Consider the following 143,626-nt stretch of genomic DNA (forward strand, 5'->3'; position numbering starts at 1 on the left):
GAAATTTACTGATAGATTTGACTACATAAAGATTGAAGTCATTTTACCAGTCAGCAACCTAAACATTATTAGAAAACAAAATTGAATCCATGAGGCATATTTATGACACATATAAAATAGTACCAGCTCCTGAATACATATATGAAGAGTTCACACTTCAAAGTCTAAGACATTTATATAAGGAAAAACATAGACAAATAATAAATACATTAACAATGATCAAACTCGGCTGGGAGTGGTGGCTCACGCCTGTAATCCCAGCACTTTGGGAGGCTGAGGCAGGTGGATCACCTGAGGTCAGGAGTTAGAGACCAGCCTGGCCAACATGGTGAAATCCCGTCTCTACTAAAAATACAAAAATTATCCAAGGATGGTGGCAGACACCTGTAATCCCAGCTACTTGGAAGGCTGAGGCCGGAGAATCACTTGAACCTGGGAGGCGGAGGTTGCAGTGAGCCGAGATTGCGCCATCGCACTCCAGCCTAGGGGACAAGAGCGAGACTCCGTCGCAAAAAAAAAGGACCAAACTCACTCATGCAAATTGAATTGCAATGCCATACTAGCGAAGTTTGTTTCAAGTTATGATGCCTTAAGTTGACGAGGGTGGGATGAGACAGGCTCACCGTTGAAAGGAACACAAATTAATAGAATATTTTTGGAGAGCAGTTTGGTAAAATTATCCCTGTCTTTCAAATGTGCATAGTCTTTGTCCTAGTTATTCCATTTGTAATAATCTCTCCTAATGTATTAATCCTAAATACAAGGTTTATGTTGAAACACATTTTTCAAGACATTTGATTGGCAAACATGGAGATAATGTCAAAATTAGGGGAATAACGAAACAATGGTTCACTTGTTGGGTGAGATGCAGATATTTTAAGATGAGGTTTACTCATAGTTTTTAATGACAGAGGTAACTCATGGCCATAAGCTAAAACAAAAATAAAGTTGGAATCCTGTAGTAAATCTTAGCACCAGAGTTTTCTGTGGTGTTAGATCAGGATCAAATCCCCATTACATACCTATTTGCTGTGTACCTTTGCGGTAGTTGCTTAATCCTTATGAGCCTCATTTTTTGCTCATAGGTTTGCTTTAAGGCTCCAATGAGATGACTAAATCCAGTAGTCTTGCATATTCTAGACATTTGACAGACATGTCCTGCCTCCTCTTGTTAATAACGCTGAACATGGGATGATGTCACACCCAGAGAGAAAGGGACAGAATCAAACATTACATATAGACTGATTATAAATTTAAAATACATGTTTGTCCACAAAATGTTTGAAGGATCGAAATGTTTAAAATATTCAATTTAAAGGAAGTGAAAGTGTTGGCTAACTGTATTTCCATAACAGTGTGGCTTCTGTCTTGTTGGGGACTGTGACAATCTTGTTCACAGGGTCCTTGTCCATAATCTTTACAGGTGGGAAATCTCACACCAATCTTATTCCCTTAGGGACCGATGTGTGAAAATCTTGTGACGTTCCACCCGAGATGGGAAATGGGGTTTGGTGTGATTTGGGGGTTGACAAAAGCACCCCCTCACAATTGCACCACCTGCAACCCCGGTAGTCAACGTGCATTAGCACCATCAAGGATGCAAAATGCAGATTCGCAGAGATATTTGGGTTTGGTAGGTTTGGAATAAGGCTGGGAAGTGCATGTGTGTGTGTGTGTGTTACAGATAGTAAAGTTTATAGATCTTAAGTATAGAGCTCAGTGCATTTTTACATATGTAAGTACGTGTGTAATCACCATTCAGATAAAGATACTGACCATTTCAAATAACCTAAAAGGCTCCTTGATGCCCCTTCCCAGTCAATAACTCCCAGCCCCACTCCAGGTAACATTATTCTAATTTCTGGCACTACGGAGTAGTTGAGCCTGTTCTTGAGCTTCCTATAAATGGAATCACACAGCCGATACTCTTATGTCTGGATTCTCCTGCTCAATGTCATGTTTATGAGATGAATCATGTTGTCTATATTGGCAGTTCCTTCACTTTTATCACCCAATATGGATAAACCACAATCTGTTTGCTCCTCCATTCTCCTGTTGATGCACGTCTAGGTTGATTCCAGTTTGGGGCTACTGAACAGTGCCGCTCAAATATTCCTAACCATATCTTTTGCTGGGCATAAACCCTCCATTCTCCTGTACATTCTTAGCCATGGAATTGATGGATGCAGGATAGGCATATGTCTGATTCTAGTAGATGCTGCCAAACAGTGGAAATCCATATTTTTAAAATTGAAAATTATTTGTAATTGACACATAATAATTGTACATATTTATGGGGTACAGATTATATTTTGATACATATATACAAAGGTATAATGTTCAAATCAGGGTAATCAGCATATTCATCACCTCAAATATTATTTCTTTATGCTGGAAACATTCAAAATTCTCTCATATTTGAAACTATTATTGAAAACAAATTATTAACTACAGGGCCATAGAGTGCTATAGCTTATTCCTCCCATGTAGCTGTAATTTTGTACCAATTAACCAGCCTCTCCCTATCCTCCTCTCCCCATCATCCTTCCCAGCTTCTAGTAGCCACAGTTCTACTCTCTACCTTTTTTTTCCTTTTTTTTTTTTTTCTTTTTGAGATGGAGTCTCGTTCTGTCACCCAGGCTGGAGTGCAGTGGCGCCATCTTGGCTCACTGCAAGCTCTGTCTCCCAGGTTCAAATGATTCTCCTACCTCAGCATCCTGAGTAGTTGGGACTACAGGTGCGTGCCACCATGCCTGGCTAATTTTTTGTATTTTTAGTAGAGAAGGGGTTTCATTGTATTAGCCAGGATGGTCTTGATCTCCTGACCTCGTGATCCGCCAGCCTCGGCCTCCCAAAGTGCTGGGATTACAGGCATGAGCCACCGCGCCCAGCCTATTCCCTACTTTTATAGGCTCAATGTTTTTAGCTTCCACATATAAGAAAGAACGTGTGGTATTTACCTTTCTGTGCCTGGCTTATTTCACTTACCATATGATCCAGTAATCCCACTACTGGGTATATATCCAAAGGAAAGGCAGGGAAATCCGTTTTCCAAAGAGATATCTGCACTCCCATGTGTATTGCAGCACTGTTCACAATAGCCAAGATATGGAATCAACCTGTGTCCATCAACAGATGAGTGGATGAAGAAAGTGTACCTATACCACGGAATGCAAATCTGGCCATGAAAAAGAATACAATCCTGTCATTTGTGGCAATGTAGATGAGCTGAAGAAAATCCATATTTTTATAAGTACTTACAGAGAGGGGTGGTCTTGGACCACACTTTGAGAAATGCTTCTTGGATAAAAGCCCTATTATCTGGACAAATATATTTCCTTTAGTCCTCAGTTCAAGTAGAGAAGGGCTTGCTTTCACAGAGATACCAGCTAGGTGATTTGGGGAAGAGGAGAGAATGAGAAATCAACTGAGGGCCATCCATTAGCACCCCTTCTGAACAAATTATTGCAATTTACCTCTTTTGCCCAAGAGAAAGAAGCTGAGAACAGAGAAGCTTTGATAGGATTTGATAGGGAGAATGAGACGCCAGGCCACTGTGTCCAGTCAACCAAGCCTCCTCTCACCCTGGCCATGGGCTAGAATAATGCTCATTCATTTGCTGGTAAAAGGAGATGGCTTGGGGACCTGGGTTATCCCTGCAGGGAGCAACTATCTCCTCTGCTCATCTTAAACAAGATAATTGCAAAGCGGTTCCCTGCCAGCCCATCCTCTTAACAAAGAAGGTGGGATAAAAGAGATGGCATTCCTCCTGCTGGCCCAGCAGGCTTGACAACCAGTGCCAGTTATGGGGAAAATGTCCCTTTCAGCCAACTCGAGATCTTTCAAAACAGACCCAGGCAGTTTCTTTGAGGGCTGAAAGCCAGGAAACAGGGGTTCCTGTTGGCCGAGGCTTGGAAGGAGGGCCTGCCTGGTCTGTTGGCCCATACCAGGCTTCCTTAGCACCTCTGCTGGGAGCCAGTTATCCTGCAGGCTGACTCAGCCTCTGCCCAGTCATGATCTGAAGCTGCTCTCTGCTGTTTTAAACTGAGCACTGCAACCGGTGACTTCAGACATCAGAGATAATGCAGGCTTCCAGAAAGCGGGAGAAGGGCTTCTACATCAAGGCTGGCAGGAGGAATGGGAAACGGGCATTCAAGGACTTGCCAGTATGCCAGGCTCTGTACATCAGGACCTCATGGAAACCAGAAAGATAGGTCGATAATTCCTACCCACCCCAGGCTGGGCCTCATGTCCTTCATTGGGCTCCCACAGCTATGTGAGCATTCTTTACCAACACAGCACTTCTCTCCTGGAACCCCTTGTGTAACCTCTTCCCCACTGCTCTATGTGTGGCGGCTCCTGCCTGTAGTCCCAGCACTTTGGGAGGCCGAGGTGGAAGGATCACCTGAGCCCAGGAGTTCAAGGGTGCAGTGAATTATCATGGCACCACTGCACTCCAGCCCAGGTGACAGAGTGAGACCCTGTCTTTAAAAAATAAAATAAATGCAGGGACACAAGACAACCTGTATCTGTTTTATTCTCAAAGCTGCATGTGTCTCAAAAGTCAAGTGAGGTGTCTGGTACCTAGTTAATGACCAATGAACACTGGCTGTGAAGGCGTGAAATTACACCACTTGGGCGTATTGACACTAAGTTAAAGCCACCTGAAAAATAGCAGGTGCAAGATCACTCTGACCTTCACGCCGTTTGTTAAAAGCAAAAGACGAGATCCCTACATGAAAGATGCAACGGTCTTATTCTTAAGGCTGAGAAGTCGAGATGGAAAGAATTCTGTACCAACCTTGTGAAAATAAGTCTTACCTTTCAAGCCTCCCCACATCATTTAGTTGCTTCTTCACAACTTACTATTATTTGTCCAATTCAGTATATCTGTAACTGACTACTTCTTGAGGTCTTTATTTCCTTATGAGGGTGCCTGTGCTACATAAAACTTGTATTTAAAAATGTGCATGCTTTCCTCCTGTTCATCTGTCTTATGTCAGTTAAATTCTCCAGCCCAGTCAGGACCCTAAGAGTATGGAAGTGGAATTTTGCTGCCCCCACAGTTGATAACACGAGTGAATAAATGATTGAGTGAATTTTGAATTATAAAGAAGCTAAATATCTCAGTTATGGTTTTTCTTCCTAAGAAAATTAATCTATTAAGATGACAGAGTTGTAAAGCTCTTCTAACAGCAGCAGCAAAAACCCAGCTCTTTAAAAATAAAAAGGAACTCTTCTCTGAATTAGCAATGTCTGGAGAGATTTTTGGTTGTCATGACTGGGGCAGGGGGTGCTACTGGCATCTAGTGGAGGCTAGGGATGCTGCTGACGCCCTGCAATGTACAGGACAGCCCCCACACAAGGAACTGTCCCACCCGAAATGTGAGTAGTTGGTTGTGCTGAGGTGGAGGAAGCCAGCTAAAGGAAGTCGTCTGCCAGAGGGATGCTGTCGACACTGCTTGCTACAGCAAAAGTTGCTGCTGAGAAATGTGCTCCAGTTGAAAGTAAAGATTGGAAAACTGCAAAGAGCTGGGCGCGGTGGCTCACACTATAATCTCAGCACTTTGGGAGGCCAAGGTGGGCGGATCACTTGAGGCTAGGAGTTTGAGACCAGCCTGGCCAACATGGTGAAACCTGTCTCTACTAAAAACACAAAAATTAGCTGAACATGGTGGCATGTGCCTGTAATCCCAGCTACTGGCAAGGCTGAGGCACAAGAATTCCTTGAACCTGGGGGGTTCAAGCAAAGGTTGCAGTGAGCCAAGATTGCGCCACTGCACTCCAGCCTGGACAACAGAGTGAAACTCCATCTCAAAAAAAAAAAAAAAGAAAAGAAAACCTGAAAAGAGTCCCTTAGAACCCAGGCATGGTGGTGTGCGCCTTTCGTCCCATCTACTTGAGAGGCTGAGATGTGATGATCCCTTGAGCCCAGGAGTTTGAAGCTGCAGAGAGCCATGATCGCACCACCACACTCCAGCCTGGGCAAGAGTGAGACCCATCAATTTTTTTAAACCACTTAGAGAGGGTTTTACAAGTTACATGAGGAAAAGCTAAATAACTAATACATCCATGTGCCAGAAAGTGAAGAAACGATGAGGTCTCTATGGGACATGTCAGCTAAACCCAAGAATGTGTTTGCTTCTTGTGGCTGAGACAATGATCAAGGCACCTCTCCTCCCAGGGCAAAGACTGTGGTTTGTTGTGGCCATTTAATTTGGCCAAACCTGAGTTTTGATGAATAATACTTTGCAATCTGTAAATGATATTAATTTTGTTTCCAAATCCAATGAACCAGAGGCTGTAATTCAAAGAAGGAAGAAAGGGAGGGAGGAAGGAGACAGAAAGGAATAAAAAGAGGGAAGGCAGGCAAGAAAGAAGGCGTAGTTGCCAAAAATCCAAGTTATTTGAGGCATACTTGCTTGACCTGACTTTATGCAATACAAACAAAACCAGGGTAAGCTAGAATTCAGAAGACAAGGGTACCACTGTGTTTCTCCTTGGAGCACTCTCAGAAGTGTGACCTTTTCTAATCCCAAACTGCTTAAAAAATGATGTCTTCTTGGGGTGCCATTTAGATTAATCTGTGACCGGACCAGAAACGAGCTAAGCTGATGATTCTAATTCAATTGCCAGTGAGATGGTGTCTGTCTCCATTTGTAAACGTCCTTATCCTGCTCTCAATGGGGCCACATTGATGGTTGCAACCAGCATTATCCCTTATAACCCTTTTAATTTTTCGGCTGCATGACATGATCTTCTGTGAAGGCAGAACTAGTTCAAACAAAGTATTTCTTATACAAGAGCACAAGCCCTTGGTTACGTTCTTAAGAACTAATTCCTTGCCTGTGTGTCTAAACCGCCCTAGCTAACAAACTCCCCCCAAATGTGGCTTTCCTGCATTTCACCAGCCTGGTGGTGTATGTTGGGGTGGGGGTGTGTTATGCCATTTTATGCATGGGGGCTCAGGGTCTATGATTACCTTGTCCAAGTTTAATCAGTGGGTGAGAAGCAGGTGAAGAACCCTGGGCTATTCTTCTGTTCACAGGGTAGTGCTTTTATCACCAGACAGCACACGCCTCTATGGCAGTGTGTTTGAGTCCAAACGGTGTCTAATGTAGAAGGTGGGTCCCCAAAGTGCACTTCAGTTTATACTGGCCACTCAGCCAGCATCTGCTTGCGTCAAGTTTAAATGTGTCTGACTGCAGCCATCGTGGCTCCCTCAAGGCCACCAAAGCAAGTTCTGCAGTTGCTTCCTGTTGCTATTGTGAACAGAGTTGCTACTCTTCAGAGTCTACTTTGTCCTACTGCAGTAGCAGTGAGGCCCGTCCATCAGGGATGCTGGGCTATGAACTGGGCTTCTTGTCTTGCAGCCACTTCCATCATCCCAGGGATACAAGTTACTCCAAACCTAGCTTTCCTGCAACTCCATTTCCCACGCCAAAACATGGAAAGGATAATGCTGACATCCCACTAGGGCTGTGGGGACGACCGATTTTGCTGTATGACTGAACAGCTTTGCCCTCTTCAAGTCCCTAGGAAGGCACAAACCTTGATAACCATTTATACATAAGACATTAGTATGATGAGCAAGGGGGTTTTTATCCTTCTTAAAAAAAAAATTAGGGAGTGGAAGAGTAGAATGGTTATTGTACCAGATCAGGTTATAATCGCAAAATGCTGCAACAGAATCTAAGTGAAAAGACCTAGTTTAGGGTCCCTGGGGCTAGCCTGGCTCGTGGCACAAGAAAACGTGCCTTCTTAGCATAGGGTATCTAATGTCTTGGGACATCTCTGGAATATTTCATCTAAGATTCTTTTTGCCTTTTAAAATTAATTAGCTGATTAAGAATTAATCACATGAACTATTTGGGTTGCTATTTAATAAAATATTAATAATTTATATAATAAATTGCTTGACTGATAGGTAATTAATACATTCCGACTCACCCAGCAAGAACATTTTTGTGGCAACAAGGTAAAGAGTAGGATAATTGGATGGCCCAAAACTTAGACCTCAATAAGTGAAAAGCGTGTGTGTTGGTATCAATGCTCCTAACTTTTATCATTATCTAACAAGATTTTCCAGGCAGTGGCACCTTTAGAATCCTATCTTCTCTCAGTTTCCATTTCCTGGTAGCTGCCAATCAGGATGCCAACCATCCCTGATTTTATATAGGATGATGATAGCCAGGGGCAAATGAGGAAACCGAAGACTCACAGAAATCCAGGACTAAATAAAAGAACTTTAAAAATTGGAGATTTTTATGGTAAAGAGTGTGAGATTTGTAGTTTTTTAATTTCCACAGGAGAAATGAACAAATGATTCCATGTAAGAACACTGGAAGATACCAAATTCCACCTTGACATTTTCCAGGAATGTCACATCCTTAGTCTTGGTTGATTTCCTGAAAGTGTCCTCTCTAGTCTTGAGGGACCTCCTGCTCCAGGAAGCCTGCCCTGATTTCCCAGCCAGAGATGGTCCTCTGAATTTCTCCTGGCCTTCAACTGGCTTCTCTAGGAGCACAGTCACAATTCATTGTATACTATCACTAATTAGATCCTTATTTCGTGTCCTGTGTTCACAGTGGTAACTAGCATGTATATACTTACAGTTTGATAACAGCCTTTCTTTCACATCTACAAAAACAACACTAATGCCTAATATCAACTATATTTGCTGTGGGTCAAGCATTCATTTAGGGCTTTACTTGGAGTATTTCATGTACTGCCCATGCAGCCCTATATCTCTACTAAAACCAGGAAAAATTAGCTGGGTGTGGTGGCACCACCTGTAGTTCCAGCTATTCAGGAGGCTGAGGTAGGAGAATTGCTTGAACCCGGCAGGCGGAGGTTGCAATGAGCCGAGATCATGCCACCGCACTCCAGCTCGACTGACAGATTCCGTCTTAAGAAAAAAAAAAAAAAAGCTTTGCTACTCTAAGCACTAACCCCTTCCTCCTCTACCTTTCCTTCTTAACTTCCTTCCCAGAATGCAGACACTACCCTGGAGGGCGAGCTGCCAAATTGGATGTGGAGGCAGCAGCATGACGACAAAAGATGCAATCTGAAGTTGATGGAACCACAGGACGGGAGCTGGACAGTGAGGGTTTCATGGAGGCCGTGCACAGGACTGCCCCCATCTGCAGGGACACTGTGGTTATTCAGTATTGCTGTGTACCTAAGGGCAGTTGCTAAGTGGTGGTAGCTACAGAGCTGGGGAGGGGCTCTGTGAACCAGGGCCTCCTATGGCTCTTGTTGGGTTTGGCCCAATGGGAGGCTCCAAGATACACCCCAGCCTCTCATTCTTGGCTCCCATTCTTGGTGGGTACAGGTTCCCTCCCCTTGTGTCTGCAGGCCCAGCATTGGGAACAGCTTCCTTCTGAGCTACTTCCTGAGCGCTTCCGCCCCTTCCTGGCTTCCTTAATCCTACCTGCACCTCTCCAAAGGGTCCCTTCAATTATCTTCAGTTTAACCCTTTGAGCTGCCATCCATTTGCTGCACACAAACAGAGCAGGTGGCTTACTGCTTCACAGGCAGCAACCACACAACTGCGGCTTGTCTTCCTACGTCTTCTGCATCTGAAATAACACAGAAGCTCCGTCAGGGCTCAGAGTCAGGCAGCATTACTTTCAAGTCCCTGTTCTACTTCCTGCATACCCATCACAATAATTATGTCCTTATTTTTAAGTAAGTTTAGATTACAGATCGGGACTGAAGCTTCATATCATGGACATTTGCAGTTTTGTATCAGTCTTAGCAATTTCATGTCAATCTCAGTAATCAAACATTTCTCCACTTTGTTTTTGCTGCAGAGTAACTGTATTGAGAAAATCTTGGTCAGGCAGATGAGCACTTGGAATTGATATTTTTTAAAATTCATCTTGCAATCCAAGGAAACTGTTAATAGAGATGTCAGGAAAAATTATATTCCCAGATCTTCTCCAAAACAACTCAAGCTTAGCAAGGCAAATTAATGTGTCAAGGATGTGTTACATTAGAATTTGGCTCATGAAGAGTGGGCTGGCTCTCTTCCCTCTCCCCTGGAGCAATGGAGTCATGGCTGGGCCTGGGGCCACCTAACCAGGGCTGCCAGCCTTCTAGCCCAGCCACCTGCCCCTCCAAGGTAGATATGCTCACCTAAGAGTTCCTCATAAAATGGGAGTGGACCTGAGTGTGTGGCCCTCAAGACTGCACCTGTGCCTCTGCCGCGTTTTCTGCCTCTTCTCAAACCAAAATGTAGCTGCAACTTCAGGCTGGCAAATGAGACAGATAATGGGAAAGAACGAGGACAGACACACCCCAGGACCTGGACTATTCATTTGGAACTGCAAGTTCTATGAGCCCAGTGGGATCCTAACAGTTAAAGGATGTTTCTGTCAAGATTGGTGGTAACCTGTAGAAATGTGAGTTTTAAAAATACTTTCTGAAATGTGTCCACATTTGAAAGATTAGCATAACTCAATGAATCACTTTTTTTTCAAATAATCAAAGAATGGCACAAAATTGTGCACAGATAAAAGTTGTGTTCAAAGTGGATTTTGACAGGGTGGCTAAAGATTCATTGATAGGGTTTCAGATTTCACACTGCATGAACCTTTAAGGAATTTTCACTTGTTGGATTTTGGCATAATGCTAAGGATAAAAATCCAGTTCTCTGAAAATGCTATTCAAGTTCTTATTCCTTTTCCAACTGTGAATCTGTGGGAGACCATTTTCTTCGTGTACTCCAAACAAAAACAACAAAAAAATGTATTTCACACATTGAATGGAGAAGGCAGATGTGAAAGAGATTTTCCAAAACGTAAAACAATGTTACTCCTCTACTATTGTGTTGAAAAACACTTTTCTTTAACGTTTGCTATGGTAACATGTAATGGGTTTATAATTGGCAGAGACATTAATGTATGTTCAAAATTTTTTGTCTTTCCATTTTTGGTAGGGTATATCTTTGCATAACCGAAAGCTCTTCGGAGTGTTCAGTAACTTCCTAGTGTCAAGAGCACCACATCATGGTTTACAGCACAAAGGGACCCCCAGCTCTCAGAGGTCCAGATACAATGCATGAGGTTCTAAGAGGCTCAGGGTCAAACACTGGCCAGATTCCCATAAGGTTGAACCCAAGAGATCCTTTTGCTAACACAGTAATCATTTGAAGAAAAATTGTTATGCTAAACAATGTCAGTTTGGTGATCAATACATTTTTGTTAATGCTGTGATCAGCTGTAAAAGTGAAAACTTTGCAGCAGGGATTCGATTCCACCATATCCTGTCAGTCTGCACACGTGCACACACACATACATTCACTTTTCAAAAACTGATCCAATTGTTCAAATGCATGTTATCTACATGATCATTTCACAAGGGCAGTGTCCTAATGGAAGTAGACTATGTTCTATATCCCCAAGAGGCTCTTAGAATCTATATCTTCTAGTTCAGCTTCTTCTTATGAAGAGAGGTCAGTGTGTCAGAGCAGGAAACAGAATCCAACATTCCTTAGTTTGGCTTTCTTCTCACTGCACTGCTTCCTCCAGAGCGAGTGCCAGGTCTGCAAGTCCCTAAGCTGGCCGATGAGCATGACAGGAGATGCCTGCACCCTACCCTATCCTCTCCATCCACAGGCGTTGATCCTTGCTGGTTATTGCTAACTGATCTCAGATCAACGTGTAGTTCCAGTGCAGCCCGAGGTCTTGGAATCCTCAACAGTGTTCCAGGTAGCCAAAGCTGGTCTGCAGAATGAAGCTGGTGTGCACAAAGGTATCATTCTGCCTTGAACGGAGCTGTGAGGATCGGCTCCATCTGGGTCACGCCTGGGATTCAGCTTCTCTCCTCCCCCAAAATGACTCCTATTTGAAGCTCAGCCTTGTGATCACGGATTCCCAACAAAGGATTAGCTTGAAAATGCTGCCTGCATTCTTTTCTCTCCAGGGATAAAAAGTGGCTTTAGTTTCCTCCTTTAAAGCTTACTTGTGAGTATAAAGATCTTCCTCCTTGAAACTGATGCAGATCCTGGGTAGAGATTTAAGTCTTTAATTTCATGCATGAAGGAATAACAGGTACCCTCCCTTCTGCCATGGATCTTCTAAGCCTCTGGGCCTTGTTTGTACCTTGAGTCTGTGGCCTTTTTTCACAAATGGAACCACACTATCTGCATTCTTCTGTAACTTAGTTTTTAATCATATATTTTGAAAACTTTCCCATGTATGGACATAATATCCATGAAAAAAATTTAACCTGTATTAAAGATGAAAAAATTTAACCTGTATTAAAGACAAATTATGTCAGGTGTTAAACACATCCTTCGGTCTAGTTACATGTTGAAAATTTTTGTGCCATTTGTCTTTTTTGATTTTGTGACTGGTGGTTTTTCCCCCTTCAACAGATTTCAAAATTATATAGTCAAAAGTATCACGTCTATTCTTTACCATTTTTGTCATTCTTAGAAACACTTGCGTTTGTGTGACTAAATTCAGTATTTTCTTGCCCTCCTACGGTTTTTGCTACAAGGACAAGGTAAGCAAGACTATTTTTATCACCCAGTTTTATCATCACCATTTACTGAATGATTCACCATTCCCATTGATGTGAAAAGTGCCTTGTTCCTAACCCAAAATACACATAGAAACAAAGTCACTTGTGGACTTTATTAAGATATATAATGGTCTATAACTTCAGAAGTTATAGACTAACATTTTATCCTGACTTTTCTAAGAAGCAGTGTAATTATACTCTTTGAAGATTTTTTTTTTTTAAACTGGGATTGCAAATTTAGACAACTTTACAATTGTTACAAAAGTACAAAAGGCACTTTCAAAGAACAGTGCCTTTCACTTTGCAATTAATTTGGATGTTTGGGAATTTGATTTTTAACATCTAAATGCATGCTATTCCTTACCTGAAAGCTATACAGGCTGCTAAGAATCTGAGAAGTAGATGGGATGTAGACATCATCTGGTCCAGTGTTTTCAGTTGACAAACTTAGGCCCAGAGAAGCGCAGGGATGTGACCCAAGTCACAGGATGATCTGGCGGTACGGCTGGGAGCAGGAACTGAGGGTTCCAGCCCCTTCTCTGGGGTTTCCCTTCCACCACACGATGGATCTGACAATCCTGGGTTCCAAATATTTCCTGCCTGAGGCTGCAGGCTGGTAAGACCCCTAAAGCCATGAAAATTCCACAAAGGTTCCTCCCCAACCAGCCGCCCCACATACCCCCATCACACAAAGTCAGTGATCCACAATGAAGAGAAAAGATATTTAATTATTTCTCAGGCTAATCTCTTAAAGCGCTCAAAGTGTTTTCACAAGTGCAAGGGGAGGGATTGTTCTCAGCCAACATTTACCAGTGATTCCGACACACGCAAAAACACTCCCAATCACGGTGCTTTATACTTACTTTTAATTTCTGCACTGAAAAAGAAAAGGAAAGTAAAAACGATGACAGATTAGTTTACAGTGACTTCATCTTAGTCCTTAAATTAACCTTTGCTCCTGAGAGCAGAAGAGGGAGAGAAAGACAGGGGAACATCAAAGCATGATGGTGAAACAGTGACCAGGACACCTCGGTCTGGCTAACAAGGGTTCTAAAAACCTGGACATGGTGCCGTCAACACACTAGTTTGTAAACACTGACAGGCAACAGTTAAGATACATTAAAAAAAAAAAAAAAAGAAAGAAACCAAAACAACCCACAATTCCATTCTTAAAATCAAGCACAAAATCTGACAAGGAAACATATCCAGGGGTTGTGTCCCCCATCTGATCAGGAGGTGGCACTCTGAAGGCAGCCACACAGTGTGAGTCACACACTAGGGAGAGACAGACATCTGCTCAACACAGAATTCCGGCTTTGCTGAACTGCAATGCATATTCCCTCTTCTCACTAGTACAGAAATGTTCTGCAGGCAGGAACGTGAGCCCCCCCGGCTCACTCACCTGTACAACCTCCCCTGACAGACAGTGAGAGCCACGGCGGGGCCAGGGGCTCTGTGTGCTTTGGAGGCTACTGCCTCTGGAATGTTCCGCATTCTCAAGGTTTGGTTGGGCTGTGGGTTTTAGTTAAGCTCCACACATTGTTTAGGTGCTTGCTTTATTTTTCATGTGCAAACTGTTCCTGTCTAAAGCTTTCAGAACGTATACAGACACCCTGCAGAGATGAGGGTCATGACGGGGCCCTCCTGCCTTTTGCGGTGGGGCGGGGGCATGGGGGCGCGTCACAGAAATAGAGAAAGGACATGTTCCGCTGCAGTTAAACTCTAGTCCCTGATTCGGTCCATCCAGAGGCGGGGGTGGGGCTCCTCAGTAGGTGATTGTCCACTCCTTGACAGAGGCGTCATGGGAGGTTGTGACCAGTGTGTGCTCGTCCAGCCAGGCCAGGCTGCTGACATGGTGCAGCCGGTGTGCATCTGGGAAGAAAGGGTGTGATTTAATGAAAAGCCAAACTTCTCTGCATCTATGTACATCTTGGACTAGGAAGATGGGACAACCTGGGCCCTCAAAAAAATGGCCATGATCATTGTAACTCAGGAGTCTGGCATGGTGGCAGTGGGGCTGAATTCTCTGCGTGGCACTCCTGAGCCCTGGGGCGGGGTACCTCTTTTTCATGTGCTGCAGGGTAATTAGCTGCATCCCTGGCTCCACCTACAGATACCAGTGGCTCCCTCTCTCCAAGTCTTGACAACCAAGTTCCAAGGGAGTGAAATAACAATGTCTTCTGTATAAAAGCGATGACATGCAGACAACACACAAACAGCTACACCGTATCCATGCCCTATTAAAATGGGGCAGGCATGACAACCAGTAAGAGGCTGGAAAACACAGGACTGGGGGGGCCACTGACTTTCCCCTCTGTGACAGTCACACTGTGGGTGACCAGATTCGATTCCCCATCATCTTGCCTCCACCCACCCGAGAGGCCAACAGTGAGATGGTGCCTGTGTGCTTATGGCTCCTCTGCGGCTGGCTCTGCCCATGATGCCCAGGGAGGCTCCCAGCTGCAGGCAAGGGGGTTCCCACCAGCTCTCTGCTCCCCAGGTCCGGGAGGCCCCCAGCCCTGCCTAGACAGGGTAAGATTCAGCCCCCACCCCACCTGGCACGGCACACACCCTGATGCAGGAAGCCTTGGCCTACGGGTGGCCCAGGAGCGCCTTCAACCACCAAGCATGACTTGGCTGTAAGACCAGGCTTTAGTGCTCTGTCCACATCACCAGGCTGGCTCTTTTCCAGGTGCAGAACTCAACTATCTGTACGACAGCCCGACGCCAAGGTCACTTGGTCACTTCATGTTTGGTGGCCTGTGACCCCATAGTGAAGACACAGACCCCGACCTCCTACTCTCTATCCGACTAGCTCTTGCTGTATTTTTTTCTGGATCCATTTCATTCATGAACTTGTTTGATTCTCACTACCAGACTGCCGACTGCATTATAAACCAGGACGGACATTGAAACCTGCTTTGTGTCTCCTCCCTTCCAGACCGGGCTGCCTTCCCTCTTTGCCTGCCCCACACCTGAAGCCTGCAGCTGGGGAATGGGCTCTGGGGGTAGGCTAAGACATTTTTAAATAGGAAAGGACCCCATTAATGTTTAACACAAAAGGATATCTTTAAGGAGAATGGATGAGGGGACTTGACCACACACTAGGAGGAGAGTGGTTGGGGGGCACATGGGGAGGGGAGGGTTTGGACAACACAGATGATGCCTCCACATACGTGCGCGGCCACGCGAGGACATCATAACCCCCACAGGGAGAAAGATGACATGCAGGACTAAATAAAATTGACTGTTACAAATCATTTCACCTGTTTCCTTTTTAAATGTGGCTACCAGGAAATTTCAATGCTACATGAGGCTCACATTATACATTGGACGTGGCTGTCTTAGGGAGGGCGAGACCCTGGTTCCACGTGGGATTTAAGGGGTGGGTCTGGGAAGTGAAGACGTCAAAAGTGAGACCTTCACTCAGCTCAGCAGGTGTCCTGTGCATGGGGCCCCCATGGTTCCTCAGTACAGCCAGCCGTGCAGCTGGTGTTTGCTGGAAGGAAGGAGACCCACACCTCTTCCAGGCCACCTGCCTAGAAGCACAGAGGCTACTTAGCCCTGGGGACCGCAGCCAGGGGATAGCCCGTGAGTGGCCCGTGGAGCCCTGGACCATCGGTGGTCCCTGCCAAGGCCTGGGGGCGGAAGTTACCTTGGATCTTGACTCTGGTTTCCGGATCACTCAGGGTCCAAACATACACCATCATGTCCATGCCACCGGAGGCAAAGTGTTCATTGTCTGGGGACCAGGCCAGGCAGACGATTTTTGCATGGTGTCCATAAAAAACATTGTTCTCCTAATTGCAGGTTGAAAACAAGAGAGGTGGCAGGTCAGGTTCAGGCCACAGTTGCCTGTATCACCTCGCTTATCCCTCAAGGCGACAATGGGGACCCAGGTTTCTCAGGCACTAACTCTATGCCAGCGACCCCTGCAAACCCACCGACTCCTCAGAAGCATGGCATGAGGCACCTGCTACTTGTCGAGGCAAGAAAGCTACAACTCAGACAGGCTCAGCTCAAGGTGACCAAGTCACGGATATTAACCTCCCACTGCCAACTGCACTGCCCAGCACAGGGACAGAGAAGCCCGCCACCCACTCACCGAGTAGCCGTCAGCAACGCTGAACACTGTGACCACCTTGCTGGCGTCACACACCGCGAGGAAGGCGCCATCGTGAGAGTAGGCCACGTCGGTCACGGGGCCCTTCGCCTCTAGGAGCTTGCCCTCATCCTTCAGCGTGGTGCCCAGGATGGAGTACAGGCGGACGTTACCATCCTACGGCAGGGACAGAGAGGAAGTGAGCCACCCCCGAACACACACACCACACCCACCCTTTGTGAAGGGAGGGGTTGAGGGCTTAAGAAAATGTGCTATTCCCGCTAACTGCTGCTCCGCTGGGCCCATGTCAGGCGCTGGGCATAGCTCTTCCCATGGATGGGCCTGAAACCTACGTAGCTCTATGAAAACGGCTGTCGGTACCTCAGGGCACTGCTGGTCTCCTGAAGCCCTTAAGCTGGCTGGTGGAGGGAGCCACTCCATGCCCTGGTCACATCCGGCACCTGAAGGACCGGGCAGCAGCCAGACCCACCCGGACCCTAGCACGGAGGGCACTGCCACGCCTGCTGCAGGACTGGGTTATCGGAGGGCTGCCCTCCAGGGCTGGGGAGTGGAAATGAGCTCTTCTACAAAGCACTCAGGACTTGGCAAGGCAGACTGTGACCGGGCCGCACACACAAATTCAAGGGTGCCGAGGCCGAACTCAAGGGAAACTGTAAAATGCCTGGTTAGTACTGCACCTTGAAGATGCTGGGAAATTTCTGTCACTCTTCATTTAACCTATGAGCCGAGCCCAGACCCAGGGGATGCCGTTCCTTCATTTCCTGACCTGCTACCCTCTTGTGCTCCCCCCACCACTCATGAGGCTGGCTCTGAGACCCAGCTGTCCCCTCCTCGGTACTCTCCTTACCTCACCGTCCAGTCTTGTGGGAATCCGGACAGTGAGGTGGGGGGAAGTGCCAAGGAGGGCAGGGGAAGGCTCCAGCTCTGGGTGGCAGGAGGTGGCTGGGCCCCAGAGCAAGTCCCTCGCCCCCACCGTCCCCATCCTTCCCCTGACCCCTTGCCTTCCCTGAGACAGCCCAGGTACTCACACAGCTCAGACTGTCCCCAAATCACCCAGATACCAAGGACAGAGAGCATGGGGGAGAGGAAAGCGCCTTACCACACCCCCAACCGCCACTGTGTCCCCGCCGGGGTGCACTGCCACAACTTCGGGCTCATAGCCGGGGTTGTCGATGCTGAAGCACTTCCTCTGATCCTTCAGCAGGACAATCTGCGGCACACACAGGCAGCTGGTCAGGCAGTCCAGCCCTTCGGGACAAAGCCCTCAGTGGCAGGAGGGGCGCGTCCCTGTCAGGGCTCACTGGAGTTGGGTTTGGCTCCGTCCCCAACCTCTTTGCAGGGCCACCTGGGGCTCTGAGCCACACCACCTGGACTCAGTCCCAGCCTTGTGACCCTCAGTCAGGTGGGGCAAGAAACACACCTAACTGTGACCATCACTGTCATCACTATATTACTTCCACTGCAGTCACCACAGCACCACCTCTTGGAAAGTCAATTGGCCTCTGAACTTTAGTTCCTCCAGACAGTGAGGGAAATAAGTGCACTCCACTGAACAGTGCTCCGAGGCGTCAGGAGGGCGGGAGCACCCAGGGCAACAAGGCCGCAAAGCAACAATGCAGAAGTAGATGGCACACGGGATCCTAGGTTCTGGCTTCTTAGAACAAAAGAAACAATTCCTCAGCGTATGGTTCTCCTACAGCCCGGGGACAGGAGAACCTCGTGGTGCCCAGAAGACACAACACGGGCACCCAGCTGCGGAGCGTCCGCCTCGGACTCCAGCAGACTGGCAGTGGAGCTGGAACGCTCCAGTCTACAGACTGTGCTCCCCAATCAAGCATGATTCGCAGGGGTAGAAGGGCAGATGGCAGCACAGCACAGTGGCCGGGAGACCAGTGCCTACTCCCTGGGGCCAGGGTTGCTTCTCCTGATGCCCCAAGCCCACTGGGAAGCATGCACCCCTCATGGTGGCTGCCACACCAGCCCCGCACTGCCTTTACTTCTGACCTGCTTGGCGAGAGGACAGAAGACCGTCCTCAGAGTGGGCTGAGCCACGCTGGTCAGCCCTCAGAACTGCCACGGTGCCAAGTACTCAGGTGTCTGGGCTGCAGTGGGGACGCCCACACGGCACACTGCTGACCGGGCAGGGCTCCGAAGACTGACAGACCGAGGCTTGACCCCAGCACAGCTGCTTGCTGGATGAGGGGACAGCCCATAACCAACCTGGGCCTCAGCAGCCAGTGGTGCCTGGCTGTCATGAAGACAGGAGTCAATGTTTAGAGTAAGAAAGATACTAACAACAGTAAACAAAAACAGCAACAGCCCCTGGGCATGTGCCAGCGCTCTGCTGTGAGTGTTCCAGCCCCACAAGGCAGGGATCGGGTTCCCCGTTTCAGAGGAGAAAATGGGGTACAGCGCTTATGCTGCACACCCAAGGGTCCAGTTACCACGGGCTGAGCTGGGACTCGCCCAGAATCCAAGCCTCGGCACCCGCACTGGGCCTTTGCCTCTGGTACGTGCAGCAGAGGCTCTGCAGCGGGGGCCTTCCTTCTTCTGTCTCCCCTTCTTGTCAATTCTTCCGGTTCTAACTTACTCAACTGCTCCCAGACAGAGTGGCCTTCATCTCTTGAGTTTTGCCTTTATCCCAGTGTGCCCCTACCCAAGCCACCAGCTGTCACGAGGGCAGGCAGCCTCCGCCCCTACCCTCTGGGCTTCTGTTTCTGCATGGATTGTGGGTGGATCGGGATGAATGGTAGCAGCGCCCTGACTAAAACCTACTACCGAAGACGCATCTCTGTCATCTGCTTGGCTCTGGGGGTGGCCTTACCTACTCACAGGCGAGGAATGAAGGCTTAAGCATTTGCCTGAAGCTTTGTCTAACATGAGACTTGAACCTGGTTGTTTCCTGATCTAAAATCCCAGGCCCCTCCCAGTACCCTCCTAACCCTTTGACTGGTGACAGGGAGCTCTGCAGAAAATTCTGACCCAGAGCAGGGGTTCCAGATGCCCTGGGAGGACTGGGTGATTAACAGCAGATCAGACAGAAAATGCCTCACAAGGAGGTGGAGGGACCTGTAGCCTGTTCCCCACACAGTACAACCCTACCGGGGACCTTTCTAACCTCTTCGGTGGCCGACGCCTGCTGGGCCTGTCTGAACATCCTCGTGGGATCCTTACTCTCAGCCTCAGGTGAAAGGATGGCCTAAGATGACCACAACTTTACAGATGAGGAAACTTGGGTCTGGAGACACAGGGCACTCCTCCCTAGGCCTCATCCCCTCACCCACAAAGCCCCATGTGCAGACCCCTTGGCTGGGAAGAGCTCTGCTGTACAGACAGGCCACCTGCCGGCCTTCTAGAACTCTGCTTTGTAGCGTTTCCCCCAGGCCCCGAGGCACTCCATGTGTGGATTCCCTTTGCACCTCCCCACCCCCACTGGCTGTCCAGGCTGTTTGCAATAATTACTTGGCAGGGATTTCTTATTATCTAGGACACAGAGAAATCCACTCACTAAAGCAATTAAGTTCACAAGGCAAAGGAGGGCTGGAGGGTCCTGAAAACAGCTTTCTTTAGCAGGGCTCGCCACTCATGCCAACAGGTGCCCCTTGCCTTCCCCGGTCTACATGCCAGCAAGCCTAGGCTCGCCAACAGATAATATCTTCTGCAGAGCAGAATTCTGTATAAAGCGAGTCAGGCTTGGGTCTCAGGTGGCTTTGGTCCAGATATTCCAAAGGTGTGCAGGTGGCCCCGCTGTCTGGGGTGAGAAGCCAGGCTGGGGAGTCAGGTGCCACCCTTCTGCATGCGGGAAAGTACCAAGCTGCTCTAGGCCTCAGCCTCCTCATCTGTAAAAGGAACCAAGATGGTGCGGGGAGCCTTACATGTACTTCCTCATAATCACCTGGATCTGTGAGTGCTGGGGATGGGAAACTAAGGCTCAGAGAGGGTGAGGTAAATGCTGGAAGTCACACAGCTACAACGCAGCAGGGCTGGGATGTGTACTGGAGCAAAGGCAGGCCCACCTCACAGAGTCTCTCATAGACCTTACAGGCTGACGGGCACGCAGAGTTGTCTGAGGCTAAGAGACAAATCCCAGCTCTGCCCTCTGACCAGCTGCGGCCTTGGACAACCAACTTATCCATTCTGTGCCTCCATTTCTTCATCTGTACAACTGACAGGATGGCAGTGAGGATTAAATATGTGAGATCCCTTGGTGCAGTGCAAATGAGCGCTCAACCAAAACACTGACTAGAGCAACTGTCAAACGGGACACAAGTCAAATTCAGCAAGCAGGCACCACACAGCTGCAGGCTCCGACCCAAACACTAAGCCAGGTCCCTACCTGCCCAATGCACACAACCACGGCGTATCCCCCGGGGCCGACAGCTACGCACTTTGGTTGAACATCAAGTTTCACAACTCCTTGTCCGCTGTTGGAGAGAAAGGAAGCACATTACTGTGACACTGCAGCAGCTCAGTGTAGGTTTGCATACGTAGTTACTGTTAAACCACAACAATCTTGCTCCTTAGGAGAAGGAAATTCTACTGCCATCTACACTGGAGAGACTTGCTAAAATAAGGGATGGTGGCAAAAAAATGACCCATGACTCTGGTGCAGAGATTATAAATCATAATGGGGGCCTGGGTGGGGGTGGGAAGGAGTGGTGGGAGGCAGTGAAGGGCATCGTTTATGCTCCTATTTATCTGTGGTAAGCCCTCATTACACCCAGATGTGGCTTTTGTCCCCCTGTTGGCTCAAGACTCTGGAGTTTACTGAGCACAGACAGAATTGAGCTCTGCTCCCCAAACTGGATGGGTAACTTTTAAGAATCCATTCCCTGTAATGGGTGAAAATCACGTTATCTTTAGCCTTGGCCAATGCCACCAAAACTTGTCCTAGAAAGACTCAAACACACAAACTTCTTGAAAACTGAGATAATCAAGAGAATTTCTGTGTCACTGGGCCAAGTGTGGCATCCCCAAAGGCTCCGCAGCAAGGTCACCAGGCCAAGGCTGGCTCTGTAAGGACCTTGCCTGGGGTTACCTGGCCCAGGGAAGATCTTCATGGGACGTGTGAAAGAGTGGGGTCACCACAGGGCACTAGGAAGAGGACCAGGGCCTAGATGCCTGGGCTCTGGGGCCACTTCTGCCACTCATCGGAAGGCCCAATTTATCTACAGATGCCCAGTCCGCCAGGCAGGCAGAGTCTGTGCAGCAAGGACAGCACATCTGATAGGAGCTGCGTGCTATATCCTGTGCCAGGCTCCCATCAACAGGCCCCGGGAGTCCCCATCTCTCAGGCAACACAACCTAGGCAGGACTACTGGGTCACAGAGAGGTCTACACAAGAAATGTAGGGCCAGAGGAGGGGTCAGACCTGGGTGTGGGGACACTGGATGTGCAGTAGCCTTGTCAGGGCCTGGAACATTTCCCTTTCAAGTCTCTCCAACTGCATTTGGGACTTCAGATCACTTACAAACTGCTACTCTCCTAGCTCCACTGACTGCCAATCAAAGGCCCAAGAGTAAAAACAAACAAGACATTGTCTTTTAACCAGATCACTGTGTGCCCATCTCACCCTTGAGCAGAAGGGGAATGCTGTCTTGTTCTCAGCACCTGCCCTGTGCCAGGCTCACCTAACCCACAACGGCCTGAGGCAGGCTCCACTGTACCCGCCTTTACTGATGAGCAAAGGGAGACAGGCAGAGACCGCAGCAGGTTCCTGAAGAACAGGACTGTGATCTGCTGCCCCTGCTTCCAGGGCAGAGTCCACACCTGGCCATCGTCTTTGGGCAAGAGCATTACCCAGACCACTTGGATCTGTAACATAGTGCTGGGCTCAGGGCCCAACAACAGGAGAACAATGCTGGGGACAGGGCGGGAGAGATGAAAGCAGCAGGTGAGGCATCCTCCAGAACAGGAACTGCTGGTGGCACAAGCCTCAGCAGGGAGCTGAGGCTCATCTGGGACCCCCGCAGACCCAAGCACTCTCACCTGTAGTCCCGCAGCGTGAGGCTGGTGTACCGCACGGTGTCGTCCATGCTGCAGCTGATCAGCTGCCCCGACTCGTCCACGGTCATCCTGGACACCTGGTTCGTGTGGCCCTTCCCAGCGAAGGAGTCGTTCTCCCCCGTCTCTGAATCCCAGTAATGTAGAGCAGGGTTAAGGAAAAGCCCAGCTCCCGGGACTGCTGGGTGTTCTCTCCAGTGTGGCTTCAGTCCTAAGATTTTCCGTTTACATCAACAAATGAGAATGTCATTGCAAACGGATATAACCATTCCCCCCTGGGAAGCCAGCAGTGTTCACTGTTGACATGTTCTTGGGAAGGGATATCGAAGTGTGGGTGCACCACACAGGGACTGGGTTGCAGAAAGGGAGCCATGCTGGAGGCTCACTGGAGACCAGAAAGCCGGGGAGACTCGAGTTCCTCTGCCACTAGTTATCGGGCAGGCACACCCCTCCACCCCCACATTTCTTTACGTTTTGGGGGCAGAGGGTGGCATGTCTGCCCTCCTCTCCCAGCACTGGGGGAGTCCTGGACAGTCCCTCTGGGAGGTACAGCACATGCAGACCAGAGCTGTCCACACAAAAGGCAGTCTCCAACATGGCACGGTGCTCAGCGGGGGCAGCAGGACAACGCACAGCAGGTGCCTTCATCAGCAATTTGTGTGGGCCTCCCTGCCCAAGCACTCTGCAGATGGTGGCTCCAAGATTCAAGACAGCCCAGTGAACAGGGTGTCATCAGCTCCAGGCCATGCAGGAAAAACACAACAGAAGCCCCCATCATCGGGGAGAAATCAGGACTCGTTTAAAGAAACCAAGACAAGGACTTACAAAGGGGACACAAACACCTCCAGGGAACATCACTGAAGGGCCACAAAGCACTTCGCAGGAGCTCCAGCCCTGGCTCTGCGGACCACAGGCTGCGTGACTCTGGGGAGGGCACGTCAGCTCTCTGGGCTCCAGTTTTCCTATTTTTAAAAAAAGGGGACCCAACGTAAGGGTGTCCAGGTGCTTGTGAATTCTAGGAATCAAGAATCCCACCGTGTGGAGTAGGGCCAACGTTGGCACCAGCTGCCACTGGCAGCCCAAGCTCAGGGCCGTTAAGCCACACTCTCAGGGTTGCATGACAAGAAGGGACTGACCAGGTCGGAGCCGCCCGTGGCTTTTCCTCAGCCTAAGCCCTGGAGCTGCCAGGGCCCCATGTGCAGACAGGCCACCCCCTAGAGGCCATACTGGTCAGAAGAGCGTGTGGCTGTGGCTGCAGCTGGAGCCACCTGGCTGGCCTGGCGTCTGGCACCGTGGGAACAGGAAATTCTCCTCTAGAGCCAGTGGCTCCGGAGCCAGCTCTGTGAGTCAAAGGATATTAATGTGTCCGTCGTGGCTCCCAGAGTAAATGTAGGACTTGCCGCCGTTTTTATGCACCGTCAGACACTGGATGGATTTACTGTGGCCCTGTGGAGGAGATGCACCGGGCAGGTAAGCTGAGGACACACTGCCCTGCCCTCTGCCACCCACTTTCTACCAGCGAAGCTTCTGGGTAATAGAGGGGGCAGATGCCCCTCAACCCATGGCAGTGCAGATGTTCTGAGGCCCCAGTAGCCCCAGCTGCCTGAATGCATGGCCCACAAGCCCTAAGAAACCTTTCCAAAGCTACCCAGTCACCTACAGACCCTGCCCTTCATTCCCCTCCAAGGTACCTAACCCAGACCTGGGCCCAGACCTGCGTCTGACCAAGGCCCAGCACCTGAACAGCTAACGTGTGCAGACATGTGGCCTGCATCCAGCCGACTAGCACCCGTCAGGGTGGAAGCCGCAAGGGGGTCAGTCCAGGAGGCCTTCAATGGCCACACTCGCTTCAGGCCCTGGTTTGTGAGGTTTCTTCTCTCTCCCTGCCCAGGAGTGCTGGCCCTGCTGAGGGCAGGGGTCTCTCTGACCACTGCAAAAGCCCAAGGCTGTCTGTGAACACTGACGCTCCTACCCTGACCTCCCTGACTGCTACAGTGGAGGGCACACAAGGCTGGTCTACAACCAGACAGCTGCTTCCAGAGGGAGGCGTTTAGCTCTCAGTATCTAATCCTGGGACAAAAATAATGGCTGGGGTGCAGGCTCTTCATGCCTCTCCCCTGCAGAGGGAGGCCAGCCCCTTTCCTCTGAGCTCAGAGATTCTCCGCAGGAATTCTTGATCTCTGTGGTATGCCACATGGTGCCACAATATGGCATGGATCTTTGGAGGCAGGTCTCCTTGGAGATAAGTACACAAGAGTTACCAGTGGGACTGGAGAATGGGCAACGAATGCAGCTACTTCCATCTTTTCCAGAGATGTGGGGAAAAATCATCACATGCCCCAGTAAGAGATGCTGAGCTGGGCTGCCTCCTTCCAATGTGGCATCCCACCAGTCCCGCTCCTTACAGTGTGGACCTCAGACCAGCACAGCCCTCACCAGCAGGGCTCAGGCCCACCTTACTGCCGAATCAGAACATGCACTCGGCAAGAAGCCAGGAGACTTCTGTGCATGCTCAGTGCCTGGAACTCACCAGAAACACTCCCAGCCCTGCCCAGAGGCCCACAGGTGTTCCTTCTGGAGACCTCCCTGTAAACTGAGTGCCTCTGGGGCGTCAGCAGCCAGCGCTTTTTAGAGCTCCCAGGTGGTTCTAACATGCAGCCTGGGCTGAGACGGGCTGCTCAACCCCACTGCAGCCCAGATCAGCACCAAACACCAGCACCAGCATGACTCACACAGGTGTGGCATTTGAGAGTTGGGACGTGGGGATTTTGATAACTGGCCCTTGGGGTTTTTTTTGGTGGAACGGTGGGATGGGATGCTGGTTGTTTTTTTGGGACATGAGTTTAGCCACGGTGGCAGGCCAGGTGCACCGGCCCCAGACAGTTGGCAGCAGTGGTATTAGAAGAGCGCTCTCAGGGCAGCCCCACCAACAGACACGGGATGGCAGACCTGGGGGCTGACACCTGGAGAACACCATCGGGGATGGCCCACGGGAAACTGCTTTTCTGGGCAGTAGCGAAGCCTTACTCACTTGTGTACAACTTCTCACCATCCCGCTTGGAGGCCCACTGGAGCATGGTCTCGACAAGAGCCCTCAGCTATCCCAGGCAACAACCTCCTCGGCCCCATGCTGTGCATGCTTTCCTTTTTACACTCATCACCCTGGGCTGTGGGACCAGCAAGGAGGCGCTCCCGAGGAACCTCTATCCTCAGGGTCACATCTAGTGAGCCTTTATGGCTCAGCCTTTCCCATCTCAGCAATGCTGCTGCCCCCACTGCCCCGGCACAAAGGAACCGTGACTCTATGCATGAATGCTGAGGTGACCTGGTCCTTAGGAATCACACACACAACGTTAAGGAGGCCCTTTCCTCGTGGGCAAACTCCCCTGTAAAATGGGGATGGTGATTCTAGCAGCCCCTCCTAGAAGCTGTGGTGTGAAGGAGCCACCGACAGCACAGCACGCTGCTGGGTGCACAGGCCCGGGAGCTGCTCCAGGCTGGCCCACGCTAGCCCTGCAGGGTTCGCACCCTCTGCAGAGGCTGGTCCCCAGTGCTCCATGGCAGCAGGCTGCAATGGGTGAGGGAAGTGCTGGGGTTTGTCTCCCCAAGTGGCTTAAAGCAGGAACCCGAGAAGGTTGGCTGCTCGGAGGAAGTGCATTGTCCACTTCCCTTGATACTGCAGCTTTGAATAGCAGGAGAGGTCACCCACCGTGGGCCACCAGCGCTGGGAAAACCTGACTCGGAGTTCCCAGCAGATGCAGTATGGGAAGCAGGGGCGGGTGCTGCTGTCAGAGCAGGCCCTGAGGATACGGAAGGGACCCCTGCTCTGGCTCCTGTCCAGGTGCGAGATTCCCAGAGGCATCAACTTGGCTGGTGTGGATGGAGGGAGAAGGCAGGACCCCTCCAGCCAATGGAATACAGGGAGCCTCTGGCTCAAGTGAATCCTTCCAGGTTAGGGTTCAGCAGCAGGTGCCTTGCTCCTCCCCAGGCTGGCATTCTGGGCCTCCACACCTGGGCCCCATGCATGATTCTAACTCCCTTTCCTCCTGGGTCCATCGCTCCCTCATGCAACTCCAGTATCTCCTTCACATCATGCCCACATTCAAACCCCAGGCAGCGCCAAGGCCCAGGCCCAAGGCCACCTGCTCTTCCTCCTCCTCCTGCCCCTGGACCTCCGCGATGCCCCCTCACCCGCCCTGGCGCTCAGTGAGCTCCTGCTCTTGCCTGCAGTCAGGTGAAGCACAGGCTGCGTACTCCCAACTCAGGGAAGGCCAAGCCCTGCGGGAAGTAACCTCTCTCAGCAGCTGGGGGCGATGGCCACTGCCCTCAATCCCTAGGCTTCAGCTCTTACAGTAGCTCAAGGGGAGCTTGGCACCTGGCCCACCACCATGGCTGAACTCATGTCCCAAGAAAGCAACCAGCATCCCACCCTTCCACCAAAACCCCAAGGGCCAAGGAGGCTTGAGGACACCTCTCTAGCTTCCACCTGGCCTTCCCTCGGTTCCCCTTCCTTGCTGGCCACACTGGGCTCTTCCCTGCCCACCCAGGGGACAGAGCCTTCCCCAGGGCAGGCCTTACCTTGATGACGCGCAGGGGCTTGCTGGGGTTGTTTCTGTCCAGATAGTTGATGTACCCGGACAGGGAGACACTGAGCAGGTGGTCCTTCTGCCATAGGCAGCCCAGCTGCTGGTCCAGAACCGTGGAGCCCATGGGAAACGTGCTGACCACGGAGTTCACGTTGACGTCCCAAATCTTGGAAGTTTTGTCCCCAGAAGCAGAAAGCAAATGGGTGCTGTCGGGACTCCAGCTGATCTATTCAGAGAAAAGCACTGTGTCATGTGCCAGAGGACTAGACTGGAGAGAGACCCTCAAAAGCAGCTTGTCCACTGCCACTGTTTGAGTAGGACAGAAGGTGCCCAGAGGGGGTGGGACATGAGTGAGGCAAGGACAAAACCCGCCTCCAGGTCTCCTGCTCCAGCCACTACCTTCTCTTCACCTCACTGCAACCTTAAAGCTTTTCTGGGCAGAGGCATAAAACCGCCGTGACTTGTAGTCCCTCATTTCAAGTTTTTGTCTAACTCCAGATTGAGTATGGATGGACTGACACATGGACTCGGCCAAATTCCCACCACCAGGCTGGGAAACACTCATACTCACGGCGTAAATCCCACCGTCGTGGGCCTTGCTTCCGCCCAGCGCGCACACCTTCTCCCCAGTCTTCCCGTCATAGATGTATATCTTCCAAGAAATAACAACATGGGGGTCACGTGTGTGTAAGCAGTTTCTCCATGGACTGTGGCTCTAGAAAACGAGGGCTAACAGACTGAGCTCCCAGTGTGGTTTAAAAGCAGACATGCGTTTACTGGGCTCTGACGACACGTCTGCAGAGAAGGGGAGGGCGACGTCTAAGTTCTGCATGTCAGGACTAGCCTGTGGCTCTGAGCGGTCACTGGAGCAGGCAGACAAGCCAATCCCCGCCCTAAAACCCATCCCAGGTCTTACCTGGCCGTCAGCACTGGCTGTGGCAAATCTGTTTCCATCAGGAGAGAATCGCACACAGTTGACAAAGCGGCTGTGGTCCTGCAGGAAAACAATTACCTGCCTGGTGAGGGGCCACAGGCCTGACTCTAGGTTCAAGAATGCTCTATATGAAATACAGTCTGCTTGTAGCTCCAGCTGTTCATCAGTGTGAACTGTCAGTCCACTGGAAAATGTTCGGAGCTTAAAAAAAGGTCCCGGGCAGTCCCTCAGTGGAGGGGTAGGAGTCTGCTCCAGCCTCTCTGCCACACTGACCGCTTTACCTGCTGGGAAAGCCGATCAGCTCGAGCCAAGGCAGACCGCCTCCAACTATGCACCCCTCAATGAGGTGTCCCCAGCAGCCACCCTCTTCCCTCTGGGCTCTGAAAGAGCTCAAGCCCCAATCCTTAAGCTTCATGATGGCTGAGACCAGGAGGCCTCTTCCTGGAGGCCCCAGCCCTGTCTTGCTCTGTTGCCCAGGCTGGAGTGTACTGGCTCAATCTCAGCTCACTGCAAGCTCCGCCTCCCGGGTTCATGCCATTCTCCTGCCTCAGCCTCCCGAGTAGCTGGAACTGCAGGTGCCTGCCACCACGCCTGGCTAATTTTTGTATTTTTAGTAGAGACAGGGGTTTCACCATGTTAGCCAGGATGGTCTCGATCTCCTGATCTCATGATCCGCCCGCCTCGGCCTCCCAAAGTGCTGGGATTACAGGTGTGAGCCACTGCACCTGGCCAATAATTGACTTTTAAACATAGTTAAACAATGATTATGCCCTCATTGAGAACAAGAGCCTAAGTGACAAAGGGGAAATGACATGAATTCCAGGGGCAACTCTGTTACTCGAATAAGGAAATGAATGCATTCTTTCCTCAGTCAACAAGAGTCTGTATCAGAGAATGATCCTCTAAACAAGCAGTCGCAAAAATGCCAACACCTGCCCCGCCCTCTCGCTGCCCACCTGCAGGCGGCGCTAACGCAGCAAGCGCACATCCAGTGCTACCAACTCTCGGCACAGGAAGGGCTTGCTGCTCAGTGGGTACGGACACTAACCTTCAGGAAAAGCAATGCAACACAAGGCGGATAACAGTGGATAACCTGCCCCATGCTTTAAGTAAATCATGGACTTAATTTTAAAGCATGAGCTACCTGCGTGGGGGAACTGCATGTGTTTGATTGTGTAATGTTTTCTCTGGGACCCCGTGAGATCTTATTCAGAAATAGGGTCTTTGCAGATGCAATCCAGTTAAGATGAGGTCAATAGGGCGAGCTGTAAATCCAGCAGGGTTTGGTGTCCTTGTAAGAGGGGAATCTGGACACAGATACAGAGTTGGAGCGAAGCTGGAGGCAGAGATGGGAGTTCTACTCACAAAAAGTAACCCCCAGGGCTGTCAGTATCTGGGAAAGACAAGGACTCGGAGGGAGCGCGTCCCTGCCCACACCTTGACTACAGACTTCTGACTTCCAGAGAACAAATTTCCATTGTTTAAGGCACCCAATCTGTGGCTTAACAAACTTTGTTATGGCAGCTGCAGCAGACTAACACATGTAATCAATGCTGCCTCTGACACTCATGTAACAACCCACCAAGGTGAGCTGTGCCCATTTCACCAATGAGGAAATGTAGGCCCAGAAAGAGGAATCAGGTGCTGGGGTTCCCGAGGGTCACTCTCAAGGAAATCGATGTCCCCACAAAGTCCGTCAGAGTCAGCAGAAGATACAGACCCGGTTCAGCCCAGCAACGTCCCCAAGGCAGGCAGCTCTTGTGGAGAGGCCCACTCCCAGCCCCAGAAATCTCTCTAGGCCCAAGAGTGATGCGACCCCAGAGCTGTGGTCCAAAGCAACCCTGGGCTTCCTGCACTTCAAAGATTAACCCATTTCCTTCGGCCAACAACCCAAACTTGCTTCCCTCTGGTGAGCCCTCCCCACTGGTCTTGGTGAGCTGCCAAGACCTGCTCACGGCTGGAGTCAGGCTGGACACAGGCCCAGCAGGCCCCGGCCCTGCACCTGAACCAGGACCTCCCACCTCACTGACCCGTGTTTTAACCAAGATGAAGGCCCGAGAAATCCCACATTCTGACAAGGGGAGTCCCAGTGCTGCTCGGGAGCTACTGAGGGCGACAACAGTCACATTTCCATCCCAGTGGATGAGCAGATTGTCCTCCCTGCCTCATTTCAGGGAGCGCTGTTGTGGGGCTTGTATTCTGTTCTATGACTGAAGGGCTCGTCCTCTGTAGGTTGTGGTCACCGCCCACGAGGAACAGGGATGGAAGCAGCAGGCTGGCTCATTCTGAACTTGGGCTCAGGTCTGTGATTAGCTCATGAGCAATGGGGCTGGCAAGCCCTTTGCCTGCCCCCAGCACCTAGGTGCTGCTAGGCTTGGCCGGGCAATGCAGTGCAGAACTACAAGGCATGCAATACCCAGGCGGGCCCAGGGCTAACTAGGAGATGGAATGGGGGACACGAGACTGCACGGTCGTCTCTGGCTCTGGTGCTAGAGGTCACCCTTCCTTGTGTTTAAGTGCAGTTTCTGCATTTTGCATCTTTAGTTCCTTCTGTACCTTTTCCCCTAGTTCTAAGGCTGGCCTTCTTTGCTTAAACGGTCTGTGTTGTAAGTTTTCTAGCATTTCCAGGTAAGTGAAGTTGGGGAAAGCAGTTTCCCCAGAGGCCCAATCCATTCAGCTGCTGAGAGTGAAAACCAACTTTCCAGATGGGGCTCTGGGGCCCTCCAGAGATGCTTTACCCCCAGAGGGGCCATGGAGAGCCTGTGGGCAAATTCTTCACAAGAGAACATCAGGTCCAGAGCGGCGGGTAACTCAAGCCACATCACCTGCACGAATCTGGTCTCCAGTTTCCTGTCCAGAGCTCTCGTCTTAGCTGCGCTGGCCCCTGGGCCTTGGGCAGGTGCTCGGCAAGCCTAGGGGCGCTCCAACCCAGAGCCATCCCAGAGGTCAGATCCCTAACTCCGCGGGCCCATTTGCAACCCCCTTTCTGTTGTTACTCGCCATCAGGGAGCCATCACGCATTGAGGGCCGGTTCCCGCTGGGGTTAGCTGATGGGGCCCACCTCCTATCTGTGTCAACATGGCCCATGGTCCCTTGTCCATGTCAGCCCATAGGGTCCACGTTCCCTGTGTCAAAGGGCCTCACAGGGCAGTTCTCAAGAGGGCTGCAGGAAGGAACCAGCTGGGGTGAAGGCAGTGGTGGGAGGGCCTGAGGCAAAGCCCTTCCAGACCCCCTGTGGGTGGGGTGGACAGGGGTGTATGCATAACTACTCCTTCCAGATGAGGTCACACAACCTTGCCCATGACATAACCACAGCTCGAATCCTAGACCTCTGACCGGCACATTGAGTTCTCTCGCTGCCCAACTCTGCTTCCTCCGCCAGCACAGCCCCGCCTTGCCGCTGACTTCGCACTGGCTCCTCCACGCCAGCCTGAGCTTCCTTGAGGTGCAGTGGGCCATGGAGATGGCTGGGCCTGGCTAACCCCCTGGGTCCTTCTGACTGAATGAGTTAAGAACTGAGAAAAGAGCTCACTCCAAATGCCCGAATCACCCAAACCCAGATGAGTGGGTGGAACAGTGGATGCTGATGGCTCTTGCTACAAACTGGAGAAAACTATTCAGCCACTGTTCAATTCCAACCTGTAACAAGTGCCAATTTCAGTGGCTCCCTGAGGTTAAAACATGGACATTCCTACTCCAGTTCCAGGTCACAGAAGCAAGGACACTCCTGCTTGCCCAAACCCCAGGCCCTCAAATCCGAGTCTGTGCTCCACCTCTGCCAGCGCCCCAGCGCCTCCCACAGGCTCTGGGAGGGTGGTGTCATGTGTCCCTCCCTTGCCCCAGAACCCAGCAGGGGCAGGGGAGGGGCCTGACAGTCCAGGGACGCAGATGCCCCTTGAGTAGCTCATCCTCATCACCTTTTCCTGCACCTCGAGCCAAGGAGTCCAAATGCAGAGACTGATGTCTGCTCCCTTCAAAGGGAGAAGCTGCAAAAAGCCCATTAACCAAAAAAAGCGAGGGCTAAAAATAGCCCTTTCCACAGGGAGGCCAGGCCAGTGAACAAAGAGGGAGAGGGTTTGGGGAACCTCCCAGGGAGTTCAGGGAGGTTCTGCCTCTGTCCCACCCCAGCCAACCAGCGGGGCTGCAGCAGTCTCTCAGTCCAGCCTCATCCCTGGTGGACACCCCACGGTGTCTGGTCCACACCCTCTTGCCTGTCCTCCCTTGTAGCCAAACACACAGCCAAGGCTGACCCGTAACAACGAGCCCCCCTCCCTACAATCCTCACTTCCTCCCACCAATATGTTCCCTTTCACCACTGAGGAAACGGAGGCTTGAAGCACTCAGGTCATAATTAAGTACCACACCCATGTCCACATCAGAGGGACAGAGCACTACAGGCCCTAGCTGGCCTGTCTCTAGCACACACACGCTCATTACCTACCTGGTCAGCTCAGGAACCCTCTGGGAGCCCACCCCATTCCCCCCAGCCTCAGCTGACCCTGTACACAAGAGGACCACAAGCCCACCCTTAGGCTGTTCACATGCCTATGAGCTGGTAGAAGGGGACAGGCTCTCTCCCCATGCCCACCCCCACTCCACACAAGCCCAGCACGGGGCCTCCACGGCCCTTGGTCAGTGGGTGTTCCCAAAACACCTTTACACGGTGACCTGTGAAGCTGGCTCTGGCCCCCATCCTTCAGCCCACCCATCCCTCCGAGCAGACTTCCCTGCAAAGTGCCCTGGGGCAGCCTTGCAGCCCCAGCCCACTTAGCTGGGCTCAGGGGCATGAAGCAGCTCCCCACCCGCCTGCCTCTCCCATCACCCAACACGGGTCAGTTCAGTCACCATGTTCCCTGGAGAACAAGGACCATGTGAAGAGACAAGAAGCTCATCCTAACTAACCGTCCTTGAGCCACCTACTGGCCATGTGACCTGGGCCAGGTCACCCTCCCTGCTGTCAGCCCCCAGTTCTAAGGAGTCAGCCAACAGCCCAGTGAAGAGCAAGGCCAGCCGGCAGGAGGGGTGGCGCATGCTGAGGACAAGGGAGGGGGTCCTGTGTACCCATCACAGGGCATGGCCCAGGCAGCCACCATACACGCCAGAAAGGCTGAAACATCTGCTCTCTGCCCTGTCTTGAGTAAGGAAATAGGAAAAAGAAAAACCACCAGAAACCTTGCCTGTTTAGAGCTCAAATTTTCCTTATCTATCAGTAAGGCAGCACTTCTGATAACAGCCACAGCTGAGGTTTCCTGCCCTGCTTGGCTCCAGCCTCACGTAGGAGAACTATGTGAGGTGCCAGGCCCCCACAGGGCAGAGGCGATGGACAGAGGGAGCAGCAGAGGCGACGGAACAGAGGGAGCAGTGGCACCCTAGTGAGGGAACCCAGGAGTCCTCCGTGCTGAACATTTTCCCACCTAGCATCACAGCTTGTTACATCTGGCAGTGAGTTCTCAGTTCCACAGCATAAGGCTGAGCCCCCAGGCCGACATGCTGCTCTAAGTAACCATTTCATGAGACACAAACTATCCGGCGCACCAGCAACTCCTGGGACCTGGGACATGGACACAGCTGTGAGCCACACTCCAGAGGGGGCGTGTGGTCATCCTAGACCACCAACCGCTCACCCGACTGGAGGAAGCAGACAGCCAGAGAGGCAAAGAACCTGGCCCAAGTAATGTGCATGGCGAAGGCAGACAACAGAGAGAAACTCAGTGGGGCCTTGAAAGCCATCCAGGAGTGCCTATCCCAGGAGCCTGCCTAGCATGAAGACTTCCCCGTGGGTAAGATGCAGGGAGGCAGGGGGGATGGTCTCGCCACCTCCCTTTTTCAGGCCACGGTCAGACCCTCCGAGGGGAACCTACCCCGGGTTCGCAGAACGCCAGCGCTGGAGACCAAGACTGCTGTGCCCAGTCCCCGTCTCTTTTCAGAAATGTTCTCCTGACATCCCGGGAGTTACTTCTGCAGGTCACCCACCGAATCTTCAATGTCACTGGGTAGGGATGAGCCGGCACCTGGGCCTATTCCAGGTCAAATGTTCCTCCACCCCCATCTTCCTGGAGCCTCACTCAGGTTCAGGCAAATGAAGACCAAAGCTGGGCTACGGTCCCTCAGGAAGAGGGACACACAGGGGAGCCTGGCTCCAGCTGGGCCGGGAGTCCACACTTGCTCTGCACAATGGGCTCTTCAACAAAAAGGAAAAGCCATGTGACCCCCGAACACGGGCCAGCGAGATGAAGGTGGCCTCCCGGACTCCACAGGCAGGGCCCCTCGTTTTCCTCGGAAATAACTCCACAGGAAGGGTCCCTCATTTTCCTTGCGAATAACTGCTTGCATTTCAGCTCAGGCACAGCGCCACGGGAGTTCTGCTTCAGCTTGTACTGAAACACCTTCAAAACATGCCTTGCTCCTTTTCAAGGCAGCAGCTCCAACTCGACCCAGCTGGTCCCTCCGCAGTCGCATGCCAGGCCCTCTCCCACCCAGGTGACCAGGGAAGCACCTGCCACCCCACCTCTGCACCCCCAAGCTCAGGCCAGTTTCCTGGTCCCGGCCACATGGGGCCTCTGCGGGGAGTGGGTGGGGAAGGCGCAGATGAAGACAGGCCCGAGCTGCTGCCACAGCCCAGTGGCTCATTCTCTGGAGGGGAGAGGCAGCAGGCAAGGCCACCATAGCCCCAGCGCTGGTGCCGAGGCAAAGGCAGCCCAGACCCAGTCGTCATGGGCTGCGGAATGAGAGATCTGGGTTTTGAAAAAAGACACACTGCTGTGCGGATTCCACAATAAGTAGAACTTAATTCCCTCTAAAATAAAAAATGCCCACATATACTTGAGTTTTAAAAATCTTTTACTATAAAAGGCTCAATTAATTCCTAAGAACTTCCACATCCCAGGCTTTCCGACCACATCAGAAGAGCCCACATACGGAAGGAAGCCCAGCAATGCTCAGCCCACCATGTCCTCAACCCCGGCTGTGGCTGGGCCTCATGTTAGCACTCACGCCTCCTCTCACTTCCCCCAGCCTGGACGTGCTCCCTTTCTCTGGGGTTGGTCCTGGAGGGTACGACCGCAGCTTTCCTCTGGGGTCCAGAGGGCTTAAATGTAGATACACACCAAAGTGTATCAGCAACTCAGAAGGTATTTGGGGGCAGGTGTGGGGTCCCTGAGCACCCTTCCTGTCCTTCCTATGCGGGGGCAGTTGAGTCCGCACAAGTCTCCTGAGCATGTGGATGGTCACTGCTGCCTCTCACACCCTCCCTGCGGCTGAGGGTGCAGCATGGAAGGGTCACTGTCACCCTGTTTCCGGAAGGGCCCAGAGGCATGACTCGCCCGAGGGGGGCAGAGCCAGCTAGCTCTGTGCCAGGCCACAGCTTTTTCTATTTCTCCCAGGTCCTCAGGTAGGGCCCATGGTTGTGGGTTCCACAAAAGACTTCAAGACACATGGTGGTATCCACCCTGGAGCTGGGCTAGCTGGGGAGACATTTCTACCCAACACTCCTGGGCCAGGGCTGTGGGGCGAAGTCCTTTCTGAAGTTAGAAAGGACAACTAAAGAGAAAGAGTGTTCTGGCCAAGCCCCCAGGCAAGCACACAGCGGCCTGGTGAAGAAGGCAGGCTCCAGCCCACCCTGGAACAAACCTGAGCCCCCGACCCCGCAGAGCACCTTGTGCTGGGTTTAATGCACCGCTGCAGAGTGGAAATGATCCCTCCCAGGGCAGGCAAAGGAGCCCCCACCCACAGCCGGCTTCCGGCTACCACAGAAGCCTCTGAGCTGCTTCCTCCCGCCCTGGGCTGAGATGGGGTGTGCAGCTGACTCAGCGTTACTCACCCTACTCTGCAGTGCCTCCACCCCAGTGAAGAAACATGGCCTGAAGCCACAGCCTTCAATACAGCTCCCAAAATAGCCAGGTCTCCGCTACCTACCCATTAGGCAGTAGCCACAAGAGTAGGGTCTGAGAGCTGACCCGTGTTCAGCTGTAGACAGGGAGCCTCCCTATGCTTTCACCTGCCTGGCTAGGCCCAGCTCAGCCTGCGGCTCTGCAACAAAATGAAGCCTGTTTCACTACGAACTGGGCATCCTTGGAAAGCCCTCCTGTACCCTAAGCCAAGAACAGTCTCGGGAAATTCTGCCCACTTTGTGGGTCCTGTCTTCACCCTTTCCAGCTGCACTGTGCAGGCTATTTATGATTCATGGCATGACGTCACTAAAATAGACAGTGCTCCTCACTGAGCCACTTTAAGGACATGATCTCATTAGTCCTCCATGAGGCAGACAGTGAAACTACTGATGGTCCCAAGAGAAGGAGTCCCGAGACCTTGGTCCAATCTGCAAACACAACCTCCTCCAAGAATGTAAAAAAAAAAAAAAAAAAGTGCATTTCTGGGTCCATTGTTCTCATCCATCCTCAGCACAAGCACAAGCGGGATGGGGAAAGCCGGGGCAGAGCCGTGGGGCTGTGCTGAGACCGGCTGCTGGGCTCCTCCCCTCACTCCTACAAGGCTGGGGCAGGAAAATGGGCATCACAGATGCTCCAGACCCGCCAGGTGGCTCTCCTACTTCAAATTCATAGTCAAAACCCTCAGATGCGGCTGGCCCCCGTACACCCCCATCTTGCAGTGCAGAAGGGAGAAGTGAGGATGCCTGGTGAGGCCTGGGTGCCTGTCTGAGGCGGGGTGGATGCGCAGTGTGGGCCTGGGATGCTGCCAGCGACACCCAAAGCCTGCGGCACTCCAATGCCGCATTTCTGGCACATTTCTTCCACACAGTATCTTTTAGTCTTCTAACCGTTTGTCACTTTGCAGGCGTATCACTGCCCTCAGTGTCTCTAGGGGAGGCCCTCTGAGAGACCAATCTGGATGTCCCGCAAGCTCCTTTCCTCTGCCACTTTGGTGGCCCAGCTAACAGCAGGCCCCGCAGGCTCCCCTCTCTAATGAACACCTCCAGCCCCAGATGCTCGCCTGGTTACGCAGCCTCAGGGTTACCCAGCCCTGCCCCAACCCCTGACATGCGCACATTGTCGTAGGGCAGGGCCCTTCCTTGTGGGAACCATCCATGCCCAGCTAAGGGCCTGGGGAGGACGAGTGCTGGGTGGGGGAGCCCTCCCTCTCTCTGCACAACCCTGGGAGCCCCTCACTCTATCTGATAGAGCCCCACTTCTATCTGTGTATCATGGCATACGTGGCATGTGCTGTGGTCTCTGCCATCAGCACCTAAACAGGCTCAGCCTCTGCCAGCCTCATATACAAACCATAAATTTCATCCAGAAAGTGAAGTTCACTTACGCCAATTGTGAACTTGAACTTGAATGGGGGTCCCTCAAAGAATGCAGCGCAGTTATCATCGCTTCCCGTGGCCAGCCGGTATGGCCGGCTCTGCTTGATGTCCACACTGTTGATGACTTTGTTGTGTCCTGTGATCTCACCCACAGAAGAGCCACTATCCCACAGGAAGACTGCTCCAAACCTTAACCCAAAGAGAAGGATGGAAGACAAAAAAAAAAAAAAATCAATCCCAGAAGGTTGGTAAGCAATCTGACAGCTGAGCTGCCAGTGCACAGAGGATGGAGTGACTGTCAGCAGGCAGCTCAGAATGCCACAGGGACAAACGAGGGAAGCACCAGGGTTCTGGCTCCACGAGGCATTTGTCCAAATGACCCAAGAACAAAAGGGAGCAAGCCAGCACCTTTGGGAAGGGGTTGCGTGTGTGTGTCTGTGGGGCCCCACGCCACAGGGCCCGGGGCTATCTTTATGGCTTCACCGCTCTCCTTACAGTTCTGTTGGGAGGGAACAGTTACCATTCCCTACAGGAGTGAGATGCCCTATTCTTGGCTGACATTCAGCAAAAACACTGTTTTAGTTACTATTTGCTACCGAATAAAGGAATTAAGACCAACAGGAATGACTTGAAAAGCCATGGAAAAACACCTACCGGAACATGTAGGAGAAAGTGCCTTGCAGTGAAGAACAGACATGCCACTGTCAAGTTCAAGGGCTTATGGCCAGCCATGGTGCTGCAGGGGGAATCTGACTCTCTTGAAGTAAAAAAACCTGGGTTCTAGCACTGACCTCACCAGTCGCTAGGCCCCTCAGGTCAGCAGCCACCAAGTGCCACCCAGCCAGCAGCCACTGCCCCTCCCTCTTCCATCAGGGACCCTTGCGGTAGGTGCCCAGCTGGAAGAAACAGTTCAGCCTCCCTGGCAGCTTCATGGGGCAGCTGCTGTGAGGGACCCCAACGGAAGCGGTGTTGCTCTTTCACTCCGTCCCCTTCTTGCTGCCTGCAGGTGGGCATGACAGCTGGGGTTCTAGGAGGCAAGGGACTCAGGACGTCAGAGAGATACACAAGTGCTGGGCCCTGGGGGGCAAACCCACTGTGATGTGGAGTTCTGCCTTACCTGTGGCCACAGCCAGTCCTGACAGGGCCCAGCACCTACCAGGAGCTCAATCCTCACGAGTCCAAGTTAGTACCGACATCAGCGCATCCCCCTCCCACCAGGGTCATGGCACATGGATGCATGAGCCACGGGAACAGGGCAGGGAGGGGCTGAGAGTAGTAACTCACTTCTCTCTTCCTTCCCCGACCACGGCGATCCTCTTACTGTCTTCAGTCCAAGCAATGTCTTTGATCTTCCCAGCGAAAGGCTGGTACTCATACTTCAACAGGTGCTCCTTCTGCGTGGTATCCCAGATCCTGAGCTTCCCAGACACATCTGTGGGGCACAGTGGGGGGGGTGGGGTGAGAGCTACATGTCACTGCCAGGCCAGGGCCACGTGGCCATAGGCCCACTCAGCATGTCTGGTTGCTTAGGCTTTCTAGAGGAAAAATCCTAGTGAAGAGAACGTGTCTTAGGGCTACGATATTCAGCCACTCTTAAGTCAGAGCCCGTGGCCTCCAGAGGCCTGCCATTCGGGGCCTCTGCATTTTGCCAGAGATCATCTGGATAACAAACCCTGCTTCAGGGACACATGATGGCAAACTCCCATATGCCAGGAAGCGGTTGAGTTTCTCACTGTTTCTTTTCTTGTAGGGGCATCAGAATGACGTGTGGGCCTCAGGCCACCTTTGGGGAATGGGAAGACACTGGCTACACCTGTCTCTCCTGTGTAGTTGCTGCAGTGACTTCTGAAAATGAGGTGCACAGCTGTGAGGGTGCAGCGTGCTGCCCAGTGCGATGCCTCAGCATGGTCTGGCGGCCTCCACCCGGGCCTGCAGACCTGGCTCCCTATGCAGCTTCCCACAGCGTGCTGCTGCCTGGCAAATCAGCAGCCTCACTCACACACTGAGCAGTTCTGCAACTCACAGGAATTCAAGCGTAAGATTCTTTTGTGAGAGTAGCAGGTGGGTGTTGCGGGGGAAGGAGAACTATACACAGAACTTGATGCTGATTCTCTCCTCACCGGAGCGTGGGCAGCCAATTGTAACAGAAGCAACACTAGGGGCCACGTACCCCCAAACCCCCACCATGATCCTGTCACCAAGTACCAATCCCAATCCTGACACACCCTCTCCAAATGAGCACTGTGTTGGTGTGAAAAAATGGGAGCATTGTAGACTATCTCAAGGCTTCACGGCTTAAAACCTTAGCCCCATCCGCTAAGCAGGTAAGGGCGCCTTTTTAAGAGGATCTTCAGGCCACGTTAACACCCACCACAACTCTACAGCAGCTTCCAGTGAAAAGAGCTTTTGTTTTCTTGATGGAGCTGAGCAGCTCAAGAGAGGGCAGCAGCTAAGAGCCAGGCCTTGGGAGCAGGGTCCCTGGGTTCAAATCCAGCCTCTGCCACATACAGGCTTTGTGGGGCTCAGCAAGCAATGTGGCCTGTGTCCTTATCCAGAAGAGGGGAAATAACAGAGTCACTCACAGGGCTGCCACAGGTTTCACGAGTTAAGATGTGCAGTCTCCAACTAGTCCTCAGTGCACAGCAAGAGCTCGTTACGAGTCAGGTGGAACTAGTCCACGAATTAACTGAGGCTCTGCACAGGCCACAAAGATGCCTTGCTTGCGGGCTTGTCGGACACACAGCCCGAGCCACGAATGAGCCAGGCGCTGAGATGCAGGAGATGCACATAACTGTCCCGCTGTCAGTCCAGCTGCGGGGACAGGCAAGAGGAGATGCCAAATCCAGTGAACAGCACTAACTAAGGGGAGTCCCAGAAGGGCCCAGTCCTCTCTGCGAGGTCCAGGAAGACCACCTGCTGTGCTGCCCGAGGTGAGCTCCAAAGGGGAACGGCAGATCGGCTTAGTGAAGTCCTTTCACTGATAAAACTGGCTGCAGGGGAAGAAGGGGTCAGAACAGGAAGTCACCACAGGCTGGCAGCATCGGAGGGGAGCACTGTGTGTACAGGAAGGACACGCATATACACTCAGGAGCATACATACCCACACATATACACATAACCACACACGCACACATATGCAGACACACATTCACACATGCACATGTGACCGCGTGGTCTGCTGTGCTCAGGCCCGCCCAGGCCCATGCTGCCCCAGGAAGAAGACAATGCTCTCCAGGACAAGGCAGAGGGCATCCCACCCTCTCACACAGGTCAGCCCAGCCGTCCCACCTCCCTGGGCTCAGCAAGCCACTGCCTGCTCTGCCCATCAGCTCAGATTCCATCCCAGGCCTGGTTTCCCAGCTGTTTTCCTACTGCCTCCCCTACCAGAGCATCAGCCCCCTCCCCCATTGGATCCTGCTTATTTTTCTAATTCTTCTCCGAAGCAGCTGGGGTAGGAAAGAGACAGTGGGACCTAGGGAGCGAGCGCTCAGACCCCAATCTAATGAGGACAACCCTGATGCAGCTGCCAAACACTGACTGAGGGCCGGCTGGGTGTCAAATGCCATGCCAGAGGCAGAGCAGTGAGCCCAACAGGCCAAGTGCCTGCCCTGCTAAGAGTCCAGAGGGGAGGTGAAAATAGAGGCACACCTTCAGTTATTAGTCACCAGCAGTGCACGGGACACAGTGAGGATGGGGAGGGCTCCCTCTCTCCGTAAACTCACGGAGACAAGGGACTGCACCAAGAAGAGCCGCTGTGCTTGGGCCCTGGGCTCAGGCGTAATTCACGAGCTGAGCCATCTCTGGTGGGCCACCTCTAATGGCCTCTTCCTCCAGGAAGCCTGCCCTGGGCCTACCGCCAAACCACACGCCTGTCACATGGCCCTCGCTGACTCCCAAGGGCAGCCTGGAACCATGGCCCCAGCGCCAAGGCAGACAGAACAGTGGCATAGAAATAACCTCAGGAAAAGGAGACCTAGGTCTGCCCCAGAAATGACCTCTGCACCCTGAGGACTGCCCTGTGGGAATGCGGGCTCCCAGAGGGCAGACTGACCATTGTGTTCAGTGCCAGAGGCTCCCAGATGCAGAGCCCTTCCCCAGGTTCAATCCTTCAGCAGTCATGAACCAGCCAGACTGACAGGGTCTAAAGATCCCGCAGAGGGTTGGGGCCAGCTGCCAGATAACCCACTTAGTGAGCCAGCACAGCTCTTTCTCAGAATCCCCTCCAAATCACCCCCCTACCGCACTATTTTTAGCGCCACTTCATCTCTGCAGCAAACGTTCCAATGTAAGCCTTAACAATTGCTTTGCTCTATTCAAAGAAATGTATTAGAAACATAAAATGTGATCTCGCCCAAGAACACCTGGACCTGAGGATGGCCCAAAACTCCCTTGGCTCTTCCACAAAATCAGGGCACTTTTCAGGGAGGACAGGGTCCCACGATGGCCACTTATTTATGTGGTTTTTGTCCTTTGCAACAGTCTCCGCAACAGCCTTCCATTGATTTCTATCTCACTGGACACCCTTCTGGGACTGGAGAGAGGGCAGGCCTGGGCCCGCAGGCTCTCAGCTTGCAGCTGACAGGGCAGGGACAGTGTGCCAGGCAGGGGCGGAGGCCCTCGCCAACTGCATTCCTCTCCTGAGAAGACACTTTTCAGAGCACTCGGCTCTGTGTTAAACATGTAGAGACATTCGGGCCAAATCTTGGGGCTTTAAATTAAGAGACTTTTGCTGGCAAGCAGGGCTTGGGGAAAAAATAAATCACGGAGCTAAATAAATCATGAGATATAAACGAGAACGTGTTTTACAGATGGAGCTCGAGAAGATCTAAACACAAAACCATTAAATGCCTATTATGAGCCAGACTGTGGGCCCAACCCTTCACCGTGAGCACAGCCGACCGCCAACAGCAGCCAGCCAGCTCACGCAGCGGCCTGGCTTGGTCAGAACAGAGCCTCAGTTTTGTGACAGGTAATGGGTCACCCAGGGGGTAAGTACCCATTAGTGCAAGAGCCATGCTGGGCAAGTCCACGCCTTACTGGCTCCTTCACCACACCCTACGAGGCAGGCACTAGCAGCCCCAGTTTGGAGGAGAAAATTCAGGCCCAGGAAGGTGAGTTACTCAACTAAGGCTATGCAGCCAGTAAGAGGCTGCCATGGTCTGAATGTGCCCCCTCCAAAAGCATGTACTGGAAACTTAATCCCCAATGCACCAGTGTTTGCAGATGGGGCCTATGGAGAGGTAATAAGGCTAGGAGGGCTCTGTCCTCAGGAACGGGTATTATGACACGAGTGGCTTCCTGATAAAAGGACAAGCCCAGCCCCTCTTGTCTCTCTCTTTGCTCTTCCACCACGGAATGACTCAGCAGAAGGCTACTGACAGATACTGGCCCCTGCTGTCCAACTGCCCAGCCCCAAGAACTGTGAGCCAATACATTTCTGTTAGTTGTAAATTACCTAGTCTGTGGTATTCTGTTATAACAGCACAAAGCAGACTAAGACGAAGCCAAACCCAGGTCTTCCCCAACCCCAAGGCCACCATCTCCCACACACCCTTCAGGACAGGCTGCTGTGCACACGCAGGGTGGTACAGGCAGAGGGCCACGGTATGCGTGAATCCTGCCCTCCCCTACTGGCTGCTTAGCTCTCTCAGCAATCCGGTCACAGTCGTCACTCTCCAGAGAGGCTGACGAGGCCCACATCAGCTTACTCACTTGGCCTCCCTGGGCTGCAGATGGCTAGGCAAGGCAGGCAGTAAGTATCTGTTGAGCTTATGAATGAATGAGCAAGTGAATGAATGAGTGGGCCACCACTCTAGAAGGGGTACCACTCTTACTCCTGTGCCTCTTATTCCCATCTGTATACAGGAAAAGCTCTACGTCGAACGAAGTGAATAAAAAAACATCCTTCAAGAGGAAAGATCTCTCCACCCCCGCCTCTGCCTAGCCTCCCACTGAGCCACACAAAAGCCCAGGCTGCAGAGAGCAAAGGCCCAGTCCACAAATAAAACGTGAGCGCTGGCCTGGAGGCCAGCATTGTGCTAGCACTGGGAAAGGAGCAGTGGGTAAGGATGACACAAAACAAAACATCAATTCTCACACACAAACACACACACACACACACACACACACACACACGGCCCACACGGGCTCCAACATACCATGCCATGGCTTCCTGCAAAAGGTCCCTGGCCAATCTCATGGTGATATTTCTGCTGACCTCCAAGCTGGAACTATCTGGAACACTACAAACTAGAAAGTGTACTTTCTGTTCTAGAACTAAGGCCAGTTTTGAAAAGGGGCATTTTGGTAGCTTATACCAGGGATGTCCAATCTTTTGGCTTCCCTGGGCCACAGATACAATACACTAATACTAATGATAGCTGATAAGCTTGAAAAGAGAAGCGCAAAGCAAAGCAAAAACACCTCATGTTTTAAAAAGTTTACGAATTTGTGTTGGGCTGCATTCAAAGCCATCCTGGGCCACATGCAGCTCGTGGGCCGCCGGTCGGACAAGCCTGGCTTACACATTCCTTGTCAGCCTCAGCTGAAACTAATTACACTGGCTCCCCTCAACTAATCCACCACCCCCAGCCTGATCCCCCACCCCCCACCTCCCTCCTCCCAGTCTCCCAAGGCCAGAAGCCCAGCTTCGCCCTGGGCCCTGAGCGCCACCCAGGCCTCCACAGGTATCCATGAGCCTTGCCCCCGTACAGTACCTCCAGAGGCAATGTAGAATCCGCTGGGCGCATACTTGGCCACCACCACCTGATGGGCGTGCTCTGTGTAGATGTCAGCAAGGGCTGGGTTCTGCAGGAGGAGACCCCGGAATGAACAGAAGGAATGGAGAAGCAGTCAAGCTTTCAGCTCTCCACATCAACAGATTTGGGGTGAAAGGGGTGTACAAAGAAACACTGAAGTTAAAACCTTCATGAAGAAAATCGCAGAAGCATACCACTTGCCTACATACCTAATGCCTGCCCACCTATCTCTGGGTGATAGAATTTTATGTTACTTTATTTTCTTTAGTCTATGATTGTACAAGGTGATTTCTTTCCTTTTCTGTACTTTCCATAATACAAAACAAGTGTATCAGTGAATCACATACACAAACCAAAAGTTGGATTAGAGCAAGAAGCACTGGTTCTAATCCCTCCCATTTGTGGGAAGCTGTATTCATTCCAGTGCTCTGTTCTCTTCCCTGTTCAGGACCAGCTCTCCTGGCTGCCAGTCAATGTTGGACCCCAAACACTGCACCTGGCTGTGCTGCACAGGAACAGAGCAGGACAAGCTGTGGGAGCCATCCCTATCAAAAACCTGGGTTTGGAAAGGAAAGTCGATGCCCCACTCTCTTTCACAGCACAGATCAAAGGCTGGGTGGACTTTGTGGCAAAAATGGGGCCAACATTTGAGACTAGAAGCGTCTTCAGCAATGAGGTTTTAACATGTAATGTGCTAAAAGTAGATCCCTGCGCCTCCCTCCCCGCATGCACACACACGCGAGGCCTCAGTGAATAGAAATACACACACACTGGGCTGTTCTCAATCTGTCTCCACAGTGAAGCTTTCTTTCAGGAGGGAATAAAGACGTGGCCATCTAATCTCTGATACCTGCTGTCAGCTTTTTACAAACCAAGTACTCTTTGAAAGAGGCAGCTTCCTGCTGGCTTGAGGCTTAGGACACATCAGATTCCTGTGAGGCTGCCCGGGCACCCCTAGCATGACCCCACCCCTCATCTCCCTTAGACCCCTCCTCCAAGCCCCGAGGGGCCTCCAGGTCACAAGATCCCCACACTGCCCCCATCTCACGAGACTGAGACCACAGAAGTATACAACCCGATTCCCGCCCACCTTCTGCCATCCTGTTTAAGCTCCACGTCTCTGTGTAGTCTGTGCCCTCGGCCAGCACCTCTCCTTGCCTGCGGACACTCACTCACCCATTAGGCCTAACGGAAGCGTTCCCTCCTCCATGAAGCCTCTGAGTACAGCCCAAGCTACCCATAACACTCTTCTGCGCTTCCAGATCATTTCACATGTCCCCAGGGATGGCACAACACACATCATAGTCCCTAGCATTCCGGTCCATCTTCTCCAACTCTGCTGTGACCTGCTTCACATGACCTTTATCTCACTAGCCATCTCAATAAGTGGTTTTGGGGAGAAAAATAGAAGTTTACACAGATCTTCTCTTTCATCCCTAAGACTTAACACAGCATTATGTGATGTAATAGACACTTGTCATAAACTAATCCATTTTGGGATAATCATTTGCCAGTGAAATTAGAACGTATCAAGGTGTCTATCCAAAGAAGATATTATGAACAAGTAAGCACATGAAAAAGCACTCAGTGTCATTAGTCTTGGGAAACGTAAGACAAAACTACAACGGAATACCACTCCCCACTCTATACTCACTAGAATCAATAAAAAGAAAAGACTGACATGACCAAGAGCTGGCAAGGGTAGAGGGGTGGCGACACTGGAATGTTCACACCGCTGGTGGACATGCAAAATGGTACAGTAGGAAAAGAGTTGGGCAGGTTATTTATAAACCTAAACAGACACTACTCACACCAAACACCAGCAACCCCACTCCTAGGTATCTGCCCTGGAGAAATGCAAGCACGTGTCCACCAAAAGACATGTAAGCAATGCTCACAGAAGCTTTGCAATGGCCAAAAACTGGAAACACCCAAATATCCATCAACAGGTGAACAGAGAAACATGCAACACACTGCACCGCTTAGTGATAAAAAGGAACAAAGTGCAAATGCACTCAACACCAGCTATCAATCTCCAATACATTATGCGAAGTGAAAAAGCCAGACAGAAAAGACTACATGTTGCCTCTTACTTCATATGAAAGAAGATTTTAGAAAAGGCAACCCCAATGACAGAAAGCAGATAAGCAGCTGCTGGGGGCTAGGGTGGAAGGGGTCGGGGGGGGGGCACCTTCCGGAGTGACTGGAACGTTCTGTCATGACTGGGGTGGTGGTTATGGGACTATATAGGTATCTGCCAAGATCCAAGCCACACACTGAATACTGACAAATTCTACTGTGTCTAAATTACACCTCAATAAAACTAAGATGCTGGCTATCTATTAAACGTCTGCCCAATCCAACCCTGTCCCACTCCAATTAGTCCTTCCTATTCTGACACTGACAAATCCCTACCCAAAACACCTGGCAAAAAACGATCCAGTTAACAGGCAGCCCCTCCAAGACCCTGTTCGGTGTCCACTCACAGCTGACTGGGGGTGGGGGAGGTCTCACGCTCATACGGGCACCTGCCCATCCCCCCAGACAGATGGGCTCTCCCAGCCTGGGCAACCTCCTCCCCAGGCCACACTACTGTAGAAAGGGTGGGGCTCCCACACGCCTTCGGCAGGGGAGGGCATCCAGAGATGGAAGATGACTAGGCAGGGGCATGGGAGGAAGTTCTGCCCCTAAAAATTCCTTCCCCTAAATGGTCAGGGCTGTGTGTAAAAACCCCAAAGGGCACCAGAATACTGCCAGCTGATGAATCACTCACTCTCGTTTGTATTCTAAATACAACTGGGTCAGCGGTGGGGGCTGAGATACTCCAAACTGCAGATAATGACTTACATCTGAGTCAGAGCAGCCTCCTCCCCAGCTCCTCAGCTCGCAGAGGGAGGCTGCTTACTACAGCCAGAAAGATACCTCCCACCCCCACATGTCACTCGGCCTGTGAGGCTCTGTCCCCATCAGCTGGGTCGAGATGGCACCTTGACACCCTCAGAGTGCTCCTCTCTCCCCAGCCTCCTCCCTCTCCTGCCATCTTGGGGAAGAAGAATGAGATTGGGGGTTGAGAAGCTTATTTGGGGAAAAACTCTGGAATAGGGAAAACGGAACAGGGAGGGCAGGAAGCCAACTCCAGGAGCCCCAGTGCTGCTCTGGGGCAAAAGTGCCGTCTCCCCATCTCCCTAGGGGGCTGGGGGAGACTGCCATGAGGAGCCTTGGCGTTGCCCACTCAGGGGGGAGACTGCCATGAGGAGCCTTGGCGTTGCCCACTCAGGGGGGAGACTGCCATGAGGAGCCTTGGCGTTGCCCACTCAGGGGGGAGACTGCCATGAGGAGCCTTGGCGTTGCCCACTCAGGGGGGAGACTGCCATGAGGAGCCTTGGCGTTGCCCACTCAGGGGGGAGACTGCCATGAGGAGCCTTGGAGCTGCCCACTCAGGGACACCCCTTCTCCCAGGCTTTCTTCTCGTGCTGCTGCAGGCTGGGCCAGCTCTGGCAGTGGGAGGCTGCCGTTCAGTCCTCACCCCAGGCCTGCCCAGCTTTCCTTGCCAACTCCCGACCCACCTTCTCTTTCACCTCCACCATTGTCAATGCAGTCTTCCTGTTCCTCCTGGGAAGAGCGATGACCGCTCTGGAATTCATCTCCACCCTCCACCAAGCCAGTCGTCTTCAAATCCCGACCCTCAGGTCATCAGGCTTGCAATCCACCCTTCCTGAGCTCCCTCCAGGCCTCAGCCTACTCATCGCTGCCCTGCTGCTGCCTTGATGTTGTCAGTCACTCCTTGGGCCAACTACCCCAACCCACGGCCCCTCACCCCCACCCTTGAGGATAGAACAGGTGCATCCCCTCTACCGTGCTGGCCCCAGACCCCTTTCCCAGTGGCCTCCACACCTGGGGGTCAGGGCCTGTGAGGGCCAGAGCTGGGGCTGGGACGAGATCTCGAGACAAGCCCCAGAATTCTGCCACCACCCCTGGAGGAGGCCAGGGGGCCTCTGAGAACATGAAGGACACCAGCCAGCAATCAAGGAGTCACACACGTGATGCAGACTCAGGACCTACGGACTTCGGCACGTGACATCACCCAGCCCTGCCAACACAGGGCCTGGTTCAAGGCCCAGTGGTGCCCTTTTGAAGCAGAAGCTTTGGACTTGACCCCGGAAGGCCATTCTACTGTGTCACACCATGCTCAGGTCCCACCCACCAGCCCCTGCCTCCCAGCTGCACACTGAAGTATCTTGCCCAGGAATAGCTGGTCTTTTTCTGAGAATCCTGTTGAATGGAAAACCTAAACAAACTCCACCCCAGCACCTGTCCAATTTCTGTCCCGCCTTTGAGACTCACTCTAATACATAGGTCATGCAAACAAGCGCACAGAAGCGACATTTACTTAACTCTGCTATGCCCAGGCAGCATCACTTACAATTAGCGAGCCCCCCAAAGCTCTCTTACTTTCCTATGTCCTCCCAGTCTCAGGTGGTGACGGAGGGGTCAGAGGTCACTACTCCAATTTATAGGTAGGCTGTGATGACCCTGGGTCCTGGGGCTTGGGTCTCAAGGCTTGGCACTGGTATCTCAGCTCCTGGCCCACAGTGAACCTGATGGAACATGCTAGAAGGTTGGAGATACCTGCCCAAGCAAAAAACATTTCAGCAGTCAACGACACAACACTGACAAAGGGGCCTCCTGTGCTCTCCTTTCACTGCCGACTGTCCCTGGGAACCCCAGAGAAAGTCTCAGGCATCCTCTATCGTACACCCAGGCCGAGTGAGTGTGAGTTTCCAGTCAGGGCACTGGCTTTGTAAATACTCCAAGCTCCTGCAAGCAACAGAGGCTGAAAGCCATGACTGCTGTAATTGGCCTGCATAAACACAACTGGCCAGGGCCATTCTGTTCACTGGTGACTACAACTAAGGGCAAGGCTGAATGACAGCAAAAAACCTCAGCTCGAAAGCAGGAATGTAAACTTCTGCGACACAATGCCTTCTCCTGATTATCTTCTAAGGCCCAGACACAGGCCATCTCCTCCAAGAAGCCTTCCCTGATGCTCCAAGCTAGAAATGATCTCTCCCACCCTGAACCCCACCTTCCCTAACTCCCACCCCACTGCCTGCACTACTTTCCACCTTGGAGCACACATCATTTGTGCCCCACCTGCCTTCTTCACCACAGTGCGGAGGGTTCACACCTGATTCACCACCGCAGCTGCTAAATACCCACAAAGACCAGAACTTGGCTGCAGCCTGGTAGCTGTTTATGAAGAAATAAACCCCCACCGGCCATTTACTATTCACTCTCAGGCCCTGGGTGGGCCCTCCGTGGATTCTCTTTGAAACCTCACAACACGTGCTGTAAGGAAGGTAACCTCATCATCTCACATGATGAAGAAACCAAGGTAGACACTGGGCGATGTGCCCCAGGCCCCCCAGCTGGTAAGTGGCAGTGCCAGACCTGAACTCAGGGCCAGTTGCTCCTGACTCATCATGGGTTATGAGCACATAACTAACACCACAGTGTCAAGGGAGGTACCGAATGCTTGCCACCTTCACGCCATCCGAGGTCATGCCACTGCAAATCAGGGACCATCTGTGGTGGCCTTTACTCCTCCCTGCGGTTTTGTTCTGTTTCTTATGGTTGGTCCCAATGTTAGCATGATTCTTTAATGCAGAGAATCAAGTCTGCACTGGCCAATCAGCTGTGTGCTTCCGAACAGTGTATAGGCAGCTCCTTGAGCTGGCTGTGGACAGGGGTGGTCACTCACAGGTCGCCATGTCCTGAACGACTTTCCCTTCCTGCCTCCCAGCTCAGCCTCAGATGCTTTGAAACAGGCCTGGGGGGGACTCACCGTGTGGCCCTGCACAGCAGCAGCCCTCACTGGACTACGTGTGAGCAGGTCACCGCCACCTCCCTTTTCAGTCTTCCCCTCGCCTATTACTCCCCACCCAGGGCCCACTAGGGCCTTAACTGATGAGTCGAAAAAGTAGACCTGGGCGTGGCTGCCACAGTTCAAATCCCAGCACCTTCCAGAAGTTCAGCATCCTCACCTCTCAAAGGAGAGATGAGGGCATCCACCCAGCAAGGCAGTCACGAAGACAAAAGCAGAGGTCCCCACCAGGGCCCAGACAATCTTCTGAAGACGCTTTACGAATTAGCTCAGTTAAACCTTACACTGATCCCATGATAAGATTCCTCCCACTCTCGCAGGCGTGGAAACAGAAGTGGCAAGCACACCAAGTGTCAGCCACAGACCAGCACGAAATATACTCAGCAAAGAACAGAGAGGTGCTCAGGGGTATGCACTGGATTGGACAGTGGGGCAGGGGTAGGGGTGGGCTGCTGGCCTTTCTCTGGGTAAGACCCTGGAGAGCAGGCAGGACCCATATGTAGAAGTGACAAGCAAGGTGACCAAAGCTGAGGACCCACAGATCTAAGGAGCAGGCACATCGCCAGGGCAGGGAGTGCCCGCCATCACTGAGATGGTGAAGAGATGCAGGGGGCCCTTTCCTGTGTCCACAGCTGTTCCTAACGAGGGCCTTGCAGAAGGTGGAGGTCACGCTCCAAAGAACCATCTCCAACCACTCTTGGGCAAGGCCATCTCTCCACTAGTCTTAAGCATGAGGCTAAACCTTTTCTCTTACCTCAAAGATGGCTTCGGTATCCCTCCCCTTACCTCCAACAGGGCAAGAAATGTACCAAACGCAACCCACAGGAGGCCACAGTGGGGCTGAAGGACCCAGGTGCACATGCTGTTTCCTGCCTGGTCTCACCCCACCTCTGCCATGTGTCTCAACACTCCTCCTGGAGAACTCTTATTCATCCTTCAATACCCAACTCAAATGTGTCACTTCTCCAGCAGCTGTCCCTACTACTCTGTGGCATGCCATGTGTCTCAACGCTCCTCCTGGAGAACTCTTATTCATCTTTCAAGACCCAACTCAAATGCGCCACTTCTCCAGCAGCCGTCCCCGCTACTCTGTAGCACAGCTGGCTCCTTCCTCACACTCCCAAAGCACCCAGAGCATTGTTCTTTTGAAGCACTTAACCTGGTGCCTCCGAAGGTTCTTTACCAGAGTTTTCAACCTTGGTACCACTGGCATTTGGGGATGGACAGTTATTGGCAGAAGGATGGCCATGTACCTTGTAGATGTTTAGCCACATCCCTGACTTCAGATACCAGTGGCACAAAAATGTCTACAAACATTGCCAGATATCCCTCAGGGGAATGAGGTGGGGGAAAACCGCCCCTCCCTGAAAATCACTGATTTTAATCCTGGTGCTCTGTGGCTTAGGGTAAGGACTACCAAGACAAGGTCTTAGTAAATGTGTGCGGGAAACATAAGAGCCAGAGATGGCTGCACCACCCAACAAGGACCCGCGTTGATGCCTTCTTCATCTTTGAGCAGCTTCCTAATTGGCCTCAGATCTTAAGATACAGAACTTCTCCTTACCGTAGGCTTGATCTGATGACTTGTCTGTGAGACGTCTGAATGGCTCCAGTGGCCTTCAGAGCAGGGCTGGGCTATGGTAGGGTTGCGTGAGCCACCTGCCACCAAGGAACACCAGGACCTCCCAGCCTGGGTCCTGTCCACTCCCCTCACGCTCAGTGACACAGTCACAGCCCATAAGCACCGGGCCCTTCGGGCCTCCCAGATGTAGTCCCATGCGCAGGAGCCCAGTGTTCTGACTGGCATCTGCAGCCACTCAGATTCTGCTGAGATGAAGGCCCCCCACTGCCCTCTGCTTCCCCGGCCATCAGGTGGTCAGACTGAAGGCCTAGAGGTTCCTGGCTCTGCACCTGGCAGGCGCTGCTGCCAGCTCATTTGCGCCCAGGTGATAATCCAACCCACCACTTCCTTCTGCCACCTAGAGTTTATTTCACTCCCACCCAGGACAGTGAGCTCTATGCTGGTAGGGCCTCCATTCTGCACCCCCCACAGGCCAATGGCCATCTGGATACATGCAGGGACTCAGCAGGCGTGCAATTCCAGAGAAGCAGCTAGGTCAGTCCTCAAGCCGTCTGTTGTGCTGCCATTACCCCCAATCTGCAGGAAACACAGGGGAGTCCTCTGCATGTGAATGGTGGCAGATCGCACCAAAGGAAACCAAGAGTGAGCCCAATCCCCTCCACCACTTGGTCTGCCCCTGTTCAAGGAGAAAAGTCCACTGACACTGCGCCTGGGTTCCCAGCAGTGCTAAATTGCTACAAACCTTGCACTCCCGGAAACTCAATTTTATAAACATCACTTTTCCAAATGTGTATTTTAGTTCTGGTATCTAGGAACTGGATACTTTAAAAAGCAGGCCCCAAACTTGCCTGCATAGCCAATCTGCTGGCTGGCTGGCACAGCACAAGAGAGGTTCTGTTGTGAGGCAAAAGCTGGTTTTTTGTTTTTTTTTCTAAACAGGGACTACTGGCACTACTGGTATTTTAGGCTGGGTAATTCTTTATTGTAGGATGGTCTCGTGCCTTGTTTAGAATCACCAACAGGTTCGTTCACAGCCACTAGCGGTGACCCTTCCCAGTCTTTGCACAGAGGTCATAAGAGGCAGAGGTGATGCAGGTAGGGTAAGGAAATCTAGAAGGAACCACCCCAGACCTGAGGAGGTACCAGCACCTGAAGAAAGCCTTCCTTAGACCCCCGAAGCACAGACTACCCATCCCTTCTCCGTGGGGTACTACCGTCCCTCAAATACAGCATACACATGGTTCACTGGAATCCCCTTCTCAGAGCTCTCTCCTTCTGGAATATTAGTTTCTAGATGGCCATGATAGTCTTTTCACTCTACAAAGAAGAGTTGCCTCTCCAGGTGAGGCAATGGCACGTGTTGAAAGACAGACAAGAAACACCCTTTTTCTACAAGTTTAAGAAGTGCCATTATGCTGGGTTCACAAGACAGCTTTTAAGTCAACAAATGACAGAGGGGGCTCCAAGTGCAAAGTTGGCAAGGGTGCTTGCCTCTTAGGTTTGAAAGGCGGATCCCACAAAATTTAGGTCTGACAATCTACACTGAGCTGAGCTTTCCTTATTCTCTTACAGTAAGATCTCAGTGGCTGCCTATCATCTTCACGACACAGCCTGGTTTTCCAGGCTTTCAACAATGAGTAACTCAATGAGCACCTACTGTGTGCCAGACACTTTTAGGCGAGGACATGGCAGCGACTGAAACGGGAAAGCCCTGCTTGCCTGGAGCTGCCGCAGTTAGCAGCACAGGCCGATACCTATGCACTTATAAGCAGCAGTAGCCTGCTGCTTGTTAGCTTGCTTCCTACTTATTGTCAGCAATGAGAAAGAGAGAAGGCTGAGAAGGGAAAATTCTTTTCCAGGGATGCCCCTCTATTAAGGTGAGGACATCTAAGTAGAAACCAAGGGAAAAGGCCCGGCATGGTGGCTCGCACCTATATCCCAGTACTTTGGGAGGCCAAGGCGGGCGAGCGGAACCCTTGAGGTTGGCAGTTCAAGATCAGCCTGGCCAACACAGTGAAACCCCGTTGTCTACTAAAAAATACAAAAATTAGCTGGATGTATTGGCACGTACCTGTAGTCCCCCCTACTCGGGAGGCTGAGGCAGGAGATTCGCCTGAACCTGGCAGGTGGAGGTTGCAGTGAGCCAAGATCACACCACTGCATTCCAGCCTGGGTGACGGAGTGAGCCTCCACCTCCAATTAAAAAATAAAAAGAAACCAAAGGGAAGACAAAGAGCAGGCCTCGCAGCTATCTGAAAGAATGTCCAGGCAAAGGCAATAACTAGCAGGTCCCAAGACAGATGTGTGGCATGCTCCAGAAGCAGCAAGGAGGCAATGCTGGAGCCCAGGCCTTGGTAAGGACTCTGGCTTTCACCAGGGTGGAAGCCACTAGAGGCCTGTCTTGTGTTTCAGCCACTCCAGCAGCAGTGTTGTGAACAGACCCCAGGGCAGCAAGGGTCAAAGCAGGGAGGCCTGTTTGGTTTTGAGGAGTTTGCGGGGGCAGTAACTCAGGTGGAGGAAGACAGCTTAGTTGGGGATGGAGGCAGAGGAAGCAGGGGAAATCTGTTAGATTCTGAAGACATTCGAATGTGGAGTCAGAAGGATTTGTTAAAATTAAATGTGGCACAGAAGTGAAGCAGCGAGTGAAAAAGGAGTCCAAGGTCTGGGGCCTGAACAGCTGGAGGAACGGTGTTCCCTTTTACGGGAAGAGCACATGAGAAACCCCAATTTGGCTTGGGGTATGTATGATGAGTCTGAGATGTCAATGAGACATCTGTTAGATCTTCCATGATCTGGTCCTAATCTCCATTTCTTCCCTCTTTCTTCCCTGAGCCTGCATTCCAATCAGACCATCTTTCTTCCTCAATGGTCATGCCAATTCATGTCACTTTTTTTTTTCCAAGAGTACTTTGCCCTACAAAAAAATCTTACCCACCTTTACTTGAGTACCCAGTCCACCCACCCAACTAACAAGAGCCTCAGTGCCTGCATCCAGCCCAGGGAGGGCTATATTAGTACCATCTCATGCTGACCTGGCATCGCAAAAACTTAAAAATAGATGAGAAGGGAAAGAGGGTAACCCCTGAGGAGAAAACGGCAAACCACGGGGAAGGAATAAGAATACAGGTCTCAGAAACAGGCAGAATGGGTTTCACAAGCCGGGAAATGCTTTCTGCAAAGGGGTGCCTGTCCCTGTATGACCTCTCCATTAGAAGCAGCTCCAGTTACTGGCCTGCCTCACCTTGCTAAGTCTGACTCCTCTTTAGAGTAGCGGGCCCATGTGGGGTGGAAAGAGATGCTGCAGTTTAAGAAGCCACCATAGGGCCAGATGCACAGCAGATACTTTATGTGAGGCCCCCTCCCTGGAAGTGAACATGGACTGCAATGACAGGGAAGGCCTGGCTAGGGGCAAAACCAAATATCCTACTGCTCTGTATCCCAGGATGTGTTAGTGGATTTTAATTGCCAAACTACTAAATATCTCTTTAGGGGTGTCTCAATTTTTATTTTCTCAAGAACTTCAGGACCTGACTTTGGAGACTTCCAGAGCATTACCATTAGATCCCTGGTGATGTTTCTCCGGTTCTAAGCAAGGCCGTTTCGGCTTTCTAGGAATCTGACTAGCAAGTTGTTAGCACCTTCAAAGCACACTCACACCCACCCACCCCCTCATCTGAGGTGCCCAGCAATCCTGCGCAGGTAGAGCTCTGTCTTCCAGCAGAGGAACAGCAGCGACTGGCTGGCTTAAGGAGACGGATGGGGGCAGTGCCAGCAGCTCTTCAGACCAAGAGGCTTCTCCTTTCACAGCAAAGGAAACTGAGGCCCAAAGACCCCTTCCTTCCCTCAGTCAGTTGCTGCCCTCCTGGAGGACAAGTGTGTCTGATCAACAGTCCCAACCTACCAAGGGAAATCAGGCTAACTTTAAGTTGACAACCCTTGTATGCCTATGGCCTATAGAATCAATCAATTCACACATCTTTGTGCCAGCCGCCCCACTAAGCACAGCACGGGAGAAATCACCCAATGGCCGGGTGGGCACCTCCAACTCCCCCCCAATTCCATCACTCAGGCTGAGGAAGGGAGAAGCAAAATTTAAGTGTGTAACCCAGGAAGGGACGGAGGCTGATAGACTGGGTCACCCCAATAATTACAGAGGGACTTGCAAGGATTACAATGAACTTGCAAGGATTTCCCAAGGAGCTGGCTCTAGAAGCCTTTTCAGCCTGGGTACTGGAGGCCTGCAGAGCATGATTCACGGGAACACAGTGCTTCCTGTTTTTGCTTTGGGGCTTAGATCCATGGCGGCAGATCAGGCTGGCCCAGAGACGTGGGTGTTTGTCCGGGCTCTGCCACACTGGAAGACCAGGGTATTAACAGCGAGTTAGCTGAGTGCCATCCAGCAAGGGCTCAACGTGCACCAGGCACCGCTGGGCTTGGGGGACGCCATCAGCTCATTCATTCCATCCGCCCACCCAGCAGGGGAAGTGGAAGTGGTCATCATCTCATCATGTTTTACAGATGAGGAAATTTGGGCTCAGAGAGGCCCAAATCGCCAATCTTCTCAAGGTCATGCAGCCGCCGACTGGGTCAGTCTGATCTCTCAAATCCGGAGCCCTTGCTTTTAAGAAATGAACTAATCTAATCTCCCACCCACGTAGTAACCAGGCCTGACCCCGCTTAGCTTCCGAGATCAGAGGCGATCCGGCGCTTTCAGGGTGCTATGACCATAGACAGAAACAAACTAAGCTTCAGTTTCCTCATCAAGAAAGAGGAGAAAGGCACCTGGGTGAATCTAAAGCCGGCTTCCGGGGCTCCTAGGTGTGGCTACCCGTAGAGGGGGCGTGGCGCCTTCACCCTCCCCGGCCAATGGGCAGGAGGTGAGGGGTGAAGGGGAAGGCGAATTCCCCCATCCCAAGGTGGCTCCGGAGCAGAACCGCGCCCGGGGCAGGGGGTACTCACGTCGATGTTCCTTAGGATGACGCACTTTCCATTGGTGTACAGAAAATTGTTGCCCTTAGGGTCGCCGCCGATGATCTTGGAGACGCCCCTCTCCACCTGGGGGAGGCTGGCGAACACCTTCTCTGCAGAGACACAAATGCGGCAGGGCACGTCAGGGCAGGGCGGGGACGGAGGGGACAGAAGGGAGGAGAAGGGGACCCGGACCGGTCTCAGCCGGTCACCTGTTGACTGCGCCGGGAGGGCGGCCTCCACTTTCCACGAGCTCAGGGGACCGCACGACTTCCTGCTCCGCGCCCAGGGCCAGGCCCTTCGGGGGCAGCGGGGTTCCTTCGGCTCGGCCCACGGCGAAAACTTGGGGGCGCCCCCCTTCGGCGGGGTTCCCGCCCCGCACCCCAGAGGGCAGCTCCGCCACGCCTCCGGCCGGCGCCCGCACCCCTCCGCGCCGAGGACCCCCCCCACACCGCACCGCGCGGAGAGCTCTGGGGCCGGGGCAGCACGGCGGCCGCTCGGGGGCCCCGCGCCGCGGCACTTACTGATCTCGTACGGCATCCTCGCCCACTTGTTACCGCGCCGCGCTCGCCGAGAGCCTCCGGGGCCGGCCCGCGCTGCGAATTACACCTCGCCGAGGCCGAGCCCGGGGACGGGAGCCGGAAGGCGGCACCGGGCGTGCCGGGCGTGGAGGGGGCGGTCCGAAGCCGGGGCTCCGAGGCCAGCTCGCGCCTGCCCTGCGCGCTGCCGCTGCGGACGCCCCGAACCCGGAAGCGCGGCCCCGCGCGCGGCTCGCCCCCAGCTTTGACCATATATAGTCAAGCACTCAGCTCGGCGGCTGCAGTGCCGGCGAGCCTGCGCGGATCTGGCGCTCCCCTCCCCCGCCGGCCCCGCCCCTGCCCTGCCTGCCCCGCCCCGGAAGTGACGTACAACACGCCCGCGGACCCTTGAAAAGGCGGCGCAGGCGGCCGGCAGCGTCAGAACGCTCCTGGGGAGAGGGAGACTCAGTCTTTAGGTGCTTGGGGTATGCGGAGAGGCTGGGCTGCGGGAAACTTCTTTGCGGAGTCTTACAAGCGCTGAAAGTACGGGTGGGCTTCGGTGGGGGTCCTAAAAAACCTTTTCCGTACCTGTGACTGCTTGGTGGGTGCTCCCCGGGCTCTCCTTAGTGACTGCTCCGGGCGTTCACGAGCCGCTAACCCTCCTACTGCTCGGGTTTTGTAAGGAGGAGAGGGATTTTTTTTTTTTTCTCCTAAAAGCACGGTTAAGTGCCCTTCCTTGAAGTAGTTGCTGGCAACAAGAACGTAGGAGTTGCTCTGTTAGGCCTGAACTCCTGCTGTTTCTCTCAAAAGTTAAGCTTTTAAAAGGCAAAGGCGTTGGGGGGGAGGCGGGGGAGCTGCCACTTTTAAGGAAGCTAAGGGTTATTTCCTAAGCAAAACAGTGAGCCCCACTTCTAAAACCATAGGGCAGTGGCTCAGTTGCTAGGGGAGAGCAGAGGCTGTGAAGCGTCCAAGCTTCTAAGTCTCACCTTTCAGTAGGGTGGGTACAAGTTTTTCCTTGGGGCTGTGGGGGCTAGGAGGGCTGTAAAAGCAGGAGAAAGCAAAGCACTTTGGGGGTAGCTTAAATGTTGCCAAACCCACGCTGAGCGGTTCCTGCTTTCCTAGACTCTGGAAGGCATGTTCTGCTTAGGGTTGTATCCAGGTCTATTGCTACCTACTTCTGTAGAAGAGTTCTTGTGGCTCACCTGGGATAGTGGCCATGTTGCCTGTCTCCTATTCTCATATCTGTTCTCTAGGTAGCCGAGTGATCCTTTCAAAGTAGAAAAATCTTTCTTAGCTTGTCTGTAGGGTCTCCAAGTTTCATGAAGTAGAAATCTTGATAAACGGCCCATTAGGCTCTGGGTGATAGTCTCCGGGTCACTTAAGAGTCCCTGCTCCCCCCGCCCCCCCCAATCTGTATCTTTGCCTTGGGTACTGGTCTCGGAGGCCGTTTTCCTGAAACTATCTTCCCAGAGATCTACTTGGCTGACTCCTATGTACTTCGAGAGTATTGCTTAAATGTCACTCGATAAGTGTCACCTGTCTTACTCTAAATCGCAGCTTCAATCCTTTGCAAACACAGCTGCTCCTTCCCCGTTCCTATGATACTGATTGTCTCAATAACTGACACCTGGGAGATGCTCCAAGGGATGACCCCACTCCCCACCCACAACCGTTAATCAGGAAGTAATTCCGGAAGTAACGGATATGAAGGTAGCTTTGCGAACTTGAGGGGCCATGGAGAATGTTGTCTCTGTACAAAAGATTCCTAAAGCAGACGTAGCGGCCTACAAGCCGGGACTGTATCTGCTCTGATAACTTAAAACTTATCAAACCACCTTAATGAGACCCTTAGAACAAGTGATACAACTGCAGTTACCGCTAGTGTCTTCTTGTAACAAGGCTGTTAGGAAAACTAAGGACCAACTTCAAGCTCTTGCAAGCTGGTAACCTTTACACCTGTGTATAAAGCCTTGCTGGAGTTCACACTGAAAATGAGTCGAACTTGAGTAAAACATTCCCAAGCCACCAGCTGCTGGGCTCTACAGCTTATTTTTTTAGCTTTGAAAGGAAGTTAAGTGTTGGAGTTGAAGAGGTTTTAGAGTCGGGGATGAGGGAGCTGTTTGCTCTTCGTCATTTGAGTCTATGAACGTGGCAGGAAATATGAAGAGTTTGAAAGGAAATGGGAAACACTAGGGTATGTTCCAGGCTTTTCCTTGTGGGACGAGTTCAGTTTGGTGGTCTCAGCTGTTGTAGGAGCTCTTAACACTTGAACCATGTTTCCTGTGGGTCCAGCCCTATTCCTTGGGCTCCCCTAGTCCCCACTCATGCTTTAGTGTACCCTGTTGTGCTGTGCCCCAACTGAATTCAGTAGGGATGGCACCATGTTCCAGAGGCTGAAGAGACCCAGAGCCAACAAACACGGTGTATGGAGGGGACTTGCATACAGGGTGGCCCAGAGCAGTCGGCTGGACAGAACTGCTCTTCATGAAAGCAGTTGATATAGATCAGGCGTGCCTCCATTCCCAGGGTGTGGGCTAAGCTGCTGTCAGGTGTCTAGCGTAAGGGTCACTGCCGGGATATGCTTGAGTTGCTCTCAGATATGTCATTGACCCCCTAATAGGGGATTCTGATCTGCATACGCCAGTGGTTCACATCTCTGGGGACCCAGCTACTCTCTGGCCCCTTCTGGGACTAGCTGTCTCCTGGGAAGCTCCATAGGAAGGTCTGAAAGGCACCTACTCACACCAAACCACAGCCAGAATAAGACCTCTTTGCCTTCCTCTCCCCTGCTGACTTATCTGAGGTGCCCCTTCTGATAGTGACCAGCGTCCTTGCATCTCCAGCTGCCCTGACCAGAAATCTCACCCACCCCCCCGACTTATGTTAAAGCCTTCACCAAATCTAGTTGCTTTAGAAACCTGTACATCTATGGAATCTTTCTCTAGCACAGAGCTGCTCAGTGCTCTCCTTCACCTGGGTTATCCTAACCACTTCCTGACCAGTTTATCTGCATCTGCTTGGAGCCCCTCACTGCAGCCAGGGTAACTTGAAAAGCCTGCTGAGCCTTGGTAGCCTGGATCTCAGGATAGGGACCGAACAATCCCCCCGGGCTTCTGAGACTGGTGTGCCGAGGCCCTGCCTGACTCAAGTAACCAGTCTCCCTGGGTCATTCTGGTACCTGTCTCTGGGTCTTCACTGATAACCTCAGTTTAAGGCCAGTCCACCATCAAGCTTATACTCGGTTTGTTACTGGTTTACTTGACTACAGGGTTCATCAGTGTCTCGACTCGCCCCTTTCTGCCTGAGATGAGAGCAGGGACCCTATTTCTCAAGCACTTGGTGCAGGGCCCACCCAGTTTGAAATGATGCAGGTGTGCCTGGTTTATGAACGGCGTGCTTTTTAGACAGTGGCAATTCTTTCTCCCTTTCGTTGTGTGAGTGAGCAACACAAGCATCACCTGAAATTGTACTTAATTCTAAAGTGGCAGCAATATGCTCTTGAAACTTAGAGCAGCAGCTACGATACTTGAACTTTTTGACTACCTTTGGGGTAAACTAGCTCCAACTGAATTGCGTAATTCAGGCAAACCGCAAATTGGTCTCAGGTGCTAAGGAGCTGTTGGACAGCTTACCCTCGGAGGGAAAACAAGTTTCGAGTTGGTTCCTGAAGGCTTTTATGTAAGACAAACATTGTGGGTGTGTGGCTTCCTGGACTGCACCTTGTCCTCTGAGCACGCTCTACCTGAGTCCTGGCTTCTAGAGCGGTAAACTGCAAATACATTAGAGATGTGTGTGAGGCTCCTGGAAGCTTCAGGGAGGAACAAAGCCACAGGACAGCTCTGAACTTCCCTACAAAGCCTGTCAGGCTACTTCCTCACTTTCAACCCTCATGTTTTGTCCAGGCTCGGAGGAAAAGGGGGTTTTCTTTTCTGTTTCTTCAACTGTATCAACCCCCCAGGAAGGGCCCTGTGCAAGGGTAGTGCTGCTTCTCTCTAGCTCCCCCTGTGGACTGAACTCCCACCCTACTAAGGACTGTTGGGTATGGGGGTGGGGGAAGCCTGTCTCTGACCCTGCCTTCTTTGCAGCCTGTCCCTCTAGGAATTTCAGTCCCTTTCCCAGGCCTGTCCCTGCTACTTTATAAGTAAGCTCAAGTCATACTCAGTTTCTCCGGAGTGTCCCTGGAGCAAATCATCCTTCTCTACCACCTTAAGCCAGTCTCGCCGCCTCCACCTCCCATCTGCACAGGGAGTGGAGTGGTTGCCAGTTGAGGCCTCTATAGAGGGTCTGAAACATGGTAGGAAGTTTCATGGGAAGACTGCCCACTGCCTGAGTTAATGTTGTAATGCTTTTGGCTACGCATCAGGCTTTCAGATCTTAATTCTCACATCACTGTTTGGATCAAGAGTCCATAGTCTATAGCTGAGACTAAGGTTGGTGAAATGCAGGGCGGAAGAAGCTACTGGTACCCACCTTTGACCTGGAAATCTGGGGTGGGGCCTGGGCTGTCCCTCCAGAGTTGAACTGGAAATTGGGCTACCTTGCCAGAAGTGCTAGATGTCTTTTGTCAGAGGACCGATAACAAAGCCCTTAACCTGCCAGCATAAACCTTATGCAAAAGTGTTAACCTGTTAACTCATTCCGTGCCTTGGCAGAATTATCTCCAACCCTGAGGTGAACTCGTTACTTGGATGCCTTCTTGGGGCCTATCTGTACATACCTTTGTTTCCAGTTGAGCAGCCCATTGGAAAGCGGGTTTTGCAAATAAGCCAAATACCTAACACCTGTAAGCTGCGGCAGCAGCTTTAAATCCCTGCAAGTCGTGGAAGCCTGGGCATAACTTTTCAGTTTTGAGGTTACTGAAGATGTACTTCTAAACACCTAACAAGCAGCATATAAGCAGCATAACTTTAACATAGTACAGGGAATATATATCCTCCTTGAGTCACCCTCATTTCTTAACCATACGTTCAGGCAGTGGAAACTTGTCTGGTCTGATCAAGATCCCGGTGAGGGGTAACTGGCTGGAGTTCAGCCTTGAGACTTGGAGGCCTTAAGGCCATGTCCTGTACTTCAAAGCTCCTGTAGCTGCAAGGGACTCTGGGCCAGTTACACAATTCCTCTGTCCCATTCTGTCCTCTTGAACTCCCGTGAGTGATAGAACACAGTCACTTCTCCTGTCTCCCTGCTGCCTGAGACTTGGTGTGGTGCTGTTAGGCCTGGTGTCGGGAGCTCCAGCCTGTCCTTTCCCGGGACCCTTCCTTGGAACAGTTTCCTTACCTCATACTTGGGAGCACTTCCTGTGAGCCAGACACTGGGTTTGTGGGCCCTTGGCCTTCATCTTACATCAGGGAAGGGAACTTGTGTTGGAACTTCACTGAGTTGAGAAGCTAAGTGATGCAACGAGGAGCTAAACGGATTAGGTCTTTTCAGAGTCTGAGTTGTCCCTCACAGGCGAAAGGGCTCAAACGGGGATAGATCAGATATGTAAGTTTTAATTGTGCCCGTAAATAACCAACTTTTCCAGTGAAGGTAGTATCCAGTGGCATGCTCTCGGCCAAGTTCAAGGACAGCATCAGTTGCTCTCCTGTTGAAAGCTTTCTCTTTGGGGCAGCTACTTAGACTCCTAGTGTTTCTGCCTTTTCCCTCTGACTCGGGCCACAGTGTCTGGGTCTTTGCTGGCCTCCAGTTGTGTGGTCAGGTAACGTGCTTGGCTGTTGAGCACTGGTGTCTGGCTTGGTTGTGCCCATGGTGCAGGGGCTTGGCTACGTGGTCACTGGGCATCCTGTGGTGCCGTGGGGGTCTGGGCTGAGGGTTGTGCCAGTGCCTGTTGCTAACATGGAGCTTCTCGTCAATGAGGCTCTGCTTTCTGCAGTGAGTCTCCTTGTGCAGAGCCCCTGGCCTTTGCCCATTGGCCTGAGCGCTGGGGTCCTTCCTCTGCTCTGTGGGCAAAGAAACTCGAGATCTCCACACCGTGTGTTAGTGTTCAAGACTGTTACGCACAACTGGATCCCAGCCCTCTTGCCAGGGAGTGCTGAGAATCTTTGAGCCCTGATGCAGCCACAGATCATCCCAGCTCCTGCGAGCACCTCCCAGTGCTGCCCCTGGTCCCTTGGCGGCGGCGGCGGCGGCGGCGGCGTCTGGCCGTTTCCAAACACTTTTCTATTAGCTGCCTTTATAATCTGCTTACCCCAACACGTGGACAAAGGGTCAACTCCTATGCAAAACACAGGATGGGACATACATTGTTAGTGGAGAGGGCTCTTGCACTTGTTGCCATGGAGAGACTGACCCAGCTGGATGCCCTGCCTCTCCATTCTCGTGCCTCCCTGTGGGGGGAGGGGGATCTGATTACAGATGGGCCTAGGGAACTGGACATTGGCTGTTCAGCTCTTTCCTCTGGACTCGGGTTCTGCCTGCTTGTTAACAGGTGCTGTGATCTGCTTCCAAGTGGGTGGTGGTTCTGGGTAGACATTGCCCATCCCAGCAGTGGGGATCTGTGTGGTCATCCAGGTCTGCTTGTGGCTGGGAAGCTGTACTGCTCTGCTAGGGCTGGCATAACAAAAGTGCTATGAACTCAGTGGTTTAAACAAATTTTGTTCTAGAAGCCCGGAAATCCGAGATCAAAGTGGGGTTGGGATTGGCTCCTTCCCAGGCTGTGAATGTTTCAGGCCCTCTGGCTTCTGGTACTCGGCTGGCATCTCTGCTCCTTGGCCTGTGGGACCACCATCCCATCCCTGCTTTCATCATCACATGCCTTCTCCCTGTGTGCCTGTCTCCACTTTCCTGTTGATAAAGGACAGTGATCCTATCAGAGTAGGGGGCCCACTCTCTCCGAGTTTTTTACTTCATCTTAACTGATTGCATCAGCAGCCACCCTGTTCCTAAACAAGGTCACGCACTGAGAAAATAGAGGACTTTGAGATAATGAAACTCAGCGCCTACAGTGAAGGCAGGGACTTGTCTCTCATCCTCCCACTCCTAAAGCCCCAACAAGCAGCCTCTCAGTGCCTTATGGGAGAAGGCAGAGGCAGTCGAGTTGCGGTGACCCACCTTGTTGACAGTGGCAGTGATGATCACACTGTAAAGTGTTGCCACCCCTTCTGGGGCACTAGCCCTTGGAAAAACTATGGACTAGGGCACAACCTGGATCAACAGGCCAGGTGCCTGCACTACATCTGCCAGGCAGAGGAATCACCAAGGAAGTGACTGAAAAACTTCCCTGCCCCGGATTCTGGCTTTCATCCTAAAATGCTCCTAATGCAGCAGCCTTAAAACACACGGCTGCCTTAACCACTGGAGCATTTCAGGAGTTGCTCGACATCTTCCCCCGCCTTTGGGGACTCTGGGACCAGTTCCTTAGATCGGCTGCTGTGGCCATAAAAGTACTCCTTCTAGGCATGACTGGAGGATGGTGGTAGCCGCAAACCAACCAGGAGTGTGCTGTTCCGTGTCCCTGGCTTGGGCCTAGGTCCTGAGAAGGACCCGGGCCCCCTTTGTTCCTGTCTGGGTGGGCTCCAGTCATTCCCGATGGCATTGCTGGGATTTGGATAGTAAAGGCCTCCCGTACACAGGCAACTCAGGCTCATGTAAAGTGAGGCTCCTCAATAAAGAGGGAAGACATCAAAGGGGAAGTTGGACGAGTGAGCTCAGACTCAGATGAGGCTGATAGACCAAGTAGCACATTCTGGAATATCTGGCAGCTGGCATGGACTCCGTAAAAGGATTTTAATCTGTGTTCACTTTTCGAGGTACATTTGGGCACAGCTGTTAAATTGGTAGTTTTGTCCTATTGGGAAAGATGCTGCAGTTGTGGCCGCCATGGAGGCTTCTAGACACACATGGGACAGGGAGGGTGGACCCTGAAAGACGCCCTGCAGATGAGATGACCGAGGCAGTATAGTGTCGGCAGGGTCAGCCACATACCTAGTGCTTGCCTGGCACACTGGATGTTACCTAAACGATTCTCAATCCCATTTTAAGTGGTATAGGAAAGTGGTCTCATTGTTCCCCAAATTGTAGGAATGGTCTTCCAATGCTGAGTATAGTGAAATTAACGTTGTTTTTCCTTGTAACATCTGAAACTTGGAAACTGCAAGTGCTCAGTCATAAAAGCTGATGCTGTCAGCCACTCAGTGTCTCTTTGGTTCACAAAGCTTATTTCAGCCCTCCCAAATGTTTCTCCCACTCCACATCACTACCCAGCATCAAAAGGAGGCCTCCAGGCAAATGGTCTGAGTATCACCCTTGACCATGGAGGAATTGTGAAGCCAACAATGGGACACATTGATCATGTTGGAGTATCACAACCTGTGGGATTGTGTGTGAACATCTGAAGTCATTATCTCACGTGTCTACCGAGCGTCTTATCAAACCCCAGAGGGTCAGTCATGAATGCAGTATTCTGGAGCTTGGTGCTGGTAACCTGTTCCCCTCTGTGAAATCGGTATGTTACAAGGAAAAGCACAGGCTGTTAAGGCCTGGTTGTATTGGAAGTGCTCGAATGTCATGTACGTGCCAGGTGGCTGGAGGCACTGGAAATTGGGAACACGTTGACCCTCCTGTGAGAAGACCAGGGAGACTCTTGTAGGAGTTTCAAGTTGATACGTGTGAAGGATGTGAAGAGTATAGAGTATGTGATGTGCTTGGCAAAGGAATGGAGTCTCTGAATACCTATGTGGAGTGGAAGTAGGGCTGGAAATGGGAGCCAGGGAGAGTGACTGGGGCTGCTTCATGGGAGGGTCCCCAGTGCCCTCATGATCAGATGCCATCAGGATGTGTCGAGCATGATGTGGATCAGATTGACTTGTTGGGGTCAGTACTTCGACCTCACTGGAGGGTGGGGTTAAATGGAGCAGCTTGGGACACTGGAGTTGGGCCAGTGTGAGTGGTGGTCTATGGAGGGTAGCAAGCCTGAGATGTGCAGGCAGGGGACACAGCACTGCCCTGGATGTCAGAGGAAAAGAGCCTAGAGACGAATCTATGGTTTGGACAGGGTTGAGTGGTGGGTGATACCAGTCACTTAAACGAAGCCACCAAAGTAGCAAGGGATCTGACTGCCTCCTTTGCATGTACCATGAGAATTGATCCTTCTGTATGAACAACCTCGTACTCCTGGAAACCCTATCCCACTGTGAAACATCTGGGTGTAGCTGGTGGCTTCAGGTAGTACTTGTTGTAGCTTTCCCAGACACTTTGCATGTTAAACAGTGATGCTCTCAACTTAAGTACAAGTTGGCCCATTATTTGAGAAAATTCTGCAGTCAAGGCTTTCCTAAACCATTGCATTTCAAGCTCCTCTGTAGAGTCACAAGTACTGAGGATGTGTGGGTTCATGGTCATCTTGCTGTTGGCTGCAGATATCAAGGTGATGGCACGATCCGGGTGTACTACACTGGGATCTGTCATCCTAACGAGTCTCAGCAGCTAGACCACTTAAGTTGTCACAAGGTGGGCCCTGATTGTCTCCTTGGAACCACGTCCCATGTCTCCTGCTTTTTCCCTAGTCGGCACAAACATCTGGATTTAGAATGTACAACTTGCTATCTTTAATTCCACATGAATGAAAACTGACATCCTCATCTTAATGTTGAGGCATTAGACCCAAAGTTAGTTCCCATAGTGCTGTATCTGACTAGGTAGCAAACAAATTCCCTCTGGCTTGTTAATGATGATAATGAGCTAAGTTATGCTTTGTGTTAAAGGGAATTGGCTGAACTAACAGGGCTTAAGATAGTGTATATAAACTTTAGTGTTGGTAAATTAGGTCTAGGCTTAAGCGGGGGGGTATCTTGGCCTTGAAGATACAAATTTCCATTCTAACAATCACCAACGATCAAAACTGGTTTGACAGGATACCAGGTGAAACACTTGAGGTAGCGACTCTTGATAAGCTGCTGCTTGAAGTCACTTATGCACGTAGTCTTTGAAATTTAAGTAGATTTGGCCTTGTCATTCTGTCCTTTTGAGCTGATCTGGAACAAGCTTTTAATCTAGTCTTGCAGATGGAAAGCTCTTTACGCAGATGCACACAGGGTATAAACGTGGGTGAGTCTTGCACCTATCAGTCGAACAAGACAAGGTATCGATAGCTGTAGCTTTGCTCAACACCGGAGTCTACCTCACTTATAAAAACCAGACAATTGGCAGGACTGGCTTTTGAGACTTGGAAACAGATCAAGGTGCTTTGCAAACAATGTTCTCAGGTGTGGGACAAATCAACATATGTCTACTAAATTCTTACTATGTTGTAGGTATTATAGTACACAACTACCCAAGATGTCTCAGCTGAAAGGCCAAGGTGGACTAAGACCCAGGAATACCAGGTGCCCGAGTCCACAGAAAAGCACAACTATTCTGCTCTGTGTAGAGAGTCATACGGCCTAGTGTAAGACCTCAAATCGCTGAGGCCCTACTTGTAGGGAGGTGAAAAGGTGGTAATCTTGAGCCAACTAGAGAATGTGGGTAAGCTCAGATGCAAGAGGGGTGCCTGCTTACCCCTTATGACCTGGAAGGACTTGATAGAAGTGGCATTTTAGAGCTCCATCTTACATTGAAGCGATGCAAAAAAAAAAAAAAAAAAAACCCTTCTATGGTAGGGGAAGTGGGCAGACCACAGGTGGAACAGACCACTGCTCTGCAGGTACAAGGTGTGTGCAAGTTCAGTTATTGGGGTCTTCTAGAGGGACAGAATATACGATAGTTAAGGTACTAACTTACATGATCACAAGGTCCTACAATAGGCTGTCTGCAAGCTGAGGAGCCAAGGAGAGCCAGTCCGATGGCTCTGAAACCTTGGCGAAAACTTAGAGTCCAATGTTTGAAGGCAGGAAGCATCTAGCACAGTACAAAAATGTAGCTGGGAGGCTAGGCCAGTCTCCTCTTCACGTTTTTCTGCCTTTTTATGTTAACTGGCAGCTGATTCGATTGTGCCCACCAGATGTGAAGGGTGGATCTTCTTCCCCAGCCCACTGACTCAAGTGTTCTTCTGGCAACACCCTCAGACACCCGGGATCAATACTTTGTATCCTTCAATCCAGTCAAGTTGACACTTGGGACCATCACACCCAGTGAACCACTCAGTGCCAGGGGCTATCAGGGGACTTACTAGAGAGGGCTGGCGGTCAAAGCATAGCCTACAGGGTTGTGGGGGGGATGCAATTGGGGCCTTCAAGACTAGACGAGGCATTACAGCTCCCTGACAATGTCCTTGGGAAGCCTTTTGAGATGTCTTGGCAGGGAAAGGTCACTAGAGACTTTGCTTAAAGGTTTGGCTCATGTGTCATCCAGTCCCATAGACTGGCAAAGAGCTTGGGGAATGTGTGTTCTCCCAGGACATCCAGCTGGCAGCTGTGTTAATGTGGGCTATGTGGATGGAGCAGCAGGGATCCAGGGGGTCACTGCTAGTGAGAATCTGCAGGAAAACGCTAGTCGGCCCGGAGTCCAAGAGGGATGACTTCTGTTCTGCCATGGTGACTGCCATGCTCAAGTCGGCAGATCCAGGGACTTCTCTGGAGAACTGTGGGCATAATTTCTCATGCTTCTCAGGCTAATTGTAAGTACTTGGGTTGAATGAGTGACTGTGCTAGGTAGTTTGAATTTTATCCTCTTAACCACTGTGATTCCAATGTAGAGATGAGGAAACCAGCCAGTGTGTGGCTGAGTGCTTCACTCCCGTAAAACCGTAGATCCTACATGGAAAAGATGACTGAATTGCTGCATTTAAAACCACAAGTCAAGAGCATTTAAGAACTTGAACCCTTAACTTCAGGAAGTCTTACTAGATTTTCTCGTAGTTCTTGTTTATTGAATCATAGCTCTCTACTTCGTGTGAAGATCAAATCTCTGCCAAACTTGGTAATCCCTGTTCGCTTTTAGAAAGCCTAGCTGTTTCTGGCATTCTTTTAATGCTGACATTTCTCAGCACAACTGCTGGCTTTTGAGAATTAAGCTGCTTCTTGCTTGACCAATAGGACAAGCTGTTTCTGGATGTGTTTTGGAAATCTGATGCCAGAGTCTGGGTGGTGTGTACTTGGCCCTAGGAAAAGCTGCTGTGTGTTAAGGGGAAATTACTCAGGGATGTTACGGTGAAGGGATAAGTATACTCACCTCTTCTGCGGGGGCGCTCTGTCCACCCACCCTTCTAGCGGGGGCGCTCTGTCCACCCACCCTTCTAGCGGGGGCGCTCTGTCCACCCACCCTTCTAGCGGGGGCGCTCTGTCCACCCACCCTTCTAGCGGGGGCGCTCTGTCCACCCACCCTTCTAGCGGGGGCGCTCTGTCCACCCACCCTTCTAGCGGGGGCGCTGTGTCCACCCACCCTTCTAGCGGGGGCGCTGTGTCCGCCCACCCTTCTAGCGGGGGCGCTGTGTCCGCCCACCCTTCTAGCGGGGGCGCTGTGTCCGCCCACCCTTCTAGCGGGGGCGCTGTGTCCGCCCACCCTTCTAGCGGGGGCGCTGTGTTGACCTTAGACTTTGCCCTCTTAATCTTGTTCTCAGGAGGAAGTGAAAGCTAGCGTGGGTAGTGAAGGCAGTTCCTACCTGTCCTAGCTTCTGTCTTGACGCTGCATCTGCGTGGCTGCCCTGAAACGGTGCCCTGAAACGGTGCCCTGAAACGGTGCCCTGCAGTGTACTTCCTCACGTGTACTCCCCTGAGCGGAGCTTCCCTGCTTGTGTTGGAGGGCTGGTGCCTCATCTCCCTCCCCTTGAGGTCTTCGTGGGGAGAACCCGGTTCCGGCTGAAATTCCTAGCTGGCAGAGGCTTTCCTGCTTGGCCCCCACAGCATTGTTTTTATGATCTCGCAGCATGAGGCAAGTAAGTTGGGAGAGGAAGCCTCCTGGGCTGGCTAGAGTAGTGTCTGCTGATCTGTTGTGGCAGGTGTGGGCTGCACAAACTCCTGGGGCTGAGTTGGCTGAAGGTGTCACCTGTTACAGCCATGATGGACTCTCCCCAACAGCTGGAGTAGCAAACATTGCTCTGGCTGGAGGCCTCTCAGGTCCAAGGCTGCAGCTGGACTTTAAAAAGGGGTTCCTTAGATGTTAAAACAAACTGGTCCAAACCCTGTCTCAGCAGACGTCAGAATTGGAGCCAATTTCTGCTTTTCTTTGTTCTAAAGAGGCTTAATGGGAGGAGGCAGGGAAGCCAGGACACACACCCAGAGCTAGTGGTGCAGAGAGGAGCCACACTGCCCTTAGGCAGGGGTCGTGCTTGGGAAGGGGCAGTTCAGACTTGATAAGAGGGCACGAGTGTGGGCACAGGAGCACAGCGTGGCTGCAGGGTGACCTCTTAGCACACAGATGGGTGCAGGAATGCAGTGTGGCTGCAGGGTGACCTCCAGGAGAGTGCTCAGGAGGCTGATCCTAGTGACATGGACTCTGACCCGAGGATGGCATTTACCCAGGAAACTTGCTCCGCCATAAGGCTGGCTAACTCTTCTGGATGCTGCGCTCTAAGCAGATGGGAGTCTGTACACCTCATCCTTGAGCCTTGGCCTTGCTGGAGTCTGGGACTTCCGGGTGTTCTGTCAAGCACAGTGAGGGGAGCTGACTTGGTTGTGTCAGGACCCTACTTGTCATTCTGAGCAGCTGCTATTTCCCTTCTGTGTCTGGGTATACCTAGACCCTGCCTGTCACTAAGCCTCCATCACAGGGATGCTGGACTGCTGATCAGCGGGTTACAAGAATCAATAGCCTTTTGTGGGGCAGTGGCTGTGGAATGCAAAGAGCATGGCTTTGCTGGGCCTTTTTCCATGTAATCCATACAGATACTTGAGCCTCCAGAATGGAGTTCCTGGTTGGGGGCTCAATGAGACAGACCAAGTCTGACCCTCACCCACTGTGCCGTGAGCCAGACCAGGAAAGGACCCTTACAGTTCCTGAGACTCCAGTAGTTTCTTATCCCATAATCGGAGTTGCCGCTACTGAAATTCTTGAATGTCCTCAGTGTGAACAGCCTTCAGTGAGCACTCATCTCGAGACATCCTAGGGGAATGCAGATAGATGGAGAGAAAAAACATGGCAGAATGTGGGATTGGGTCTGCCGTGGGGGACAAACTCCAAAGGCCAGGACTGCAGGACTTGGAATGGTCCCATCCCTTCAGAGATGGCTATCCAGTATGAAGATCCTTACGGAAAAGCTGCCTGCTGCTGTTCTGAGGGAAAACCTGAGCTCCCACCCAATAAAAAACTCCCCATTGCAACATGTGGTAAACATGAGTGAACTCTCACCAGAACCCTCACTAGAGGGCAATATGGAAGGCAAGCCACGTGGAATGCTTTCTACCTTTCAGTTTGGACTATGAGTAGATCCTGCTGGGGTTTAACATGTTCACCTCTTGTTTGTTGTCAGTTGGATCGGATTTAGTTCTTCCTGCATGATGACAGTGAAGATCCCATTAGATCGATTGCCTCTGAAAGCTATGCCTCACTGGGAGGAATCTTCATCCTTCACGGCCCCTTAGATAGGCTAAGAATCCTCACATTCAGGGCGCTGCACTGACTCTGCAGCAGGTTATACAGAAGATGGGAACACAGTTGGGACCCTGTGTGGGAGTTGGATGTGGGCAGCCTTGGGACTTAGTGGTCAGGTCTGTGACCACTGTATGGGGACAGTGGTTGTGCTGGTGAGACTGAGGCAGAGCTCTCTTGCTCTGGTTTAAGCTCCAATTCTTTGCCAGTCCTTTGCAAGACTAGATCTCAGGAATGGCGGTTATAAAAGGCTGTGCTGCAAGGAGATGGCCTGGGAGGGGAGTGGGGATGGACACAGGTGGCTTGGAAGTGCAGGGACCTCTGCCCCAGCTTTCCTCCTTACTCAGGATACATGGTTTGCTTGTCTGCCAGTATCCTTGTTCCAAATGTGACCTGATGTTGGCAGGTCCAAAGTGGTGGGAAAGCAAGAGATCCAGAAACACAAGTTGACTGCAGGCATCTGGATCCTACCAGCTTTTGAAAGGCTTGAGTGAAATCTCAGCCTCAGTGAGATGTAAAATGAATGTAGTTCGAGGTAAGTTCAAGAAAACCAGAAGGAATGCCTCTAAGAGGGGAAGGGTACAGTCTAACTTAGTCACATGGCCTGACCTCACGGAAACTCCCCTGCCCAGCTCTTCCAGTAAACACTTTAAGGAAGGCTTTTAGCTGGGCTCATATTGCTTTCTGAAGTGTCATCTTCCTTGTTGAAGACCTTGGTATGGAAGGGAAGAGCCCCAGACAGGACTTGGGGCAGCCCTGAGGACACAGCCAGTCAGCCAGTGGGGAGCAGTCAACTCAGCACAGGAGGGAGCAGGACCACCAAACATCTGACAAGGTGAGAATCTCGACCACGATGGGACGAGATCAACTGGAGTCCTGTCCTGGGAGAGCTGGGGCACCTGGGCAAGGTGGGCAAGAGGGTGAGCTGCTGACTTCAGTATTTCACTTAAGGAATGCCTCCCTCCACGCACCTCCATCCACGCACCTCCATCCACCTCCATCCACCTCCATCCATGCCCTCTGGAGTCTTAGTGTTTGGGTAGGCTCTATGCTGAGCCCTCCCTCTGATGTGGATTGGTGACTCCAAGACTGAACTGATGCCAAACTGCCCTTACCAGGCCTCACATGGGAACATGTTCTGGAATTGCTGAGGGACATAAACACTGAAAACCTGGACTTCTGGCCTACTGTGACTGAGGCAATGAGGACCCGAGGCAGGTGGACATGGGTGGGGGCCCTCTGGGCAGGGCAGCTGCTAGGAAAGGGCTGCAGCGGGGGGCAGGATCTGTATGCCTTGAAAAGGACTTTCCTTTTGGGAGTTAAACTTGGAAAATGGGTGCCAGCTCTGCTCAGTTCTGGGGTGTAATTAGACATGTTTCCCCCATGGAATGAGATGCTAGCAAACATGTTACATAGAACCAAGACTTGTGACCTGGCTGAACATGGGAACAAGACTAAGATGTCCTATGTGACCCTGATTCTACCGGCAGCACATGCTTGGGAATCTCACCCCGGACAAGTCCAGCGCTTGCTCAGCCCCTTGTGGGGAGGATGTGTCCTATGGGGTGCTTAGGCCTGGTAGCCTTGCTGCCCCCTTGTGAAACATAGGCTGGAGTTCTTCAAGCTAAGCACGGGATTCTCACGGGATTCTCATTTCCTGTGGAATCTTGATGGCTGAGTGCAGCATGGGGGGGCTGTAGACCTCGAGGCCTCCCTGGAACCTGCCTGGAAAGGGATAACTGATAAGCTTGGTTATCTTTTGGTGTTACTGCCTGATGTCTTGGAGTGACAGCCAATGACTGAAGTTGTGGCTTGATAACCAAGCAGGGTATCTTTCCATGGGTGGTGCTGACCAGCTGTCTGAGGTGGGGAGTGCTGGGGGGCATCCCACTTGACGTGGGATTTTTCCCACTTTTGCCTGCCTTTTAAAGTGAGATGTCCTGGAGCTGAGCCTGAGGTGGGGTGTGGGGCGGCTGCAGCATGAGGTGTCTGCTGCTGAACCAGGGGGATGTCCTAATCCGGAAATCTTGCCTTGGGCATGCAGATGCCTGGGTCCCCAAAACTGAGCTCGTAGTCCAGGGCTTGGATGTCCCCTTCCCGCGAAGGATATGAAGTCGGCTCATGATGCTAGGAAAGAGACCCCCTTCTAGGCAGATTCAGCTGAGACTTTTCCTAAGGCAGACAGGCTAGGTAGAAACACCAGGAGGCCACCTGGCCTAGCTCGGGAAAGGAACCTGGCAGGAGCCCAAGCCTGTCATCACAGGAAACACGACAGTCTCCATTATGTCCTGAGCATATTGAGAACTGAGGAGACTTGGTACCTGTAGAGGTTCCAACAACCTCCAGCAGCCTTGAAGTCTGTCACTTCAACGCTGCTTCCCGGTCTGGTCTTGTGGTCCTTAACTTGCATCAGAATTTTCAGGCTTCCGGGAGAGTTGCCTTTATCTCCAGCCAACTTCCTAGGCTGTGCAGACTAGGAAGCGTTCTCAAGGTGGTCTCTGGGTGTTGAGGGGAGAGGGGCTCAAACAGGATGCAGCAGGAATCCTGTCAAAGCAGGTCTTTCCTGGAGCTTGCACCCCATCCCCTACTATGCAAGGATGCCATGTGAGTGACCTCGTTTCCAGCTTTCTGGTTTTTCTCACCTGATGAATGTCAGTTGTACCTTGTTAAATGTAGTTGCTGCCTGACTGGGAGCTCAAGGCAGGGAAGTAGAGTGTAGTGCTAATGAAGACAGACTTGTTTTTGTCTGTTTAGGATCTAAAAACATCCCACAACTACTTCTGGAGGTGTTGAGGGTTAGGGTTCAGTATCCTATGAAGTACAGCTGAATAACATACTGCTAGATCCCAGGATTCCAAGTATACCAGGGTGACAATTGGACCAGGGACACATGGGAGGGGCCATGTTCCTCTGGTCATCTGTCATGGTGGACAGTGCTCAATAGAGGGCCTTCGAGAGCTAAGGACTCTTCTACCTTGAGTGGGATGAGGCTTGTTAGCTCCTGGGTGACCACCTGTGTCTGGGATGTTCCTGGATTCCATACCCCTGCTGATCCTTTTCTCAGTGTGCACTCCATCTCAAGATGCCAGGAAAAGGAGATGGAAGTGATGAGGAAGGAGGGGTGGGTCATAGATCTGTCCCTCAGAAGAGGAGGCAAATGACTCACTTCTGATAACAAGCTCCAGACTTCTAATGACCTTGATCCTGAGGTGGTTATAAACTCGTCAGCTGTCGCTGCCTTCTGGCTGAATTGATCTTAGGAATTTCATCTCTTCCAATAGGGTATCTATAGTACTTCAAAATGGTTTTATCACATAGTGGCTTTGCATTGACTTCATAATCGCACATAGATTTCTGAAGATACTTCATTCATACCAGCTCCAGCTAGTCTTCACTGGCCTTGGCTCTAACTCCATGTCTGTCGCCTGACCTCTTACATCAGACTGGTGTTCAAGTCATGTCCGTGGAGATGATACCTAAGTCTCTGCTGGCAACAGAATCGGTATATAGGTGAGGGTGGTGGTTATTCATGGGCTTTCCTCACTGAAGGGCCCCTGGAGGCCTGAGGCTGTCCACAGATGTCCCTGAGCTGGATGGGGCTCTTTTACCAAGGGTTGTCCCAGGATGTTGCCGAAGAGAATAGAGGAAGGCACACCTTTTTGGAGCATGGTCTTTGCACTGATGGGGGATTATTATAGTCTCAGTAGTTGAATACCCTGTCATCAGATAAGATTAACTTTGGCCTTGTTTGCTGTCCTCACTTGATAGCCTACTGCAATGAGTGAAAGGAAGTGAGGTTTGCAACCCTTTCTTCCCTTGCTAATCTCAGTGGAGCCTGACTTGAGGCATGCAGGGCAAGAGTCGTTATGCAGCCCTAGTAGGGTTGGAGAGGATGCTTGTCTGCTGTCAGTCCCTGGCCTGGTGGACCCAACCAGGGCTGTCTCATCCTGTGTGCCTGCTTCCTGTCTCGGGGTTGTCCTTACCCTCAGCAGTGGGTGCTCTGTGGAATGTACTGGAGTCCTGCCAGATGAATTCTCAACAGACCACATCACACCTCGCCCTGAACACAAGGGGCACGTGCTTTGGGGGCTGGCATGCCAGGATTTTGAGGCAGTTCTTCCCTAAGCTTTCAGATGTTGGGGTGCTCTTCACGGGTGCTGTTGCCACTATCTTTGGAGGTAGAAGGAAGAAAGATGCCTGAGCATAATGGAATATGGGTCAAGTGCATGCAGGCCTAAGGTGTAGGGAGGTGGTGGGTCTTGGAACTATTATGCTGACTTGTCTCCAGAAAGCCTTCTGGATGTCTTGACCCTCCTGGCATCTGAGCTCTTCTTGCCTGTGGTTGTGTGGCCTCAAAGTACACAGCAGCCCATGGGGGAGTGTAGGCTCCACAGCTCCTCTGACCTGGGCTGGGTCCTGCCATATCACTCAGGTTTTGCTCTTAGATTTCTTTGCACTTATGTTCTAGGTGTAGATGTCTTGCTCGTGCTACTTGGATTTGAGCTTCCTAATCTTGGAAAACTCTTGGTTAAGTATTACCTCAAATACTTAGGCAGGAATGGTCAAAAGAGCAGGAGCTTGTGTTCCCATCCCCGGGTCGGTTGGGCCTGGGTAAAGTAGCCCACAATCCTTGTTAGTCCTGGGTATATTTCAAAATAGCTTCCCCTGCCAGAGGCATGAGATTTTTCCATTCTCAGTTGAGACTAGGTGTGGGGCTCCTGGAAATATAGCCCAAGTCATTACGGTCCCTGGAGTCTGAGCTCATTTTGGACTACATTGAGCCTATGCTGTTATCAGATAGTCAAAGCTGTTCCTGTGGGTACTTCTCCCTGCTGGCTGTGACACGGTCCTCTTAACTAGCTCTGTACTTGCTGGCCAGTAGCTTGCCCTGTTCATCCATCGTTGGCTCTCAATGGTTTACTTCTGGGTTGCTTCAGCTTTGTCAAGACGGGGGTGAATTCTAACCTCTTCAATGATCAGACAGTAACCCGTCGGGAAAATCTGTTCACATCCAGGTGGGTTTCCTTTTCAGCCACGTCATCACCAAGTAGGTGAGCTGCTTTTTCCAAAATATTAAACTCAAATGAACCTGAACAAAACTTTTTTTTTTTTGAGGCAACTGTGGGACTTTATTACCTAAACAGACACCAGCTCCAGCCACAGGCTTGGACCAACCAGCTGAGAGTGTGGCCTCGGACACGCCAGCCAGGTTCCCTGCTTCCTGGCCACGGTTGGAAGCAGTGTTCAGGCTGCCCCACCTTGGTCTAGTCCCAGCAGGCGCCCCCACATCTGACTCTGCTGTGGGAGTGAGAACAAAGACCCTGCCTGCCCGGCTCCTGCTGCCCCAGGGGCTCAGCCGGCACCCACCCTCCCAGGGGCCTGGGCAGGGGCTGGGTTGCAAAGCCTCCCCCTTCTCCTCTGAGCCAGATGGAAAATGCGTCTCCAAGAGTCTCCTAGGGAGCAGGATGGAGGCCTGCCCCTCCCTAGCCAGTGCCCACGAGAGGGGGTTGTCCTGGGGGCGGGGCAGAACGACCAACCCCCAGCACAAGACATCCTGGTGTACAGAGGCCCTGGGAACAGCCCATGCCTCACCCAGGAGCATATCCTAAATGTGCAGGGGCCAGCAAGGCAGGGGAAGGAGGGGTCTGCTGCCAGGTCCATGAGGTGTGGGTATCACCTTGGACTTAGAAGGGGGCGCTGGAACCCGCGCCCAGGCCCCTCCGCCTTCAGCAGGAATGTTTTCTGTTGGTGCTCCTGGATGGCGTCCCGTACACAGGCGTCCATCATGGCCTCGGTGAGGACCCCGTCCTCGGAGGCATATACGCCCTGGCCTGCCAGGACAGAGCCAGCTTAGTGATCTCCTGGCCCCACATGCCCTCTGTCAGCCGAGCGATCTCTGAGCACTTCTTCCCGTAGTCAAAGTGGGCCAGCTTCAGACTCTGCTTCTGTGGCCGGCTTAAAGAACATACTCTCACCAGGCTCTCCTGGTCCTGCTGCCCCGGCAGGTTGAAATGAACCACCCTGTCGATGTGCTTGCAGATGTCCCCGTAAAACTGCTTGGGGTGGTGACTGGACAGGACAAGCATGAACTTGTTGCTACCCTGCCTCGTGTGGTTTAGGAAGGCGTTCTCGGCGGCTCTGAGGTGGTAATTGCTCATCTTAGTGGCTTGCTTCCCAAGGAAGGCGTCCGCGTGGTGCTTCGAAGAGCAGGAGGGCGCCGGCTGGTATTGGCCCAAACAGCTCGTGCATGACAGTCACGCCTTCCCGTCCCATGAGGGCCACGTCCTCGCCTGTCATGGCGTACTCCATGTCCGAGTTCAGGGCAAGATTCTTTGCAAAAAGGCCCGTACATCAAGACGTTCTCGTATTGGCTGCGGTCCTTCTCAGTGTTCTTTCCTTCTCAGTGTTCTTTGTTGCTATGACAAGGCCGCGCACCCGCGCACCCGCGCACCCGCGCTTCCAGGCTGGGACTCGGCACAACACCTTCCAGCACGTCCTGGCGTCGACTGAGGAGCTGCCGGCGGACCTGGAAAGGGGTGCCGCTGGGCCTCCAGCACCGTGATGCGGGACTTCTCGTTCACCAGGGACGGCTTCCACAGCCCAGCCGCGATGAAGCGAGCCCCGGCGGCTGTTCCATTCTTGGCCGCGTAGACCCCGCCAGCCAGCAGCGTCAGCCTAACCACCGTGGCTGTCACTGTGTCCCGGTCTGTCACAAAGGCACGGAATCTTTCCCCAAACACGGTGACAGCCGTCCTAATGGACGCCAAGAGGGTCTGATGGTGCTTCTGCACGGACTCTTCCGTAAGTTCTCATTGACAAGTTTGAGGTTGGACTGTTGCTTGGCCTGCAAAGTCTGCTCCTTCATCTGTACCAGATTCATGGCGTCCTTCGACATGGCCTGTGGGTGCAGAGGCATGGAGGGCAGGTATTAGAATACGGGGATGACTGGGTGAACAAAACATTTCTATTTTAACCATGTTGAAGTTTACAATTGGTGGCATTAATCGCATTTACAATGTTGTGCACCTGTCACTGACTTTGAACTAGTTCTTCACCCCACCAAGAAACTGCAACCACTAAGTAGTAATGTTTTCCTTCTCCCTTCACCCCCAGTCACCTCCAATCTACTTGCTCTCTAAATTTGCCTATTCTGGATATTTCATAAGATAATTGTCTGGTTCATATCAATTTCTATCCACATAGTTGCATATCAGCTTTTGATTAACAATCCATTGCATGGAGATGTTGGTTTCTTGGTATCGACATTGGGTTGGTTTCCGTGTTCTGGCTGTCATGAATAGTGTTGCAGTGAACACTGGGCATATGAAGGGGTTTGCTTCAATCCTTTTGCAATTATCTTGGGTAAAAGTGGAACTGCTGGATTATATGGTAATTCTTAGGTTTTTGAGGAACTGCTTCTGGAGGTGGTTCTAGCTGGAAGACTTATTCCTGAGGCCCCTGAATAAAATCCCCTATCACATCCACAGTCCACGTGGCAGTTACATGATTGAAATTAGAAGTGTAGCTGCTTCACAAGCCTCTACCCACATTGTTCAGGTCTGTTCTGACTTCAGGGAAAACTCAATTGGTAACAAAGAATACCTGAGAGGGGATCCATCAGTCCCTCAGATCTGGTGCCTTAAAGGATCAGACTTGAGAAGTGTCTCATTACTTACAACCCTTTTTCTGTTCTGCACTGAACAGGTGGTACCTGGCTTTGCTAGACTTGGCGTTTCTGGGCAAGGTGCGGTTTCCTTAGACAGCTGTTCCTAAGCCTGGAGTAGTTCTCTGATGCTTGTCCTTGCGATTCTTGGATCTTTCCCGGCCTTGTCAATCCTGGGGGTGGGGAGTCCGTTTTCATCCCGCTCCTCAGAAGGCTTTTGAGGGCTCCTAAGTGGTGTTAGTGACCAGTGGTGTTACAGGCTTATCTTATAGAAAGAGCATGTCTCTAAAATCCCTGTGGATGGAGGCCTCTCTTGACACCCTAACTTCCCTAGACTGACACTGCGTGGGGGTCCCAGGAGCATCTTGGGTAGTCACCTGCAGCCTGACAGGCAGCTGCTACTAGAGGCAGGGTGTTCTAAACATGGGAGCCTCCTAGAAGCAGGCCCCCAACTCCGGGGGGCCACCCTGGGTAAGAAGCTCAGTGTGTTTATCTGAAGGCACACAGTTGGGCCCACAAGGATTGGCCATGTGGAAGAAGGAAGGTTCCTATGGCCTGCTGACTTACCCCTTGACCCTAGGACTGACCATGGGGTGCCCTTATCACTCCTGGGCATGGTACCCCTCCTGTGGACAAGAGCATCTCCTCCAAAGAGTTGGCATCTAGTGCTCTTCTTGGGAGGCTGAAGGCTGGCAGATTGCTTCTGAATGGGAATCTGCTCCTGTAGAACTCACAAGACTCTTGGACTGCAGGGAAGAAGCTCTGGCAGTCCTTGTGCTACGATGTCCCAGGGAAGAGACTGTTGGCAGGGAATGGTGAAGAGGATTCAGCCTTTCTCCTTCACAGAGGGAGAGGGGGCAGTTGGGGCCCACAAATAGTAATAGCAGCACCCCTGCTCATCTCCAGCACCCCTGCTCATCTCCAGCACCCCTGCTCATCTCCAGCACCCCTGCTCATCTCCAGCACCCCTGCTCATCTCCAGCCTGATCTCCAGAATTGTGCAGTCAAGGGCCAGATGTGCTGGGGGCTGGGCTCTGTGGTTCTGCTTGTAGGGATGTTTGGCTGGGCAGGGCTATGAAAGCAACTTGGAAACAAACCAGGGTGTTTTCTTCAGTATCTCATCTGATACATCAGTCCTGCTTTTCTGAACTTCCAATAGCGTGAACTGTGACTGAAGAAAACTTCTGAAGCATGAACTCTTCCATTAAGCATGGCTTTCTTATCAGACTCCGAAATTGCTCACCTAGGCCCAGTGGCAGTGGGTTTGACAACCGTCCCCTGAACTTGCTGCTTATTCTGTTCATCTGTTTGACTGTATCTTCGTGCCATAAAGATGAAGCCATTCTTTTGGACATTGAGCTGTCATAATTCTGAAAGTGGTATAGGCTTTCAAATTGGCCCATCTCTACTTGCTAATACTTTGGAGGGGAAAGCATGGATATACTTCTGTGCCTCCACATATCCACTTTAATTTGTAACCTCTAAGGAAGGGAATGAGTTACAGAAAACTTTCATGATGAATTCTAAAGGTTCTCTTAAACACTTAGACATCATGCAGTGAGCTTCTTAAAAGCAAGCCTTTTTAATGTGGTCTACATACCACATTGCCTACTCAAGTTGGGAAATTTTTAGCTTGAAGATCCAGGAAGACTGACCCAGCAGTAGATGTGCTGAATATGAATATCGATTTAGAGGGGGAGACCAGGAGACACAAACTTGGAGAGATGGAACAGGTTCAAACTTGCTCAGTGTCCAGTTACTGGTAGTTAGCACTTGTGCTTCTCTTGAAATGGTTCAGGAGTCTGTACTTGGAGGCGAATGAACCACCCGGCTTCGCAGGAAATGTGGACAGAAGTCCTGGTTGCCTGGAGATGGGCTCTGGGACACCAGGATAAAGGGATCTGATGGGAATGCTGGATCCATGGACTGGGGGTGGGGGAGCTGTCCCAGGAAGTGACCCTGGTACGGTTCTTCAGTATACTTCAATGCCTGTCTTTTACAACTGACCTTTGTTATTCCTTCTCACACTAGCTAGCATAACCATACATAACTCTTGTTCCTTGAACCACCATTTACTAAGAGGTATTACATCGCAAAATGGGCAGTTCTGTGCATAGTGAACCTAGAACTACCCAGGGAGGTGATAACCCTCTCCTGCTGACCTGACGGTAAAGGGATGGTCTTCCCAGGCTGAGCCCCTGGCGAGCTGTCCTGGAGGCTCTGCCCTCAGTGGCCCAGGTCTGTCAGTGCCCCATCTGAGCCACAGCCTACTGCCTATGCTGACTGTGTGGCCCTGCCCATCCCTTACTCTAAATTCAAGCGTGGCTCACTTTCTTCTAACAGGTTGTCTGTGCCCCCTTTTCCAGGAGAAGGGTTGACTTGTAAAGATTCACATCTTGTCACGGGCACAGGACCTCTCTGGGGTGGGGGTTGTCGAACTGTGAAGCTCCCAAGCAGATTTCCTTGTCTGTGCTGCCTGGTGGCCCACCAGGTTGTGCCAAAGGACTCCCCTTAGGCAGGGTCTAGGATGGAAAGGAAGCCACTGGCTCTCTGTGGATTCGAGGATAGATTTTGAGGATGGCACTGGGGAGTCTCTTACTGTCCTTTAGAAGGGCCTGTATCCTGAGATGCAGGCAGTGACTCCCACCTGGGAGTGACATCACTGAGCAGGAGAGCCAGGCACTTTGGCTCATGTGAGCCAGAGCTCCACACTCAGGTGTCTGTGCTTCCTGGGTTGGGGGCTCTGCTGAGTAGAGAAATGTATTTCCTTGGTCTTTGTTGCATGCACATCTCAATGTTAAGTGACCTCTGGCACAGGTTTCTTTTACATTTTTAAACATGTTAAACATAGGAGCCACAGTTGTAAAATCTCACATGGCAAAGGCAGAAGTAAACATGCAGTAAAGGGGGTGACTCTAAGTGCTTATATTTGAGTTTGTGTGGCGATCCATAGGCGGTTGCCACACTTGAACTTGGTTCTGAATCTTTTAGTGTCTATAGGGCTAGATCACAAAATTCTGACTTCAAGACTAACGAACTTCAAGACTAATGACTATGTGCATACCACTGGCTTCCAGTAGTGATCTGAACCAAGTCTAAAGAGTTTACTGACACCTCTCAGATATAAAAGACTAAGCATGCTACGCAGTGGCCCACACTTGTTTCACTTCCTAGGCTCTGGTGAGGGATCTGGGTCTTTCTATCCAGAGTTCCCCTACTGTTGGTCTGAATTTCTGAAGACTTGAGTTCAATTTGCCAGGCAACTGGTTTTGCTTGGATAAGACTATCTACATCAGATCCAAGCATGGGAGGTTGGCCTTGGAAATCCAATCAAGATTCCATGAGTGAGACCTCCTTTAGAAGCCTGAGGGGCAAGGAGCTGGGAATCCTTGCCAAGAATTTGGCAAACAGCTGTAGGCTGATATCTCACTGACTGCCTGAGGGCACCATGAACACATCCTCAGGTGAGGACTAGTGAGCAGTTGACCAAGTCAAGGGAAATGCAATGACGAAAGATCCAGATAGTCTCTGCAGAATGTCTGGAAATGCCTCCGGCTACTTGCCATTCTATCTAAACATACTAGTTTTCTCCCCCTTAACTGAAGATCCAAAGTGTTAGTGACCGCTTGCATGATGGTGGCTGTACTAGTCAGGGTTTCCTAGAGGAACAATAGGATGAATACACATAAAGGGGAGTTTATTAACTTACACAATCACAAGATCCCCAAATACGCTGTCTGCAAGCTTGAGCAAAGAAGCCAGTCCTAGTCTCAACTGAACTTTTGGAGTCTGATATTTGAGCTTAGGAAGCACGTCCAGCATGGGACAAAGATGTAGGCTGGGAGGCTAGGCCAGTCTCACTGTTTCATTTTTTTTCTGCCTGCTTTATATTTGCTGGCAGCTGATTAGATTGTGCCCAACAGATTGAGTTGGGTCTGGTTCTTGCAGCCCACTGACTCAAATTTTAATCGGCTTTGCCAACACCCTCAGACATACTCAGGAACAACAGTTTGCATTCTTGAAGTTGACACTTCAGTATTAACCATCACAATGGTTAATGCTGTGGCAAAGTGACAATATCTATACATAACAAAAATGATGCCAACCATTAGCAAATTCTGCAGGGCAACTCCTCTGGAGACAGTGCTGCCTTTTTGCAGAATGTTGTGAAGCTTGGAGAGAACCTTGAACAAATTCCCAACATAGGAACAGCCTGCATCATTTCATTTCAGCGTGTCTTTTAACGCTGATTGCTTTTCACTTTCTGGCGGTTTCCCAGGCTCTGGGTTTGGCAGGCACATCCCCTTCACATCAGGACCATCTCTTTCACATCAGGACCATCTCCACACTCATACCCAGTCTTCGTCTGAACCAGTTCCTGGCCATCGGCTTCCAGCTCAGGCCTTTGAGCTGCAGATGCTCCCTCATCCTTTCTCTCCTGAGCAGGTGAAGGATCCTGGCTTTGAGTTGGTGGTTCCACTTCAGGTGGTTTATGACTGAACTGCTTGGGCAGAATAGGCCAGGTCACCTCAGGTTGTACAAATTGTATTGGTCTAGGCTGATTGATCTTCCTCGCTGACTCATTTCACACAGATGAGTCTCAGTGAAGAGTCCTGAACTGCAGGAATGCGACAGCACATCCTCATAGCTCCCTGGGGGACAGTCTTTTTCTTGGTGTTGATTCTGCCTCACACTTACGTCCAAACTTTGAAAAGGGACCCTACTGATTCTCATGGAGGGAACAGGCATGCAGGAGACCTGTGTACAGCATCAGAAGGTGTGAGGCTGCCTTGTCAGTGTGGTCCCCATCTTTGCGCTAGTAGCTGCTTCTCACCGAGTCAAAGTTCTTCCGGGTTGGTAGGGGAGGAGGCAGTGCCAAATCTGACTTTTCCCTGGCTTTGGACCACATTTACATCCACTGCCGCTCATGGCTCATGGTGGTTGTGTGGTTGAATTGTCTGGAAGTACATGCCGCCTTGATTTAGGAATAAAAAAGATCTAGGACTAAGCACAGGGAAGCTGTCACATCACAATTGAACCTGACAGTTTGCCAGCCCACCAGGGAGGTTTGGAGCAAGTTTTGGAGCTCAGTTTGAATCCCACATTAGGTGCAAAGGGCTCAGCTCAATGTTGGCTTGGGGCCACCCCAAGACGAACATGAGCTAACAGCTGGAGGGTAAGCATGCTCACAGCTAGACAGCAAGTCCAGTGAAGGTGGGGTGTGACGTGTTGCCTGATCTGCAAGTTGATGGGCAGCTATGGTCTCATCGGGTCTGTAAGGGCTGTCATTCTAAGATGTAATTTGATGTTCACTATCTCCTCCTGCCAACTTAGAGTCTTTCATAGTTGGCCAACACTTGACTGGTTTAGAATGCTTTAGGTGATCAAAGTCTTTTGTTCCTAAGTGGTCCGAGACCCTGGTCTTGTCAGGTAATGGCTACTGTGAGGCCTAGCTACTTGTAACACTGGGCATGGGAGCTCCAAAAAGTGCCCTATCATTTGCATCCCATCTGCTTTCCTCCATGTATAAGCAACCCCTGATCTCTGGGCTAAGGAGCTCAGAATCTGGTGGCATTGCTTTTGTCCTCTGGTGCAAGTGTCTAGAACTGCAGTGTCTCAGCCTGCGAGACCTGATCTTGCAGGGATGGAACATGAACGTCTCCCTCGAGTGAGTTGTGAGGGAGAAACTGCTTCTTGGGTCTAGACCTATACTCTTGCTACCAGAGAAATAGTATAGGACACCTGCTCAAAGTACTGTGACTCGAATATGCTAGTTCCAGATTGGGTTTCTTGCTAGCGAACTGCCAGTGAACTTGAGGGTAGGCTATGGAAGAGGCCATCACAAGCCAGACTTTTTTCCTCGAGCCCCGGGTTGGGTCGGCTGTGAATACTTCACGGTGATGGTGCAGTTGAGCTCTTGGAGGTGCTGAGTCAAGACTCGAAGAGCTTGTCTAAAACATGTAACAGACTTAAAACTTGAGAAAAGGGGAAGGAAGCAGGATTGGGCAGAGGTCAGACTAGGATGTAAAGCTTGACTGAGTCTGGGGGAGCTCCAGAGACAGCATCTCATTTAAGGTGGTTCCAGGCCAGATGGGTAGGACTGCTGGTTTGGCTAGTTCGTGGCTGTGGGCTGCCCTTGGAGGGACTGAAAGAAGCTGGCAGACTACCAACTGAGCAGCATATTGTGCCTTGAGTATACGATTGGGTGGTGGATTTGTCTAAGGGATGGTGGCTTTATGGAGAGGGCTTAACTGAAGTCGGTTACCAACAGGTCACAACCATGGAGTGGGTGGTTACTGTCAGTGGGCCTATTCTGGGAGCACTTGGGTGGCTGAATACACCTGGCTCTAAGTCATCCTGTGCACCTGACTAAATCCATCCTGTGGGAGCTCCATGCCAGGCTCCGACCTGTGACTTGGCCTATGTAGATTTCCTGCCCATTACCATGGATTCCTGTTTATGCCTCTTCTCCAGATCTCGTTGACTCATCTTCTAATCTTCTAGGGCCTAGACAGCCAGCCAATCTGTTTAATGCTAATGATCCAGTATCTTTACCTTAGACTCCTTATAAGAGATAACCAGGTGAAGTTAAATCCTCAATGGGAGACTTGGTCAGTTTCTTATGGTGCCCTCTGCATAGTGTTGGAGTGGTATGTATGTAGTTAGCTCTCTAAATGCGCCAAATCCATCTGTAAACCCCGACTCTAACTTTTCCTCCTTTGCTAACTTGTTTAATAATAGCTCCCAAGGAGGTTAAAGCTATGAACTGAGACGGGGGTGCAGGCATGATAGAAGTTGGTGTGGAAATCAGACGCCTGAACGTGTCAATATGGTAGGCCCTGGGGTCTCTGCAGGCTTCTCCCTCACTCTTGCATAGAAGTGTTTACCCCCAGAGCACTTGCTATTTCCTAATCGCCAAGTGTGACTCATGCCAACTATAGCTCTGCGAGATCTCCCATGGAATGCCAATCCAGATTTCTGTGGATTGTATGGGGCAGAGATGCGGAGGGTTAACCTGAGGACAAGACTATGCACTGCTAGCCTTCCTATTAATGTACTGATGGCCTTTCCATCTTATTTAAAAAGCAAATGGATGCTGGCCCTCCTTGAGCATTGAAAGAATGTTCTCCAGGTCTGTAGCTCTCATGCGCTAAACACCAGAAATGATGGTGGTTACTCATGTAACCATTCTCGTGTCCTGCATGAAGGCTAGGAAGTTACATAGATAGTAGTCTATTGCTATCTGACATGGGACTTGATTTAAAAAATTACAAGACCCTAGTGGGGCACAGTGGCTCACACCTGTAATCCCAGTGCTTTGGGAGGTTGAGGTGGGTGGGATCACTTGAGCCCAGAAGTGAGAGCAATATCGTAGAGATGAGGTTTTGCCAAAAACAAACTAGCCAGGCATGGTGGTGTATTCAGAAGGCTGAGGCAGGAGGATCGCTTGAACCCAGGAGGCAGAGGTTGCAGTGAGCTGAGATTGTGCCACTGGCACTGGACTCTAGTCTGGTTGACAGAGCAAGATCCTGTCTCAAATATTTCCTGGTCAAAGGCAGCTGAAGTTTTTTACTGGTCAAGTAAAGAACAGACATGAGGTCTGTTATCAATTAGCCAACTTGAACCAGCTGTCAAAGTAAGGCTTTCTGGGCTGGAAAGCCTTCTTGGCTTCTATTCTACTCACTGGGGCAGAATAGAAGTTGTACTCTGGGAGAACTTTCCACGATAATTTAACTTTAAAACATGTGCCTTTGGAGCATCAGACATCTTTAGAAAGCCAGTTCATATTTTTAGGACTGGGGTCCTGGCCCAGGATATGGCTAGATGGCAAGGCAGGAATGATCCACTCACTTGTCCTTAACCATTGGCCAGGCATGGCAGGATCCCAGCAGCAATCAAAGGGGGGAGGGTCTGCAGTGATGGCTGGACTCCCATTGGGCCTGGTGCCTCCTGAACATGTCATATCCATCTTATGTCATAAGAATCCTCTTCCCAGAGTAGATCCTCTGCAAGTCTCTTTACAGCTGGAGTGACTTCACTGTCAAACCAGTGGGAGGAAAGGTTAGAGCCTGTGAGTGAAAAGGCCGCAGACATAGATTCACTGAGCAAAATTGCATACTGCTACATAAGGCTATGCCTGACTGTGGTCTTCAACTCTGTCTAAACGAGACATTCCTCAGTGGAGGATGAACGTGTATTGGTGTGAAGGTCTTCACATCATTATGGAGCTTCCCAAAGCAGGGGATGGAGACCTCAGTTTTACTGGCTCAATGGTTGGAAACATTGTAAATGGCCTTTGTCAAGTGAGTTGTGGATTGTCGTCCACCACTGTCATCTGAATGTGTTCTCATCTATCTCTCAGGGTCATAAAAAGAGCAGGCCATGGCTATATAGAAAGCTCCCCCTAGTCCCCATGCTGTTCTGAATCTGGCAAAGTGGACAAAGCTGATGGGGGAGGCTTAGCCATCCCCTTTTTTATCCAGACATATCCTCAAAACAGTCCCATCCCATGTGGCCTCTGTTATTCAAATTTATTATAGACTTTCCCAGACTACTTTTTCAAGGAAAAGTACTTATGACTTCGGCTAAAGAACTGTCAAATCTTAGACTTCATAGGTAAAAGGACACCAGTCATAGTGTGGAAAGAACCCAGGGGACTTACGCTAACTCATACTCCCGAGGGAACAGGGATTCCCTCTCACAACTTGAGTAAAATAGTGGATGTGTAGCTTTCAAGATATCCTAACTGGCCACTATGTCAGTATCTCAAACAGGGAAACAAACTCACTCCTGCATCCAATGTCTATCTGCAGGCCCTTGAAGGTGGCAGTGCATTGCGAGGAGTGGGGCTCTCAGGAAAACTGAAGCAGAGGTGGCCCCACCCCTCAGCTGAAAGCAAGCTTCAGCAACCAGGGTGGCAGTTCTTCATTGCTGGGTGGTTCACCAGCACAGATAATCAAATTCTGCAGGCATTGCCTCTGTTCCTATGTAGCTTCCAAAAGCTGATCCTTTGGCCTTTTGGTGTGAAAGCTGCCAGCTAGGTCAGGACTCGTCAACCTCATTAGCATTGACATTTTGGGCTGGATGATTTTTTCACTGGGGTTGGGGGACTGTCCTGTGGTACTGTTAAGATGTTTAGCACCTATGGGCTTAATCTTCCTAGATGCTAGAAGCATTTCCCATTCTTGACAAATGTTTCCAGACACTGTCATAGTGCCGTGGTGCAGCAGTATCTCCCCTGAAGGAGGAACTCGGTTTGGTGACCCAACACCTTGAAGGGTGCCTTGGAGTTCTGCAATGCTGGGACAGAATATTTTGGGAAAGGAGTCACTCTATAGAAGCTCACTTTCTCCCTTCTTGGAAATGTTCCCTCAGTCCAGGACTAGGACATGTGACTTGACAGCATTTTGGCCCTCCTCACTCAAATGGTGGGGAGGATTCCTGAGTCTTGACATGAAACTTTTGAAGCTCAAGGTCATGTCCTCACTGTACATGAGTGGACTCAAGTGCTCAGGGGTTGGATCTGTGCCTCCGTGTCCTCCTGTGGGACTCTGGTTCATTACCCAGTTTGTGAAGATGCTAAGTGAGATGCTAGTATGCCTTGTTGCTACTGCTGTGACCTGAGTCTCTGGCTATGACACAAGGGCTGGCCCTGAACTGGCTTTCTTGAGCCGATGATGCTTGATGGCTTTTGCCCACCATCAGGGGGAGGTAGCATAACTTCTGCAGGACTTGGGCTTTCACTAGGGACAGGAGACCTGCGAGGAGCTGCCTTGGTGGTGGGATCTGTTCAGCCAAGCTGGAACTCTGCAGGACAGTCCATCGAGAAGGACGAGTTTGCATGATGTTTCTCCTGCAGGGAACGCTTACGAAGATTGCCTGCTTCGTAGCTGGCCATGCAGTACTGGTGCTGGGAATGGATTAGAGATTCCTGCCCTCAAGATGTCTGTGGCTGGCTCCCATGGCCTCTAGTGGAATATCGGTGTATGATCCAGGTGGGACTCGAATCAAGCACTCCCTGTGCATTACACGGGTGGCTTCAGACTTGGTCCTCAGTGCCCTCCTGAGGGCTGAGCTTTCTGTATTTGCTGTCCTAGAATGTTCTAGCGCTTGCTCACAGGATGAATATTTCCATTTTGTGCTGTGACCAGGAGTAGGCTGCTGTAGTGGCTGTGAGAAGCAGACGGGCAGCCTGCAGGCATTGGACATAGACATCCTACAATCTGAACTATCCGATTAGGATACATCCTTCCTGGAAGGCTCCAGGATATTCTGTGACTCCAGGAGAGCATGGCCAGGGTGGGGACTTCTCAAATGGTGGGGCTCCTTCTCATGTCCTCATCTGCCAGTCAATATCTCCACGTGCCAGGCTCTGCCATATTTGCTCTTTCAAATGCAGAACAAAGGTTTCCTTCTGCCTCCGCGTGGAGTATCAGGAAGGTGGACCACAGTCTGAGGCCTGCCAGTCTGGCCTTGTGCCTCCTGGGGGACCCCTGGGAGGATGAATGCTATTGCACATTGGGTCATGCTGCTTCCTGAATGTCCCCGATGTCTAATGGCCCCAAGCAGAGCATACACTCAGACCTGGATTGCTTTTAGGAGCCTACTCAAAGCAGCTGTCTCTGGTCCATCTGCTCCTGAGCTAGATGATAGCAGACCAGGAAGTGTCAGTCACCATCTTTACTCATTGAATGTGGCCTTTGTTACACAGGGCCAGTGACAAGGCCCCATCCTCAGCCCAGCTCTCTGGGGGTGGTGGGTCTCACCTGAGGCATGGAATATATCCACTGCCATGTGTATCTTCAAGCTTTTTGCTGCCCTTCCCAGGCCAGGAGGGTCTGGTGTGGATTCTATGTGGCTGTTGCCTCCAAGGTCACAATGTGCTCCCCTTGGTAGCGCTGCTGGTTCGCACGGTCAGCTCTTCAATGCTGCTGAGGGCAGCTGCAGTTGAACTGATAATACAGTGGACTGTAGAAGAAAAGGCTGGGGGGAGACCAGAGGGTCCAGCAAGTGAGGGTTTGGAGCAGACAGCCTAGAAGCCCTGAGTAGGCTTTCTCCTCTAATTGTGGGGGCTCTTGGGGCCTGAGATTCTACAGTAAGGTCAGGGGCTTGCCAGGACTTGGAGTTTAGCAACCTGTCTTCTGGTGGGTGCTCAGGGTCTCCAGTGTCTACTGGCATAGCTCTGGTACCTTTTGGCAGTGCTTGGGTGAGCAGGGTTGTGACTTGGCTTGGGGGTACAGGAAGGAGACAAATAGATGCCTCCAGCTGCTGTGTCAGCTCATCTGGGTGCAGTAGTCTGAACCTTACCAGACATGGAGAGCATATTTTCACCGAGCTCATGCAGGTGGTTCATTTGCACCCACAGCAACAGTTCTGTAACCTTGCTCCACACTGACCAAGAAGGTTCCACTCAGTGCACTCAGTTGTGGAAGATGACCCACCTTACAGAATTTGAGGACACCAGCCACATAAAGGCAGCAGAGGTGGCTCCTGTCAAAAAGGGTCAGGATGTAGGGCTTTCCTGAAGTTACTCTGCATTAAGACAAAGGATTGATTAGCTTGCCAATTAGAGGAGGCTAGGGCATGTGAGTAACTTTATGGGTACCCTGATCTACTCAAGCTCAGTTTGAATTAGCACCTTGGAGGGCTTTGTCAGTGCAGATCTGCTTCTAACTTAATACAGAGTGGACAGGGCTCAGCACAGAAGGAGCACCTGGGTGGGGTGCAGAGCTCAGGGACCCTGAGGTCTGAGTCCTGCACCCAACCATCAGGACTCGGCATCCGGTGGATGGGCCAGTTGTCCCTTGAGTCAGATTTCTTGAAGGCAAAAAGTGGTCTTCTGTCCCCAGAGAAATAAGGGAAAAGCCAACTTTTCAGCATCAACACGCACGCACCCTTGAAGGCAACAATGCATGGAGGTAGGCTCTTTGAGGAGACCGAAGAGCCAGGTGGAACATGTCTTAGTGCCCTCTGCTTCGGGAGATGAGCTTTGAACAGTTGGGGTTGAGCTTGATCATCTGTGTGCCTCTTTGGTTCATGAATATTGCAAAATCCAAAAGGTCTTAACTGTGCTGTTGGACAGACTGCAGTGTGACAAGTTCAGATCTTTCCTAAAAGTACCAGCTTGTTCTGACTTTTCTCAATCTCGGGACTACAGACCTCTTGGGCTTCCTGTTTCTTTGGGCTGTACCCTGCTTTCTAGGATTTTCAGCAATCCTGGATTCTTATTGATGTGTACTCTTCCACCAGCTCGGAAAACCCAAAGTACCTCTGTCCATTGCAAGTTAGCAGTTTGTGAAGAGCTAATCGCCACCCAGTACGGGAAGGCTGAGCTAGTTCTTAGGCAAAGTGGACGGTATCTTGCAGCAATTCTTCTAAAGAAACAGATAATGGCAGGTGGCTGGATGATGGAATGAAAGTCTTCATTGATTCCAAAAAGTAAGGGTGAGGGGCAGCTCATGGGGATTTGTCAGATGCTCAAGGGAGTTCTCCAAGTGAATAGGCTGCCTCCTTGGTTGACGTTTTCTTCCTTAAACTTAGCTTCTTAGGGCTTCCAGTAACTGCCTTGAATGTCTCCCCTCTTACACTGGGAATCTTACCTTACATCCTACATCACGTAGCTCAATATGTTGTATCACCAAGCAGGGGCCTGTCATCTAGGATGACATCGGATCACATCTAGCTTGTCTGGGCAAATGCAGAACAAAATTCAAAAACCTGCCCTGTGGATGCTGCACACCCAAAAGGCAGGAGTGCCTGCTCCTTCCGTCGCTGAGCTGCACTGCCAACAGTCATCCTTGGATGACTTCTGTCCATCTTCAGGAAACTGAGCATTTTAGTTTCATCAGTTGGCATCTGTTCTGGAAAGGACAAGTCACATAAGTGTTCTTGACTTGGAGCACTGCTTAGTCAGCAGCCATTCCTTTAATCCTCCAGGTATTTATACATCATGTGCGCTTTGTACAGCACAAGTTTAGAAACTCCTGATGTCCAATTCCTATTCCTGAAATCCTTGTTCACGCAGGAAAGCCTGAACTGGAGGAAGATTGTAGTTTTGGAGGCAGCTGGTTGAAGATTCTTGCCCAGAAACATGCTTACTGTTGGGGATCAAGTGTTCTACAGTGTCCCAGACGATGCACAAGGGCCAGTGGGAGATGACCTTGACTGAACAAGAGGTCCTAACTCTGGGTACTGGCTGATCTAGAGTGATGGGAGCTACATGTGAGGCCACTCGGGGTGGTGGACATCATAGGCTTTTGGAGCCAGAGCAGAGAGCTCATGGCTGGCCTCTGCTCTGTAAGCAGCCATGTTGTGACTGACGGGAATTACTAAGTTTCATGACCAGAATGTTGGCATCTTCATGATACAATTGTTCCAGTGAAATATGCACAGGTCTATGACGGTGTTCATGATTGTGGGATGTTCTAAATGGAATTATAACTTTCACTAAATCCTTTCATCTTCAATTCTCTCTCGTTTGGGATTCATTGGGCATGAATCATGTTAGGTGTCTTCCAGGAAGGCCTAGGCCCATCATTGTTGGTGTCTAGGTGCCTACCTACAGGAATGCAGATAAGGGATATGCAGACTGGGTAAGTCTCAAGCCAAAACAAGAATTGGCAATACAACTTCACCATGTGACGTTCTTCCTTGACAAAGATTCTCATGTCTGACCCTTGAGCTGGGTCCATGATGCAGCCATTCTGAATTGCAGAGCCAGTCATAAAATGGTAGAAGCGCACTCAGAGGTGACGCCCCACCACCAGGTGGCACCTTTTGCTGAGTGTCAGCATGTGATGAGTCTCTGGGTTTCAGTATCAGCTAGGTCAAGCAGAACACTAGTGCCTGGACTGCCCTTTGTATCTTCCCCTATTCCTTTGAGGTCTCTAGACAGTGCCATTTCATGTCAGCCTCTTGGCTAAACCCCACTATGACTTTGGATTTTCCCCATCTATTCATTCTAGTTGACTCCACTTTTTAACTTGAGTATTTCAAATTGTAATTTGTGTTTCTAAACTGTCCTGAGGCTTAAAGAAGGTCCTAATGTGAGGTTTTAGGGAAAGTGACATTAAGCTTAAGTAACCCTAGGTGTGGAGTTCTCACTTCTCAATGCTTGACTTAGGGGACCGTTTTTAGCTCGAGGAGTTTTCCATGAACTATCAAGTTCGTCTCACTCCAAAAGGAAAACACATCCTTTATATAATGACGGTCCTGAGTTACAGTGCTGCAAAATCTCCATGGGATGAGCCTTGTGAAAGCTGACATGGGACCTGGTGAATGTGGTAGATGTCTGGACTCCCTCTCAGTGGACCTTTCATAGCTGTATCTTTTTTGATGTCCTTTGTCATGTCTTATGAAACCATTTCTTGGTAAAAATCTGATTGCTAGAAGACATCTGACCTTATTCCAGGGGATGTTGAGGTTTACCACTAGCTCATGTGCAGGGCAGGCTTAAGGTGGAGGAAGGCTTCTCCCCTACCCATGACTAAGATGCATGCAGTACATCCCTTAGGGGTAGGCCTCTGGACTCTGCCCTCTGACTTGGGAAACATTCCTTACCCTGGTCTTGCTGCCAGAAATCCTGTCTCAAAAAGCTTTGAGAGGACCTTCATGTTAGGAGGGACGTTCATTTGTGCAGAAAGCTTCTCTAGTGGTCACTAAGTGGCCCATGTTCAGTCTCAGTTCTAGGTGACCCACGTGTCTCCATGAGGACTTCCACTGCTGTTAGACCAGAACTGGAGTGGGTGTTGCCCAAATGACTTCATAATGAAAGAGGAATGTACCTGTGCTTAGAGTACATCCAAGTCAAAGTTGAGTTCAGCAGTTGGCTTTGTACACTTGGCCTCTTTCAAGCGTATCCTATGTGTTTATAGTCATCAGAAGATATGGGTCAGTGGGAGATGCCAGTACAGTTACTGGAGCGGACGTCTCTAGTGTCTATAAATCCTGGACTTGACATTTTGTCATAGTCCAACTCAGTTGATCTTGTGGGACACAAATGCTTCCAGAAACTGCCTTGATGCAATAGAGAAATCATCTTAAATTGAATGGGCCTTTACATTAACATGAGAGTGCCTGGATGCTCCAGCTGTTCTGTTCTGGCTCCTGGTAAGTATCATAAGGGTACCCTGACAACTGCTGCTTGACTTCAGGTATCTAGAATGCTATCAACTGGTCATCTCTAAGAACTTAGGGGGGCTTTCTTCACTTAGGGGGGCTTTCTTCAGAGAGCAAGAAAATTCCATTATATTCAGTGGAGATAGAATGAAGGCTGGGTATTGCCTTGTTATGTCTGTGACCTAAAGAATAGCTCATTCCTGTGAACAGAAACATCCAGGTTTTCTGCAGACGAAACAACGTGGCATAACACATTGTCTTGATCTGTGGCTCAGCATGAAGCCACCAGTGAGATCTCAATCATGTAGCGTGAGCTTCCCCCTGCAGGCTTCTGAGCGGAGGATGCTCCTTCATGACCCCTTGGCTACACTGTTCTCCATGTGAGTGACAGGAAGGTGGGGGGCAGTGGGATACAAAATACCCTTCAATGGCCTGAAGGGTTTTGAGATGAATTGAGCCAGACAGTGCACATGCGGTGGAGGAAAGTGAGGCTTTCGTATGCACTTGAACAAGCTCACTAAGGAACTGGAGAGATGGAGGCTTCAGTCCCAGAGGCTGGTCTAGATTTAGACTTTTTTGGTACATGGCAAGCTGCTTCAGTGTCTGAAATGACTGAGGAATATCAGATTCTGTCCCTCACTGGCATGCTTCAGTGAGTGCTGCTGCTCCTCCATCTTGGTTCCTTCATCTGCTGGGGTTGAAAGAGGACTTAGCATCAAGAGCTTTCTCCCCTCTTCCCTGTGGTGTTCTGGGGCCTGGAAACATGAAAGTGGGCTGCTGAGGTCTGGCTGTCCCGCCCCTGCTTCTCCCTCATCCAGACATTCCAGGCAGCTGCTAATAGAGGCAGGATGTCCTAAACATCGGAGCCTTCTAAAAACAGGTTTGCTTCCCCTGGGGCCACCCTGGGGCCACCCTGGGGGGGAATAGAAGCTCCATGTGCTCATCTGAAGGCAGAGTGAGCCCACAAGAACTGGCCACGCAGAAGAGGGAAGCTTTCTATGGCCTGCTCACTTACTCATTCCTCCCTAGGACTATAGGGTGCCCTCAGCACTCCTGGGCATGTACTTCCTGGACACCAGAGCATCTCCAAGGATTTGGTGTCTAGTGCATTCCCTAGGATGAAATCCCTTCTGAATGGGAATCTGCTCCTCTAGAATGATCCCTCAAGAGAGCAGCCTTTGGACTGGAGAGTGGGCTGCTAGTCTTCATGCTGCAGTGCCCCAGGGGAGATGAATCTGTGGGCAGGGGGATGGAAGAAGGGACTTGGCCTCTTGCCCTCCCAGAGGGAGAAGCAGTGGGAGTGGGGGGTGGGGCCCATAGGAGTCCAACTTTCCCCTAGTGCTGCTGGGCTCCAGCCTGATACCTAGAATTCTGCGGCTGAGTGCCGACTGTGCTGAGGCTGGGGCTGGGCTGTGTGCTTCCCCTCTTAGAGATGGTTGGCTGGGCCGGGACTACAAAAGCAACTTGCAAACCAACCAGCGTTTTCCTAACCTCATCCTGTGATACATCAGTTCTGTTTTTCTGAACTTGCATGGTGAATTGTGAGGAAAGACTAAACTTGTACAAAATCCTTTGACTTAAATGTATGATGAAGACTATAGAAGCTGTGATGATTTCTGTTGGACAGATGTCTCATCTATGCCAGGTGGAAGTGGATTTGAGTCATCACCTGAACTTCCTTGTTACTTAAATATGCTGTTACTGAGACATTTTAGTGTCTTAAACACAATGAAAGCCCTTCTCAGAAAACCATAACTATCAGCTTTCTCCCAACTGAGGAGCTTTATGGGCTTTCCAACACCACTATCTCTGCTTGTTCAAGACACCTTGGAATGGAAAGTGAATGCTGCTGTGCCTCATTTCCCATCTTTTATTACTAATCCCTGAAGGAAGGCACTGAACTACAGAAACTACCATATCCTGTTGCATGACAAGGGGGGAGCCTGATCTGGACAACTGTGTTCTAGACACATCAACTCCAAGTTGGAAATGCTTAGTCCTTAGGAGCTAGACGTGGCCCTAGGAGGACTGAGCCAGCAGGAGGTACATTGGATGAAAGTTGATGGTGGAGACCAGGGGAAGCAAACTCTGTGACAGGAAGAATGGGGTTCAGCTTTCAGGTTGTCTAGTCACTGTGGTAGTCAGCACTTGTCCTGTTCAAGAAATGGCTCCTGGGGCTGTGATCACACTTGTAGACAAAGGAGCCAGCCTGGTTTCCTTGAGGGAAAGGACAGAAGCCCTGGGTTCCTGGAGGTGGTCTTGGGGAGGGGCGGACCCCAGGGATAAAGGGATCTGATGGGAACTGCAGCTGGAGGAGCCATCCTAGGTGGTGACTCTTGTAGGAATCCTTCAGTATACTTTGTGAAGAGCCTGTCTGCTCTCATAACTGATCTTTTCTGTACTTGGTGGTTTCTTCCTTCCCAGGCACTAGTATGCATACACTTTGTTCAAGTCACCACTGAGAAGCGTTGCCTCAAAGCAGGTAATTCTGTGTACTGTGAACTTAGGCCACCAGGGGAGGCCGCACTCTCTAACAGTGAAGTGAGTCTTCGCAGGCAGTCATCTCCAGTGATGGGTCCTGGAGGCTCTGCCCTAAGTGCCCTGGGGCCGCTGCTGTGCCCCTTACAAGACTGCCTGCTGTGTGTGGCCACCATCTCCTAAACTCAAGTTTGGCTCATTTTCTTCGAACATGGGTGATGTCTCTTTATCCTTTCCTAGGTAGGAGAGGAGGGGTTGACCTCTAAATGTTTCATTGTTGCTAGGGCACACGATCTTTGATGGGTGTGGGTGATGTTCCTAAGTTCTAAGATCTTATGATTTCCTTGTCTGTTGTGATGCCTCATGGCCACCAGGTGGAGCTTAAGGACCCTCAGCCAAGGGCCAGAACGGAAAGAAACTGCTGGCTTTTGGAACTCCTGGATGGATTTGAGGAATACACTGGGGAGTCATTCCTACGTTACTTCTATCATTTCCTTTAGATTCGTCTGGATCCTGTGTAGAACTAATGCTATCTCCCTGAACAAACACTTCTGAAATATGGATGATTCCTGCCTGGGGAGGCAGCCATGGGTGGGTGAGCAGTAGAGCCCGGGATCTCGTGCCTGGCAGGAGTCCGAGCTAAGCGCTTAGAGGCGGCTCTGCCCACCCAACTCCCACCCAAAAGGCCACCGTGCTAAGCAGGCAGATGTTCTGTTAGGCGAGCATCCCATGTTACAATCACGTGATCCCAGGCATCAAGTTTGCAAGAATTTTTACTGAAAACTAATACAATCAGCTTGGCTTATGAACTAGTTTTTGCCATGGAATTATGTACAAAGCCTGCTTTGTTCTGTACACTAAGTATCACATTGCTTAGAATATAAACATGAAAAACATCCAACATAGATTATTAAAGTCCTTACAAAATTTATACAATGAGTTTAGTCTTCAGGACTCAGAGTATGAGAAAAGACCAAACTTTTACTTGATAACTCTATTGCTTAATGTAGTACAAAATGTTACAATTTAAGTATCAAGAAAGTAAAGTGGAAAGAACACAAACCATGGCAGACATGCTTTTACACAAAAGCACCTCCTCGGCAATTCTGCCCTTCAGGAAGGGTTGCCCACCTGGAAGGCTGGCACTCCTGTTCAAGCGGTGTTGATGGTAACACTAGCAGGAACCTGCTCCAAATGACAGCTCTCCAGGATACTTCGAGAAATGATTCCACATTCTAAAGCTCAAAATCATGAACATTGTCTCAAAGTTGGGGCTTTTTTCAAAAACTCAGGTCAACCATGCCATTCAGCAGCTCATCTGTGTACCCTCAGATCTTGTGGGTCCATGTCCACAGGTGGCTTGCTCAAAATACTGGTCCCAGGCAGCAGCTCTCAGCAAAGGTGGGTGGGGGCTGCATGCCTGCTCCAGCACAGAGACCTCCTGGGGCTCTTTACAGGGCAACAGCTGGGGCTGCATCTCCCTTGACATACCCTAACTTCAAGGGAGAAACCTCAGGTGACTATGCCCGAAGTGTATGCAGGCCAGGCTGATGTTGGGGTGCACTTCCGTCAAGGTCTGGTGGGGCATTCTGTGAAAGGATATATGGCTGCTGTCCTGGCAGGCCATGCGCCATGTCTAGAGATGCTGTCCTGGTCCGTGGAGATGACTCTTGAAGTAGCTGCCTTAGAGACCCCTTCAGAAGCTGAGCAGTGGGGTCCTTCACGTTCTTGTACTACTTGTTGGGTATCTGCTGAGGAGATGTCTGAGGGCAGGGACTGTGCCAGAGCCTGTCTTCTGAAGCACAGGTTACTTTGGATTTGGCAACTGTCACTTGGGGGTGGTTGTTGCTGCCTTGGTGCTTGTCTTGTGCTGCACACTTGAGCTCAGCCTTCTCAGGACATCCACTGCCCTATCAGAAGAGACCAGTGGCTCACAGCCTTTCTGAGGTCAGCATTGTTATGTGCAAGCTCTGCAGAGTCGTTTTTCTCTGGCTTCATGTGGATGGCTGTGGGATGACTTGTGGATAGTGCTCCCAGAAGCCCAGCACCATTTCCTAGAATGACATTCCTGGCCCCAGGAGTAAACACTTGCAGACTTCTCATCCCAAAGCTGCTGGACTTGAGACCTGGGTTGCTCTGCAGCAACTTGCTGCATATTTTGCCCAAGGGGCACTTGTGGAGATGAGATCACTATTGGCAAAAGTGTATGCCACAACTGTGAGAACATAAGAACTCTCCATTACTTGGGAAACACTGGTCATGATGCTGGGACTGAAGGGAAAGGTACCTGCTTCCCTCAATCCTTGTGACTTATACGTTAGAAACTGTTCCCGAAAGACTAGCTTTTGGTAACCCTGAGGCTGCTCAGGATGACATCCCCAACCATTCTGCCGCTGTCCTTGAAACGATGAGAGAAACCCTTTTGTTCCTCCCGCCTATTTCCCTGCACACCATGAACACAGTGCAAGAGGAAGGGCCTTGCGTGCTGGCTTTCTTCCATCTCAGGCTTGTTCCTTTCGGAATACTAAGATGCAGAAGGATAAGAAACAATTACTGATTGACATCTAGAAAGGCGAGTCTGTCACCTGGATATCCCAAATCACGGTTTGGTATTCTCTTAACCTATGGGACTACAGTTATCTGGGCCATCTTGTTCTTTGGGATTCCCCATGTTGCTACAGAAGAGTGGCCAGCTCCATCCAATAGAACTTCCTGGGCACGAGTTCTGGTCGGTGTCATCAGTGGGAGATTCCACCTGTTTTTTTTCTGGATTCTTAATTGGATGACCTTGGACAGAAGGATCATGGTTTCTTGGCAGTATAGATCCTATATGCCTGTAGGTGGTGGTAGTATGGCTTATTTTGAAGCCAGTTGCCAATTACGTGCACAGGACAAGAGAGTTGGCTGGCCATTTTTTTTTTTTTTTTTTTGTTGTAAAATCGGGGTAATGATTCTCTGCAAATGACTGAAGTAGTCTCAGTTGATTTTTTCATAAGCTTATGCTGTGGTTTTCCACTTCCTCTTCCCTATCTTTCTTCATTGGGATTATCTTCAATTAGAGATCCTGTGTTCAAATCCTGAGGCTGACAGGCCACAGGGTCGGGCTTGACTGCTAATCACCATATGTTCATGTATGTGGACTAGTGACAAAAGCTACACATAGCAAAGTTGTACTATCTGTTTAAAGAATTCTGAGCTGCTTCTCTAATGTGGAGACACAAGAGTTGGCTTTCTGCCTCTTGCTCTTAAACTCTTTGGGAAACCAGACTCATTGAGACTCAAACTTGGGAAAAGGAGCCTACTGACTCAGAAGTGGATGGACACGTGTGCACAAGACCTGTGCTCATCATATGAAAGTGAGGCTGCATTCTGTCAGTGTCTTCCCCATCCTTGCGCCAGTTCTTACCTCTCACCAGGACATCTGATTTTCTAGCTGGGCTACAGAGGTGGTGGTCCCAAATCTTCCTGTCCGCCTCCTTTTGCACCATGTTGCATCCACTGCTACTGATGCTTTTAATGGTGGCTTTGCTGTTGGGTTGTCCAGGAAGTAGATGCTGAGAGAACTAGAAATGCAAATAGACCTAGAAGAGGGAAGCTGTCAGATCACAATGTGAATCGGCCAGTCCTGCCAGTCCAGTAGGGAACACTAGGGCAGGTTCAGGAATTCCACATTGGGTAGAAATGGCTCAACGCACTCAGTCTGGCTTGGGGCCATCCCAGGAAGAGCATGAGCTGAGAGCTGGAGCCCCTGGGTAATCACACTCCACAGCTGGGACAGCAAGTCCGACGAAACGGCTCTGACGGGTTGGTGTGGTTGTCAGTTGATGGGCAGCTATGATTTCAAATCCTAAACTGCAGCTGCAGCTGGTCTTGGACCATAAGATTATCTGTTTTCCTACTGTCAGTTCTTAGAGTCCCTCACACTTGGCCAATACTTGCCAAAGTTGCTTGTTTCATAAGTGATCAATCACCTGATGTCTGAGCCCCTGGTGGCCTGTCTTTATCAGGCAATGTTTGCTGTAATGGCCTGGCTACTCCTGACTCAGTAGGCATGGGGGCACCAAGAAATGCCCCAGTGTATCAGCAGAGTTTCATATTCTTGTCTTTTTCATGTAGCAGCAATTCCTCTGCTCACATTCTGGCAAGAGGAGCCAATGTGACCTGGCAGTGTGGTTTGATTCCTCTGGAAGTATCTGGAGCTACACTGTCTGGGTCTGCTTAGACTTAAGTTTGGGAAGTGTGTACCCTCTAACCTCACAATCTGGGTCATTGTGGGTAATAAGGGAGAAGCATCATAGAACAGTTGTTTAAAGTAGGCGCTGCAACTGGAGTGCAATTGTACTTGTCATAGATTATTTCCTGGCAGCAAACTCTAGAAACTGCTGGTGAACTGAGATGGGCTATGGAAGAGGCCATCGCAAGCATGACTGTTGCCTCCTTGAACCAGGTTGAGGCTACTTCCATGGGTGGTTTGTGGTGGGGTAGTTGAGCACTTTCAAGACTGTTTTTATAAAATACTGTTCAGATTAAAACCCATGAAAAGGGAAATAAGGCAGGATGGGGCTGAAGTCAGACTGGGATGTAAGTCTGTCAGTCTTGCTGAGCCTGGTGGAGAGCTCCAGAGCATACAACAAAGGGTTTCCTGTACTCCAGCCAGTGGACCCTGTCCTTTAAACCTTCTGTGCTGACCTCATTACAAAGTATCTCCTTGATCTATATTTAAATTTCTCAGTCTTCAAGCTTATGTTGCCACACAATATGATTGGACAAATTCTGTAATGTGTTCTAGGTTCACAGCATAGGCTTAACGCACACCAATTGTGCAATGTGAAAAGGCACACGGTGACACACGTCTCCCCTTGTAGAAGACCAGGTGGACCTTGGACTTTGCGCAACTAAGTTTTATACCAACCAGTCTAACACCAATCTGTACTAGCAAACCCGGGGGCTTCTGCCTACTTCCATACTCGAGGAGCCAAGCAGTTGTTTGACTTTCCACAGCGATATGAGAATGAAATAATAGGTATGTGAAGTCAACTTTTGTTCCCTAGGTGCAGACTTGTAAATGGAAATTCTTAGGCTTTGGGTTTACTGGTGAAGTGAGCTTTCACACCTGAAAGCAAACTGGAACAGGGAGGATGCGAACTGTTTGATTTGGAAAAGCTTAAATGAGGCCATAATCTCTGGAGCCAGAGTAGCTTCCAGAGCTAGCCTTGAATATTACCTGGCTGGGCCTTTGTGTACTCCTCACACTCTAGCCACTGGAAGTGGCCATGTCCAGGGATGTGGCATAACATTGGCTCAAGCAGCTTGCATTAGGATGAGGGCTATTGTCCACAGAAGAATGTTGAAACTTCTAGTCCAGGTATCAGGGGTAGTACAGCACCCAGCTCAGGAAGGAGGGTGGTACTGCGGTACTGCCTGTCTTCAGGAAAAGGGCAGATCCTGGCTGAGACCTTTCTCTGGAGACCTATCCTCAGCTGCTGAGGTTTCCCATGCATCCTAGCAGGGCTTCGAGTTCCTCAGCTCTAGGACCATGGATCCCTACAGAGGGAAGCTCAGGTAATGAGCCCCGCAGGGTAGGAAAGGAGGCTCCTAGGTGACCCTGGACTTGGCTTCAACATCATTGTGAGATTGACAGCAGCTGGTGGAGGCTGGTTGTATGTACTTGAAGGGTTGGAGTGTTCAAGGGGCTTCCCTGAGTTGCTTCTTGGGTCCTTTATCATGTTTTAGATGCCCTCAATCTTGCTAGTGCCCCATTGTTCACTTAGGGACTCCAGCTGTGAGCCCGCCTCCTGTATTGCTACATCCTAAGTGATGACATTGGATGAACCGGGGGAGTGGGCTGTGGATTGGCCACGTTCCAGGCCCTTGCGCCTGCTTGTTATGAACTTAGCTTCTTTCCTGGGGACTATGCCGCAGTAGCTGGCAGTTCCCCCTCCCCCCACCCCCAATGCCCACCCTCCCGTTTGGGAAAGATTCTACCTGATGTGTTTCAGAAGAATGCCCCAAACTCCTACTCTTAAAGAGTTGCTAAAATCTACCTTTAGTCTGAGTCCAGGTGATTTGGGAGATAGAATTGGAAAACACGAGCATGGCCTCACCCCCAAATCAATGCTGGTGATCTGTGCATGCCCCCAAAGAGCTCAGTGGCCTTTTCTTGGGCCTCAAGGCATAAGAAGCCAAGTGGCCCATCTCTAAGCTAGCAGTCCCTCTAGGCATGTTGGCATAACTTGTTTATGCTTAGGTTGGGAACTTCTATGCTTAGTGTTCCCCAAGCCCTTTAGCATTGCTTGCAGGACGTATCTGTGCATTCTGTATTCTGGCTGGAAGGCCTGTGCCAGTGCAGGCAACAGGAATAAGGCAGAGGAGGAAATACTGTATAGGTGTCTCCCTGTGTTGCAAGAAACAGCTGGGCAGGGATGGGTTGTGAGGGTCAGAATTCCCCCTGTGGAAGACAGCTGAGTGGATCTCTCCTAGGAACACTGGAGGGCCATTGGGTCTCTCCACAGGGGGAAGATGTATGGCTGCTGCCAAATGACTACTTCCAGTTATCCGTCGAGAGTCAGGGTAGCTTGGGTCAGGCCAGGAGCATTCCCTGCAAAGCAGACTGCCTGCTTCCTTAAAACACATTTCCTTAAACTGAGCTCCTAGGGTTTATGATACTGCCTGACTTTTCCCACATTATGGCCTGGGACTGGAACCACAGTCATATAACATCTGGGGTGGACAGCTCAGTGTGGGTCTGAATGACCTCCGTGCCTTCGTGTAGGCTGCTATCGGGTCACATGTAGCCTGTCTGGGCAGAGGCTCTGAGAAGCTGCTCTGATGCTGCTTGCAGGTGAATCCTTGGAGGGCTGAGTCCCCTCTCCCTCCCCCATGCATGGCTGGCTGTCATTGCAGGGGGCTTTCTACATTCCACATATCAAGAATCTCACTACACACTTCATTCAGTTTTACCTGTGGATATAACTTTCTCCACTAAGACTTTAAATTACATTTTAACCTTAAAAAACCATATGGCTTATAGTTGAAAGTTTGCCTTGACTGAACACATCTTTAAAACAGTCAAATTTTCAGTATTTCCATCAACACCTAATTGGCGCATACATCCAACTCGCTGAAAAGTTTTCCATAAGGCCTCAAACTCAATGGCAAGAAACTTCTACACTTCATAGTTGGGCAAACACCTAAATTCATTGCCTTGGATGACTTCTGAACATCCTCTGGATATTTGAACTCAAATCCTGGTTGGTGTCTTGGAAAAAAACAATCGGACAAGAACGTGTCTAAGGAAGAAATGGGTATTAAGACTGAAATTCTGACCAGCAGCCAGTTGGGGGCAGGGGTGAGCAACAAACCACGAACCCCCTGCTTTCCAAGCCTTCTCCTCACTTCAACGTCTTTGAGGATTCTTTTCCAAAACTAGTGTCTGTACCTTGATGGTTACAACCTCCCTCTCCTTCCAGTTTGTCTTCACTAAAAGGGCAAAGATTCCCAATAAAGTTGGAAACTCACTGACACAGGACAAGTGAAAAAGATCCATTGCAAAGCTTTAAGTCCAGGAATTAGACTAAATTCAAAAACGATCTAATCCAACTGAAATCATGTAAAATTATGCTTACATATTGTGAATGTGGTTCCTTAAATTCATCAGGTAACTTTCCACTTAAATGAAGTTTTAAGTGCGTAACTTTTAAATGCTTTAAAAAGCAGAAAAAACCGCAAAGTGGAAAATAAAGTGCCTTGTGTCTTTATCCTAGAGACAAACCGGTAAAGGCCTCAGGTTATTGAACTCAAATGTCCTGAAAAAGTTTCTTGGGAAAGAGAATTTTAAGAAGGGGAGTTGATGCTGTTTTGTGCATTGGGGCTGAGTTCTGCCCATTCTGAGTTGGCAATAGTGATGGTGGTCTCAGTCACGTTCATCAGGGCTCTCTGAAATTCATAACATGTAAACAAGTTAGTCTGTAAGTTATCTTGCAGCTTAGGTGAGAGAAACTAAACGCTCTGGAAGGTAAAGGGAGCTTTTCATTGGTTGACCATTGCAGCTTTGCACTTGCAGGACACATTTAGTCACCAGTCACTCCATTCCTTGTTAGGATCAGAAATACGATGCAGGGGAGAAGCTGAAACCACAGTAACAGCTGGTAGATCTAGAAGCATTAGGAGGCCAAGTGGAATATCTTTCCAATATATGGAATACCTTGCGTAGGTCGAAAAGGCATAACTGAGGTGCTTGTTAGCAACTTCTCAAGTTTGGTGTTGAGCATTTTGAATTTGAGCATTTCAACGGCATCATGCACAGTATGAATTTTTCTAGCCAACTGATTTCTCGCTTCTTTGATATTTTGCACGTCACAGCTTTCATGACTGGGGATTTTGTCTGCTTTTCGTATCATTCACAAAAGCTTGAGTGTCATACTCAAACTGCTTCCACCCTGGTTCCTTCTTCAGATGGTAGGCAATGACAAAGCAGGCGCCAAGGACTTGAAAGATCCTCCAAAGAGCCTTGGATTCCTGTAGTCTTGGTCCCTTCGAAGAGTTGCTTTGGGATCCAGGGACTGACATCTTGAATGAAAGTCTGAGTGGCGCTGTGGTTGTTGTCTTTGTCGTGGTCTATCAAGTTCCAGGAAGGAGAATTCAAGGAGTGACTTAACACTTGAAGTCTACAACTAGAGTGGAGCAGTTCTGACAGCAGTATTCTCAGGAGAAATTCAGTACAGGAGCAAATGACTGTTTCTTCTCTCAACTCCTTTACTATGGTCAGCTAAGAGCTGCTGGAGTCATGTACGTCTAGAAGAGCAGACACCTGGGAGTGTGAATGACTTGTTCTACTCAACTAGAATTAATGGTAACTTGTCATGTTTCCATCTTCAAACCGAGGCTCTATCTCAACCAATGAAGCAGCAGGCACTGCTGGGGGGGTGGGGGGGGTCTCAGGTTGACATCTGCCACCCACTGGTGTGTGCATGGCCTGTAAGGCATGAAGACCAGACTTCAGAGGTCAGCATCATGGAATCGACTGAGCCTTTGTCATTAAGTGCCATAGATATGCCCTTTCTAATGTTCTATACCTACTAGATGCTTTTCATCAAGATCTCAACATATTAGAGGCACAACATAGTACCTTCAAGGTATGGGGGTGAAATTGGAGGCAGGAAGCAAAAAGAATACTGTTCAGGGTTGGCTTTCCTGGAACTCAGATGTGTCCAACATGAAACTGGAGGTTGAACCCAACCACCTGTGTCTGCAGGGATACTTCTCCCAGGGATCCCACACCACCCAACTCCATAGGCCTCCTGTGGCGATTGTACTGCCTCTGGTGTCCTGGCCCTGGTTGTGATTCTATCCCCCAAAGCCTCTGAAGTGAGAGTTGTCACCACGATTGTACAAATCCTCTAGAGAGTAGCAGGCTCTTCCAGGGCAGGCTGTTCCTCTGAGGAAGATCAGTCTGCTCTGAACTTCACAGGGATGTTTCCCTTGTCCACTTCAGACAACCTTTGTGATGTCTGGATTCCAGCCTCAGCCCTGCTGGGAGCATCCTTTTGATTTGGGTAGGCAAAGGTGCAGATATTTGTGCCTCTAACTTTTGGCCTTTGCTCAGCTCTAATAGTTGGCACTGGGCCTACACAATGTCCTGGTGAAGCAGGTTAAACCGGTGGCTGTTTTGATGGTAATGGGTGAGCTGGTGTACTCAGTCAGTTACTGTGATCTGCCCTTTGTGTCCTGGTGAAGCAGGTTGAACCGGTGGCCGTTTTGATGGTAATGGGTGAGCTGGTATACTCAGTTACTGTGATCTGCCGTTTTTGGGTGGAGTGCTGTCACCTGTAACACCTTCCATTTGGTCCCCTTTGCTGGCATTCCTGGTAACGCGGTTGTGCCTGGTGAATTAGAAGCCTGCTGTTCCTCTTCAGTTCTTACTGATGCTTGTTCAAACCTGGGATTGTCTTCCCTGGTTTCTCTGAAGTAACATTCGTTGCCTCCTGACTTCTCCATACTCAAGCGGAGGTTGATCCAAGAGTCTTCTCTACCTCCAAGTCCTGCTTGGTGTTTCTGGAAGTGTCCTCAAATCCCCCCAGGTATTGTCCTCCACCTAGATGTTAAGGCATGAGGTAGAAAACCCTAAGGCCAAACTCAGGTGTATCCCTGACATCTCTGCTGGTGCAGGAAGGCCTGCATAGGGAAGATGGCAGTGTTAGGCAACTGGCTGGAGTCCAGTCAGCAGAGAGCTGCCACTGGCTATGGGTTGATCAGGTGTCCTTCAGTGTCCCAGACTGCCAAGACCAGCTTGGTCGTGGAGACCCTAACCCAGCAGTGCTAGAGGAATTATAAAAAGACACAGGAATAAAGTGGGAATCAAAGGGCTGACAGCCTTCAGAGCTGAGAGCCATGAACAGTCTGACCCATACATTTATTGACAAAGCCAGTGACAAGCATAGTTTTTATAGATTATAGGTTAGCAAAAAGCATTCCTTATGGGAAACGAAGCATTCTTAGTTGAGGAGCAGAGAAACAGGCACTGGCTGATTATCTGCAGCAAAAGCATGTTAAGGCACAGGCAGCTTCAGCTATTTGTAGTTAGAGTAGTTTTCCTGCTCTGGGTGGGCCAGGTTTTCCTAGCCCTGCTCCAGTAAACCAACTTCTAGCAGTGTGCATGATAGCCATCATAAGCATGTCACATTGCTGCAGAAATCCTGTTTACGGCCAGATTAAGGCCTGTTTATGACAGGGTTAGGGCTTGCTACCAGCATGGCCCCCTTTTCCTTTTTGCAAAGCGATAAAGGCATATGTAGCTTTCTCATGGTGGGCTACTCCTAGCAGGATTTGGGATCCACATCTGCAGACTATACAAAGACAACAGATTAAAAGCACAATCATTGAAATCAGAGCCTCCAAGTATCTTGATCCATTTTAATGGGTTAATAGCTGCTAATCCATTTGCAGCTCCTTCAAGCACTTTAGTTCCTGGCATTAACCTCAGATGTTCCTGAGAGGCTTTGAAATAATTCCTTCAGTTTTGCAATATCCAAAGATACATTTCCAGTATGACCTTTTAAATGTTTAACTTTTTCGCACTTTTTCGCACTCATGCTGTTTCATTATACAGATGAGTAATGCAAAAATCAGTACTCCAGTCACATAACTGCGTTCTATATTCTAGACTAACTACTCGATCTCCTAGCCACATTAGTTGGTTGGAGATCATTGATTTGATTAGTTTCTGGTCTATATTTGGGAATTCCACAGCAAAGTAGAATTTTTCTGCCAGTTTAGTCTGCTGTTTGTACTGTGGAATGCAAAGCAACTCCAGCTACTGCAGCAGTTGCTAGCTGTGACAGCAATCAATCCCATAACTTTAAAGTGGCAATGAAATGCTAAGAGCACCTCAAAATCTTTTGAAGAATTTCAGTAACATGCACAGAGGGAGAGGCTTCCCAGGGACAGGAAAGCTTTACAGGTATCCATACTCCTCCTTGGGCTCTTACCACTAAAATAATGATCAGTATTATACAAGGAAGAATTAACACAAGAAAACTACATTCCTGACAATTTACATGATTAGGTGGATCAAGTTTTAAATCACCCACTCTACCAACAGGAAAGGCAGACGGACACAACTGTATCCAGACTGAATCATTGAGCCAATTCTAATATGTAATTAGGATTATATTGGGTTGGCTTAGTATATTTCCCGAATCTTTTTCAGTGCCATTAATATTTTCCATAACTCTTTGTTTAGCTCCTGCAGCAGGCCATATCATTTGGGGTTGAGGTGCCACTATACCACCATATGCCCAAATAGGAACTCTTGCTGTACTTAGTGTCCACTATCAGATTTTGTTCTGATGCAGGGTGACCATTACCTGCAGACTGAGAGGTGACCCTCATAAATGACCCTCTAGGGGACCAATCAATGGCTCCATATGAATCATTATGCAACACCTGTGCCTGCCTTTTGAGATACGATCTTCCCAAACAAATGCCTTCATTTATTCTCACCATGTCCAATTCACTTTACAGATAGGTTTTGGCTACAGGAGCATAATCATTGTAATAAATACTAAGACCAGAAAGCATATGTAACTGCCACAGAGATGTTATGTTCAGGCACTATCCCCAGCCAAGATTGGGAGGTAAACGCCCATTGGCTTTTCCTAAGCAAATAGATAAATGCTCAAATCCTAACAAAATATTCATAATTGTTTCCTCCTCTTTGAGGTGAGATGGGCCTCTATCTGTAGAACCAGGCATCTGAAAACTATCATTAGGGTATACCTCCACTAGAGGGTCTTAACCATGTTACTGGCCGTAGAAATGGTAGAAAGGGAATATATGCCCAATAAATATAATTGTCTTTTGTTTCAGCAGTTACTGGGGGAGTACTCACTGCAATGGTGAGCACAGCCATCACAGCTACCATTAGATTACTCATTGTAACTGGTCGTCCTGCCTTCAGATTTTTTTCTGCCATCTATGTCAACTTTTTGATCTGGCCCCAGATGGGTGGCTGTGCCTGCTGTTGAGTGTTCGCCGGGACTGGTGTCTTCCTTATTGTCAGCCTCGACATGGCTGCAATCAGGGGGTCCTCGGGTTCCTCCCAAAATCTCTTCCTCAGCATCTGGCTCATAAGGTTTCAGGTGCCTTGATGGTATCCAAATCGGCTGCTGGTTTTGGCCTGGAGAAACACAAGCATAACCTCTACCCCATGTTATTCTACCTATTTCCCAACTTTGGTGTTATCGGATCTCTCCACCAAACCAGTTGTCCTGCTTGTCTTTGCAACTGGTTTCTGTAGATGCTGTTTAGCTGCTGATAGCATCTGGCCTTTAGGCAGGCTCAAAAAATTCAAAGTCAATAATGCTAGATTTAATTGCATATTTGAAGTTCCGTAATTACTATTCTTTCCCCGGCCCGTTTTTTTGTAATTACTGTTTTAGGGAGAGATTCATTCTACAATGGCTTGTCCTTGTGAATTATGGGATGCCAGTAATGTGTTTAATATTCCATATAGAGAAAAATGTAGCTAGAGCTTGGCTAGTATAGCCTGGGACATTATCGGTTTTAACTGAAGTTGGAATTCCCATGACTGCGAAGCATTGTAGAAGATGCCATTTAACACAGGCAGAAGATTCTCCTGTTGGACAGGTAGCCTAAAGTGAGAAAATGTATCTACACATACATGCATGTAAGCTAGTCTCCCAAAAGTGGGAACATTGTGACATCCATTTGCCAAAGAGAATTAGGTTCCAATCCTTGAGGATTAACTTCTCCTGTAAAAGATGAGGAATGTACCTTTTGGCAAGTTGGGCATTGCTAGACAATAGCTTTAGCTGCTTTCCAGGTAATGCTGTATGAGTTTGAGACCAGAGTCACTAACATGGGTTAAATTGTGAAAGTGTCTCGTATTAGATATTGCAGTAGCAACTAGGCGATCAGCCATTTGATTCCCTGCAGTCAAAGGTCCTGGAAGAGGTGTGTGAGCTCTAACATGAGTAACGTAAAAAGGGTGTATTCTATTCCTAACTGCGGTTTGCAACTGGGTAAAGTCATCAGTTCATCTGTATGAAATTGTAACTGAGCATTTTCAATTGTGTGGAATGAACCACGTGTGAAGAATCAAAAATTACATTGACAGCATCTCAGCACCTCATTTACAGCTACAAGCTCTGCTTTTTGAGCTGAAGTATAGGGCGTCTGAAAAACCTTACTTTTTGATCCAGAATAAGAAGCTTTGCCATTACTAGATCCATTTGTAAAAATATTTCAGCACCTTCAATTGGATTCTCTAGAATAACTAAATTTAAACCAATTTTGAAAATCGAAATAATTTTCGGAAAGTGATCAGGAACACCTACGAAATCAGCTAAATAGGTCTGTCAAGTAAGGCTATTTATAAAGGCTTGTTGTATTTGTGCCTTTGTAAGAGGGACAACAATTTTTCCAGGGTCATATCAGTGCAGTTTAACAATTCGAGTTCTCCCATTTCCTATCAGTAGCAATTTGATCCAGATGAGTTAAGCTTAGACTGTGAATTAGTATGTGGGAGAAAAAGCCGTTCTACCAAGTCTTGCTCTTGGACAATAACGCCAGCAGGTGAACGCCGAGTTGGAAAAATCTAAGTCTAAAGTCTTTTTTTGATCTATTTGACCGTTATGTATCTGCTTCTCAATTAGCTTCAGCCTCCTTTGTGAATTGCCAAGGGCTAGTGAGACTAGGATCCTCTAAGGATAGAAAATAGGCTACTCATGGCATAGGTAGGAATATCTACAGCAGATCGTATCCAATTAATGCCTCCTAGTAATTTTTGAAAGTCAAAGTCTTCAATTGATTCCAACCTATGGTTACTTTCTGTGACACTACTGTAGTGTCATTTACTAAGCTGTTGCTATACACTCTCCTGGCTCTGCTTTCCAGGAACAGAAGTAGGTATAATAATTTGAATTTCCCAGTTGTAATCTGACTCCTGTTTGTACTTGTATTCCTTTTAAATGTAAACTAGAAGTAATCCTGTTCCCGCTGGCAAGGGTCCACAGACTCCTGTTGACCCCTTTTGCAGGGGGTTCCCCAGGCAGAAGGCTCACAGCTCTTGTGCCGCATAAGTCTGCGGCAGTACTGTGGCAGGGGACAGGCATTGTATAAGGGTGAGGGAGTGGCCTGAGCCAGGAATGCCCCCGGATTGGAACGGGGCCCCTCATTGCATTTCCCAAAATTGGGTTCTCATCTTTACCAAACTTAGAGTAACACTGATTAGCTCAATGTTTTCCTTTTTTGTATTTTGGACATATTCCAGGCTCAGCAGTCTTTTTTTTCCCCTCAACTGGCAGCCTGACTTGCTGATCTTTTTTCTGCTTTTTTTTTTTTTTTTTTTTTACTATTGCCATGCTTCTCACAGTTTAAAACAAGCTCTGGGAAACAGTATTTCTTCTACCCACTTTGTCCTGCCATTGCCTGGGCTAGCAGAGTAGCCTTATGCAGATTACCTCTGATACCATCACAAGCTTTAATATAGTTGACCAAATGTGCTTTTCCTCTAATAGGTGGCAGAGCGGCTTGGCACTCAGGACTGGCATTATCAAAAGCTAATAACCGCAACACTATATCCTGAGCAGCCAAATCTGCAATCACCTTTTCAAGAGACTCCTGTAACTTGGCTATAAAACCTACATATGGTTCTTTTGGTCCTTGTCTGACAGCACTAAAGGGAAGGATCTTCTCCTGAAGTGATTTTCCCAAATTCTAATGCATACTCCTAAGCTGCTGTATGGCATTATCCTGCATGACCACTTGCTCATCTAAACCAGCCCAGCTGCCAATCCCCAAAAGTTGACCTGCAGTTCATATGAATTTAAGGCTGGACCTGGGCATTGTGAGCAGCCTGAATGGAAGTTTCATCTGTCCACCACGTTTTAAATTGTAAGAATTGAGCAGGAGTTAGACAAGCTTTAGTAAGAGCGTCCCAGTCAGTAGGAATCACCCGACTGGAGACACCAACATTTTTAGCAGTCCCATTATAAAAGGAGAACCTGGTCCATATATTGATAGCTTGTTTACATTTGAGCCTTTTCGTTTTAAAGAATTTAGCCATAATATTCCCCTATTGATCAGGTGGGTCTAACAGGGAACTGCCAAACATCCGTATCACCATCTCATCTAGCTTGCTGGATTCCTGCCTGAATAGAACTGAGAGCGGTTGCTGGAGGCGCTGCTCAGTCATGGGAGCAACTGCTTTTTGCCCAGTGTTCTCCAGAAGTGATCTGGAGGGTCAGGCCACTTTCTTCAAAATGAGGTGAGGTACGGGAGGGTTCCCTGTGCCGCTTTAGCTGGCAACCAAACCTGCTCTGCCATCTTCTGTTACTTCATTGTACTCCCCTTTTTCCTGATTTTTTTCCTCATTTGTGTGGAAAGGTTCCAAGGTGGAACGAACCCAGAGCCCACACTGTCCAGTTACAGGAATATCCTCAGCACCATCCTTATATGCCTTTTTCAGTGCACTGCCTACATTTCGCAGATATCTGCAGAGTTCCTTGGTCCAGAAACCAGGGCAATATTTCTCTACCACACTAAAAAGCTGCATAAGTCGGCTGGTGCTAACCTTCACTCCTTTTCTGAGATGCCAAAGCAGACTCAAATACGTCTCTCGTTTCTGCTTGACCCTTGTCCCGTTGTTATCCTGATGCTTCTGAGCTCCCCTCCTTCCCACGGGGATTGCTTAAAAGTACTCAGGTGTTCTCCAGTGTAGTTCCATTGTTCTCCAGTCGTTGCTCCAGCGACCCTTCGACCCTGGTTCAAGCCCCCACATTGCGTGCTGCTTGCCAATACCAGCTCGGTTGTGGAGATCCTAACCCAGTGGTGCTAGAGGAATTAAACTCAGGAATAGGGTACAAAGTGGGAATCAGGGTGACAAATACAAATACAAAGTGACAGCCTTCAGAGCTGAGAGCCACAGAGTCTGACCCACACATTTATTGACAGAAAGCCAGTGATAAGCATAGTTTTTATAGATTATAGATGAGCTAAAAGCATTCCTTATGGGAAACAAAGCATTCTTAGCAAGGAGCAGAGAAACGGGCACTGGCTGATTATCTGCAGCAAAAGCATGTTTAAGGCACAGGCAGCTCCTGCTATTATTTGTGGTTTAAGTAGTTTTCCCGCTCTGGGCAGGCCAGGTTTCCCTAGCCCTGCTCCAGTAAACCAACTTCTAGCAGTGTGCATGATGGCCATCATAAGCATGTCATGTTGCTGCAGAAATCCTGTTTGTGGCCAGTTTAAGGCCTGTTTGACAAGGTTAGAGCTTGCTACCAGCCTCAGACAGCACAGGGGCCAGTGTGAGAATTGGCAGGACTTCTCACCCAGCCATACCAAGGTGCTGGTGGATCTGGGCTGTTGTCAGATGGGCTTGAGAGCTCTATTCTCGGGAGTAGACTCTTGGTAGGCTTCTTACAGACTCAAGAGAGATGGCCCTCAGCTGATGTATGATCTCAGTAATGGATCAGGCTGTACTACGTACCATGGAAAATGTCTTATGACCAATTTAGATCTCAACAACTTCATGGAAAGCTGTCATAATGAACTGAATGTTATGCATAGCCCAGGAGAGATTTTTTCTTGGTCATAAAATGGTTTATAGGGAATCATGACTCTTCCTTTGTTATCTAAGTCCTTCAACTCTTCATACCTGTTACCCATCTTTGCCTATGATTTAAACTGAAGTGTACTCGGGTTATGTGCTTTTTGTGGGAGAAGTCGTAGGCCTCACTTAGTGGTGTCCAGGTAGCTACTTAACCCCAAAGAACAATCTAGACAATAAGACCCAGACTGGAAAAGCATGGCTCTGTGAATCTTGTCTGAGATGGGTAATGTGGTGTGAGCCCTAAGGCTCACAGGTGTCGTAGCCACAGCTCATTAGCGTCAATTGTAGACCCAGAGGTACTTCTATGCTTGTGAAATACTTGGAGGGAATTGGTATGTTACTGGCTTCTTTAGTTCCCTTATTCCTTTTTGCCGTGTCCCTTAGTGGAAGAATTTGTACAGCTTTTCCTGTATTAAAAATGAACTGGTACCATAACCTCTTCACACTTGAGGCCCTTCAGGGACTGAGACTCAGGCCTGACCTCAGCTCAGTGACTGAGCTCATTGTAGATCCCAGCCAAGCTGAGCTGCAGAGATAATCATACAACGCTAGAAGCACACTTGAAGATGACACCCCATCACCAGGTGGCTGGGTTCCAAGTGTCATCTTTTGCTTAGAAGTGTGATGGGAACCTCTGGGCTCCAGGGTGTTTTCTGGGGCAAGCATTGGAGCAGGTGGTACAATAGTGCCCTGAGATACGCTTTGTATCTTCCTCTGCTCTGAGGATTCTAGACAACTTTGATCCATGTCAGTGTATTACTCAGTTTTTCAGACAGCTATGACCTTGGATTGCCCACTTGGCTATCTGTTAAGTAAAACTTCACTCTTGCACTCGGTGTTTTGAAATCATTCACAAACTTCTCAGCTGCCATAAGGCTGCAACAAGTATTAGCATGAAGAATCTGATAAGAGGGTATTGGAGGATAATGACATAACCATCAGAAATGGAGCCTTTAAGTCTGAAATCTTGGCCCTTAGAGCTTGGTCTATAATGCAGCCAGAGATCCATCCTCATCCAAAAACAGACTGAAATACGTCTCCACATACCACTGCATCTGAGTGATGCACATATGATCGTTTTCTGCTGGGATATGGGCTGAACTGACAGCCTTGGTGAACACGAGGCAGATGGCTGGACCCCAGTCTCTGCACTTAGTAGACCTTTGGTAGTTCACCCTGCTCCATGAAATGTGTGATTCAAGTTCAGTTATCTCACCATGTGCATACTGATACTGACAGAAAAGGCCTCGGAACTTTCTGCAGTGGCTGTGTGGTTCATAATGCCTTGCGTGCAGGGTATACTTAAGATAGAGGGAAGGCTGCTCCCCTGACTAAAATGAGGTGCGTTCTCAGAGGAGGCATCTGAATTTCCATTGGATGTGGGAAGCATTCCTCACCCAAGTCATAATATAGATCCTGGATCTGAGTCGTCCAGGACCTAACACTTTAGGTCTGGCTCCAGTGGAAAGTGATGGGAAGGTTTGTCCTCCAATCACAGCTTGCAAGATGTCCCTGTGTGATCACTGTACCAGTGTCTATAGTGGGAAAAGTTAACACAAACTCACTGTTGCCTATAAATATCTGTATATAGACATTAAGGTAAGTGCATAGCAAAAGGGCCAGGTATTAGGGAGGGAACAGGTAGGTGGCCCAGTTCTCAGCTCCAGATAAGCTTCGATGCTTCAATGCTTCTACCTGAATCTGAAATACTTAACACATCTACCTATGCTCCTAGAATCCTCCAAAGCCTCAGATTACATGTATATCTGATGTTACACCTGTCAACTAGATCAGAAACTCTTAACTGGGTACTCCTGCATAATTTTTCATTGAGGGCTGTCCTGTGCATTGTAGGACTTCAAGCAGCACCATTTACCTGTTTTGCTAGGTTCCCATAGCAGTTTCCTTCAACCCCTCAAGGCTATGATCAACATCTAGACACCTCCCTGGAAAGCAGAATTGACCACTTGAATACTAAACTAGGTTTTAAGGAACCATCAGCTGTCTTGGAGTAGTTCTCTCATGGCACCTTCATGTGTGGAGTGCTAGATGCCTGTGTATTTTCTCCATGATCTTTGAAAGATGGGAGAACAGACTGTCTTGAGTTCTGAGCAATGCCTTCACAGAGGTGAACTCTCCCAGAAAGTCCCTTCAAGTTAGCTCCTAGGGCCTGGGATTTAATTGTTCTCCTTTCCATGTTGAAGAATCCTCTTCACCACCGAGTCTTGGGATGCAATTGGCAGCTCCACGCCCTCATGTCTTCACTGTGTGTATCTTGCCATGGGCTTCTTGCTGCTCAGGAGTCTGAACTGGACCATTCCAATAGGCCCCTCCACATACGTATTTTCCAGACCTTTTCCATCTAATCATCTTCCAGGGTGATCAGCCAGTCCATTTGCCAATACATGGGACCAATTATCCTCAAACTCCTTACCCCATAAGAGATGATCAAGTCGATTGAACTTCTGCCCATTTGGAGTATTTTTTGCCAGTGACTACTTGAGGTGCCCTCAAAGAAGCTTGTCACAGCAGTTGAATACTCAGCTATCATGTATTGAGTCAATCATCTGTAAACCAGAACTTGACCCTTTGCCAGGTGGTCATAGAGATCTCCCCATGAGGCTACAGGTATGAGCTGACAGATGTAGGTACTACAGAGCTTGATGGGAGTCCGAGCCACCTGGTTTTGTGATCTACATGTAGCTCTACGTTCATTTCCCTCACAATTTTGTTTTTGTGCCCATGGAGCTGCTTTCTGCCTCTGGGTCTCACATCACTCAGATCGGGCTAGGAAGTTCTAAAACAGTTACTAGATGTTTCATGGCCAGGAGCTCAGTCTAAGGCCCAGTATAACATGGTTGGAGCTGACTTGAAGGTTAGTCAGCCTTCTACTTGTGACTTAGGCTAGAATCTTAGTGGTCTGTATGTTTACTATGGCATCCTTGAGACACCTCCTATGACCACCTCCTACCATGGATGTAACATTGAGAGGCAAGGCAGTGTATTGGCCAGGATTAGCTGCAGAGCCCTTATCTGATGAGGCCTCTTCAAAACTTAAACCTGTTGGAGCCTACTAAAAATGGCTTGCAGTAGTTAAGTGTGATATGCTGTCTCAAATTCACTTTTGAAAGTACACTTTGCTTATGGTAGAAGATAATTCAAGAAGCTGTCCTTGAATTTGGAAGTTGTAAGTGATGTCCCTGCATGCCCTAGATACTTAAGCAACGTAGATGTGGATAGGCCCCTGAGTCTTGGTAGGTTCCCCCTCCCTCTGGCACATAGGTATGTTCTAGAGCACTGGCTGCTTCCTGCTGATGGGTCTGACTTATGCCAATAATAAAGTGGCCCAGCAAGATCTCCTGAGAAATGCCAGCAAAACCAAGACTTCAGCCTATGACATTAGGACAGACCCAGGAGAGTTAATATCATCTGAGGACAAGGCAATGTGTACTCCTGGTCTTGCCATAAATAAGCAAACTGAACTTGGACCCTCAATTGAGGAGGATTTGAAAGAATGGATTTTCCCAGAATGGTAACCCTGCACTCAATGTCAGAAGTGGTAGTTACTAGCAAAGGTACCATATGTTGCATGATGGCTATGCTAAATCAAATATGTGGTAGTTCACTGTCATGTGACATGGAACTCCACGCACAAGAATCTAGTCGAACGCAGAATGACATTCTTTCCATACTTGGCAGACAAGTGAGCAGGTGCTGAAAAGTTTCCCTGTTTGAATTACCTTGAACCAGTGGTCAAAGTGAGGTTTTCTGTGCTGGGAAGCCTTCCTGGCCACATGTCCAGTTAACACTACTTGGGTTTCGAGGATGAAACTAAGACCATTCTAACTTTTCAGAGAACATGGGCCCTGGAAGCAGCAGTTTCCATACTTTGGGGACAGGTTCTTTATTGGCATATCACTGACCTAAAAATCCAGATTTCTCTAGGAGAGCTGGGGTCCTAGTCCAGGATGCTGACTACGTGGACAGGCAAGGAGCGACCCACTAGTTTGTCCTTAACCATTGCCCAGGCATGGAAGATCCCAGCAGCAACCATGGGGAGTGTCTGCAATGGCAGCTGGACTCTTGTTGGGCCTGATGCCTCATAAACTATGCCATATCCATCTACCTTCACTTGTGAGAATTGTCTTCCCAGAAGTAGGTCTTTTCTGCTAGTTTATGTGTTTATTGCTAGAATGTCCAAGATTGAGCCAGTGAGAGAGGGGGAAAAGGTAGAGGCTGGGCGGGGGGGGGGGGGGGGGGGGTGGCGGGGAACTCCCCAGCTTAGGTTGTGAGCCACCACCACTCAAGATGTACCTCATTCTTTTTTTTTCTAGCGTTGGAAATACATTTAGCTTCTGGTGGTACAACTCACTGGATTTCTCAATTTCTGTGATTTTGTCTGAAACTTGCACTGCCCCAGTATGATCTGTAGGAATATTACATTTGAGTATCCAAAAAGATCTTTAAGGTATCAAGTCACCTACTCACATGTGCAGAAGATGTGCCAGATGCCAGTCTTCAACTCTTGTTTAAATTGGTCTTTTAGGACTCTATAAAGTCGACTGCCACTGAAGTCATTGAGTAAAGCTCCATTCATACACCTGTCCCTCCTCAGATTGGCAGATAGGATGGAGATGAAGTTCAAAGATCTCGACCTGGAGGATTGTATGATTGGGAGATTCAGAATGTGATCAAGAAGCAGCCCTCGCCCTTTTCAGAGCTGGCAGGCTAGTGAGGCTCTGTGAAAAAGCAACTTAGTTTGTCATAAAGAACCAGTTGATTTAATCCCTGGATGATGTGAATGGCTTTGGGCAGGAATGTTTTCCTGAGCCTTTCTGATAAGGTCCTTGTGTTGTCTATTCTCTAATCTGTAACTCTGGAAATGTGGATGGTGTCAGTTTACGAAGGGGTGATACTGTATTGAAAACTTGCTGTCTCCTTAGTTGACCCGATCTCCATTGCCTAATACCTCAAAGGGATCCCAATACTAGAAGAAAACAAGGAAGGACTTATTATGGGGGCTTGTGAATTGCCCTCTTAGAGGAAGACAGGAACCTCTGCCTGTCTCATTAAACCCTAATCACAGATCCTGGGTAGGCTGAGCTGGATGAAGAGATGGGGCCTGTGGTGTTTGGGACAAGTGATCATCGTGTTCCTGCCAGCAGAGATGTGCTCTTGACATAAGTCAGTCATGTGTCCTTGAGTCCCAGTCAGCACTGGAGAGCCAGTGTGAGGTGGATATAGATAGGCAAGTGGTCTTACCTGGGTCCTGGCTGATCTAGAGTAATGGGGACTGAAATGTGGGACCTGTCAATGGGGGCAGGCAGAGTGAGAACTATTGAGTTACTTGGATATATGTGGTCTGACCAAAACAAACATCAGAAGCTTTATGATTTTCAAATAGTTTGAATACTTGGCACACCAGTGTCAGGGCTTTTTTTCTGGTCATAGAATGACTTAAACAGAATCATGCTTTGAGTTCCCTACATATTTCATCTTTTTCTATACATGGGTGACCTTGGCCATGGCTTAAACCTAAGAATCCTTATGTTTGGTTCCCTTTTCAGGGAAAAGACCTAGGCTTCCCGTTCACTGGTGTCCTGGTGGCAACTTGAAACAAGGTTAAGGGATGTAGACTGGTGAACAGACCCCCATCAACTTTGTTGGAGGGATTGTGGTGTAATGCACCATGAGCCCTGTGATTGGAATATACTGTTGCTGTGGTCATTTGTGGTTTCTGAGGACCAGGGGATAATTTTGGGCTTATGCAACACTTACAGGGAATTGACATACTTGTGGTTTCTTCTGTTTCCTTATCTCTTATTTGTCCCTTGATACAGGAAGAAGTCAAATTCCTCTTAAAGAATTGGCCCTGTAATTTCTCAGCACGTGGAGATCCTTCAGGGACCAAGGTTCTCATGGTTATCTGCTTAGTGATTGAAATGGATGTAGAACCCAGCTGTCTTGAGAGCCACTCATGATGGTGGCAGTGCCCATACCGATAACACTGCACCCCCAGGTGGCTGGATATCAAGTCTTCAGCTTTCTGACAGTTGGAAGTGTGTGTGATGGAAGCCTCTGGGCTCTTGAGTGTGTCTCCTGGAGTAATCACTAGGGCAGTCAGGACAATAGTCCCTGAACTACTCTTATGTCCCTCTGCTCATGTGAGGTCTCTAGATGACTTCACTCTGTCAATGTCCTCTCCTTAAACCACCATGACTTTGCATGTTCCACTTCTATCCACCAAGAAACGCTCTAGTTCATGACTCAAGGAGACTTTCAAATTAACATTCACAAGTTTACTGGCTCTAAAGTTTAGAGGCAATCTTTAGCTTGAAGAATCCCACCTGAAGCTTTAGGGAGACATAAGGACAGACATAAATGTAAATAACCTCAAGTAGATGGGAGTGTCTAGAACTTGGAGAGCTGAGATAATCTTGTTAGAGGTGTGTTTCATTCCAATTGAATTCAAGACTACGTTCTCCGTATGCAACACAGGAATTGAGTCGCACATAAGAGTGCAGTTATTATGGAATTTGTGCTGTGGAAGCTGACCCCAGCTTGGCACTCACATGGAAAGAGATGTTTGTCACTTGACCTTTTTGTTTCCTGAAACTTGTGACTCAAACCATCTGCGTGGACACACAGTGCCAGGAAAGGTCTGGGTACTTCAGTAGCTGTGTATCCCTTTGGCTTGTTTTTGCAGGGTGTATTTAAGATAGAAAGCTTCTCCCTCATTCATGATTCTCACCTTCCAAGAGCAACTCCGTTTGCATGAGGAGGTAGTCAGAGTTGATTCGATCCCTGTGTGGTATGAACTGCTCCAGGCAGGAATGCGTTCCTGAACTTTTCTGATGATGTCCTTGTGTTGCATCACTATTCTCTAATCTGTATGAAACTGGGTATGTGGATATTTTTCCTAATGAACTCCTGGGGCTTCTGAATGTCCTGGCTCTTTCCCTCTCACTGAGGGACATCCTTCTCACCATTATGTCCTGGGATTTGGACTGCAGCCATCATGTCCTCATGCAGTACAGCCCAGTGTGGGTCTGAATGACCTTTGTGCCTTCACACAGGATGCTATCAGGCCACATGTAGCCTGTCCGGGCAGAGGCTGAGAAAAGCTGCCCTCATGTTGCTTGCAGGTGAGTCTTTGGAGGACTGATTGCCAGCTCCCTTGCTGCGACCCCTGCATTCCTGACAGCTGTCCCAGGGTAAGGGTGTATTGGACTTCAACATGTCAAACTGACTGTATATATTAGTTCTACTTACTAACACAGCACTCTCTGTTAAGACTTTACGTTTAAAGAGCCTGTTAGGAAACATACTTAATACTACATGGCTTACAGTTGATAGACATTTACCATGACTAAATTAACTGACATTTGTAGAATTCCTAATCTTGAAAGAATTCCTAGTCTTATTTTAGGTCCAGGAGTCCACGTGCAGGTTTGTTATAGGTAAGCTGTGTCATGGGATTAGTATACAGATAATTGTCACCCGGGTAATACATGTAATATCAATGGGTATTTCTTATCTGCCACCCTCAAGCAGGCCCCAGTGTCTGTTGTTCCCCTCTCAGTATCTGGTCATCTTGTTTGGCCTCCCATGTAAAAAGAACATATGGTATTTTTTTTCACTTCCTGTATTAGCATATTTAGAGGAATGACTTCTAGCTCCATATTGCTGCAAAGTACATGACCCCATTCATCTCTGTGGCTTCATAGTATTCCACAGTGTATATGTACCACATTTTCTTGATCCAGTCCACCATCAGTGGGCATTTAGGTCAATTCTGTGTTTTTGCTATTGTAAACAATGCTGGAATGAAGAGACACATGCCTGAGGTGGAACTGATACAGGGCAGGTGAGGCCCAGAATTGGGATGTGGCCCAGAAGGGGTTTTTGGCTTCATCCAGGAATGAATTCAGGGGTGAGCCAATGGTATTAGAAAGCTACTGTTATTGAGGTGGCAGGACCCAGCAGTGGCAGAGGTATACCTCCTTGTGGAGCCAGGGCTTATCCCATAGGCAGCCCAGAGTAGCAGTTCAGAGGCACTTCTGCAGTCATACTTATACCCCCTTTTATTATACGCAAATCAAGGAGTGGATTACAGAATTTCCAGGAAAAAGGTGGTAACTTCTAGGTGGTTGGGCTGTTGCCATGGAAAGGGGTGGTAACTTCTGGGCGTTGCCTTGGCAATGGTTAACTGACATGGCATACTGGGGGTGTCTTAAGAAAAGTTTCTTCTGCTAGCCCTGTCCCTATCTTAGTATTCAAATTGGTCCAGTGTCTAAGTACCACCTCTTGCCTCAGAATTTATATTTCTTTGATACATGCTTAATGGGATTGCTGGGTTGAAGGGTAATTGTTTTAAGTTCTTTGAGGAATTGCCACACTACTTTCCACAATGGCTAAAGTAATTGACACTCCTACCAGCAGTGGGATAAGAGTTCCCTTTACTCACAATCTCACTAGCATCTTACTTTGACTTAACAGCCATTTTGACTGGTATAAGATGACATCTCATTGTGATATTCTGACCAAACCAATGGCCAGGGGAAACAACACTGAGACCATGAAGACATCCTGCTTTTCCACAAACTCTAACCTTTCCTTTTTAAAGAATTTGTTCCCTCAACCTAGTAAGTCTATATCATGATTACAAACCTTCCAGCTCCCTCTGGTGCATTATTTATTACCCCCCCGAAGGGTGAAAAAATCCGTATTGTACTAAAACAATGTTGGAAACTCGCTAAACACAGAACAAGTAAAATCAATTTCAAGACTGACAGGGTTAGAAATCTAGGAAGTACACAAATCAAACTCAGTTGGATACATCGAATACGTGCAGCTTTGTGTCATGCCTAAATGAAGTGGTTTTAAAAACGATTTAATTCTTATTACCAACTAACATGGACCATGCAAAGGAAAATGATGCTTGCACATGATGAAAATGTTTATATAGACACAAGATTACTAAATACAATATATGTATTTGAGAAGCAGCCCCGAACAGCAGAAATACACAAGAAAACGTAGAAATAGTGTGGGTTAATCCTGAGTCAAACCACAAAGGTTCCAGGTATAAATTTTGAAGTGTTGAATATTAAACACCATGTGTTTTGGGGAGGGAAAGACTTAATAGCTTCTTTATGCCTTAAAATACAGCACAATTAGAAATTTACAATTGGAATGAAGCAATTCCCATAGTCAGTATTCTGGCCAGGGTTATTCAGCACAGGGGCAAACTGCTATTGCTTCATTCCACTCCTTCACAATGCTCAGCTGAGGAAGGTACCCCCTTAAGAGCTGTTGAAGTCACTTCTACTTTAGAAGGGGACATAATTTGAGTGACTTTTCCTACTTAACTGCAATTAATAGGAACTTGAAGTATTTCCATTTTCAAACACCAGTCTGTATCTCAACCCATAAAGCACACTGGTGGGTTGCAGATGTTAGCCTAAGATCTTAGCAGCGCCTGTTGCATGGCCTTGTCAGCAGGTCCATGGTCAGTGGCATCGCAGAATTGACAGCCTTTCTGCCATTAAGTACTGCAGATGGGCCCTTTTTCCTGGGGCTCTGCTCCTGCTGGAGGCTTTCCATTAAGACCTCATTCCTTGAACATTTAGGGCATGATATACTGTCTTTTTTTTTTTTTTTTTTTTTTTTTTTTTTTTTTTTTTTTTTTTTTGTTGAGACGGAGTCTTGCTCTGTCGCCCAGGCTGGAGTGCAGTGGCCGGATCTCAGCTCACTGCAAGCTCCGCCTCCCGGGTTTACGCCATTCTCCTGCCTCAGCCTCCCGAGTAGCTGGGACTACAGGCACCCGCCACCTCGCCCGGCTAGTTTTTGTATTTTTAGTAGAGACGGGGTTTCACTGTGTTCGCCAGGATGGTCTCGATCTCCTGACCTCGTGATCCGCCCGTCTCGGCCTCCCAAAGTGCTGGGATTACAGGCTTGAGCCACCGCGCCCGGCCGATATACTGTCTTTTTTAAGGTATGGGGGTGGCAAACAGGAAGCCAGAAGAATACACTGTTACCTTCCTGTTTCCTGGAACCCAGCCTTGTCCAGCATGACACTGGAGGTGAACCAACCACCTGTCTGCAGGGAGACTTCTGTGCACTACACACCCTCTGACACCATAGGCCTCCTGTGGAAATTCCACTGTTTCTGGTGTCCAGGTCCTGGCTGATTGTGTCCCAGAAGGCCAGCAAAAGCCTCCAGGGCAGACGTCACGAAAATTTTGAACCCCCTCAAGGAGAGCAGCAGCGTGGTCCAGGGCTGGCAACACCACCTTGAGGAAGAGCCACTTTAGAGAATCCTTCTGACCTTTGCAGGGACAGTTCCACCTCATCCACCTCAGACTTCTAGAACTTCCAGATTCTAGTCTCCTGTGCTGGGAACATCCTTTCACCTTTTGGTAGTGAAGACAATCAGGTGTTTATGCATCTAACTTCTGACCTATGTCTAGCTCTAAATCTTCATGCTGGGCTCATAATGTCCCAGTGAAGCAAGTTAACTGGTGGCAATCTTGAGGATAATGGAATTGCTGTCTTCCAAGATTTGGGGCCGTCATTGGGTTTTGCTCCCCTTGGACAGCATTCTGTCACCTGTGACAGATCCTTCACTGGGTCCCCTTCACTGACGTGGAAAGGCAATTATGCTAGGATTAGAAGCCTGTTGTCCTTCAGTTTCTGACATTTGTTTGAATTTGGGGTTTCCATATTCTCCCCTTGATGTCTCTGCAGTTCTATTCCTTGCTCTCCTTGCCTTCTCCAAATTCGGAAATCAAACTTGAACACCTTTTCCAACTCGCCGTGCTGGAAGGTGTATCTGTAGGCATTCTCTTCAAACCTCCAGGTATTGTGTACCACCCAGATGTTATAGCATAAGATAGAAACCGTAAGAGCTGATCTGTATCTGTCCCAGAAGCCATTGCTAAAGCAGGAAGGTCTACATGGAAAAGATGATGGCATTGCTGGATGAGTGATTATTCATCTTTTCCAGAGACCTGCCATTAGCTGTGGGTTGATCGTGTCCTACGATGTGCTACAGTGTCCCAGATAGCACAGGATAGTATAAGGTGGGTGTGACTGAGTGTGAGGTTCCAGCCCCGGGTGCTGGCAGATTAGGAGTGTGATGCTGGATGGGCTTGAGAGCCCTATTCATGGGAATGGACTCTTAGCAGGCTTTCTGCAGAGCCAAGATAGAGGATGGCCCTCCGCTGACCTCTGGTCTGTCGGTGATGGGTCAGACTACCTAATGCATTGCTGGATAAATGTCCCATGACCAAAATGGATCTTGATATCTTCATGAAAAATTGTTCCAACGAAGTTTGAATACTAAGTCCAGCCCAGGAGAAGGATTTGTTCTTGGACGTACGGTGGTTTATAGGGAGTCCTGACCATTCTTGTTCTGTGTCCTAAATCCTTGAGTCTTCAACTCTTGATACCTGTTAATCATCTCTGCTTGTGATATAAATATAGGCATGCTTAAGTCTTAGGCAGAAGTGTTAGGGTTCCCACTTGGTGGTGTCCAGGTAGCTATTGACCTCCCCAAATCTAGACAAAGCACCTAATTGGGAAACACATGGCTCTGAGAAATAGCTTCAGAGACAGTAATGCAGCATGAGCGCCATGGGTGGAAGGTTTGACTCCCGCAGCTGCTTAGCATCAGTTACTGAGGACCAGAAGGTACTTCTGACCTTGTGGAACACTTGCAGGGAACTAATAGTATTGCCTACTTTGATTTTTGTTGTTGTTCCTTTGTGCCCTGTTTTTAATGCAGGAAGTTGTACAAATACCTCCACGATGAACTAGTGCTGTAATCTCTCACCATGTTTAAGGTTGCTCAGACAGACTCAAGTTTGACCTGAGTGAGCTGAATCTAGAACCCAGCCATTGTGAACTGTCAAACCAATCATGAACGTAGCAGTGCACTCGGGGTTGACACCCTGTCACTAGGTGGCTGAGTCCAAAATGTCATCTATTGCTGAGTTGGAAGTATGTATGATAGGAGCTTCTGGGCTCCAGGGTGTCTGCTGGGGCAAGCATGGGAAAGCCAGGACAGCCATGCCTGAACTGCCCTGTCTTATGCTCCTGTGAGGCTTATAGATGGTGTCATTCTGTGTCAGTTTTCTCGACTAAAACCACTGTGACCTAGGATTGCCCATATTTTCATCCATCTGTTAGGTTAAAAACTCAAGTTCTTCACTTTTCCACTAAAGGGTTTCAAATGATTCACAAGTTTTCCAGCCATCGTAAGATTTAAAGACCATTGTTAGAGTGAGGAATCAGATACAAGGTTTGAGGGCATTAAATGGCATAACTTTGTAAATTAGGGTCCTTAACTCTGGGATTTGGAGAGCTGGTAATATAAGGTAGCCAGAGGTTCATCTCATTTCAAACTAGATTCAAACAGACATCCTTTCCTTGAGGACTGCAGTTGAGTCACATGTGATACTGTGTATTTGTGATGGGATTTGCACTGACTTCCCTGGTGAATGAGATGTCGACCCCACCCTCTGCCCTCAGAGTGGCCTTTGGCAGTTTATGCTGTTTCTAAAGTGTGACTGTGACATCACTTCCATCATTTGGACAATCGGTGTTGGAAAAGGTGGTGGTGGTACTTCGTGCAGTGGCTATGTGGTTCATATTGACTTGTGTGCACGGCTGACTTAAAGGAAGGCTGCTTCCCCCTGCCTGTGACTAAGATGAAGTGCCTTCTTAGCGGGGAGGTACCTGGACTGCCCTTAGATATTGGAAAAGTTCTTCACCTGGATCATCCTTGTATTCTATGCTTGTGTCCAGTGCCCAACACATGAGATCTGGCCCCAGGTAGAAAGAGTGGGCAGGTTGCTCTGCCCAAATCAGTTTGTAAGATGTCACCATGTGGCTGCTGTCATTGTCCCCAGTGGGAAACGGTGACACCAAACTCGATGTTGCCCTAGTGTCTATATATAGGCCTTGCAGGCAGAAGTGTGTGGCAAAGGGCCAGGTATTGGGAAGCTGAGGGGACAGGTGGAAGGTGGCTGACTTCTCAGCTCTAAGCATGGCATCTCAGCAGCCGTGGTAAGGCTTTCAGGGCTGCAGCCTGTAGAATCTGAAACTTGAACATTGACCTGTGCTCCCAGAATCCTCAAGTTTCAAATGACATACACGATGGGTGTAGAAGCTGCCAGCTTGGCCAGAAAGTTTCAGCTTTGTATGGACACTTCTTGGATGCTTCGTTGTAAGAGGCCTGTCCTGTGCACCGTAGGATGTTTAGCAGCATTACCTACCTGTTCTACTAGATGTCTGTAGCACTCCCTGAGCTGTGATCAATGTCTACACATACTGTCTTCCCTGAGGAGAAAAATCTACCATTTTAAAAACTCAAAGTAGGTTCCTCAGAAACCTCCCAGGTGTCTTGGATCACTTTTCTTAAGGTTCCCTCAAGGGTGGAGTGCTGGATGCCTGTACATTTTCTCCATGATGTTCAAATGGGAGAATAAACTATCTGGGGGAGAGGGCAGAAGAATGCCTCCAGGGAGGTGAACTCTAATTTCTTCAAGGTAGCTCCTAGGGCCTGGAATTTACCTGTGCTCTCCTCACTTTGAGGAATTCTTTACCGCTGAGTATTAGTGATGCAACTTGCAACTCGCATCCTCGTGTCTTCACTCTGCATAACTCGGGACATTGAACTGCAAGAATTGGAATCTGAATGACTATACTTGTAGGTCCCTCTGTATGCTGCTGTTCCAGATCTCATCTCCGATCTTCTAATGACCTCCCAGGGTCTGGCCAGCCCACCAGTCCACTTGCTCTAATGCATGTGACTAATCCTTAGACCGCTTATCCCATAAGAGATGACCAAGTGGGATTGAACTTATGCCTGGTGGGGGGCATTTTTCCTCAATGACTTCTTAGGGTGCCCTTGAAGGAGCTCTTTAGTGTCACAGCAGTCCGTATTCAGTTAGCTCTCATATTGAGTCAATCCATCTGTAAACTAGGATTTTAGTTTTCCCTTTTTTGCCAACTGCTCATAGGGACCTCCCCATGAAGCCATAGGTATGAGCTGACAGACATGGGTACTACAGAGCTTGGGGAAGATGGGAGCCCGAGCCATCTGGTTTTGTAACTTAAATGTGGCTATATGCTCCTGCTTCCTTCATTTTTCTTGTGCCCATGGGAGCTTATGCCTTTATGGTTCTCACAGCACCTAGTGCATACCGAGCGGTTCTAAACAAAGTTCAAGTTACTAGGTGTTTCATGGCCACGAGTTCAGTCTCTAAGGCCCAAGTAATATGGTTGGAGCTGACTTTGGTTAATTAGCTTTCTGGTGAAGGTGCAGACTTAGGCTAGAATCTTAAGGGTCTGTAGAACACCTTTGCTATGGAGTTCTCCGGAGACCTTCCACAACACCCTCTTACCAAGGCGCTTACATGAGAGGCAAGGCAGCAGCTTAGAAGGCCAAGACTAGCGGCAGGGCCCTCATGTGATGAAGCTTCTTCAAAACTTGTACCTGTTGGAGCCCACTTAAAGATAGCTTGCAGCAGTGTGACATACACTGTTTAAAAAAGCCTACCTATTTTGAAAGTACACTTCGTTTATGGCAGGAGATAACAATGCAAGAAGCTGGTCCATGAAATTGGAAGCGATGTTCCTGCATGCCCTAGATACTTAAGTACCACGGATGTGCATAGACCCCTAAGTCTTAATAGGTTTCTCCTTCCCTCTGGCACGTAGTAGGTATATTCCAGAGCACTGGCTGCTTCCTGCTGATGGGTCTACCTAGTGTGATGCAAATAATAGTGGCCCAACAAGATCTATGAAATGCCAACATAATCAAGGCTTTAGCCTATGACATTGGGACAGAGACCAGGAGAGTTAATCACCTGAGAACAAGATAATGTGTATTTCTGGCCTTCTCATGAATAAGCGGACTGATGGTGGACCCTCAATGAGGAGGACTGGAAAGAATGGCTTTTCCAGAATGTTGACTCTACTTAATGTCAGAAGTGGTGATAGTTACTAGCAAAGATACCATGTTGCATGACAGGTATATTAATCATGGTAGTTCACTATCATGATGTGGAACTCCAAAAGGCGAATGAAAACTACTCAAACGCAGAATGTCATCCCTTCCATACTTGGCAGACCAAATGAGCAAGTGCTCAAAAGGTCCCTGTTGATTTAGTTACCTTGAACCAGTGGCCAAAGTGAGGTTTTCTGTGCTGGGAAGCCTTCCCAGCCTCTAGTTCACTTGACATTTGTGCTTTTTGCGACTCAAACAGGGATCATTCTAACTGTATAAACATAAGCCCTTAGAGCAGCAGTTCCAATACTTCGGGAGCAGGTTATCTTTATTGGCACAAATGTTACTGATAAATCCCAGTTACTCTAGGAGAACTGGAGTCCTAGCCCAGGATGCTGGCTAGGTGGACAGGCAAGGAGTTGTGACCCATTAGCTTTGTCCTTTGCTCAGGCTTTTAACCATTGCTCATGCATGGCTAAGGCATTAGCTTAACCATTGCTCAGGCATGGAAGTTCCCAGTAGCAACCACAGGGAGGGCCAGTAATGGCAACTGGACTCCCACTGGACTTGTTGCCTCGTGAACGTGCCACATCTGTCTACCTCCAGTTGTGAGAATTGTCTTCCCAGAAGGAGGTAGGTCCTTCTGCCTCCTTCTGCCTGTTTGCATGTTCTCTATAGCTACAGTGACTTACAAGATGGAAAGACAATGGGGAGGGGGAAGGTGGAGCCTAAAAATACCCCAGAGCCTAGGTTCTGTAAGTCATCTCTACTCAAGGGACCCAAATTTTAGTGTTTGTAGTATATTCAGCTTCTGGTGACAAAACCCACTGGATGTTGTGGATGTTGTCTCAAATTCTGTGATCTTTATATTGCCTGACACTTGTATTGCCCCGATATGACCTTGCATGTATGTTGATCATACTTGAGTATCCAAAAAGATTTTAAAAGTATCAAGTCACCTACTTTCAAATGTGCAGAAGACGTGTCAGATATCAGTCTTCAACTTTAATTTTGTCTTATGAGTAATGTTGACAGCCATTGAAGTCACTGACTACAGCTGCATTTACACGTGTCCCTCCTTACTGGCAGATAGGATGGAGATCAGGTCTACAAAGGTTACCTAGAGGACTGTGTGGTGCTTGGGAGGTTTGGGATGCAGGCAGCATGTCCTGATCAAGAAGCAGCCCACTTTTTAAAGCTAGCATGCTAGTGAGTCTCCGGAGAGCCACTTGGCTTGCCGTGAGGGGAGGTAGTTAGAGCTGGCTTAATCCCCGCATGGTATGAATTGTTCCAGGCAATGGAATGCTTTCCTGAACTTCTCCGAGGCCTTGTGCTGCCTTACTCTTTTTCTCTAGTCAATGTGAATTTGTGGAAATGTGGATGGTATCAATGTTGCTTGAGAGATGGGATACTGTCTTCAGAACTTACTGGCTGTATCCTTAGTTTACCTGATCTTTGTTGCCTGATGTGAATAAAGAGGACCCCAACACTAATGGAAAAGGAAGTGAGGAATTTTTTAATGGAAGGTTTGTGAATTGCCGTTTATTTAGGGGAAGATTTAAAAAAACAAAAACAAAAAAACCTTTGCCTGTTTCATGTTGAAACCTAATGACATATCCTGGCTTGGTTGGGCTGGATAAGAAAAAAGAGACCTGTGGTATTTGGGGTAGCTGGTCACTGGCTTGCTACCATTAGGTGCTCTTGGCAGTGAGTTGGTCACATGTCCTTTGAAGTCCCAGACAGCACTGGGCCACCAAGGTGAGTGGATTGGTGAGTGATCCTATCTGGGTCCTGGCAGATTTGGACTGATGGGGGCTGGGTGACTTCACAGGCTTTTGGTAGGAGCAGGGAAGGGAAAGGGAATAGTCCTTGGTCAATCTGTCAATGGGCAAGGCTGAGTAACTGAAATCATAGGATGTGTGGTCTATGGGCAAAATGAATGTTGGAAGCTTTGTTATTACCAATAAAGCTTGAGAATTGGGTGCAATACTGATAGAACTTTTTCTGGTCACAGAATGATTTTAAAGAGAATTATGAGCTTCAGCTTCCTCTGACGGTGCAAGTATGCATGACGGCCTCTAGGCTACAGAGTACGTCTGCTGGGCAGGCACTGGGGCAGCCAGAACAGGCCCTGAGTTCACCTTTGTGTGTTCCTGTTCTTGTGGGGCCTCTAGATGACTGTTTCCCATCAATGTCCTCCCTTCATCTTAAGACCACCATGACCTGGGTCCACCTTTTAATCAATTCTAGTTCTTGATGCTTTCACTCAAGATGATTTTCAAACTCTTTCACAAGTTTTCCAGCTCTGAGATTTAAAAGTCAATCATTAGCTTGAAGAATCCGAGTTTTAAGGGGATACTGACAGGAACAACTGTAAATCTCAGGTAGATGGGAGTGTCTAGAAACTTAGGGGGCTGAGAACATTTTGTAGCTAGGTGCATGTCATTCTAACAATTCAAGCCTACATCTTCCATATATACCACAGAAATTGAGTCATACATGATAGGGTATGGTTACTATGAGACTTGTGCTATGGGAGCTGATGGCCTGGAGAATGAGGGAAACAGACCCCAGTTTGTGTGCTAACGTTGACCTTTTGTTTCCTGAAACATGACTCAAACACTAATTTGCAGGAACACTCACACTGCCAGGGAAGGTCTGGGTACTTTTTAAGTAGCTGTGTACCTCATTGGCTTGTTTGCAAGGTAGACTTTAGATGGTGCCTCCTTCCTTACTCATGACTGAGATGAAGTATGCCACCATTAGGGTGGCATCTGGACTGCTGTTTGAAGTGAAAGACATTGCTCACTCTGGACATAATGCCAAAAATCATCCATACTTCTGCCATAAAGAGCCTGGAAATATCTTGTGTCACCGGGGGAGTGGGGGGAGAATAGCTGTTTGTGTAGATGGTTTTTCTAGCGGTCACCAAGGACCCCATTTTCCCTAGCCATTAAGCTCTACACAACCCAACATCTTCAGAAACTTTTCTGCTCCTGTGTTGAGCAACTGGTGAGTGTTGCTCAAAGGACCTGGTACAGTGTAAGAGCCTTGGATATACTCCAAGCACAGTGGCATTTTTCTCGGTGACAGAGCTCAGAGCAGATAAATCTGTATGTCTGGTCACTTTTAAGCATATTGCATAGGTGTATTTTGGCATAATAACATACAGGTCAGTGGGAGATGGAATGTAACTGTCATGGTAGATATCCAATTTCCTGAAGTCTCTGGTATAATCTGACATCTTGATCATAGGCGAACAGTTCTTGGGAAGCTGATCTTAGGGGACCCAAGGATGCCTGCCACTGACTCTAACTTGGTATAGTTGGAAGAGGGCTTTATTTCTAAACTGCAATGATCTGCTTTTCATTAACTTGAAGTAGAACCTGAAATCTCCAGGTACAAAGGTCTGTTTTCAGTCCTACATCGGTATCAGAAGGCAGCCTAACTGCAGTTTGGCCCCAACTATTCAGCATATTCTCTATCTGGACTCAACTCTTCCCTGAGAAGAGCGATGGTGCAGAGCTCCTGGTTGCAGTGAGTGGAGAGTCTGCAAATGCTGACATCCCTTCTGTCCGGGGCTCTAACACCAGCTCATTCCTATGGACACTAACTTACACTCAAACAAAATGGAACACAGTGCTTCATGCAGTGACTTGTGGGGTCATTGCAGAGGGCATCAGTGAGATCCCAAATCAAAGAATATTGACATTTTCCCTGCAGATCTGAGAAGGGGGGGCTACTTCTTGACTCCAGGACTTTTGTCTCCTTTTAAGTTCTCTGTTTAGTAACTTGGTACAGGAACATACCAAATTTGGCCATTTGGTCCTTGAGGTTAATTCCAAGTTGGATGGTAAGCATGCACTGGCATGAAAGTGAGGGCTTCATCTCATTACACATAAGCTTACAAAAAAGAGATGGAGACAGTCCCACAAGTTTACTGTTGGAAACATTGTAAGTGATCTTAGTCTTTGTCAAATGATCAAAGAAATTTGTAGATTGTCTATCACCGGCAAGTTTCAAATGATGGCTCTTTCCTCTTTTGTTCTTTCTCCATCTTCCAGAGTTTGGAGAAAGAATGCCATACCTATAGAAAGCTTTATCCTCCATTTCCCAGTATCCTGGTTCCGGAATGTCAAGGAAGCTGGCCTCTAAGGCTCATCAACTCTAGGCTTGCTTCCAGATATGCCTTCAGGAAATGGTCCCAGCCTATGGGGTCTCTACCAACTGAGGTCAGTCGTTTGTGCTGACAGCATTACAAAGTGTCTTCTTGAGGCCAATATGGAAATTTCTCAGTCGTTAAGCAAAAGTATGTATGATCTAGGCTTGACAATATGAAAGACCTGTTAAATTAGGTAACAGGCTTTAGATTTACTGCATCGGTTTAAAGGACATAACTCATCTAATGTAAAAAGACATGTACAGGGTGACACAGGATGTTGCCTGGGGAAGGTGGTAGTCCCTGGCACTCACTCAGTTTATTGTAGTCAGCTGCAGAGTGTTTACTTGCCAATATTTGAATCATATGTTAGTCCTGGCAAACTAAGGGGGTTTATACTAGTTCTCATACTCTAGGATCAAGGATCTTCTATTTCCTATGTTATCTACAATTTGTGATTTAAAGGGGTTTGTGAAGCCCAGCACCCCACTTTGGGTTGAAGAGAAGCAGACTGTAAGATACACTTACAGGCATTAAAATTTACTAGTGAGTGAGCTTGGGAATCACACTGGGAAGGGAGGAAAAACATGGTTGGGCAGGGGAAGGTGAATTTGTGGGCCTTTTACAGTTGAAGCTTTGTGGGACTGGGTCAAAGAGCTCTAGCTAGGGTGGCCTCCAGGGCTGTAAGTTGACCTACCTGGCTGGGTTCTTGTACTCCTGACAAATCCTTTTTTGGATATGGTTTCCCCAGAGATGGGACATAACCTTGGCTGAAATGGCTTATGTTGGGACAGAAGCTACCCCCAGAGAAGAATGAGGGTCTGAGTTCATATTACAGACTTTGGTGTTACTGTGCAGCATTAATCTCAGGAAAAAGGTGTCACCCATTGTCCTAGGAACAGACAGATCTTTGTTGAGGATCTCTTCCTGAAGATCCTGTTATGTGAGGTTACCTGTCCATCCCAGCAGGGCCGAGTTGCTTAACTCCAAGACCACAGACCCCTACCAAAGGAAGTTTGGTGATGAGCCACAGAGTCGAACACGAGACTCCTGGCCTTGGTTCTGCCATCTTTGTGAGATTCACAGAAGCATCTAGCTGTGAAGAAGCTAGTGATACTGAAGGTGGGCGGAATGTGTTGAGAGGCTCCCCTGAATTGACTGAGACCTCTAACCTATGTCCAGATACCCTAATCTTTGTTGTTCCACTCCTCTCTTGGGGATTCCTGGTAGCTGTGTTGAGCCCCTACTGCCATTCACATCCTACATGATTACATAAAATGATCTGGGCAGTGATGCAGTGATTCTATGGGTCAGACACATCCCAGGAGAGTTATTCTATCTGATGGGTTCCAGAATAAAGGCCCAGAACTCTCATCTTAAAATTACCTTGAAAAAGTTTCTAGTATAGTTGCCTACCGTCACTTAAAGTCCAGGTGATTTGGAAGACGCTTGCTTTAACTGAAATCAGTTTGACCCCACCCCCAAATTAATGCTGAGAACCTGCACATGTCTCGAGCAGAACTTGGTGACCTTCCCTTGGGCCTCAAGGGGTGAAAGTGAGCCAGGCAGGCAGGTCCACGTCTAATCCAGCAGTCTCTGTACCCAGATGGCATAACCCATTGTCATGGTCTGTGCCAAGGTTGGACCCTTGCATGCTCAGTGTCATGGCATGTCCCCACAAGCCTTCTAACATTGTGAGGATGTATCTGTTCATCCTGTGTTCTGGCTGGAAGGCATGTGCCAGTGCAGCCAACAAGGTAGGTAGGAGGCAATATTGCATACAATGTCTCCCTGCATTGCAAGAAAGAGTGGGGCGGGGATTGGGTTGTGAAGGTCAAAATTCCCACTGTGGTGGGGGGAGCTCAGTGGATCTCTGTGGATCTCTCCCAAGAGCACTGGAAGGCCTTTGAGCATCTCCATAGGGAAGATGTGTGGATGCTGCCAAAGCAATGGTTCCAGCTCTCAAAGTGTGGAGAGTCAGAGTAGTTTGGATCAGAGGCCAGGAGAACAGGCCTCCCTGCCTCCGAGAACATGTTTCCTAAACTGAGCTGCTGGGGCTTCTGAGTATGTCCTTTCTTGCCTTTTATTACTGAGGGACATCCTTTTCCCCCGTTAAGTCTTGGAACTTGGACCACAGTCACCATGTCCTCATATGGTACAGCCCAGCATGGGTCTGAATGGTCTTCGTGTGTTCAGGTAGGATGCCATCAGATCATATGTTGCATAGCTGGGTAGAGGCTTGGTGAGATTCTGCCAATGCTGCTTGAAGGTGAATCCCTGAAGGGCTGAGTACCTGCTATCTGACCCATGCATGGCTGTTATGCCAGACTGCTTGCTTTTCACTTTCAAACATGTCTTTAAGAAACTTGCTACATACAATGGTTCACTTGCTGACCTAGCAATTTCTCCACTGACTAAACTACGTGCTAAGAACCTTCTTAGAAACACGCTTGATATCGTTGATGGCCTGTAGGTTGATTCCATGTGTCTGCTACTGTGGACAGTGCTGCTGTTGTAGTCTCGGCCATGCACCAAGGTGTAAGTCTTGTCTGAGAATAAGGCCCTGAGCTCTTTGTCCTACCTCCATGAAGATTAATGAAGCATGGATACAAGGTGAGGTTGGAGCGAAAGTTTTGTAAGTTGAAAGAAAGCTCTCTGCCAGCAGAGGGGGGTCCTGAACAAGGTGCCCCCAATAAAGCTGGGGTACAGGGTTTTTATGGACTAGAAAGGGGAAGGAATGTGCTTAGTCTAGTAGCCATCTTGGAGAACTTGTGACTTAGCTTGGCCTGGGACCCTGGCCTGGGATCACTCAAAGTTTGGCCAGAGACCAATCAGGAGCTGAAGTGATGATTCACAGAGGCTGCTTAACTTGGCCCAGGACCTATCAGGAGCTGAAGTGATTCAAAGGTTGACCTTATGGTCCAGAAAAAGGAAAGAGTGCCCACCAGAGCCCACTGTGCCTGTGCCCACAAAAACTTCCTGGGAACCCGCTGACTATACAAAGGACAAAAGCATTTTTAAGTTCTGGGCTACGTGTATAGAAAGTGCAGGCTTGTTACATAGGTATATACGTGCCATGGTGGTTTGCTGCATACATCAACCTGTCATTTACATTACTTATTTCTCCTATCCCTCCCCTAGCCCCCCACCCCCTGACAGGCCCAGTGTATGATGTTCCCCTCCCTGTGTCCGTGTGATCTCATTGTTCAACTCCCACTTGAGTGAGAACATGTGGTGGTTTTCTGTTCTTCTGTTAGTTTGCTGAGAATGATGGCTTCCAGCTTCATTTCCCTGACAAGGACATGAACTCATCTTTTTATGGTTGCATAGTATTCCATGGCATATATGTGCCACATTCTTTATCCAGTCTATCATTGATGGGCATTTGGATTGGTTCCACGTCTTTGCTATTGTAAATAGTGCTGTGATAAATGTATGTGTGCATGTGTCTTTATAGAATGACTTTTATAATCCTTTGAGGTATATACTTACTAATGGGATTGCTTGGTCAAATAGTATTTCTGGTTCTAGAACCTTGAGGAATCACCATACAGTCTTCCACAATGGTTGAACTAATTTACACTCCCAACAGTGTAAATGCGTTCCTATTTCTCCACATCTTCTCCAGCATCTGTTGCTTCCTGACTGAATCATTGCCATTCTAGCTGGCCTGAGATGGTATCTCATTGTGGTTTTTATTTGCATTTCTCTAATGACCAGTGATGAGCTTTTTTTCATGTTTGTTGGCTGCATACATGTCTTTTGAGAAAGTACCTGTTAATATCCTTCACCCACTTGATGGGGTTTTCTTGTAAATTTAAGTTCCGTGTAGATTCTGGATATTATCCCTTTGTCAGATAGCTAGACTGCAAAAATTTTCTCCCATTCTGTAGATTGCTCACTCTGATACTTTTGCTGTGCAGAAGCTCGTTAGTTTAATTAGATCCCATTTGTCAATTTGGGCATTTGTTGCCATTGCTTTTGGTGTTTTAGTCATGTTTTTGCCCATGGGACAAAGGTATTTCTATGCTAAGCCTTGTTCATTTATCTAATTCCAGGGGTTCCTACAAGTTTTTATCCAAATGGGCCCAGACGTCTTTCTGTGCAGCTGTGGGCATGTCTCCAGGCACAACACCCTGTGCTAGTTCCCTTATTGGTGCCTGCAGCTGGAGTTTCTTCCCTGGCTGCTTTTTGTTATGTGGGGATGAGGCACTGACCCATAGTCCAAGGGCTCTCTGGGGACCATTCCCTTCCCTATCTACCTAAGGCAAGCTAACTCCTTTCGCTGTGAACATGTACACGCATGGGTCCTTACAATAGAAATGGTGCAGGGCAGATGAGCCCCTAAATTAGGGTATAGCCCAGGAAGGTTCCTAGCTTCTAGGAATGAATTAGAGGGTGAGCTGGTGGTGGTAGATGGCAACGTTATTGACGCGGCAGTGCACAGCAGCAGGAGAGGTACGGCTCCTTGTGGAGCAGGGCTTACCTTTCAGTGCTGGGCTGTTGTCACGGAAAGGGATGGCCACTGCTGGGTGTTGCCGTGGCAATGATGAACTGACATGGCATAGTAGCCATGTCCCTGTTAGTCCTCCGTTAGGTCCTATGTCTGGGCTCTGCCTCCAGAACTGGAGGCCTCTCTACCTCAGAATGACTTGTATTCCTTGGTATACCTGACAATGGGATTGCTGGGTTGAATGGCAATTCTGTTACGAGTTTTAACGGACTTACCACACTGCTTTTCATAATGGCTGAAATAACTGACGCTCCCACCAGCAGTGGATGAGCTCTCCCTTTACTTGGCATCCTCGCCAGCATCTTCTGTTTTGATTTAGCCTTTCTGAGAGATGGCATTTTATTGTGACACTGAAATTCTGACCACCCAGCAATGAGCCAGGAGGCAACAACACTGAGACCATGAAAATGTCCTGCTTTTCACCAAACTTTCCTCACTTTACACTTCTGAAGATTTTTTCCCCCAACCTAGTAAGTCTATATCATGATTACAAAGCTTCTAACTCCACTACCCCTTCCAATGTGTTACTTGCTTTTTAGAGAGGCAAAAAAAAAAAAAACAAAAAAAAACCATAGTTGTCACAGAACAGTGTTGGAAATTGGCTAAACACAGGGCAAATGTGTTTCAAGACTTGTAGAACTATAAATTTAGGAAGTACACAAAAAAATCAGTTGAATGCATTAAATATGGAGCTTTCTAAAGGTCAGCCATGCCTAAGTGAAGTAGTTTTAAAGACAAATGAACCAATCCATACCACCAAGTAAAACAAATGGATCGTGCGAAAAATCAGGCTTGCTCATGATGAAAAGGGTTCCCTATATACACTAGCTGAACTTTTACATACACATACCTAACATGCTATTTGGGAAGCAACCTTAAACACTTGAAACAGCAGAAATACACAAAACAATTCTAAATGGAAACAAAGTGCCTTGTTTCTATCCCAGAGTTAACCCATAAAGGTCTCAGGTTAAGAACTTTGAAAAATATTTTGAATATTAAAAATTATGTGTTTGGGGGAGAGAATTAACAGCCTCTTTCCCTTAATATTTCACATTTGAAATTTACAGCTGGAATAGAGCAGTCCCTAAAGCAGCCAGTATTAGGGAAATTAGCACAGGAGCAAACGTGTTTCTTTCATGTAACCTCCTTCACAATGCTCAGCTGAGGAAGTTCCACTTTAAGAGCTGTGGAAGTCATTTCTATTTTAAAAGGGTAGATATTTGGGTTCACTGGTACTAATGGTAACTGAAATGTTTCCATTTTCAAACACGAGTCTCTCTCAACCCACGAAGCAGCAGGCACTGACTGAGGGTGGGCCCTAGGCTAACATATGCAACCCACAGCGTGCATGGCCTGTAAGCAGGGTGAAGATGACCCAGAGGTCGGTGGTCAATGGCACCAGAGCATTGATGGAGCCTTTCTGCCATTAAGTACCATACATGTGCCCTTGGTCCTGGTGTTCTGTTTCCATGGGGAGCTTTATTAGACCTTGTTCCTGTGAACTCACTTAGGAAACTAGATGTTCCCTTCAAGGTATAGGGGTGGAAAATTGCAAGCAGAGGGCAAGAAGAGTACACTGATGTGCCTTTCATACTTTTCTGGATCCAGGCTCTTCTACCATGAAGCTGGAGGTAAACACAACCACCTATGCCTGCAGGGAGACTTCTGCAGACCATAAACTCTCTGACTCCATAGGCTGCCTCTGGAGATTGCACTGTCTTTGTCCCAGCCCTTGCTGTGATGCTGTCCCAGGAGGCCAGCAAAACCTCTGGGGCAGAAGTCGGTCATCACTGAAATTGTACAGACTTCCTCAAGGACAGCAGCAGACCCTCCCAGGGCAGGCATCCCTTTTCAGAAGAGCCACTTCAGGAGGATCTGTCTCCTCTGAACTTCTCATATACTTCCCTCCTTGTGCAACAGACTTCTTTTGTAATGGCTGCTGGATTCCTGTCTCTTCTGTGCTGGGAATATCCTTTTTGATTTGGGTGGCCAAAGGCAAACAGATGCCTATGCATCTAATTTCGGGACTTTAATGCTCAGCTGTAATTGTGGGTACCAGGCTGTCGGAGTATCCAGATGGAACAGGTTAACTGGCAGTTTTAAGGGTAATGGGGGAATTGGAGTCTACTAAGGCTTTGGGTAGTCACTGCCTTCTGCTTTTGGGCAGAGTGCTTTATCTTGGACATTTGTTCTCCTTCACTGATGTTCCTGGTACAGCAGTTGTGCTTGGTGGATTTAGAAGCTTGCTTTGACCCTCTTTGGTTTCTACTAATACTTGTTTGAATCTGGGATTTGCTTATTCTCTCGATGCCTCTGGAGTTCCACTTGTCTCCTGCCTTCTCTATACTCAAAAGTAGAGCTTGAACAACAAAGTCTTTTCTAAGTCTCCTAATGCTGGTTGGTGTTTCTTTAGGCATTCTTAAATCTCCATGTACTGACCACCATCTGGGTGCTTTTCTTATTACCTGAGGTAGAAACCCTAATGAGACCTGTATTAGTCTCTGAAGTCTTTGCTCTTGCAGGAAGGTTTTCATGGAAAAGAGGATGGCAGTTTTGTACAGCTGGTGGTTGGAGTCCTGTCTAGAGAAATCTGCCATTGGGTCTGGGTTAGTGTAATTTGCAGTGTCTCAGACAGCACAGCAGCTGTGAGGTGGGTGTGGCTAGGCAAGAGGTCCCAGTCCAGAATGCTGTCAGATCTGCTGTGATAGTACATGGTCTGCTCATGGGAGTAGGCTCTTGGCAGGCTTTTCGCAGAGCCAAGATGGTAGAGATGGCCTTCAACTGCCTTCTGGTATGTCGGTGATGGATCAGGCTATAACAAGCAACTCATTGGATGGATAAACATTTCTTGACCAAAATGGATCTCAGCAACAACATGGAAAATTGTTCAAATGATATTTTAATAGTAGTGCAGCCCAGGAGAAGGCTTTTTCCTTGGTCATAAAATGGTTTATAGAAAGTCATAACAATTCTCATCCTCCAAACCCTTTAGTGTTCAACTCCTAGTTAGCCATCTTTGCCTATGAGTTAAATGTTAGCATGTTCAAGTTAGGTGCCTCCTTTGGGGAGAAGTCCTAGGTCTCCCACTTGGTGGTGGTGAGGTAGCTACTTTAAGCCCAAGAATCTAGACAAAGGACCCAGATGGGAAACACGTGTCTCTGAACCTGTTTGAGAGTCTGGCAATGCAGCCAGGAGCCCAGTGGGTAGAAGGTTCAACTGCAGCTGCCTAGTGTCTGTCACTCAGGAGCAGGGTTACTTCTGGACTCCTGCAACACTTGCAGGGAATGAATACAGTATTGACTGCTTTAGTTTCCTTGTCTCCTGTTCCTAATGTAGAAATACAAATTCCTCTATGAAAACACTAACCTCATTGGCACTTGAGGTCCTTTAGAGACTGACCTCCCGTCTGACCTCTGCTGAGAGAGCTGGATCTAGAACCCAGCTGTTTTTAGGTACAGAGCCAAACATAGGGTAACAGCGTGCTTGGAGGTGACACCCCATCAGGTGGCTGGGTCCCAAGTATCCTTATCTTTCACTGAGTTTAGAAGTGCGATATGGGAGCTTCTGGACTAGAGTGTCTGAGGCAAGCATGGGGAAGCCAGGGCAATAGTGCCTGAACTACTCTATCTTAGGCTCCTGGGAGGCTTCTAGATTTCATGTCAGTGTTGTATGACTCGGGGATATCACACATTTGTGTGCATACCCAGTGCCAGCAAAGGCCTTAGTACTTTCTGCAATGACTGGTTCTTATTGGCTTGTGTGCAGGGTAGACTTAAGATAGAGGAAGGCTGCTCCCTGCCCATGACTGAAGTACATCCTCAGGGTACACACCTGGACTGCCCTGGACTATGGGGAACATTCTTCACCCGAGTCATACTACTTTGGCTCCTGGGCTTCAGTCCAGCACCCAACACATCAGGTGTGGCCCTAAGTCAAAAGAGGGGTCAGATTGGTCTCCCAACCATAGTTAGCAAGATATCACCATGTGATCACTGAGTGTCCCCAGTTGGGAAACAGTAACACCAAACTTATTTACCTTCATGTCTATATACAGACCCTTGTAGGCAACAGTGTATGGCAAAGAGTGTTTTAGGAGACTGAGGGAACAGGTGGAAGGTGGCTCACTTCTCAGCTCTGGGCAAGGAGTTCCAGCAGCCACGGTGAGGCTTTATGCTTCAGCCAGGAGAATCTTAAACTTGAGCATTTACTTGTGTTCACAGAAGCCTCCAAAGGCTTCAAATTACATACACAGCTGGTGTCAAAGCTGCTAACCAGGTCAAAGTTCTTAGCTTTGTACTGAGTTTTTTATAGATACTTCATTGTGGGTGGCTATCCTGTCTAATTGTAAAATGTTTAGCAGCGTGATTACCTGTTGTATTACATGCCTTTAGCACCACTGTTTTGACAAATCTCTAGACATGTCATGCTGTTCCTGGGAAGAGAAATCTCACAGTTGAACAGCAAACTAGGTTCCTCAAGGGAACCCCCAAGTGTGTCTTGGCAGTTCTCCCATGGGGTCTCTGGGTGAAGCACTGGATGCCTGTGGGCTGTGCTGCCTCCTGAACATGCCACATTCATCTACCACCTCAAGTTGTGAATTTCTGCAAGTTTTCATGTTTTTGTAAGGTGACTTAGAAACTCTCAAGCCAGTAGTTGGGGTTGGGGGGTGGACGAGTAGTAGAGCCTGGGCGTTAAAAGACTGAAGTTTACCTTCAGTGAGCTGCCTCTACTCTGTGTACCCAAACCTTTTTCAGTATTTGAAGTTCAGCTTCAGATGAGTTTACCTGATCTGAAATGTTGCCTGATTAGAACTGCCCCATATGATCTGCAGCAATATTGATAAAATTGACATGGAAGAGTTTGCTGCATATCATTGTATAATCTCCTACTCTTGTGCCCAGAAGCTGTGCCAGACTCCTGCCTTCAACTCTTGTTTAAACTTGTCCCTTGACCATGAAGGAGGTAAATGTCACAAAAGTCCCTGACACTCCACTCACACTTCTGTTCCTCCTCAGACTGCGGCAGATAGATGGAAGATCAAGTTCACAAAGGTTCTGGAGGAAGACTTGGATTATGCTTGGGAGGTTCAGGATGCAGACATGTTCTTTTGATCAAGCAATAGCCCTCACCCTTCACAGAGCTGACATGCTCGTGAAGGGTCTCTGAAGAGCAGCTCTTTGTCATGAGGCAGTGAGAGCTGACTGAACTCCTCCATGACATGACTGGCTCCAGGCCATGGAGTGCTTTTTTGGAGCTGCTCTGATTTTCTTGTATTCTAACCTCTGATTGTTCTTCCTTGTATCTGTGCAAATCTGTGGTAATATGGATGGTGTTAATGTCACTTGAGTCAAGTGTGATGCTGTCTCCAATACTTGCTCTCTCCTTAGTTCACCTGACTTTGGTATTTGAAGGGAAGTCTAATACTAGCAGAAAGACTGAGGAAAAAGAGGGAACTAAGGACTTATGAAAGGGTTGTGAATTGCTTCTTACTTAAGGGAAGATACAGAATGTCTGTTGGATATTTAACCCTAATGATAGATCTTGCATAGGCAGGGCTGGAGGGGGCCCCCCCGTGGAGTCTAAGACAGCTGGTCATCAGAAATCACTGCAAACAGGGTTGTTTCCTAGGCTGTGACTCAATGGGGTGTCCTGCAGTGTCCCCAGCAGCAATGGGGGTCCAGTGTGAGGTGGGTGTGGTTGAGTGTGGGATTCTATCTGGGTCCTGGCTGATCTGTAGTGGTGTGGGGGCTGGGATGAGAGGTCTACTTGTGAGACTAGAGGTTTCACTGGCTTTTGCTAGAACTAGAAAAGACAACCATTGGCTAACCCATGTCAGTAGTGGGCCCCAAGGCCCTGAGTAACAAAAGAATCATTGGAGTAACAAAAGAATCATTTGGTCTCATGACCAAAATAAAGTTCAAACACTAGGTGCAG

General features: G+C 49.3%; 1 protein-coding gene across 1 annotated transcript; it reads right to left on the bottom strand.

Moving 5' to 3' along the window:
* Window positions 1-13,239: 13,239 nt before the first annotated feature.
* Window positions 13,240-57,491, bottom strand: WDR1 (WD repeat domain 1). Its single transcript, XM_033213749.1, has 15 exons — window positions 57,159-57,491; window positions 56,626-56,747; window positions 44,159-44,249; window positions 38,727-38,874; window positions 37,451-37,631; window positions 28,160-28,237; window positions 27,815-27,895; window positions 27,236-27,469; window positions 24,016-24,103; window positions 22,643-22,799; window positions 20,991-21,078; window positions 17,754-17,864; window positions 16,637-16,810; window positions 16,187-16,331; window positions 13,240-14,403 (listed from the first exon to the last, which is right to left on the bottom strand). The coding sequence occupies exons 1-15, from the start codon at window positions 57,172-57,174 to the stop codon at window positions 14,297-14,299; spliced, it is 1,821 nt and encodes a 606-aa protein (XP_033069640.1). The 5' UTR covers window positions 57,175-57,491; the 3' UTR covers window positions 13,240-14,296.
* Between the last annotated feature and the right edge of the window lie 86,135 nt (window positions 57,492-143,626).

Source organism: Trachypithecus francoisi, unplaced genomic scaffold, assembly GCF_009764315.1.
Source record: "Trachypithecus francoisi isolate TF-2019V2 unplaced genomic scaffold, Tfra_2.0 Lachesis_group1, whole genome shotgun sequence".
NCBI classification, from domain to species: domain Eukaryota; kingdom Metazoa; phylum Chordata; class Mammalia; order Primates; family Cercopithecidae; genus Trachypithecus; species Trachypithecus francoisi.

What these genes read in the sequence shown, in the direction of transcription:
- WDR1 (XM_033213749.1), bottom strand. An exon ending in ACGACGGTGGGATTTACGCC is followed by an intron (nt 27,470 to 27,814) that starts GTGAGTATGAGT and finishes TTCTCTGAATAG; the next exon opens with ATCAGCTGGAGTCCCGACAG. An exon ending in AGCCCCTGCGCGTCATCAAG is followed by an intron (nt 24,104 to 27,235) that starts GTAAGGCCTGCC and finishes TCTCCTCCACAG; the next exon opens with GGCCACAGTAAATCCATCCA.